At 33.8% G+C, this 122,914-nt stretch overlaps 3 protein-coding genes and 3 long non-coding RNA genes across 6 annotated transcripts; 2 read left to right on the top strand and 4 right to left on the bottom strand.

The window, feature by feature from the left end:
- Window positions 1–4,041: 4,041 nt before the first annotated feature.
- Window positions 4,042–122,552, top strand: LOC127702942 (CD209 antigen-like). Its single transcript, XM_052207264.1, has 6 exons — window positions 4,042–4,172; window positions 88,846–89,007; window positions 95,381–95,437; window positions 108,799–108,890; window positions 111,106–111,201; window positions 122,081–122,552. The coding sequence occupies exons 1-6, from the start codon at window positions 4,088–4,090 to the stop codon at window positions 122,309–122,311; spliced, it is 723 nt and encodes a 240-aa protein (XP_052063224.1). The 5' UTR covers window positions 4,042–4,087; the 3' UTR covers window positions 122,312–122,552.
- LOC127703718 (uncharacterized) lies at window positions 20,018–21,598 on the bottom strand. Its single transcript, XR_007983016.1, has 2 exons — window positions 20,854–21,598; window positions 20,018–20,080 (listed from the first exon to the last, which is right to left on the bottom strand). It is a non-coding gene; the product is annotated as an uncharacterized LOC127703718 (long non-coding RNA).
- On the top strand, window positions 70,857–73,661 carry LOC127702671 (piggyBac transposable element-derived protein 4-like). The gene is made up of 2 exons (XM_052206973.1): window positions 70,857–72,095; window positions 72,708–73,661. The coding sequence occupies exons 1-2, from the start codon at window positions 71,818–71,820 to the stop codon at window positions 73,375–73,377; spliced, it is 948 nt and encodes a 315-aa protein (XP_052062933.1). The 5' UTR covers window positions 70,857–71,817; the 3' UTR covers window positions 73,378–73,661.
- On the bottom strand, window positions 98,820–102,925 carry LOC127703781 (uncharacterized). Its single transcript, XR_007983041.1, has 2 exons — window positions 102,221–102,925; window positions 98,820–100,837 (listed from the first exon to the last, which is right to left on the bottom strand). It is a non-coding gene; the product is annotated as an uncharacterized LOC127703781 (long non-coding RNA).
- LOC127703038 (uncharacterized) lies at window positions 111,896–113,724 on the bottom strand. Its single transcript, XM_052207425.1, has 3 exons — window positions 113,380–113,724; window positions 112,887–113,067; window positions 111,896–112,154 (listed from the first exon to the last, which is right to left on the bottom strand). The coding sequence occupies exons 1-3, from the start codon at window positions 113,496–113,498 to the stop codon at window positions 111,912–111,914; spliced, it is 543 nt and encodes a 180-aa protein (XP_052063385.1). The 5' UTR covers window positions 113,499–113,724; the 3' UTR covers window positions 111,896–111,911.
- Window positions 113,760–118,699, bottom strand: LOC127703479 (uncharacterized). The gene is made up of 6 exons (XR_007982991.1): window positions 117,981–118,699; window positions 117,404–117,636; window positions 116,084–116,173; window positions 115,568–115,733; window positions 115,107–115,330; window positions 113,760–113,888 (listed from the first exon to the last, which is right to left on the bottom strand). It is a non-coding gene; the product is annotated as an uncharacterized LOC127703479 (long non-coding RNA).
- Window positions 122,553–122,914: the final 362 nt, after the last annotated feature.

The following is a 122,914-nucleotide window of genomic DNA, read 5'->3' as shown; positions in this document are numbered from 1 at the left end:
GGGGGGGGGGGGCTGACTGCCTAAGAGAGGTCTGCTCCAGTCATGCTTCAGTGATTCCCTATATAATCAATCAATGGGCCCTCCCCCTAAATCCGCCTCTGTTACAATCATCCCATCAACCAAATATTTTGAAGCATATATATAGTATGCCAGTAACAGACAAAACCATGAAAATGAGGTTAAGTTCAGATTAACCCTACAAGACAGGCATATTTGTTTTTCATTCATTATTTTGTACATAAATCATGCCGTTAGTTTTCTCATTTGAATTGTTTTAAATTGTACATTTGTCATTTGGAGGCCTTTCATATCCAACTATGCAGTATAGGTTTTACTCATTGTCGAAGGTCGTATGGTGACCTATAGTTGTTTATTTCTGTGTTATTTGGTTTCTTGTGGAGTGTCTCATTTACAATTATATCACATCTTTTTACTTAATATTTCAATATATACATTTAATAATCATACCATATACCAAATATAATGACCTACTGATTACACAATGTAGCATGTTAAAAGAGGACTTACCATTGACCAATAAACCATGCAAATGTGGTCAATGACAACTGCCAGACAGACATGTACTCCTTACATTTGTGAATCATTGCATACATATAGTTTATCTACTACATGTACTTTAAGTATTAGAAAAAACAGACATAAACACAAAAAACATGACATTGACAAATGACCTATTGCTAACAGTATCTGATAAACAACCCTAATCAGGTAACTCTAACCTTGATCACTGATCCATGAAATGAGGTTGAGATCTTTGTTGCAATCTGTATCAATTTGAGTGCATATTTAATTTTACAAAACAATATTAAGCTGGATCATTGTGATACTGTAAATTTAGAAATTATTGTGAGGTTTTCATTAATTCAAATAATGTGACAGGGTGAATATAGCAATAATAAGAACTTGCATTCTAATAACTGAATTATAGATCTTTATGCAGATTTTTTTGTAATCGCAATAATTTAACTTGTAATTTAGTCCATTTGTGAATAAAATGCTTCGCTTGGCGCAGCTTGATACGACCGCAGAGGTCGAACCCTGAACAGTTGGGGCAAGTATGGACACAACATTCAAGCTTGATACAGCTCTGAATTTGGATTGTGATTAAATATTTGACACAGCATAGGTTTCTGACACAGAAAGAATGTGGTCTAAGAACTTGAATTTTTTTAATTTACCTATTATGGTCCAATGTCCAAAATCAAAATACATGGTTAGATTCAGCATATCAAAGAACCCCATATATTAATTTTTTGTTGAAATCAAACAAAGTTTAATTTTGGACCCCAACTTGGACAAACTTGAAAACTGGGCCCATAATCAAAAATCTAAACACATGTTTAGATTCAGCATATCAAAGAACCCCAAGAATTCAATTTTTGTTAAAATCAAACTAAGTTTAATTTTGGACCCTTTGGACCTTAATGTAGACCAATTTAAAAAACGGGACCCAAAATTAAAAATATAAATACACGGTTAGATTTGGCATAACAAATAAATAAATGTGGTCAAAGATTTTACAAATCTAATGCGCCATACTGTGCAATTAAAGATTACTTCTTGAAATTTTTCAATATTTGAAATTTGAAAAAAAAAATAATATTTGAAGAATAATTCTTTTTAATTTCTGAAATCTGAAACCTCAAGATATGGTCATAATCTCAATTCAAATTTCCAATGGAGTTTGCAACCATAATTACCCATTTAAATTTACCATAGTGCTAACTTAATCTATTTTAAAATAGAATTTAAAATATAGTGTCAAATCTTTCATATGGATATTTTTGTAAAAAAAAAAGATGCAACATTTGCAGATATTTTTACTGGTCTTCCTTTATAAATATGCATTTCTTTAAACATAATTTAAAAGCAGTGTAAGGGAAGTAACCAAAACGTTGTATTTGGATTACCTCCCTTACACTGTTTTAAATTATCTTAATTGTTCGTTAACCATTACTTTATACATAATTTAAAAGCAGTGTAAGGGAGATAATTTCAATGATGTATTTGATTTATCTCCCTTACACTGCTTTAAATTATGTTTTGTACTAAAGTATTTGTCCATTAACCAGGACAACCTTGTTTTTCCCCCTTTTTTGCCCCTAATTCCTAAACGGTTTGAGCCATAACCCCCCAAAGCAAATCCTAACCATCCCTTTGTGGTATGGAAACTTGTAGTACAATTTCAGAGATCCATAACCTCCAAAATAAATCCCCACCTTCCTTTTGTGGTATTAAACCTTATGGTAAAATTTCAAAGCGATCCATTCACTTAAACTAAAGTTAGAGTGCGAAAACCAATGTGTCTTCGGACGACGACGACGACGACGACGCCAACGTCATACCAATATACGACTGCAAAAATTTTTTGCGGTCGTATAAAAATCGCAATAATAAATGCAAGCAATAATTTCTGAATTTACAGTAGGTAAAATGTCGTCAGTTAGTATACTTCTTCTTCTGTGTGTATAAAATCTTCCGTTTAGGAATACCAAGAAATTTCTTTATATCAATAAAACTAATCTAACACTTGGTACATATGGGGTGAATATCAACAATAAAACTATACAATTAGTGCTAGATAAAACTTCCTGTACAGGTGCAAGAACAGTTTATAAGGAGAAATGAAATAATTTTGATGTTCATAGTACGAAGAAGTGAAAATTTGTAGTAATTCCAAATAATCAAAGCTGGTATATAGACAAGATCCATGTTAACATTAAATAACAAAAAAGCATTACAAATAGTATCAACAGGTCAAATTAACAAGAAAGTACGATTTGAGAGTACTCGCAGTTACTGACAGCTAGTTAAAAGCCAAAACAATTAATAATAAAAAATCATGCATCAGAGACTAAAATCAACTAAAACACATCCCAGGGATTTAGTATTTTAACGTCATGAACAGTCAAAGAAGACATGACTTGTGCAATGCCAAAAATAAATGTATCGACAGGTAGTAGGATAGTTAGGAGTGACTTCTTTATAGATAAAAATGAACGTGTGTGTGTGTGTCTATACATCCCGTTTGAAAAGAAAATACAAATTTAGTTATGTTTTAATTTGCTAATGACAAAATCAATATTCGTGCCAATGTTAACTATATTCAGAGATCTAATTACAACATTGGTACGATAACCCTTACTAATAAGTTTGTTTAACGGTTTGATGAGTTTACACGGATCACATAGTGATTTCCGCGCTTTAAGTACAATATTACCGTAAAATTTAGGTTGTGAAATACCATTTCTAATGAGTTTTCTACAGGTACAGCCAAATTTACTAATCAAATCTTTGTATCTATGAAAGAATTTAGTAAAAGTTTTAAGTAATTTATGGTAACGAAACCCTGACTTAATAATTTACCAGTGATGCATTGATTACGTTCGTTAAAATCTATGACATCACTACACACACGGGCATACCGAACGAGTTGGGATATATAAACACCGTATGATGGAGCCAAAGGCACATGTTTTTTTTTATTTTCAGTTTTTGCTTTAAGCCAGAATAATTATTATCAAAAAACCTTTCCTCAACAATTTTAAATGCTCGACTTAGCATTCGTTATAACGAATTAACTAAGTAGCAGTCATTCCCAAAGTCGCTGGACATTGGGCAAGGTCCAGTAAAATTTGGTTTGGTCCAGTTAAGTGGTATGTTTTAGTGAACCAAATGTCTAGTCGATTTCTCAAAGCCTTTTGAACCACTGCAAGTAGTAAACTGTTATAATGAGTTAGCTAAGTTGGTAAAACGAGTAACTAAGTCGTTATATACCGAGTTACTTAGTCGTTATAGCAAGTTAGGCTAAGGCATTATAACTAGTTAGCTTAGTCTTTATATCGAGTAAGCTAAGTCGTTATAACGAGTTAATAAGTCGCGATAAGTTCATAACGACTTAAAACCCTGACACTAACAAGCTTCCGGAGAAAGATGATACCTCTTTTATAGATATTCTATTTTATAGTCATACAAAAATCAGAAAACTACTAGTATAATTTGAAATGTTTATCCTCTATTTTTCAGACAATATCACCACGACCGTACCTGGAGACAGTAAACCATCATGGCACGTGTTGCTATGATTACATTTTTAGTCGTGATTTGTACAATTATTGTGGAAGCCAAGTGGAAAAGAGAAACAACGGAAAGTAAGCATTATTTACACTCTGCGTTTAGCAAAATTTATTGTATATTATCATTCTAACATAACTTTCAGCAATACTCATGTTGAATAACACAAATAAACATCTATCAAATAAACACAAGTTCATACAGAATGTGAAACTTAAATCCATTCTGATTGCAAGAATAACGTAATTTTAAAAAATATAAATAATTGACAGTATCAAAGACAATAAAAATCAGTAATACTCAACTCCTGAAAAAGATTAAGACCAACAACGACGCAAAACACATGATCACTACAGACCGATTTGAAAAGACATGAAACACATAGTCCAAACATATATATGTGACTGTAATTATCAAAAACGTAATTGACAGTACCATAGACCATAACAATCGCTAATACTCAACTCTTGAAAAAGATTAAGACCAACAACGACGCAAAACACATGATCACGACAGACCGATTTGAAAAGACATGAAACACATAGTCCAAACATATATATGTGACTGTAATTATCAAAAACGTAATTGACAGTACCATAGACCATAACAATCGCTAATACTCAACTCTTGAAAAAGATTAAGACCAACAACGACGCAAAACACATGATCACTACAGACCGATTTGAAAAGACATGAAACACATAGTCCAAACATATATATGTGACTGTAATTATCAAAACGTAATTGACAGTACCATAGACCATAACAATCGCTAATACTCAACTCTTGAAAAAGATTAAGACCAACAACGACGCAAAACACATGATCACGACAGACCGATTTGAAAAGACATGAAACACATAGTCCAAACATATATATGTGACTGTAATTATCAAAAACGTAATTGACAGTACCATAGACCATAACAATCGCTAATACTCAACTCTTGAAAAAGATTAAGACCAACAACGACGCAAAACACATGATCACTACAGACCGATTTGAAAAGACATGAAACACATAGTCCAAACATATCTTATGTGACTGTAATTATCAAAACGTAATTGACAGTACCATAGACCATAACAATCGCTAATACTCAACTCCTGAAAAAGATTAAGACCAACAACGACGCAAAACACATGATCACTACAGACCGATTTGAAAAGACATGAAACACATAGTCCAAACATATCTTATGTGACTGTAATTATCAAAACGTAATTGACAGTACCATAGACCATAACAATCGCTAATACTCAACTCTTGAAAAAGATTAAGACCAACAACGACGCAAAACACATGATCACGACAGACCGATTTGAAAAGACATGAAACACATAGTCCAAACATATATATGTGACTGTAATTATCAAAAACGTAATTGACAGTACCATAGACCATAACAATCGCTAATACTCAACTCTTGAAAAAGATTAAGACCAACAACGACGCAAAACACATGATCACTACAGACCGATTTAAAAAGACATGACTCACATAGTCTAGACACACCTATGTGACTGTAATTATCATAAACGTAATTGACAGCACCATAGACCACCAGGCTGAAGCTAGCGAACAATAAGCCAGCGAACAATAAGGCGATATATCTAAAAACCGAAAAATTGAAAAAGAAAGTAACGGCCGCTAGAAAAAAATATTTGGTTATTGCAGAAATTCCGTCCACAAATTGCTATTTACAACTCTATCATGAAATGGGATTTACCATATCTATTTATAAAACAAGCCACACCCCTTTTCATGGAAACATTCAGTACCACAGTAAATCCGCATCTATTAACGGATTGGTTGTAGGTGTTGGACCACCAATGCATCCACTTCAATATAGAACGTATGTAAAAGTAGTCCTACCCTGAAAAAATAGCACCTTTGATGCCTATGTTTAATTGAACTAACAAACAAATTTGCAGAAATGAAACTTTCGGTGATAGAAAAAATAATGTATAGACCATTTTGAGTTAAAATTTGATTACCCTTGATTTCTTGGCTATATAGGTCTTGTAGAGGAGAAACAGGCGCATCGTTTGCGCAAGGTTTCGAGTGGCGCTATGTTAAAAAATCTGAAACTAGTGGTCGAAATTAGAAAAAGTTTGAAATAAAGTGAGGGTTGGCCTATTCCATAGCGTCTAGAGAAAAATAATGAGGGGTTTCACGGGGTATGGTTATATAGGTCTTGTAGAGGAGAAACAGGCGCATCGTTTGCGCAAGGTTTCGAGTGGCGCTATGTTCAAAAATCTGAAAGTTGGGGGCGAAATTTGAAATTTTTTGAAAAAAAACAGTGTGGGTTGGCTTATTCCATAACGTCTAGAGAAAAATAATGAGGGATGTCACGGGGTATGGCTACATAGGTCTTGTAGAGGAGAAACATGCGCATCATTTGCGCAAGGTTTCGAGTGGCGCTATGTTCAAAAATCTGAAACTAGGGGTCGAAATTTGAAAATTTTTGAAAAAAAAACAGTGGGGTTGCCTATTCCATAGCGTCTAGAGAAAAAAAATGAGGGGTGTCACGGGGTCTGGCTATTTAGGTCAGGTAGAGGAGAAACATGCACGTCGTTTGCGCAAGGTTTCGAGTGGCGCTATGTTCAAAAATCTGAAACTAGGGGTCGCAATTTGAAAATATTTGAAAAAAAGGGGGGGATTGGCCTATTCCATGGCATCTAGAGAAAAATAATGAAGGGTGTCACGGGATATGGCTATAACTAAATAAATGAATATAAATAAATAATCTTTAATTTAAGAGGATAATCCCATTAGTTAAAACTAATCTTCCTGAGACTCCTCAAAATGATAATAACATATTTATAAGTTCATACAATATGATAATGACATATTATACACATATACAATTGTATCTAGATAATAATGAAAAAGCATATTAATTTGCACATTTGATGAAAAATTTGTAACATTTTGTTTTAAAAGATACATTTCATTTGGTAAACTGTTCCATATTTGAGAACCAGAATATGTAAATTTTTTCTTCAAAAAGTTTGTTTTTGGCTTTTGAAGATTTAATAGTTTTACATCAGCTGAACGTAAATTATAATTTTGATTACCAGTAAAATGAAAATTTCTTGTAAATAGTTAGGAACCATATCATTTAATGATTTAAATACAAGTATTGCCTTTTGATATTGAATGAGTTTTTCAACATTTAACCAGTTTAAACTATTAAACAATAAACTGGAGGATGTCATTATGTCAGCTTCTACTATAACCCTAGCAGATTTCTTTAATAACTTATTAAGTTTATTTATTCCACTTTCATAACAACTTCCCCATATATGGCAACAATAATCAAACAATGGCAGAATATAAGCATTAAAATAAATAATATGTATATGCATTGGTAAATATTTTCTTATCTTTTGTAATAAGTTGATTCTATTTGATAGTGTACATGACATTTTATCTATTTGCTCATTCCAATTCAGGTTCTTGTCTATATATAAACCAAGAAGTTTTTCACAATCTACATTATATATTTGTTCATCTGAAATATTGATATCTAAACTGTTCCCAGTTGAATAAAGCATCTGTTTTGAACTAATAATCATTGATTTACATTGTTTTGCATTTAGTTTCATACAATTTTGCGAACACCAGTTTTCAATTACATAAATATCATTTTGAAGATTAGCAGTTAACTGAAGTATATCATTACCTTTACTATGTAATGTAGAATTATCTGCTTATAAATTCTATTAATGAATTTTCTATGTTCAGTGGCAAATCATTGATATATAAAATAAATAACAGGGGGCCAAGGATAGAGCCTTGTGGTACACCAGTTTTTATGCATTTAGTATTAGACATGATGTTATTGACCTTAACTTGTTGACTTCGTTCAAACAAGTATGACTGAAACCAGTCTAGTGTACAGTTGGAAACATTGTAATATTCAAGTTTTTTCAATTAAATTATATGATTAACCAGATCAAAAGCTTCTTTAAATCTAAAAATATAACTCCGTTTATTTCTCCATTGTCTATATTTGTTAACCATTCATCTACTAATTTAGTAAGCGCAGTAGTGCACGAATGTTTAGGTCTGAAACCTGACTGTGTAGTATTAAGAAGGTCAATACTATTTACATGTATATACAAACTATCAGCTATATGTCGTTCTATGATTTTGGAGAGACAAGACAAAACTGCTATTGGTCTATAATAATCAGGATTACAAGCATCGCCACTTTTAAAAATTGGGCAAACTCTTGCAGTTTTAAAAATACTTGGAAATTTACCACATTTGATGCTTAGATTAAATAAATATGTTAAAGCTGGTGCAATGACATCGCTGCACATACTCAAAATATTTGGTCCAACATCATCTAAACCAGTTGCTTTAGACTTGTCAAGTTTTTTTAAATACATTTTTACATCTAAAATACTCATTTCTGGTATAATGAATTTTTCACTACCCCTTTGTAACTTTGTGATTTCACAAATTTGTTGAGTACATCGAAACTTGGACCTTCATCATTATTACATGATTTGTTATCAACTATACCTTCAGCAATATTTGTAAAATGCACATTAAATGTATTTGCTATATCAACATCATTTTCAATTTCACTATTTTTATATTCTAAATGCGTGATATTTTTATGTAATTTTTTGGGATTTAAACTTTTGACATACTTCCAAATAGTTTTACAATAAATCACGTGACTTCCGGTCGGCATGGTCAGAATAAATCACGTGACTTCCGGTCGGCATGGTCAAGATTTTTCTGCTCCTGCAAAAAGTCAAAAAAAGATAAGTTTTCTGTGTGTTTTTGTGAGTCAGTTGTCAAATAAGTCAAATATTTTCAGTAAATGAGCCATAAATAACTGTATATAAATGTAAATATGGATTAATTAGTGACGAATAGTGAAAAATCCTCTTTGAAAATTGTGCATTGACACTAGGCCTGTTGCCGCCATATTGGATTTTTTTTTTTCATTTTGAAATTGAAATTTTGTATATCCGAATTTTGACATTGCATAAACAATAGAAATTCATGTCAGTGAACAAGATAATAAAAGAATACAAAAGGGTTTATAACCTATTTAAAAGGCAGGGCCTTTCAAGAGAAACCGTGCTTTACACGGACAGCAAGGGGTTTAGTGTAGATAAAGTGGTCCCAGACAGCGTCCGTGACAAGTTCCACATAATAGCCAAGAGCGGAACTACAGCCACCACTGATGAGCACTTAAAAAACCTCTTTGCAAAACTAGAAGAACTGAAACAAAAAGACCCAATTATTCTAATCTGGTTTGGAACTTGTGAGATTACCACAAAGGGAAAATACACATACCTAAGAAATTACCCCTATCAAAATATAGAGTCAATACTTACAGGCTATAGAGAACTAAGAGACAAAATACTTACAAGATTCAAATATGTCACTATAATCTTTCTTGAATGCCCATATTATTCAATCTCCACATTTAATAAAACAATCAGAGAAGGGAAGAAAAATAAAGACATATTAGAACAAAACAACAATCAGAAAAAACCATCAAACTACTCCTTAGTAGTGAAAAAGTATAGTGGTACCAGAATTGTAACAACAAAGGAAAGAAACAAGAGGCATTACCCGGCATTAGTAATTGATAAGTCAAAAGGGTTTAGATCAGTAACACAAGCGAGTAGCTTGGATAAAGAACTGTGCTACCAAGTAGACTACTATAATAGTCAATTAAAATTACTTAATAAGAAGTATAGAGCACCCAGATTTTCACAAGACCAAATAATATCGAACAAACCCAAAAACAAAACCAGGGTGAGGTACAGGAAAAACTATAAGTTATTGTCAGACGGCATCCACCCAAATAGAACGCTAGCTAAACTATGGGTTTACAAAATGGTGGAGCTATCCCTAGAAGTGTCTGAAACCTGTTAAGGAGGAGTCACTGAAATAGGGAAGCCCTGTTTCAGTTGCATAAAGTAAAAGGGAACTGTTATTATATATATATATATATAATAAACCCAGATAGGGAAGCCTTGTCTGGGCATAGTAAATTATTGGGGAGGCAAGACAGAATAGGGAAGCCCTGTTCTGTACATAACGAAGTGAAATATTGACTCTATAGATAGGTACTTCAGTTCCATAGACAAGGAAGCCTTGTCTTCAAATTCAAAGCAAAAAAGCATATTCTAACAGAGAAATAATAATTAAAATAAAAAAAAAAATTAAAAAAAAAATTTTTTTTTTAAAGTAATAGGGAAGCCCTATTACGTAGAGGTAAGCCTAGTTTTATTTAAAACGTGAACAGAAAACAAGGAAGCCTTGTCTTCTGAGTAAGGGAAAGGAATATATACAACAAGGAGAAATAAAAACAAAGGAAGCCTTGTTTTTATTAAAAAGGTCAGTGCTAAAAATTTTTTAGGAGGATAAGGAATCCTTGTCCTGAAAAATAAGTCAAGAGAGATAGTTATTGAGGAAACAGGGAAGCCCTATTTCTATCATTTGAGAGTGCAGTTTATGTCAAACGGATGGGGAAGCCTTGTCCCAAAATAAATTAAACACGTGATAGGGAAGCCCTGTCAAAATTAGGATAGTCTAGCTTCATTTGAAATCGAACTTTAGACAAGGATAGGGTAGCCTTGTTCTTTAAATATAAGTAGAATAAAATAAAGTACTACAAAATAAATTGGTGTAAGGAAGCCTTATACAATTCCTCAGTCAGGTAAAAAAAAAAAAAAAAAAAAAAAAAAAAAAAAATAGGGAAGCCCTATTTTTATTAAGTAAGAAGTATGGCGTCAACCAGAAAAAAACAGTACCACAGGCCCCAAACCGTCACAAAAAACAAGTCAAGATGAGGATGAAGCGTGGACATGCGCAAAATGTACCAAAATCTTCAGGGAGCCAGAGGCTCAACTTATGGAATGCCAAAGGTGTAAGGAACATTTCTGCATAACCTGTCTAAAGAAAACAAAAGCGGAATACAGCATGCTATGTAAAACAGATGCAATGTGGTTTTGTGGGAAATGCAGAATAGTCATGGAACAACATGCAGTCACCGATATTGAAATAGAAAGAAGGTGCAAACAGATAATGGAGAGTTATGAGGAAAGAATTACATTACTTGAAAAAACAGTTGAAAATAAATGTGACGAGGATAAAGTCAAGGAGATTGTTAGAGAGGAAATAAAAAACTGCAATGACGATATGGTAAAATTGATGGTACAAGAGGAAGTTGGCAAAATAGAGGCACCAATCATAGAAGAAAGTTGTAATGAGGAAAAAGTTAAATCCATAATAACAGAAGAAATAAGCAAGATACATAAGCCCGAGAATAAAGGAGATAGCGATTCCACAAACAATGAGAAAGATATAGCAGCCAATCCTATAACAAGAAAGGAGACTGTAACAAATGTTCTTGAAGAAATTAATGAGAGAAAGGCAAGAGAAAATAACCTGATCGTCTTTGGGATCCCTGAAATAGATGACGAGAGCAAAGAAGTAAGAGATAATACTGACAAAGAAAAACTAAACGAGCTCTTTACAGACTGCAAAATAAAACTGGATAAGGAAAATTTGAAAATGGTTAAAAGACTTGGGAAATTTAACAAAGAAAAGCTAAATAGACCAATCCTAGTAAAATTACCTAGTGCAGAACCTAAGATCACCCTATTTAGAAACATCCATTATATAAAAACAAACCCAAAATACGAAAAAGTGGGCGTCAGTAACGACCTAACCCAAGCAGAAAGAGAGCAAGAGAAAAGATTGTGGGATCAAGCGAGAAGACAAACCGAGGAAGAGATTTCGGGGGACTACCATTTCAAAGTAAGGGGCCCACCTTGGGCAAGGAAGGTTGTCAAATTAAGGAAGCTAGACTCCTAAAAGATAAAAGAGGAAAAGAGAATGTAAATAATTTTAATGGTAAAAAGGTTTTTAAAAATGTAAAAACAGATAATTTTACAGTTTTACCCAAATTAAGCTGTATATACACAAATGCAGATCAGTTATTCAACAAGCTGCCTGAATTAACAGTAAGAACAAGAGACGATAAACCAAAAATAATTGGTATTACAGAGGTTAAACCTAAAAATAATCGGTACAAACCAGGAATTTCAGAATATTCTTTAGCCGATGTATCCGATTACAACATGTTTGGTAAAAACCTAGACGTTGACACAGGCAGAGGTCTTTTATTGTACATAGATAAACAACTGGACGCATCACAGGTCCAAATGAATACAGAATTCCAAGAAAACTTATTTATTAAGATTAATTTAAACCAGTCAGACCAGCTATTATTAGGCCTAATATACAGAACACCATCAAACAGATCACAGGAATACACTAAACAATTAAATACGCTTACCACTGAAGCTTGTAGTAAAGGCTACTCACATATCCTATTAATGGGAGATTATAATTTTCCTGAAATAAACTGGGACAGTTGGAATTCACCAGGTGAAAGTACAGAAAGTAATGAATACAAATTTTTAGAGAATCTACAAGAAAACTTCTTATTTCAACATGTTACAAGACCAACACGATGGAGGGGTACAAATACACCCCATACCCTAGACCTGATTTTAACAAATGAGGAAAATATGATCTCAAATTTAGAATACCAAAGTCCACTGGGAAAAAGCGATCACTGCACTTTGAAATTTGACTTTAGTTGCTATACAAATATTAAAAGTAAACCAAAAATAATTAAATTATTTAATAGAGGAAACTACATAAAAATAAAAGAAGAACTAGATAACATTAATTGGTCAGAATTACTACAGAAAGAAAATGATATAATCGAAAATTGGAGATCAGTTTTAAGTATAATTCAAGATATGGACAAAAAATATATACCAACAAAAGAAAGGAAACAAATCGGTAGAGGGAAAAACAATTTTCCAATGGATAAAAACACCATAGATAAAATTAAAAGGAAAAACATCCTCTCAAAAAAGATAACGCATAATAACGACCCGGATGTGAGGAAAGAATACAATAAGATAAGGAATCAAGTAAAAAGTAGAGTAAATAAGTTGAAGAGGGAATATGAGAAAAATCTGTCTGAAAAAGCTAAAGAAAACCCAAAAGCTATCTGGAGTTATATCAAGTCAAAAACTAAAACCAAAGAAGGAATTGGGGATTTACACCTGGATCCAGAAGACACAAAATCAGATAAAACGGAGGATAATAGCAAGAAGGCCAAATTACTAGTAGAATACTTTTCCAGCGTATTCACCAAGGAACCTGACGGAGTAGTGCCATCACCAACGCCGGTATTAGTAACTAATGTAATGTCAAATCAGAAAATAAAGGAAGAAGTAGTGCTGAAACACTTAAATGCATTGAAAATAGATAAATCTCCAGGTATGGACAAACTACACCCTAGGCTGCTAAAAGAGATCGCTGAATCATTGGCAAATCCTTTATGTATAATATATAATCAATCACTTGAAAGTAAGACAGTACCTAACGATTGGAAAAATGCTATGATAAGTGCTATATTTAAAAAGGGTAATAAGTCACTAGCCAAAAATTATAGACCAGTCAGTTTGACATCTGTAGTATGCAAAATAATGGAGAAGATATTGCGTGAATTTATTATAGAGCATATGAAAAAGAACAACTTATTCTCTAAAAAGCAATACGGATTTATTGCAGGGAGGTCAACTGGTCTTCAATTATTAGAAGTGATTGATAAGTGGACAGAGGCATTAGATCAAGGTTTAGACATAGACTGCATATATACTGATTTTATGAAGGCCTTTGATAAGGTACCTCATAAAAGATTAATAGCCAAAATCAAAAATCTAGGTGTCAGTGAAGATATAGTAGGATGGATAACAAGCTTCTTAAAAGATAGGAAACAAAAGGTCATAGTGAATGGTGAAGAATCAGACTGGGCTAACGTTACATCTGGGATACCCCAAGGATCAGTACTAGGACCATTACTATTTGTTCTATATATAAATGATCTTCCAGACCAAGTGGATTCTGATGCATACCTATTTGCGGATGATACCAAGATCTTTAGAATAATAAAAACCCAGAAAGACAGACAAATTCTACAAGAAGACCTTAACAAGATGGAATCCTGGAGTGATAAATGGCTACTCAAATTTCACCCGGAAAAATGTAAATATATGAAAATATGTAAGAAATCTAATAGCACTGACCAACCATCAAACTATAGTCTTCTAAACCATCCAATAGCACAAGTTACAGAGGAAAAAGATATAGGAGTCCTTATTGACTCAGAACTCACCTTTGAAAATCACATAAGTGAAAAAGTGAACAAGGCCAACTCTATATTTGCAGTTCTTAGAAGAACATTTAAGTACTTGGGAATTGAGACATTCATGCCATTGTACAAAACCATGGTTAGAACCCACCTAGATTATGCCAGCTCAGTCTGGTCCCCATACAGGAAAAAAGATATCGACAAAATAGAAGGTGTCCAAAGAAGGATAACAAAACAATTACCAGGTCTCAAAGACATGAGCTACCCAGAGCGACTTAAAAAACTAGGCTTACCAACATTATCGTATAGGAGAATAAGAGGGGATATGATTGAAACTTTCAAAACAATGAATGGATACTATGACAAAGAAGTAAGCTCATTTTTAAGAACGGCAGATGATTCTCAACACAGATTCAGTAGCAGGACCAACAGTAATAAAGTCATTCATCAAAGATTCAAAACAAATATCCGTAAACACTCTTTCTCTGTTAGAATTGCTAAAACCTGGAACAAATTACCAGATAAAATAACAAAGTCACCATCAACAAATGCATTTAAAAACCGATTAGACAAATTTTGGTCAGACGAAGAGATATACTATAATGACTACAGAGCAGAAATATCCGGAAGTCACGGACAAAATACTAATAGAAAAACATTAAATTATGAGTCTGATGAAGAGGAACCTTGAGGGGTCCTGTACTGGAAATCAACTATAAGTAACTATAAGTATATTTACAATTTGAAATAGCATTTTGGAAATAATTTTTCTTTGCCTGTTCTACTAAAAATGTAACCTTATTACGCCAACTTTTATAATTATATATATCTCCAATTCTATGAAAATAATCTCTTTGGTGTCTAGCGCTATTTATATCAGAAGTCCACCACTCTGGTTGTTGAGTATTTTTCACCCTTTTAATTTTCTTAGGAGCATGCTTGTCTAGGGTGCTCAGAAATAGATTATACCAAAAATCAGCTGCATCATCAACATCTCCAATGGATTCAATGAGATGAAAAGGAGTATTTGTTAAATTTTGAATAAATTTATTATTATCAAATTGTTTGAATGATCTATATTCTATGGATAAATGCTCCATTTTTGATATTTTTGGGTTAAGTTTTCTTGTTACGCAAACAGGATAATGATGATCACTGACAGCATAACTAGGCACATTTACTTCTATAATATGGTCTACATCGGTAGTATAAATATGGTCTATGGTAGTTGCACATTTATCTGTTACTCTTGTTGGTTTATGTACAATTTGTTGTAAACCATACAAATTAATACAGTCCTTCCATTTTTGATTTCCGACAACTGTATGATCTATATGTGAATAGTTTATATTGAAATCTAAACGTATAATTTCTTTATTTTCTGCTGACGCTTATTTTTATTTTATATTTCTATTTCAACTGAATCAATCCAAGATTGCAATGAACTCGGTGGACAATAAAAAATGCCTATTATAATAGAGTTTGTGTTTGTAAATTTAATTTCAATCCATATAGATTCAATGCCACCTATTTCTAAATCGATTCTTCTCTGGTGACATACACTATTTCGCATGTACGCAATCACACCTCCGCCATCATTAATATCGTTTCTATCTTTTCTTTCTATTTTGTAACCTTCAATTTGTAATTTTTCGGCACCAATTTCATCATTTAAAAATGTTTCTACCATACCAAATATATCAAATAATTGTTCATATTTAAATAGGAATTTTATTTCCTCAATTTTTGGTTGTAAATGTTGAATATTTAAACAACCTAGTTTAAAACCTTTTTTAAATAACCAACTTGCTTCATTATTTCTACTTCTATTTACAGAACTATTTGTTTTATTTTAACTCTTTCTACTACTCTTGAAATTTTCCCCAATTATTATTATTAATGTATTTTATATTACATGTACATTGTATACTACTACATTGATCACATAACAGATTTAAAATATTATATCTGTTTGAAAAATCAGAACAAGCTAAATGCTACCTCTGAATATAATTTGACTTACGTACAGAATTTGGTAAATGGAAGCCAAAAAACGGTGCTCTATCTACATTTTGTCTATTTAGCTCATTCTTGTTTCCCCACAAGTCACGAGAGTTCATATCGAGATCATTCCTGTCCTTTGCGTTTTTGGGGTTGATTCCTGAATGGTTGAAATTTCTTCTGTTTGTTGTGTTCATGTTACTCCGTGATTGATATCTTTGTTTTATAGGGCTCCTTCTTAAGTTGTTTGTGTAATATTGAGAACCGGAACTTTGGAATCTATTTCTGTTTTGTTGGTTTGAATGATACTGTAGCGGTTTTCCCTTGAATACTTTAATTATTTTATTTACGTTTGTCAACAGCTTTATTGTTCCATATCTATTAAGATGAATGCCATCTATAGTGTAAAATGATTTAGCTAAATGATCATCCTTGTACACAAAAGATTCATAATTTGATATAAATTTGACATCATTATGATGACACATTTGTTTTAGGATTCTGTCAAATTCAGTGACATCACATTGTAACCTTGGCAATATTCCAGAAACAATTTCTCGGCAGTTTTGACTTCTTTCATTATTAATAATTTCTTGGTAAATGTCCACAAATTGTTGTACATTCATTTTGCTGCTGGCATCACTGCCCCCGACATGAATTATCATTGTATTGTATGAACTTAAATCCATACTTCTTATGTCATCGTACAAATCTAAAACATTTGCTCCTCTGTGAACATGAATATCTATATGTTCTTTTAATTTAGATGGGTTTATTCCTTTTAGAACAGAACTTCCTGCAATTAAAACACTACTTCCTGATAAGGGCAGTTTCAGTTGTGTGTCGTACATAGGATTTTGTGGCTCGTTAATCAAATCAGCATTAATTAGCTGTTCTGTTTCATAGATAAGCTGTTCTTGTTCATGTTCCGGTTCTTGTAATATATTTCCAAATGTTGTTTTTGGAATCGTTTGATCTTCATCTAACATTTGGGTACATTGGTTATTGAGATTTTCCGCCTGCGTAAAGCTTTTTTGCAATTTAACTGTTTCCATTTCGTACAGTTTTATTTTATCACTTATGCTCTGTGTTTTTCCTTGTAACATGTTAACTTTTTTTATCCAAATTTTTATTAACATTTTGAATTTCTACTTCAATGTCCTGCATTTTATCCACTGACTGTTGATCAAGTTGTTTGCGCACCTTTGCCAAAGCTGTCATGCGGTCATTTACAATTTGCATGCTACTCGCATTTGACAAATTGCTTGCTTGTATAGATATTTCTAATTCTTCAACTTTGTCTTTTAAATGTGTTACAACAGTAGTTAATTTGTTGTAATGAAGTCTTGAATATTTAAATGTGGTAATTTGTCACCAATTTCATCTGAACATGTGCTTCTATCATTTGAATTAGTCGGATGTATATCTTTAATTTTTGCTTGTATATCATCTGGAGTATCTATAGTTGTAGCTACTGACGAAGTTGACGGTTCCCGATCTTTTATTGATTTTATTGTGTTGTTATCGGAACTTGATATTTTAATGGTACATGTATCACCGGAATTTAATTGTTCCGTTTTAGTTAAATCTTTTACAGGATTGTTATTACAATCTTCTTTTCCTTGTTTTTCCATTAAAATCACCTCTTCGAAAATTTTGTTTAGCTCATTTAAATCTACATTTTTCCCGTTGATTTGACATTCTTTCATCTTTGAGAAAAACAGGGGGGTTGGCATATTCCATGGCGCCTAAAGAAAAATAATGAGGAGTGTCACGGAGTATGGCTATATAGGTCTATAGAGGTGAACAGGCTAATCGTTTGCGCTAGGTTTCGAGTGGCGCTATGTTCAAAAATCTGAAACTAGGGGTCGAAATTTGAAAAGTTTTGAAAAAAAACAGGGGGTTGGCCTATTCCATGGCATCTAGAGAAAAATAATGAGGGGTTTCACCGGGTATGGTTATATAGGTCTTGTAGAAAAAGAATCAGGCGCATCGTTTGCGCAAGGTTTCGAGTGGCGCTATGTTCAAAAAACTGAAACTAGGGGTCGAAATTTGAAAATTTTTGAAAAGAAACCAGGGGGGTTGGCCTATTCCATGGCGTCTAGAGAAAAATAATGAGGAGTGTCACGGGGTATGGCTATATAGGGCAGATTTTACAGTATTGTGTTCTGCCTCCTACTTCCATGATAAATAATTAAAGAAGGCATTACACGAAAAAAAATTATATTTTCTGAAAATTTATTATCAGTAGATCATAATTCTTCAAAAAAGGAGTAAATAATGTAAGAGATTATTGAATGGTTGCCAAGGAAACAGGATACCCACATTTTCTCATTTTGCACCCTGGTCCAAAATTTCATTAATTTTGGTTTAAAGCCTTTAACCAGCAATAAAACCAAAATAAATTCTGAAAGGTAAAGGGTTTAGGAAGATATTCAGCATCTTTCACATTACTATTTCTAATATATTAGTGGAAAAAAAATATGTTTAAGATGATGGACATGTGACATATGGAAAATGGGACAAAAGTTTATGTTTTTCAAAGTAAATGACATCTAATACACAGTAAAAAGAATTGAATAAGTATAAAGTTGCATGTGTTGCCAATATTTACTTTTTACTAGTTTAATTTGTGCCAGATTCTTAAAAGAAAACATGTTTTGAATTAAGGCTGTTGCTAATGTGACGGAGACAAAAATGAGTAACGTTAGCGACATTTGGACATGTCACATTAGCAACAGCATCTTTAAAAAATAAAATGTATGCACACAGTCGTGCTTTATAAATGCTTTGAGTAATTAAATTGTACAGTCTGGTTTAGAATATCTAAATATACAGAATGTCATTGGCAGGTGTACTTTGTATCAAATGAATACACAAGAAACCAATTTGTAATAGTAACATTAGCAACATCTTCTTCAGTAATACATTAAGAAAATTTGCTATCTAGATGGGTCGCACTAAATAGGGCCAAAATTGTTACAGGAGGTGAAAAATAAGATTCATGATATCTTTATCGAAAAAGTTTTCAGATGTAACTGAATGATTCTTCTAGATCTGTTCATATCTTTAGTCGTGAACTGAGATGTTGATATGATATGAGTACCAAATGCAATAAGAACTGTTCTTTGTACCAGACTGACACACCAGATTTTATGGATGGATGGATTAATTATTGTTTAACGTCCAGTGTCAACCTAGTATGTGCACATCAGGACGAGAACAAGTTGATGTAATATGATCTCTGCATTGTACTAGACCGACACGCTTAGATGGATTTTCCACAAAGACACATTATACAGACTATGTTGCCTCTGTAAGCTGACCTTTGCTTTTACTCCTAGATGCTTTTGGCTTGGATGAGAAGCAGCAAAGACCCAATTTTAATGTCTTATTTTATCTGGCTACGAATTTAACCTGCAACCTTTGGCACTCAAAACAGAAGGGGGATATGGATTATTTATGAAGCACAAGCCAAAATGCCCATGTAATGTCTACCAAGAAACATCAAACAACAGAAGAATGAACAATTTCAAATCAATTCGCATTGAAGATGGAAATACCATAGTGATCAATGCCTCAATGACTTTCACCATGGATTTTGGTAAAGAAAGTCTTTTGCAGTCTTCAGAACACCTTGCTTTGCCCATTTAATTCATGATGCATTTGCATTCAAAAGTCGAAAATACTGCCTAGACTAAGAAGCTTAAAAATATTTTAATGTTTGAAAAATTTATCGTCTCTGTTAGTTCTGGAGGACTGCATCTGAAAGAAAATAAATTGAAAATATTACTGGTATATGAATACAATTTAAAAAATGAACAACTATTAAAATTTTTAAAATGTATTGAAGTACTGCCTTCAAATTTACTTCAATCAAGACATAGTTTTTTGCCGAATGCTTTCAGTATATATGGTAATTAAAGATATGTTGTCATCATTAATTATAGCTAGAACAGTTCAAGTTACCATCTTCTTTTAATGATTACCCAAGATTATGCTAAGATACCCCTGAAAATCAAATGTATGTTTACCATTTGGTAAATTTGTCTGTGAGCAATGACTTTTATGCCAATTTTGACAATTTTAAGAACTGGACTAATTTTGGCAATTAATGAACTAAGTTGTTATTATAAAAATAGAAGATGTGGTATGAAGCTCTTCGAAAAGGAAAGACTATTACCTTCAAATATATATAGTAATGAGCGCCCCTTCATTACTATATTAGACTGTTTTAATTTTCTTATATAACATCACATCAACAATATACTGTCCCAAAGTAACGATCGCTACATAAAAATCTGTCCATGTTATACCGTTCGCATCAAATTATTAAAAGAAATGTATTTTGATGAACTAGAAGACTCAACTGTACGTAAAATATGGTCAAATCTCGTTGGGAGATGAAAAACCAAAACAAAAGTTTCTTAATGTGACATTTAAATGACATTACTTGATTCAACGTTTTGTTGCGAATGTCTTTTTGATGGACGGAATACAATAAAGGACCTCGTGTAACGATATAACAGACAACTTACCTTCTTTGCTTTCCCATTATGTGAGGGAACCGGCTCCGCATCCATTTCTGCAAAGGGCGATATCGTAACTCCTATACAGGAGAGTTACAGATCTAAATATATATTGCTCATGTGACATTGATTTGGACGGAAACGTAGAGCAGTAACGTTCGCAAAAACTAAAACAGCCAATGATATTGATTCCGAAAGTCCTTTGACCCCCTTTCGTCATCAAAATTTAATGTGATTGCTATTTATATCAATTATTTATAAAACCCGAGTTAAAAATAACAACGGGCCGTCTGAGAACCAACAAATAAATTGCGATCGTAACATACCACAATGGACGAAAAAGATGTGACGTTCGCAATAATATTTTTAAATTACCTTTTTTAGCCTTTACCAATAAAAATGTGCCTTAGAATTATAATTAAAACACAAAAGAATACTTTTTATTAAAATATAAGTCCATGTTATTAGGCTCCACTTAATAATAATACTTTAAAATTCCACTCCAAATAAGCTAGATGTCAGTCAAGTAGGTCACAATGTCTATTCAATGTCCAATATTTTGAAATTGAAAACCCACTAATTCTAACAAAAAACATAAACACAGGGTGATTTTTATTTTTATTTACTCAGAAAGACACCTTTTATTAAATAAAATAATGCATTACTTCATTTCACACTCTGTTTCAAAGTTTCAGCAATACCTTTTTTGATGGATACAAAAAAGCAATACTTCCTTTTTATTGTAAAATCTGCCATAGGTCTTGTAGAAGAGAAACAGGCGCATCGTTTGCGCAAGGTTTCGAGTGGCGCTATGTTAAAAAATCTGAAACAAGGGGTCGAAATTTGAAATGTTTTGAGAAAATACAGGCGGGTTGGCCTATTCCATGGCGTCTAGAGAAAAATAATGAAGGGTGTCACGGGGTATGGCTATATAGGTCTTGTTGAGGAGAAACAGACGCATCGTTTGCGCAAGGTTTTGAGTGGCGCTATGTTAAAAAATCTGAAATGAGGCCTCGAAAATTATAAAACTTTTTGTTTATTCAAAATAATTTTGATCTTTAAGCTTCTGGTGTCTTGACCCTATGGACCACTGGGTGGTCCGGAAATAAGGAGAAAACTGTGGCTGCCAATGGAAAAAGAGCATATTGGAATAAGACCGAAATATTTTCAGTTCCCAACACCAATCCCCCCAAAGGATTGATCTTCAAACCAAAGTAATCGTGTCATTTATATGCCTTACTATGTTGGATAAAAACTGGTTCTTGATCAAACAAAAATAACTGACAGAATCATAATCTACGCTCAAAACGCCACGTTTTATGGGACGGCCAAATGATTTTCAGGGGAGAGGGAGAGACAGAATTATTTTAAAAATTAATATCTGACCTTGGAAGAACCTGAAAATAAATACTTTTGCACCAGACAGGATGATAATGAATATTCTGCAATACAAAATTTTGAAAATAGTTTTGTTCAAATGTAAAAATAAATTATCGTACGGCAAAGCGAAAAAGATTAACGACGCGCAGCAACAATTGGAAATGACTATTTTCTATGCAGAAAACCCTCTCCCACTCCCCAAAACGAATATTGAATGGTCGTCCCCATATACAGATTCGGTGGTATTTTAGTTTAGGATCAGCTATATGTGTTATATTTTTATACGTCAGGGGTTTGCCAAAATGAGTAAAAGATGGGGCAAGTATACTTTGGGTGCTATAAACAGTTTCGTATAAAAAACTAGGGGTTATTCCCCGACTAAAAATAACCATGGAGGGAAATCCCTTTTTATTCATATAATTGGTGAAAAAGTATCATGTTTTTTGTATTTGATTGTATAAATTAGTTAATTAGCTTTCAATTTAAACAGGTTAAATGATTAAAATAATTTTAAAAATTAGATTAAATATACATGTTTTGAGGGGAGACAACACTGTAAACATCCTGTTGTTTTGGCAGTGAAAATTGAAAACTTATTTGCAGCCACTGTAGCTCTTTTCGAAGCAGGAAACCGTACCCTGAAACATGATTTTTATTAAAGGCCAGGTAAAAACCTATGAATTTCATACAGTTTTGATTATGGGAAATGTGCCTGTATCATGTTTACATGGGTATGCACATGAGCTGATTTCAGGTTTTTTATGTTCAGATTAGGCAACTTTTTCCCCATTTTCTCTGGATAGAACTTTTTTACTATACTAAAAGTACACTATATTTTTATTTCAATATAAACTAGAGACAATTCGGATTCCAGTGATATCTAGTTTTATACAAGTATCTTTATTAACCATTCCACCACTAAGGGTCACTTAGACATGGTCCCTTAAAATATGACGTCATAGAAAAAAACTGTTGATTGCACCCTTTGATTTTGGACAACGGAGGTGAGAAGATTATGTTTGCGCGTGCAGTCGGCTGATCAAAGAGATCGGGCGGTCGCGGAAATCAAACCTACATCGGCAGTATAAGGTTTTCCACTATAGCATGCAGTACTTGCAAAGGGGGTATGATTCTTACGACTTTGAATTGGTGTGAACCCTGAATTAGTAGGCAACGCGAAGCGTAGCGGAGTGGTAAATTGAGTGAGGGGACTATGGTGCATGCGCAGGAAGATCCTCGCTAAATGTAGTCAACAGTTGTCACAGCTTGTATTTTTATCAGAGTAAAAGTTCAAACCTTTAACACCGGCTGCTAATTCTGTTTCGCTGATGTCGTTATCATCCAAATCCTTGCTGACTGTATCTTAGATCTTGGATCTGTTTAGTACCTTTGTATTGACAAGGCAAACGGTATATTTATTTTCTTTTCTTGTCGATTCGTTTTTATAACACCGTTTACATAACCATTCCGATATAGTCCAGTCAATCTGCGCCAAAAATAGCCTGACCGAGAACTAATTGCAACAGAAAGTTTTTAGTGTTTATTCAATAGTTTAAGGTGTCCTTATTCACATATTAAAAATCGCCATAAATCCAGGAAGGCATTTAGTGATTATTTGGGGTAGAAAATGTGAAAAACTGGAAATAACCTCCATCCCACTCTTCTATCAAATACAAGCAGAATTGGTTACGTTCAATCGATATAAATGCTGTTGTCTTCGCTTCAAACAGGATTGCTTTCAATAGAATGCAGTATTATTGCAATTATGGGTGGAAATAAGCATTTTTGGCAAAAAATCATGAAAAAATGGGAAATTTCCTACAATACCATAAAGTAATTGATAGAAACCAAACTTGGTTAAATTGTCGATTAGAAAGTGGTGGGTTTATTGACTAGATGAAGGTGCAATTATTTTTGTATAAAAAATCGCCATAAATCCAGGAAGGCATTTAGTGATTTTTTGGGGTAGAAAATGTGGATTTTGAATAAAAATCGTGAAAAACTGGAAATAACCTCCATCCCACTCTTCTATCAAATACAAGCAAAATTGGTTAAGTTAATCAGAAATAAACGTTGCTGTCTTCGCTACCAATACGATTGTTTACAATCAAATGCAATATTATTGCAATTTTGGGTGAAAATAAGCATTTTTGGCAGAAAATCAATGAAAACTGGGATTTTCCCTATACTCTCTTAAATTTAAAAGTAGACAGCAAACGTGGTTAGAATATGCAATATCGATGTAGAAACTGTATTTCCAAACTATTTAGTGATGCAAATTGATATGAAAAGTCATTTGAAACACTTGTCTTATGTTAATATTGGCTAGAATAATAGGTAAAGTATATAAAAACATTTGTCAATACGCAAAATTCACCCCTGTCTCAAAATTAGTTCAGTTTACTAAATCTATTATATAAGTTGTTATTAATCTAAGAACTCTTTTTACAAACAAACTTATTTAATATTGTATTATATCAGAAGTAGTATTTCAATGCATGATAAGCTGATTAATCATCAGATTCTGAATCATAGTTCGGGGTACATCCATTACAACAAGTTGTGACCCGGCATTCTGTACAAGCAACAGAACATTCAAGACCATGCTTCCTACAGTTACATCGTTTCATATCACAGTTACATTTGCATCTACAATAAATTGTTTTCAAGAGATCTTCGGGAGCAGGAGGCAAGCTAGATCTAACAGGTAGGTACATGTTTCCATCGATTAACCAACCTCAGTCTTTTACATTCAAGTTAACGTCCTCGCCAATCCAGACTTTCATTTGATAGAATGCTCTTAGAATATGGAATTGTGCTGCATTCGATGTTGGGGGAAGTACCTCTACAAATTTTGAACTGGTCATTATTTTCGATGTAAATTTTCGAAAGCGTAGCAGATCTTAGCCTTCATGCTCAACTCCATTATATAGACACACTATTACTTCTTCGCCAATTCTTAGTACTTCCTCCTTAGACATGGTATCGGTAAATGTATTTGCACATTCCATGAAATATGCATCTGTTTGTGCCTTCTTCACGGCTTGTCCTTTTTTGATTCCAAAAAGTCCCAAGGTTGTATCGCATCCCGAAATTGCATGGACAAACGGCAGAACTTTGCAGAACTCCTCTCCAAGAACTTTCTTTGTTTTCTTAAGGTCCCATACCTTGAACTTTTTTTAGTTGACTGTTTCATTTCAGATTGAAAGAAAATGTTGTGATTGCGAGAGTTCATATGGTAACACAACAATACCAAAAGATCCGTATCTTCACCAATTAGGACAGTCGTTGTAGATTTTGCACTCTCAACTGCAGTTTGAACAATTAATACGTCGGCGTCGCTTTCTGCATGATGTGAGACAATATTTTGACTTTTGAAGCGTTCAGCAAGAGTGTTATAAAGTTTTGTTTGTTTTCTACATTTCCTAAGAACTGTTCTTTCTTTGATTTAAAGGGAGTGTCTTCTTTGAATAGCACTTTGGTTTCAACTATACCTTTTGTTCGTCTTTGATGAGTGTGGTCTTTTGTAGAGGGTCCATTTCCATAGCCATCGAAAACAACAATTGCTGTGTGATACTTTCTACAGACGTGATCAACATACAAGTCAGCAATTCTTCCGAACGTTACACCTATCGGCCATTGAATGCGATGCAACAAGGATCCACCATCAAGAACGTACTGAACATCAGTTGAAGAAGTCTCATATTCCGCTGAACAATCACCGATTGCCCACAAAGCTTCAGCAAGGTTTTATTTTTGAGGTTCTCGCATGGCACCTGATGTATCAAACAGGGTTCGACATTAACTTTTATACCAACTTGTCCAGTTGGGCAAGTGCCCTATTACTTTTACTTGTCCGAAAGTGAAATCTACATGCCCAAACTTTTACATGCTATTTTTGTGGTTGTAATGTAGTACATGCAGATAAAATATAGTTATCATGTATATGGGGTGTAAATTGATTATGGAGTATGAAAATATACTATTGGATCATTTACATAGAGATACTTATTTCATAATAATTTATCTAAGAAATGCCATTTCAAAAAACCCTTCTTGATAAACTGACAACAACTGACAAATTTGTTAAAGTTTAATTTCATTTTCTCTTTCAAGCTTTTACGTTTTTCCATCTTAGGGAAATACACATCCGATGTCAAATTATAAAGTTAGAACAACGAAAATAGACCTCCGCTTTCCATTGGTCGGTGGGAATAACACGTGCGTCGGAAACGCCCGAGTGGTGTCCCGATGGATAACGATAATGACGAAGCAACGCCGCGGCCGCCTGATTGGCCAATATTTTTAAACGTGATCTATTTTTGGTAAAATGGGGAATTCAGTGCGAACAATTGACGAAATATACGCATTGAAGGGGGGTTAAGACCACTTTACTCGACCGTGCGGTGTTATCACTGAGTAATCTATGGACAAAACAACAGACACTATTGATTTTGTGAAATTTTAATCATATAACACTTTTTTTTTCACTTGCCCGATCGGACAACCAAGATGATGTTTTTACTTGTCCGAATACGGCATTAGCTTGCCCCGGGCAATCGGACAACCGTAAGTGTCGGACCCTGTCAAACATCGCTGATGGAAAGTTACTCAGTTCGTATGAAAAGATTTTAGATACATCATCTGTGACATGTTTAGCGGCGGTAATCAATCTCTGAAAAAGTAGCTGAGAACTAACATTTAGGGTGTCACCTTGTGTTCTGATTTTTGTCTTTTCATTCAAAGTTTTCACTTGCATGCTTCTTTTAAATGATATCGAAAATGCATCCTGATCTTTCATCGATTCAATAATGTTTTTTTCCAACTAACTGAGTGTTGTGTACGTTAAATTCATCGGTAGCAGTAACCCCAGTTTCTATATTTCGAAAATCTAAACTCTCAGAAAAGAGATTTCTCTCACTTAGATACGAAAGAATAGTCAATACATCTTTGTTATCTCTCTCTTGTCTCGATTTTGTGCTTTCTTTGTGTTGTTCGCTAGTTGTATACTGTAAATTTTCCACTGTTTGCATAGCTGAATTGATACCTGAGCATGCTGGCATTGAAAGTAGCCATTGCGCCCTTTGCACTTCAGACATCCCTTTGCCTCTATTCATTCCTCCACTTGTTTTAACGCTCCTCATTAACGTCTGTTCAATGGCAAAATCCGTTGAAATTCCTGCCCAATATCTGTTGCTTCTCCTTACAACGTGATATCCTTCACAAAACTTCGAATACATATCGGGATATTCTGTTTCTAATGTTTGCATAGGCTGACTTCAAATATAAGTTGTGTCCGGTTGCAGCAAAAAGGGTAGCATTTCCTGTATAGTGTGCAAATGTAAAAACCAATCGCCGGTTCTCTCTGCTTTAATGAACAGTTTCATAATGTTAATCATGTCCATATATTGAATCCAGAGTTTTGCAGTAGGATACTTCGACAATCTATCAAACTCGTTCCTGATCGATTGATAAATGTGTTCTACATTTTCGTCGTTCTGGATGTTTTCAAATGATGTTTTGTTGTCTAGAATTTGCAAGAATATCTGCAGTGCAGATTCAAACTTTGCTTTCAGGGATGATTTATTTTGCTCTGTACTAATGCCTACAATGACTTCATTGTCCGCGGCATTGACTTCATCCACATTTTCATCTGTATTTCCTTCAATTTCAAGTAAGGAAACGTCAATCATTTTCGATAACAGCAGAATGTATAAAGCACAATCGATTATGTTATGCCCTCGAACGGCTCTCGATACAGACTTTCCTGGCATCATATGCTCTATTGTGTTTGATGCATAAATATTTTCTAATAACTCATAGAGCCCAGACGACTGCATGGTATGACCAATACACCCCAGAAAACTCATCTGCATGTGAAAACCACCAAGGCGCAGAACAATAGATTTTAGTGGACTGTCTCGTTGTGTAATATCATTAAGGCTTTCCAGTAGAGAGGTCGATCAAAAGTAATTGAAGGTGTAACTTGAAGGCGATTGGCTTCTTTGCAAATGAACGATAATGTGGAGAAAATGCATGAGAGGTCGCTAGGGTTCAAATCAATCATTGGTAAAAAGTGTATAGATGATTCTCCAGGATATGGTCCTTCTTAAACTGCCTGCATAAATCCCGACCAGCCTACACGTGGTGAATGAAGAGGCCATGATATCTTCAATAACGTCTCTAAGGTTTTCGTCCGGTCATTGTTATTCATGCGTCTTAGTTCCTTTAAATTAAAAGGGTGCATTTCAGCTGGTAATTTGTGGAATTTTATTTCAATTTTGCCGGATTTTATCATTTGTTCTGGTGTTGTATCTATTCTCTTGAAAGTAATACCTGGTGTAACAGTAGCAATGATTCCCATACCGTGAAATGTGTCATTACCGTCTAAAGTCTGTAAATTATGATCTACATTGTCGGCCGAAAATATGATCGTATGATCATCAACATCGTTTGGTAGATATGTTTCTTGGGAGACTGCCGCGCTGGATTCAAATTTCAAGATTTCGCCGTACGAAGAGCAGAAGCCAAGTGTATGAAGTACATCGATCAAGTATTTTGACGCAAAATGGTGGTGCAGTTGTATTCCTAAACCGACTTGTAGGGGTGTCAAAATTACTCTCGGTCTGGTGGCTTGTATAACAGCTTGTCCCACCGAACAAATTTTTATATCAGATGTCGTATTCTTCAACAACGTTGTCAAAAATTTTCTTAAAGATGCCGGTAGAAACTCTTGATTTGCAGTGATTGAAGACAATATGCTTGGATCTGGGTACACTTCTTTGTTTGTCGGAATGCTTTTTATGTCATTTATTGATTTAATATAAGTTTTGCTGCTGCTTTAATCAACCTATTCTGTTTCACTTGGATGTCTTCGTCTTTCGGTTGGTTATAAAATTCGTGAGGTATTTCTGATACTGTCAGTTTGAAAGTTACAACATCTGGTTTCCCGTTAATTTCTGCTATAACAATGGATGGCCCGAAATGATCAAGGAGTTTCCTTTTCATATACTTGGAGCTGTATGGGTCATCTTCATTTCTGCAGTATTCTTTCATTTTTGCACAAAGATCTGCGATTGATAACTGTTCATCGTCATTGATTTCCAGATATGTCACCGTTTTCAAAAATACTTCCGTTTGTGTCCAATTTGTTGGCCTTCCTTTGCCGACTTTCTGCACTTTTGGACTAGGTTCTTGCATATGTTTTGGTATCTGTCTCATTGTTCTGAAGTTTGTGCTACATACATGATGATAAACTGCATCAACCGCTGGTAAGTCTCTGCCAAATTCTATTCGTTCTAAAACCTGATGTCCCCATTTATCATTGCGATCTAAGCATGCGGCTCTAACAGCATTTTGAAAGTCAAACGTGCGCACAGAACAGACAATGGTCACGGAAGGAAAAATTATTTGCAGCTGATCGTAACTGACGAGTTTTCTCGCTTAACATGGAATTATTTTCCAATTGTCTTATTTCTCTGTGGCGACAGAAATCCCTACGACAATACTGATGTACTGTTTGACCAGGACGGGTTACAATACTAGTGTTCAGCACCTCATTGGCTCTGTTTATACCTTCACATCCTTTCTGACGAAGAGTTATCGTTTTTTCACCATTGTCAAGGGGCTGTTGGCAAAAAACGCATTTTGGTTCCATATCAATCTGTAATAGTTCTTCATCTGAAAAAAAAGATAAGGAATTATTAAATTACAAAATACAGAAAGAAGATAATTTATGAGCAATCTACATTCAAAATGTTCAAGTTACTTCTTTTTTTCATAAATTGGTCATGGTTTTATCTTATACAGAAAGATTGTTCTTTTAAACTACTAGGAGCGCTTATCCATTCATCTACAGTAATGAAGATTTATATACATATATCATAAATTTTCTATCCTAAGCCTAAAAAACAAATACGTTTTGTATTATTGTGTTAAAAAGCATCCAAGATGTATATTTGTTATTCCTCTGTTTGGTTTTTAAAAGTCGATGACTGATGGAATTGGTATCCTGTTATTTTTATTTGGTGCAGTTAGGTGTGTTAAAATCTATTTCATATATTTGTTTCTACTTTACCTGATAATTTTACAGAGGCAGGTTTACTCGAAATTTCAGATGATGCCATTGGAATATCAACATCAAGAAGTGTCTGTAAGAAATAAGTTTTTAAAATATTGTATGTTGTGTAACAATAATAACTACTAAGCAACATTTGTCCACTTAAAAAAATAGTATATAGGCAATTAAATGTTTGATTTGCCTTATTAAAAGCTCTTTGTTCTTGTAAAACTAGTAAATAAATTTTTTTTTTTATTAATATAGAAATAAGAGTATTAGATAAAAAAAATAGTTATGATAATAGTCGATTAATAAATAAAAATAAATTGATTTCTGTAAATTAAACTTACCCTTTATACGATTTATTACAGTAAACTCCTCATAGTTCTTAGTTTTGGTTGCTTATAATAATTATGCTTCATTTTCTTGCTGCAAAAAAAAAAGTGAAAAAGAACAAATAAGAACTTATCCGCTAATTAGTATTACACTAAACAAGCAGCAAAATAGAAAAAATCGCAACTATAAAATTTTTTACTTTTATAAATGTTAAACCGGCGTTCCATAGATTAATTTTTCGTCAGCAACCCCCCCTTTCACGATTTTAAAAAATTTCACATCATAAACAAGTTTCTTTTAACTAGATATGGTTATTTCATTAAATTACGGTTTGTAACTTATTAGAATCTCGAAAAGGTTTGGTATAAAACGAAATAAAAGTTAAATTGTTTGTTGAGTGTTGCATCTTGGGAAGATAGCTTCTGCTAATTATAGACGCGGATTAAAACCATCTCAATCAGGGTTTATTGACACTAAATTGGGTTTAATTGAATCATAATCATAAAGATTAAGTTCATTGTATTGTAATACTTACAAAATTTCGTCTTTGAAACAATTTCCTTTCGTTCTGTCGTCATGTTTAACGTCATGATAAAAAAAATTCTAAATACAGGATCGGCTATGGATCAGCGTTGGTGTCATAATTTTTTTAAAAATTTTTATGTATTATTTGTGAAAAACAGTGTATTTTGGTGGCGATTTTTTCTGTATTGCATGGCGATGGAAGGTGAATATTTTAACGTCTTTATTTTTTCTGTTGCAATTTGTTCTGGGTCAAACGGCAATCTCACTGGACTAATAGAGTTGAGGACAGTTAACGAACAAAGAAGGCATGCATGCGATGGCGTATATTCCTGTTGCAGTTGTGCTGAGTGTACTTGTTTTGCAATTGACGTTTAAAACAGAACAGGTTCCTAATGCAGTTGAAAACACCTTTTTCAGTCTGTTGTAGGTTTTTAATACCTTAGCGTATTTATGAATCTAGGGCCTAGCTTTTGCTTAACGGATTGAATCCGAGCCTTTCGGTACGTTTGCTATCCAGTGTCTACTTCATTAATTTATTTAACGTCTATAGGAGCATACCCGAGGGAGGAACTTTTTAACACTTTCACTACTGATTTAATATTTTCCGCGGGTTTCTGTGGCCGAGGAAAATTTGCACGCGCCGATTCCCCAGCCTGAATTAATTTCGTGACCGGTGCTCCGAGAAAAGTTGCAACTTGAAAAACATGTTGTAACTCGAGAACGCAGGCACAGATCGCCAAAACAACTGATATAGAAGTACAAACGATTGGTCTTTTCACAGATTTACCTATTTTTTAGAATAAGAAAGTAGAATAATGTCAAAACAATGCTTGAAAGTTCGATTTTGTTCCCTTGTTCGTTCAATGTTGACAAAATGTCGATATTCAGATGTACTTGAATACGTGAAAAATGTATTTAAAACGGATAATTTTCGGCAAATCGAAATGACCGAGTCTTCTTGTTTATCTTAACGATAGTTTTTTGTCAATTAACCATCGTTTATGGCAAGTCCGAAGCTTTTTTTCTCGCATAAATTGACCGTATGACTTTCCATTTCCGACCGCCATTTGTATTGATGAAAAGACAACTCTGTTAATCGACGAACGACTACTCTTTTTTAAAGTACCGAACCTCAGATACGTTGTTAATTCTAAACGCTAATAAGAGTGACTATTAAACAAATTAAATATGAATTTTATGTTTTATATTCGCAGGGATAGATCATTAGATGGCAATATTTAGCAAAAAAAAAAAAAATAAATAAATCTGCAAAAAAAAAAATTAAAACCCTAAGTTGTAAACTCAGTTTAACTTTTAGCAAAGCCTATATAAGACCTTGGTTCAATCAGTTCATGTTACCTATTCTAGAATAACAGAGCAGTATAGCTGGTCAGGATTATCATTTATAAATAGATTAATCACCAGGATCAACCATTATATAGATATAAGTACGGTACATTTGTAGTTAGTTTTTTTTTCAGTCAAAGGTTAGGTTGTTACTCAACTTTCTCTCTTACCAATATGTTACAGCTTTGTTCATGGATTTTCTATTTGTGTATTTTTGAAGTTTTATAATCACTGAGTATTTCGAATTTATGTCAATTACCATTTTCATTGGAGTTTTATGAAGAAACTTTAGTGATCAAAACTTATAGGCCTATGAAGAATCTTTCAATTACAAAATGAATTTCTACATTCATTTGTTGTGTAAACACATAACAGGTATTATCCTTTCTTGAAAATTCAGTGTCGTTCCATTTTCCTCATATTAATTAATAAAACTTTAGAAACTAGATAAATATTCAAGCAAATTCTTTCCATTAATCAGTATATCTTACAATTTATTTAGAGAATTTGATAACTAAAGTCTTTAAATAATTTTAACTTGCAACAATAAAATTTAAACAAACAACAAGAACAAAAAAAAACCAACACTCAGTGACTCACCTATAAATTGTGTGCCTTTTAGCCAAGAATCATTCCTTATTACATGTAATTCTGTTCCTTTTCCTCACATTTTCAACATCAATTATTCAGTTAAGTTCAATTTAAAAAAGTTTAAAAGTTATAACGCAAATCCATGAATAAAACTGGAACAATAAACCGTAACAAGAACGCAAAGTCAGTCTAACAATAATTCTTTTCTGTATGGTAAGTAGTGAAGCATTGTGGCATACAGAGATGCTTGCCAAATAATGAGCATCTATATTTGGTTTGTTTAATATTTTCTTGCTTGCCATTTTTTTGTCTCATATAGCAGACATGACACCTCCCTTTATTGTTCAAAGTTGTAGGCATATGCCTTTGAACTAATCTCTGCTCTGGGGCAAGTAATGGCCTTCCCCTGCGTACCCCAGCACAATATCCATTTATCAGCCCTTTTACTAGCAAACAAGAAAACTGAAGAAATGTTAAGTTGGATGAATGATTTGGACTTAATGTACATAATCTGTAGGCATTGAATTTAACCATCTCAAGTAAACTGAAAAATACTTTTTTTGGCCATTTCAAGGTTTTCTGATGATAGCAATAATACTGGATGTATTGGTCAGCTTTGTCGACACCACCCATATTTGAAGTCAACAATAGCAGAGGGGCAGTTAAACTCCTGTCTTGCGAACTGACCATCAACATTTACTGCACGTGTAACTTGACCAATACTTTCATTATGTATAGTTAACAAGACTGATACATTTTTTTTGTCCTTCCACGACACAGCTAATAAAGCACCTTTTTGTCTGAATTGTAAGTCTCCACGAACTGATATGTTTTTAGGCTTTTTGCACATTATATCTTTAAGCAGACCAGCCCTACTGGTACGAACTGTACCACATGCAGCTGTTTCATAATTTTTCCACAACTCTAAATAAAGGTTAGGGGACGTAAAAAAATTATCAGTATAAACATGATAACCCTGACCAGCAATATTCGCTCCTTCTATACAGTTCTTCACAACTGAAGAACCTAGGCTGCCCTCTGTACGAACGGTTCTGCCTGGATAAACATCTATATATTGTATATAGCTGTTGTCTGATTCAGCCAGCATCCAAACCTTGACGCCCCATTTATGGGGTTTACTTGGAATATATTGTTAAAGCAATGATCTCCCTTTAAAAGGTACCATACACTCGTCAATTGTGACATTTCTTTTTGGTACATATTCCAATCCAAATTTGTTATTTAAATGGTTAACAACAGGTTTAATCTTATACAAAGGATCGAAATTTTGTTTACCTTGTCTAGGTTCATTTACATGGTCGGAGAAATGAAGGTACCGTAAAATTTGGGTATACCTGTCTCTGGTCATTGTAGAAGAAAATATAGGAGTGACCATTATTGGATCTGTTGACCAATACAACTTTGTAGATGGTTTGCGACTTATTCCCATTTGGTATGTAAGTCCAAGAAATGCTTTGATTTCTGGTAATGTAGGTATGCTCCAAGGCATTTTGTTGTCATTTGGCCTTTGCTGAATATTGTAGTTAGCATATATAGTTATCAGTTTTATTGATTATGTATTCAAGAAAAGGATCGTCCATATAAAGTTGCCAGAAATCTAATACCTCCTTTTCAGCATCCATGACTCGACTTGGCCCAGTATTACCGCGAGGGGTAAATATATGTGGTAGGCCCCTTTCAAAAATATTAAACCCATTGTGCCATCCATCAGCACCATCTCCTCTCTCATCAACATTCACCTCCTGCTCCCCTTCATCCTCATTATCTGACTCATTATAGTCCCCCTCACTGTCGTCTCCTATCCCCTGCTCATTCAGAATAATCCTTAACCTTTCCTCAGCAGCTAAGACCTCTTGTTCAGCATTATTTACATCAGTTTCACTAAAACCTTCAAATTCTACATCAGATTAGTCTGACGACATTTTTACACTGCAATATTAGCAGACGAAATTTTACTTCCTAACGACTTTCAATTTCGTGCATTTTCCCGTACATTTCCAACCCAATTTCTGTTCCCTCGAAATCGGGGATTTTTTTTTTTAGCAAAGCGAAAAACGTACCTGTCTTGTGCCGATTTGTGGGGGGGAAGGCTTTAAAAAGATCGCTATCATAATTCTTTAAGATATAATGAACTATTTATTTTTATTTAATAGCTTAAACTACCTAAGAGTTATAAAGGGCTTCATCAAAACACAGAAAACAGCTGTACTTCCACTGTTTGTTATCGAGAGCAGCCATTTTGAAACACCACATGACCTTATAAATTGTTTCCGGTTCTAATTTTAGAAAATAAAATTTTCCGATTTGATTTATTTACCTTCACGATGTTATTAAAGCTGTTGAAAGAACTGAAATAATATCTTCAGATATAGTAGATTTTAATTGAAACGTTGAATTGAACTGTCAAGAACGGTAAATAGCGTAAACTCGCGGCTTTTATTGGGGTAATATTTTTGTATCCTGAAGGATACACCAGTGGCGGATCCAGAGGGGGGCGTAGAGGGCGTACGCCCCTCCTCCCCCCCCCCCCCCCCCCCCCTTTTGCTTGAACTTTTTTTTTTTTTTTTTGTAAAATGATGAATCAGACTAGACTTCGTGAACTTTGCCATTTCCCGGTCGTGTATTTAATTTTTATGCGACAATTCTTTACTTATAAAGATATTTTTCGCTCGTATTTACTGTAATATATTATTATGTCAGTCATGTGTTTCGCTACGGTGGAGTTGATCAGTACGTTTGAAACGTCACTCAGTCATTTTGAAATTCAAATTACAGTAACACATTGCTTAGGCGGAGGATGACAAGCATGACGCCTTCAAAGCGACATAGGATTGAGCAAGAACGTATTGACTTCTATTTCATATTTCCACTCAACAGAAATTAATACTCTATTACACTCTCATGAAAAAAAAAGTTCCACGGCAATAGTATTTACCTACGAAAATATGTTTAACCCCACACGCCCCAGCCAATTAATTACATTGCTGAATAATGACCCCCAGTCAGTAAGCTCTAGATATATTTAAAGTCTAAGGTACGGACCATTAGATTTGATAGGGCAGTCTGAGATATTTTAGAGAAAAAATACTGACCCTGATTTTTGCCTTAAACAAAAATTCTGGCCGTATCTGTAATGAAAACAATTATCGTGTCCCCTTTTTTGCTATAAGAAAAAAAAATCCAACAGAATTATTCAGCATTAAAGGAACAAGGTGAATAAATGACGGGCGTAATTTGGGGGGGGGGGTTTGCATGTAAATCCCATATCTGACCGGAATGTCTGTTTCGCCGAACTGATATACTGAATACTTTTTTCAAGGTCCAACTGCAACCTGCCTGCTGGGTGTGGCCTTTATGTCTCCATTTGTCGACCGTCATTCACAACTTCGTTGTCATTTGATTTTCAGACTCATTCGTAGCCGTTGGTTGATTTGGAACCCCTCACTTCCCTTGTTGTTCCCCACATTTCATCCAAAACTTTGGATAAAAATTGCTTGTTTGTCTTTGTTCGTGTCGGTCGTATTATAAACTTCATTGAATAGTCGTATATCATGTTTACAACAAGTAATCTGTGAGGTTATGCTAACTAACCATACAAAAAACGAGAATTTTCCATGTCCATTTTTTACGGACAAATCCCACATCAAATATATTAGTACATAGCTTTAGATCCATTCAATCATTTTATAATAGACAACTAATGGGGAGAATGCGGCATAAAAAATGTCCAACCCAAGCTTACACTTTAACTATAAAATACACATACCCCACGTTAGGAACCGTCACTAAAAATGTGCATTTTACACTTATTTTATGTTTTGTAGCCCAAAAAAGGTCCAAAACAATTTTCGCCTCGCTCCGCTCGGCGAATTTTACATACTACGCCCCCTCTTTCCAAAATCCTGGATCCGCCCCTGTACACTCGCCCTGCGCACCGTGTATCTTTCAGGATACATCCGCCCTGCGCATTGTGTATCCTCAAGGATACACTCGCCGCGAAAGGGTTAATTAAAAGGACTGTTATGATATAGCATCAACCCCACATCATCGTAGAATGAATTGTTTTCCTTGTTTTGAGTACAGACCATTTCCATAGGTAGACGGTTATTTACCTGAGATGAGGTACAGATCGTTACTGCGAACACACCACATCCACGTTTAATATAGAGATCATATCAAATAGCTCTGTTGATGGAAGTGCTTCCTTAACCACTCAGCGCAGCAACCCCCAAGACAGGTAGTACGGTTTTCGCTAACACGGAAAACGCTCTCATGGCTAAACCTAGGCAAGAATCCAGCTTTATTTTGCATGTTTTATTTTAGCTGTTTTACCAGGTATACTAAGCTCCAAAACTATATCACCTTTACCACTATCTGACAGCTTGTCGATTTTTTGTATGTGTTTGTCGGCGAGCAACATCTTTTGTCCTCTGATAGATTGGACTGCGAAAAAGGATGCTGACTGAACAACCATTCTTTGCTGCTTGTTGTAATCTATTGTCTTGAGTCTGTGTCAATTTTAAACTGTATTCGTGATAATTCATGATCATTTATTTTTACCTCGCGATGAACAAAGCGTATGGTCAAATGTTTGCCTCTGAGTTCGATGGGAATCTCGCCTTGTTTAGTACTCATACGATTGATTGTTTTCAACGTCACCTGTAAATGTACAAAGTGTTTAGGATTTTGAATGATTTTTATGCCGGGTAAGACTTTTGGGAAGAAACTGTAGATGGGTCAATATCCCTAATGCGCCTCGAAATGAGGAACTCAAAAGTTGTGTGTAAACAAAAAATCTCTGTGTACTGTAGTGATATTGGACATGTTTCTATTTTTTACAAATGACTGAGCTTAACCATTTGTGGTGATTAGGAAAGTAAAGGAACATAGAATAAATGTGTAAAAACTATGGAGCTATTAAATGTGTTCAAAGTATTAAATTTTCAAAGAACTTATTGTGTTAAAAAAGGGATTTTTTACCACGAGGGGCTGCATCACGAAAGGATGTTCGGGGTATGCTAATTTACGGAAAAAGTAATCCCACTTCGTACCCCGAAAATTTAACCACATATGTGAAAATGTCACAGCTTCGAAACGAGCTATCATACATACCCAAGTTTACGATATGGACTGAGCTACAGGAAAAAAACGTTACCATTACCGCCTATGGAAAAACAATTAAAGATATTGACCCAAATTACAAGAAGTTTTTCAGCAGTTTTCAGACTGATTTATGGATGATTGCACCTTGTACACCAGAGAAAATTGTGGAAATAACGGTTAGTAGTCTTTTAATTTATACCTAGTTATCCCAGCTGGTTTTAGATAAACATTATCGATAAAGATCAGCAAAAATTTTCGCTTTTGAAATGCATTACTGGCACGGGGCTGAACACTTCTTTTAGGCACAATCATAACTTTGTTTACCCCGAGAGATCGGAAAAGCACTTGTTATTTACTTGAAAAGGCATGAACTGCTTATGGAAACATTTAATATTATTAAATTGTAAGTAAACATAACACAATAAAGTCTTTGTTATGTAATTATCATTCCGGTCTACAGGAATAGCTGATAATCAAGGGAAATAACACACTTCATACGAGTAAAGTGAGATGGTTACAAGAGCGCAATTATTTGTTTACCTTTTACCGGCAAGTTCAAATTTTTGGGCCGATCGGCGGGCAAAAACTAATTCTCAAAATTCAGAGAGTGATCAGATAATGTTTTGAAGACGTGATTTTATCTAGATAGACGCTAGCGCTTCATTTAGCGCGGGCTCTTAATTTTCGGAATTTTTTTTCATTACCGTATAGGTTACAAGAGCGCAATTATTTGTTTACATTTTACCGGCAAGTTTTTTACCCCAAGATGGTACTCAGAAGATAATCCTATACGGCTTCTGATTGGATGATACAGGATTGGAATTACATTTAATCGAAAGCTTATCCAATTAGGTTTAAAAATTGCAGAAAATCATATTCACATTTTACGAAGTATAGAAAATATCCTCCATTACTGCACGTCGGAGCCATTAAAAATATGCATTTTTCATTAAGCGAAAAAAATAGACGATCTTTTTCAACTGCATTTTAAGTCAATTTCTGCCGCATGACCCTATATATTTTTTTAGCTGTATTGCAACACTGGCATTTCTAGTAACAGGAACTGCAATCCGTTTTTCCCTAGTTTGTGTAGTCTTCGAGAAAAAAAATACGGAACACAAGTGGTACCCTATGGAAAATGCATTACGAATAATTGCGCTCTTGTAACCTATAGAAAAAAGACATTTTTTTTAAATAAGGCTTTGAAAAATGTTGAAAATAGTCATTTTGCTCGGAAAAAAATGTAAAACAGCGAGAAATGGGGTCAAATGGACTTTTCATCGACGTGAATTCAAGCTATAGTCTGTTTCCTATTTGTGTTGATTTCCATATCTAAATCTAGGGTTGGCTCGAATGTCGACAAAGTATGAAGAGAATAGAACGGTTTTGTGATATCTACTGTTTTTATGGGGAAAAGCATGAGTATATCTTGAATTTGAAGATTCATTTTGGTTTTTAACCATAATGATCGTGACTCAGTTGCTATTCTAGCAAAAAGCTAATTTGGTGAAAATTGACCAAAAGGGTCCCTAAGCAAACACCAACGATTTAGTTAAATTGAAAAGTAGAAAAATTAATCTTGGCATTGTATATTGTAGTCCAAGAATAGTTTCTCTTGCTTAAGTAGTAATATTGTCATATTTTCAAAATTTGGAAAAACTATAGTCTGTTTCAAAAACGTGTTTTTTCAAGAAATGGTTTCATTTAAAGCCATTCTTCAAAATTCGATGTAGCTTTTCCATATCAGAACGGTTTTGTCGACAATATGATCAGTGCTGGATGACCTTTGAAAAATAAGGCCAGTAAATAAACTTTATCTTCATGTCTTTTTGAACAGTACCGTATTTGGTGAAAAAATCAGTTCAAATTTTTGGGCCGATCGGCGGGCAAAAACTAATTCTCAAAATTCAGAGAGTGATCAGATAATGTTTTGAAGACGTGATTTTATCTAGATAGACGCTAGCGCTTCATTTAGCGCGGGCGCTTAATTTTCGGAATTTTTTTTCATTACCGTATAGAAAAAAGACATTTTTTTTAAATAAGGCTTTGAAAAATGTTGAAAATAGTCATTTTGCTCGGAAAAAATGTAAAACAGCGAGAAATGGGGTCAAATGGACTTTTCATCGACGTGAATTCAAGCTATAGTCTGTTTCCTATTTGTGTTGATTTCCATATCTAAATCTAGGGTTGGCTCGAATGTCGACAAAGTATGAAGAGAATAGAACGGTTTTGTGATATCTACTGTTTTTATGGGGAAAAGCATGAGTATATCTTGAATTTGAAGATTCATTTTGGTTTTTAACCATAATGATCGTGACTCAGTTGCTATTCTAGCAAAAAGCTAATTTGGTGAAAATTGACCAAAAGGGTCCCTAAGCAAACACCAACGATTTAGTTAAATTGCAAAGTAGAAAAATTAATCTTGGCATTGTATATTGTAGTCCAAGAATAGTTTCTCTTGCTTAAGTAGTAATATTGTCATATTTTCAAAATTTGGAAAAACTATAGTCTGTTTCAAAAACGTGTTTTTTCAAGAAATGGTTTCATTTAAAGCCATTATTCAAAATTCGATGTAGCTTTTCCATATCAGAACGGTTTTGTCGACAATATGATCAGTGCTGGATGACCTTTGAAAAATAAGGCCAGTAAATAAACTTTATCTTCATGTCTTTTTGAACAGTACCGTATTTGGTGAAAAAATCAGTTCAAATTTTTGGGCCGATCGGCGGGCAAAAACTAATTCTCAAAATTCAGAGAGTGATCAGATAATGTTTTGAAGACGTGATTTTATCTAGATAGACGCTAGCGCTTCATTTAGCGCGGGCGCTTAATTTTCGGAATTTTTTTTCATTACCGTATAGAAAAAAGACATTTTTTTTAAATAAGGCTTTGAAAAATGTTGAAAATAGTCATTTTGCTCGGAAAAAATGTAAAACAGCGAGAAATGGGGTCAAATGGACTTTTCATCGACGTGAATTCAAGCTATAGTCTGTTTCCTATTTGTGTTGATTTCCATATCTAAATCTAGGGTTGGCTCGAATGTCGACAAAGTATGAAGAGAATAGAACGGTTTTGTGATATCTACTGTTTTTATGGGGAAAAGCATGAGTATATCTTGAATTTGAAGATTCATTTTGGTTTTTAACCATAATGATCGTGACTCAGTTGCTATTCTAGCAAAAAGCTAATTTGGTGAAAATTGACCAAAAGGGTCCCTAAGCAAACACCAACGATTTAGTTAAATTGCAAAGTAGAAAAATTAATCTTGGCATTGTATATTGTAGTCCAAGAATAGTTTCTCTTGCTTAAGTAGTAATATTGTCATATTTTCAAAATTTGGAAAAACTATAGTCTGTTTCAAAAACGTGTTTTTTCAAGAAATGGTTTCATTTAAAGCCATTCTTCAAAATTCGATGTAGCTTTTCCATATCAGAACGGTTTTGTCGACAATATGATCAGTGCTGGATGACCTTTGAAAAATAAGGCCAGTAAATAAACTTTATCTTCATGTCTTTTTGAACAGTACCATATTTGGTGAAAAAATCAGTTCAAATTTTTGGGCCGATCGGCGGGCAAAAACTAATTCTCAAAATTCAGAGAGTGATCAGATAATGTTTTGAAGACGTGATTTTATCTAGATAGACGCTAGCGCTTCATTTAGCGCGGGCGCTTAATTTTCGGAATTTTTTTTCATTACCGTATAGAAAAAAGACATTTTTTTTAAATAAGGCTTTGAAAAATGTTGAAAATAGTCATTTTGCTCGGAAAAAATGTAAAACAGCGAGAAATGGGGTCAAATGGACTTTTCATCGACGTGAATTCAAGCTATAGTCTGTTTCCTATTTGTGTTGATTTCCATATCTAAATCTAGGGTTGGCTCGAATGTCGACAAAGTATGAAGAGAATAGAACGGTTTTGTGATATCTACTGTTTTTATGGGGAAAAGCATGAGTATATCTTGAATTTGAAGATTCATTTTGGTTTTTAACCATAATGATCGTGACTCAGTTGCTATTCTAGCAAAAAGCTAATTTGGTGAAAATTGACCAAAAGGGTCCCTAAGCAAACACCAACGATTTAGTTAAATTGCAAAGTAGAAAAATTAATCTTGGCATTGTATATTGTAGTCCAAGAATAGTTTCTCTTGCTTAAGTAGTAATATTGTCATATTTTCAAAATTTGGAAAAACTATAGTCTGTTTCAAAAACGTGTTTTTTCAAGAAATGGTTTCATTTAAAGCCATTCTTCAAAATTCGATGTAGCTTTTCCATATCAGAACGGTTTTGTCGACAATATGATCAGTGCTGGATGACCTTTGAAAAATAAGGCCAGTAAATAAACTTTATCTTCATGTCTTTTTGACCAGTACCGTATTTGGTGAAAAAATCAGTTCAAATTTTTGGGCCGATCGGCGGGCAAAAACTAATTCTCAAAATTCAGAGAGTGATCAGATAATGTTTTGAAGACGTGATTTTATCTAGATAGACGCTAGCGCTTCATTTAGCGCGGGCGCTTAATTTTCGGAATTTTTTTTCATTACCGTATAGAAAAAAGACATTTTTTTTAAATAAGGCTTTGAAAAATGTTGAAAATAGTCATTTTGCTCGGAAAAAATGTAAAACAGCGAGAAATGGGGTCAAATGGACTTTTCATCGACGTGAATTCAAGCTATAGTCTGTTTCCTATTTGTGTTGATTTCCATATCTAAATCTAGGGTTGGCTCGAATGTCGACAAAGTATGAAGAGAATAGAACGGTTTTGTGATATCTACTGTTTTTATGGGGAAAAGCATGAGTATATCTTGAATTTGAAGATTCATTTTGGTTTTTAACCATAATGATCGTGACTCAGTTGCTATTCTAGCAAAAAGCTAATTTGGTGAAAATTGAGCTAATTTGGTGAAAATTGACCAAAAGGGTCCCTAAGCAAACACCAACGATTTAGTTAAATTGCAAAGTAGAAAAATTAATCTTGGCATTGTATATTGTAGTCCAAGAATAGTTTCTCTTGCTTAAGTAGTAATATTGTCATATTTTCAAAATTTGGAAAAACTATAGTCTGTTTCAAAAACGTGTTTTTTCAAGAAATGGTTTCATTTAAAGCCATTCTTTAAAATTCGATGTAGCTTTTCCATATCAGAACGGTTTTGTCGACAATATGATCAGTGCTGGATGACCTTTGAAAAATAAGGCCAGTAAATAAACTTTATCTTCATGTCTTTTTGAACAGTACCGTATTTGGTGAAAAAATCAGTTCAAATTTTTGGGCCGATCGGCGGGCAAAAACTAATTCTCAAAATTCAGAGAGTGATCAGATAATGTTTTGAAGACGTGATTTTATCTAGATAGACGCTAGCGCTTCATTTAGCGCGGGCGCTTAATTTTCGGATTTTTTTTTCATTACCGTATAGAAAAAAGACATTTTTTTTAAATAAGGCTTTGAAAAATGTTGAAAATAGTCATTTTGCTCGGAAAAAATGTAAAACAGCGAGAAATGGGGTCAAATGGACTTTTCATCGACGTGAATTCGAGCTATAGTCTGTTTCCTATTTGTGTTGATTTCCATATCTAAATCTAGGGTTGGCTCGAATGTCGACAAAGTATGAAGAGAATAGAACGGTTTTGTGATATCTACTGTTTTTATGGGGAAAAGCATGAGTATATCTTGAATTTGAAGATTCATTTTGGTTTTTAACCATAATGATCGTGACTCAGTTGCTATTCTAGCAAAAAGCTAATTTGGTGAAAATTGACCAAAAGGGTCCCTAAGCAAACACCAACGATTTAGTTAAATTGCAAAGTAGAAAAATTAATCTTGGCATTGTATATTGTAGTCCAAGAATAGTTTCTCTTGCTTAAGTAGTAATATTGTCATATTTTCAAAATTTGGAAAAACTATAGTCTGTTTCAAAAACGTGTTTTTTCAAGAAATGGTTTCATTTAAAGCCATTCTTCAAAATTCGATGTAGCTTTTCCATATCAGAACGGTTTTGTCGACAATATGATCAGTGCTGGATGACCTTTGAAAAATAAGGCCAGTAAATAAACTTTATCTTCATGTCTTTTTGAACAGTACCGTATTTGGTGAAAAAATCAGTTCAAATTTTTGGGCCGATCGGCGGGCAAAAACTAATTCTCAAAATTCAGAGAGTGATCAGATAATGTTTTGAAGACGTGATTTTATCTAGATAGACGCTAGCGCTTCATTTAGCGCGGGCGCTTAATTTTCGGAATTTTTTTTCATTACCGTATAGAAAAAAGACATTTTTTTTAAATAAGGCTTTGAAAAATGTTGAAAATAGTCATTTTGCTCGGAAAAATGTAAAACAGCGAGAAATGGGGTCAAATGGACTTTTCATCGACGTGAATTCGAGCTATAGTCTGTTTCCTATTTGTGTTGATTTCCATATCTAAATCTAGGGTTGGCTCGAATGTCGACAAAGTATGAAGAGAATAGAACGGTTTTGTGATATCTACTGTTTTTATGGGGAAAAGCATGAGTATATCTTGAATTTGAAGATTCATTTTGGTTTTTAACCATAATGATCGTGACTCAGTTGCTATTCTAGCAAAAAGCTAATTTGGTGAAAATTGACCAAAAGGGTCCCTAAGCAAACACCAACGATTTAGTTAAATTGCAAAGTAGAAAAATTAATCTTGGCATTGTATATTGTAGTCCAAGAATAGTTTCTCTTGCTTAAGTAGTAATATTGTCATATTTTCAAAATTTGGAAAAACTATAGTCTGTTTCAAAAACGTGTTTTTTCAAGAAATGGTTTCATTTAAAGCCATTCTTCAAAATTCGATGTAGCTTTTCCATATCAGAACGGTTTTGTCGACAATATGATCAGTGCTGGATGACCTTTGAAAAATAAGGCCAGTAAATAAACTTTATCTTCATGTCTTTTTGAACAGTACCGTATTTGGTGAAAAAATCAGTTCAAATTTTTGGGCCGATCGGCGGGCAAAAACTAATTCTCAAAATTCAGAGAGTGATCAGATAATGTTTTGAAGACGTGATTTTATCTAGATAGACGCTAGCGCTTCATTTAGCGCGGGCGCTTAATTTTCGGAATTTTTTTTCATTACCGTATAGAAAAAAGACATTTTTTTTAAATAAGGCTTTGAAAAATGTTGAAAATAGTCATTTTGCTCGGAAAAAATGTAAAACAGCGAGAAATGGGGTCAAATGGACTTTTCATCGACGTGAATTCAAGCTATAGTCTGTTTCCTATTTGTGTTGATTTCCATATCTAAATCTAGGGTTGGCTCGAATGTCGACAAAGTATGAAGAGAATAGAACGGTTTTGTGATATCTACTGTTTTTATGGGGAAAAGCATGAGTATATCTTGAATTTGAAGATTCATTTTGGTTTTTAACCATAATGATCGTGACTCAGTTGCTATTCTAGCAAAAAGCTAATTTGGTGAAAATTGACCAAAAGGGTCCCTAAGCAAACACCAACGATTTAGTTAAATTGCAAAGTAGAAAAATTAATCTTGGCATTGTATATTGTAGTCCAAGAATAGTTTCTCTTGCTTAAGTAGTAATATTGTCATATTTTCAAAATTTGGAAAAACTATAGTCTGTTTCAAAAACGTGTTTTTTCAAGAAATGGTTTCATTTAAAGCCATTCTTCAAAATTCGATGTAGCTTTTCCATATCAGAACGGTTTTGTCGACAATATGATCAGTGCTGGATGACCTTTGAAAAATAAGGCCAGTAAATAAACTTTATCTTCATGTCTTTTTGAACAGTACCGTATTTGGTGAAAAAATCGGTTCAAATTTTTGGGCCGATCGGCGGGCAAAAACTAATTCTCAAAATTCAGAGAGTGATCAGATAATGTTTTGAAGACGTGATTTTATCTAGATAGACGCTAGCGCTTCATTTAGCGCGGGCGCTTAATTTTCGGAATTTTTTTTCATTACCGTATAGAAAAAAGACATTTTTTTTAAATAAGGCTTTGAAAAATGTTGAAAATAGTCATTTTGCTCGGAAAAATGTAAAACAGCGAGAAATGGGGTCAAATGGACTTTTCATCAACGTGAATTCAAGCTATAGTCTGTTTCCTATTTGTGTTGATTTCCATATCTAAATCTAGGGTTGGCTCGAATGTCGACAAAGTATGAAGAGAATAGAACGGTTTTGTGATATCTACTGTTTTTATGGGGAAAAGCATGAGTATATCTTGAATTTGAAGATTCATTTTGGTTTTTAACCATAATGATCGTGACTCAGTTGCTATTCTAGCAAAAAGCTAATTTGGTGAAAATTGACCAAAAGGGTCCCTAAGCAAACACCAACGATTTAGTTAAATTGCAAAGTAGAAAAATTAATCTTGGCATTGTATATTGTAGTCCAAGAATAGTTTCTCTTGCTTAAGTAGTAATATTGTCATATTTTCAAAATTTGGAAAAACTATAGTCTGTTTCAAAAACGTGTTTTTTCAAGAAATGGTTTCATTTAAAGCCATTCTTCAAAATTCGATGTAGCTTTTCCATATCAGAACGGTTTTGTCGACAATATGATCAGTGCTGGATGACCTTTGAAAAATAAGGCCAGTAAATAAACTTTATCTTCATGTCTTTTTGAACAGTACCGTATTTGGTGAAAAAATCAGTTCAAATTTTTGGGCCGATCGGCGGGCAAAAACTAATTCTCAAAATTCAGAGAGTGATCAGATAATGTTTTGAAGACGTGATTTTATCTAGATAGACGCTAGCGCTTCATTTAGCGCGGGCGCTTAATTTTCGGAATTTTTTTTCATTACCGTATAGAAAAAAGACATTTTTTTTAAATAAGGCTTTGAAAAATGTTGAAAATAGTCATTTTGCTCGGAAAAAATGTAAAACAGCGAGAAATGGGGTCAAATGGACTTTTCATCGACGTGAATTCAAGCTATAGTCTGTTTCCTATTTGTGTTGATTTCCATATCTAAATCTAGGGTTGGCTCGAATGTCGACAAAGTATGAAGAGAATAGAACGGTTTTGTGATATCTACTGTTTTTATGGGGAAAAGCATGAGTATATCTTGAATTTGAAGATTCATTTTGGTTTTTAACCATAATGATCGTGACTCAGTTGCTATTCTAGCAAAAAGCTAATTTGGTGAAAATTGACCAAAAGGGTCCCTAAGCAAACACCAACGATTTAGTTAAATTGCAAAGTAGACAAATTAATCTTGGCATTGTATATTGTAGTCCAAGAATAGTTTCTCTTGCTTAAGTAGTAATATTGTCATATTTTCAAAATTTGGAAAAACTAGTCTGTTTCAAAAACGTGTTTTTTCAAGAAATGGTTTCATTTAAAGCCATTCTTCAAAATTCGATGTAGCTTTTCCATATCAGAACGGTTTTGTCGACAATATGATCAGTGCTGGATGACCTTTAAAAAATAAGGCCAGTAAATAAACTTTATCTTCATGTCTTTTTGAACAGTACCGTATTTGGTGAAAAAATCAGTTCAAATTTTTGGGCCGATCGGCGGGCAAAAACTAATTCTCAAAATTCAGAGAGTGATCAGATAATGTTTTGAAGACGTGATTTTATCTAGATAGACGCTAGCGCTTCATTTAGCGCGGGCGCTTAATTTTCGGAATTTTTTTTCATTACCGTATAGAAAAAAGACATTTTTTTTAAATAAGGCTTTGAAAAATGTTGAAAATAGTCATTTTGCTCGGAAAAAATGTAAAACAGCGAGAAATGGGGTCAAATGGACTTTTCATCGACGTGAATTCAAGCTATAGTCTGTTTCCTATTTGTGTTGATTGCCATATCTAAATCTAGGGTTGGCTCGAATGTCGACAAAGTATGAAGAGAATAGAACGGTTTTGTGATATCTACTGTTTTTATGGGGAAAAGCATGAGTATATCTTGAATTTGAAGATTCATTTTGGTTTTTAACCATAATGATCGTGACTCAGTTGCTATTCTAGCAAAAAGCTAATTTGGTGAAAATTGACCAAAAGGGTCCCTAAGCAAACACCAACGATTTAGTTAAATTGCAAAGTAGAAAAATTAATCTTGGCATTGTATATTGTAGTCCAAGAATAGTTTCTCTTGCTTAAGTAGTAATATTGTCATATTTTCAAAATTTGGAAAAACTATAGTCTGTTTCAAAAACGTGTTTTTTCAAGAAATGGTTTCATTTAAAGCCATTCTTCAAAATTCGATGTAGCTTTTCCATATCAGAACGGTTTTGTCGACAATATGATCAGTGCTGGATGACCTTTGAAAAATAAGGCCAGTAAATAAACTTTATCTTCATGTCTTTTTGAACAGTACCGTATTTGGTGAAAAAATCAGTTCAAATTTTTGGGCCGATCGGCGGGCAAAAACTAATTCTCAAAATTCAGAGAGTGATCAGATAATGTTTTGAAGACGTGATTTTATCTAGATAGACGCTAGCGCTTCATTTAGCGCGGGCGCTTAATTTTCGGAATTTTTTTTCATTACCGTATAGAAAAAAGACATTTTTTTTAAATAAGGCTTTGAAAAATGTTGAAAATAGTCATTTTGCTCGGAAAAAATGTAAAACAGCGAGAAATGGGGTCAAATGGACTTTTCATCGACGTGAATTCAAGCTATAGTCTGTTTCCTATTTGTGTTGATTTCCATATCTAAATCTAGGGTTGGCTCGAATGTCGACAAAGTATGAAGAGAATAGAACGGTTTTGTGATATCTACTGTTTTTATGGGGAAAAGCATGAGTATATCTTGAATTTGAAGATTCATTTTGGTTTTTAACCATAATGATCGTGACTCAGTTGCTATTCTAGCAAAAAGCTAATTTGGTGAAAATTGACCAAAAGGGTCCCTAAGCAAACACCAACGATTTAGTTAAATTGCAAAGTAGACAAATTAATCTTGGCATTGTATATTGTAGTCCAAGAATAGTTTCTCTTGCTTAAGTAGTAATATTGTCATATTTTCAAAATTTGGAAAAACTATAGTCTGTTTCAAAAACGTGTTTTTTCAAGAAATGGTTTCATTTAAAGCCATTCTTCAAAATTCGATGTAGCTTTTCCATATCAGAACGGTTTTGTCGACAATATGATCAGTGCTGGATGACCTTTGAAAAATAAGGCCAGTAAATAAACTTTATCTTCATGTCTTTTTGAACAGTACCGTATTTGGTGAAAAAATCAGTTCAAATTTTTGGGCCGATCGGCGGGCAAAAACTAATTCTCAAAATTCAGAGAGTGATCAGATAATGTTTTGAAGACGTGATTTTATCTAGATAGACGCTAGCGCTTCATTTAGCGCGGGCGCTTAATTTTCGGAATTTTTTTTCATTACCGTATAGAAAAAAGACATTTTTTTTAAATAAGGCTTTGAAAAATGTTGAAAATAGTCATTTTGCTCGGAAAAAATGTAAAACAGCGAGAAATGGGGTCAAATGGACTTTTCATCGACGTGAATTCAAGCTATAGTCTGTTTCCTATTTGTGTTGATTTCCATATCTAAATCTAGGGTTGGCTCGAATGTCGACAAAGTATGAAGAGAATAGAACGGTTTTGTGATATCTACTGTTTTTATGGGGAAAAGCATGAGTATATCTTGAATTTGAAGATTCATTTTGGTTTTTAACCATAATGATCGTGACTCAGTTGCTATTCTAGCAAAAAGCTAATTTGGTGAAAATTGACCAAAAGGGTCCCTAAGCAAACACCAACGATTTAGTTAAATTGCAAAGTAGAAAAATTAATCTTGGCATTGTATATTGTAGTCCAAGAATAGTTTCTCTTGCTTAAGTAGTAATATTGTCATATTTTCAAAATTTGGAAAAACTATAGTCTGTTTCAAAAACGTGTTTTTTCAAGAAATGGTTTCATTTAAAGCCATTCTTCAAAATTCGATGTAGCTTTTCCATATCAGAACGGTTTTGTCGACAATATGATCAGTGCTGGATGACCTTTGAAAAATAAGGCCAGTAAATAAACTTTATCTTCATGTCTTTTTGAACAGTACCGTATTTGGTGAAAAAATCAGTTCAAATTTTTGGGCCGATCGGCGGGCAAAAACTAATTCTCAAAATTCAGAGAGTGATCAGATAATGTTTTGAAGACGTGATTTTATCTAGATAGACGCTAGCGCTTCATTTAGCGCGGGCGCTTAATTTTCGGAATTTTTTTTCATTACCGTATAGAAAAAAGACATTTTTTTTAAATAAGGCTTTGAAAAATGTTGAAAATAGTCATTTTGCTCGGAAAAAATGTAAAACAGCGAGAAATGGGGTCAAATGGACTTTTCATCGACGTGAATTCAAGCTATAGTCTGTTTCCTATTTGTGTTGATTTCCATATCTAAATCTAGGGTTGGCTCGAATGTCGACAAAGTATGAAGAGAATAGAACGGTTTTGTGATATCTACTGTTTTTATGGGGAAAAGCATGAGTATATCTTGAATTTGAAGATTCATTTTGGTTTTTAACCATAATGATCGTGACTCAGTTGCTATTCTAGCAAAAAGCTAATTTGGTGAAAATTGACCAAAAGGGTCCCTAAGCAAACACCAACGATTTAGTTAAATTGCAAAGTAGAAAAATTAATCTTGGCATTGTATATTGTAGTCCAAGAATAGTTTCTCTTGCTTAAGTAGTAATATTGTCATATTTTCAAAATTTGGAAAAACTATAGTCTGTTTCAAAAACGTGTTTTTTCAAGAAATGGTTTCATTTAAAGCCATTCTTCAAAATTCGATGTAGCTTTTCCATATCAGAACGGTTTTGTCGACAATATGATCAGTGCTGGATGACCTTTGAAAAATAAGGCCAGTAAATAAACTTTATCTTCATGTCTTTTTGAACAGTACCATATTTGGTGAAAAAATCAGTTCAAATTTTTGGGCCGATCGGCGGGCAAAAACTAATTCTCAAAATTCAGAGAGTGATCAGATAATGTTTTGAAGACGTGATTTTATCTAGATAGACGCTAGCGCTTCATTTAGCGCGGGCGCTTAATTTTCGGAATTTTTTTTCATTACCGTATAGAAAAAAGACATTTTTTTTAAATAAGGCTTTGAAAAATGTTGAAAATAGTCATTTTGCTCGGAAAAAATGTAAAACAGCGAGAAATGGGGTCAAATGGACTTTTCATCGACGTGAATTCAAGCTATAGTCTGTTTCCTATTTGTGTTGATTTCCATATCTAAATCTAGGGTTGGCTCGAATGTCGACAAAGTATGAAGAGAATAGAACGGTTTTGTGATATCTACTGTTTTTATGGGGAAAAGCATGAGTATATCTTGAATTTGAAGATTCATTTTGGTTTTTAACCATAATGATCGTGACTCAGTTGCTATTCTAGCAAAAAGCTAATTTGGTGAAAATTGACCAAAAGGGTCCCTAAGCAAACACCAACGATTTAGTTAAATTGCAAAGTAGAAAAATTAATCTTGGCATTGTATATTGTAGTCCAAGAATAGTTTCTCTTGCTTAAGTAGTAATATTGTCATATTTTCAAAATTTGGAAAAACTATAGTCTGTTTCAAAAACGTGTTTTTTCAAGAAATGGTTTCATTTAAAGCCATTCTTCAAAATTCGATGTAGCTTTTCCATATCAGAACGGTTTTGTCGACAATATGATCAGTGCTGGATGACCTTTGAAAAATAAGGCCAGTAAATAAACTTTATCTTCATGTCTTTTTGACCAGTACCGTATTTGGTGAAAAAATCAGTTCAAATTTTTGGGCCGATCGGCGGGCAAAAACTAATTCTCAAAATTCAGAGAGTGATCAGATAATGTTTTGAAGACGTGATTTTATCTAGATAGACGCTAGCGCTTCATTTAGCGCGGGCGCTTAATTTTCGGAATTTTTTTTCATTACCGTATAGAAAAAAGACATTTTTTTTAAATAAGGCTTTGAAAAATGTTGAAAATAGTCATTTTGCTCGGAAAAAATGTAAAACAGCGAGAAATGGGGTCAAATGGACTTTTCATCGACGTGAATTCAAGCTATAGTCTGTTTCCTATTTGTGTTGATTTCCATATCTAAATCTAGGGTTGGCTCGAATGTCGACAAAGTATGAAGAGAATAGAACGGTTTTGTGATATCTACTGTTTTTATGGGGAAAAGCATGAGTATATCTTGAATTTGAAGATTCATTTTGGTTTTTAACCATAATGATCGTGACTCAGTTGCTATTCTAGCAAAAAGCTAATTTGGTGAAAATTGAGCTAATTTGGTGAAAATTGACCAAAAGGGTCCCTAAGCAAACACCAACGATTTAGTTAAATTGCAAAGTAGAAAAATTAATCTTGGCATTGTATATTGTAGTCCAAGAATAGTTTCTCTTGCTTAAGTAGTAATATTGTCATATTTTCAAAATTTGGAAAAACTATAGTCTGTTTCAAAAACGTGTTTTTTCAAGAAATGGTTTCATTTAAAGCCATTCTTCAAAATTCGATGTAGCTTTTCCATATCAGAACGGTTTTGTCGACAATATGATCAGTGCTGGATGACCTTTGAAAAATAAGGCCAGTAAATAAACTTTATCTTCATGTCTTTTTGAACAGTACCGTATTTGGTGAAAAAATCAGTTCAAATTTTTGGGCCGATCGGCGGGCAAAAACTAATTCTCAAAATTCAGAGAGTGATCAGATAATGTTTTGAAGACGTGATTTTATCTAGATAGACGCTAGCGCTTCATTTAGCGCGGGCGCTTAATTTTCGGATTTTTTTTTCATTACCGTATAGAAAAAAGACATTTTTTTTAAATAAGGCTTTGAAAAATGTTGAAAATAGTCATTTTGCTCGGAAAAAATGTAAAACAGCGAGAAATGGGGTCAAATGGACTTTTCATCGACGTGAATTCGAGCTATAGTCTGTTTCCTATTTGTGTTGATTTCCATATCTAAATCTAGGGTTGGCTCGAATGTCGACAAAGTATGAAGAGAATAGAACGGTTTTGTGATATCTACTGTTTTTATGGGGAAAAGCATGAGTATATCTTGAATTTGAAGATTCATTTTGGTTTTTAACCATAATGATCGTGACTCAGTTGCTATTCTAGCAAAAAGCTAATTTGGTGAAAATTGACCAAAAGGGTCCCTAAGCAAACACCAACGATTTAGTTAAATTGCAAAGTAGAAAAATTAATCTTGGCATTGTATATTGTAGTCCAAGAATAGTTTCTCTTGCTTAAGTAGTAATATTGTCATATTTTCAAAATTTGGAAAAACTATAGTCTGTTTCAAAAACGTGTTTTTTCAAGAAATGGTTTCATTTAAAGCCATTCTTCAAAATTCGATGTAGCTTTTCCATATCAGAACGGTTTTGTCGACAATATGATCAGTGCTGGATGACCTTTGAAAAATAAGGCCAGTAAATAAACTTTATCTTCATGTCTTTTTGAACAGTACCGTATTTGGTGAAAAAATCAGTTCAAATTTTTGGGCCGATCGGCGGGCAAAAACTAATTCTCAAAATTCAGAGAGTGATCAGATAATGTTTTGAAGACGTGATTTTATCTAGATAGACGCTAGCGCTTCATTTAGCGCGGGCGCTTAATTTTCGGAATTTTTTTTCATTACCGTATAGAAAAAAGACATTTTTTTTAAATAAGGCTTTGAAAAATGTTGAAAATAGTCATTTTGCTCGGAAAAAATGTAAAACAGCGAGAAATGGGGTCAAATGGACTTTTCATCGACGTGAATTCAAGCTATAGTCTGTTTCCTATTTGTGTTGATTTCCATATCTAAATCTAGGGTTGGCTCGAATGTCGACAAAGTATGAAGAGAATAGAACGGTTTTGTGATATCTACTGTTTTTATGGGGAAAAGCATGAGTATATCTTGAATTTGAAGATTCATTTTGGTTTTTAACCATAATGATCGTGACTCAGTTGCTATTCTAGCAAAAAGCTAATTTGGTGAAAATTGACCAAAAGGGTCCCTAAGCAAACACCAACGATTTAGTTAAATTGCAAAGTAGAAAAATTAATCTTGGCATTGTATATTGTAGTCCAAGAATAGTTTCTCTTGCTTAAGTAGTAATATTGTCATATTTTCAAAATTTGGAAAAACTATAGTCTGTTTCAAAAACGTGTTTTTTCAAGAAATGGTTTCATTTAAAGCCATTCTTCAAAATTCGATGTAGCTTTTCCATATCAGAACGGTTTTGTCGACAATATGATCAGTGCTGGATGACCTTTGAAAAATAAGGCCAGTAAATAAACTTTATCTTCATGTCTTTTTGAACAGTACCGTATTTGGTGAAAAAATCAGTTCAAATTTTTGGGCCGATCGGCGGGCAAAAACTAATTCTCAAAATTCAGAGAGTGATCAGATAATGTTTTGAAGACGTGATTTTATCTAGATAGACGCTAGCGCTTCATTTAGCGCGGGCGCTTAATTTTCGGAATTTTTTTTCATTACCGTATAGAAAAAAGACATTTTTTTTAAATAAGGCTTTGAAAAATGTTGAAAATAGTCATTTTGCTCGGAAAAAATGTAAAACAGCGAGAAATGGGGTCAAATGGACTTTTCATCGACGTGAATTCAAGCTATAGTCTGTTTCCTATTTGTGTTGATTTCCATATCTAAATCTAGGGTTGGCTCGAATGTCGACAAAGTATGAAGAGAATAGAACGGTTTTGTGATATCTACTGTTTTTATGGGGAAAAGCATGAGTATATCTTGAATTTGAAGATTCATTTTGGTTTTTAACCATAATGATCGTGACTCAGTTGCTATTCTAGCAAAAAGCTAATTTGGTGAAAATTGACCAAAAGGGTCCCTAAGCAAACACCAACGATTTAGTTAAATTGCAAAGTAGACAAATTAATCTTGGCATTGTATATTGTAGTCCAAGAATAGTTTCTCTTGCTTAAGTAGTAATATTGTCATATTTTCAAAATTTGGAAAAACTATAGTCTGTTTCAAAAACGTGTTTTTTCAAGAAATGGTTTCATTTAAAGCCATTCTTCAAAATTCGATGTAGCTTTTCCATATCAGAACGGTTTTGTCGACAATATGATCAGTGCTGGATGACCTTTGAAAAATAAGGCCAGTAAATAAACTTTATCTTCATGTCTTTTTGAACAGTACCGTATTTGGTGAAAAAATCAGTTCAAATTTTTGGGCCGATCGGCGGGCAAAAACTAATTCTCAAAATTCAGAGAGTGATCAGATAATGTTTTGAAGACGTGATTTTATCTAGATAGACGCTAGCGCTTCATTTAGCGCGGGCGCTTAATTTTCGGAATTTTTTTTCATTACCGTATAGAAAAAAGACATTTTTTTTAAATAAGGCTTTGAAAAATGTTGAAAATAGTCATTTTGCTCGGAAAAATGTAAAACAGCGAGAAATGGGGTCAAATGGACTTTTCATCGACGTGAATTCAAGCTATAGTCTGTTTCCTATTTGTGTTGATTTCCATATCTAAATCTAGGGTTGGCTCGAATGTCGACAAAGTATGAAGAGAATAGAACGGTTTTGTGATATCTACTGTTTTTATGGGGAAAAGCATGAGTATATCTTGAATTTGAAGATTCATTTTGGTTTTTAACCATAATGATCGTGACTCAGTTGCTATTCTAGCAAAAAGCTAATTTGGTGAAAATTGACCAAAAGGGTCCCTAAGCAAACACCAACGATTTAGTTAAATTGCAAAGTAGAAAAATTAATCTTGGCATTGTATATTGTAGTCCAAGAATAGTTTCTCTTGCTTAAGTAGTAATATTGTCATATTTTCAAAATTTGGAAAAACTATAGTCTGTTTCAAAAACGTGTTTTTTCAAGAAATGGTTTCATTTAAAGCCATTCTTCAAAATTCGATGTAGCTTTTCCATATCAGAACGGTTTTGTCGACAATATGATCAGTGCTGGATGACCTTTGAAAAATAAGGCCAGTAAATAAACTTTATCTTCATGTCTTTTTGAACAGTACCGTATTTGGTGAAAAAATCAGTTCAAATTTTTGGGCCGATCGGCGGGCAAAAACTAATTCTCAAAATTCAGAGAGTGATCAGATAATGTTTTGAAGACGTGATTTTATCTAGATAGACGCTAGCGCTTCATTTAGCGCGGGCGCTTAATTTTCGGAATTTTTTTTCATTACCGTATAGAAAAAAGACATTTTTTTTAAATAAGGCTTTGAAAAATGTTGAAAATAGTCATTTTGCTCGGAAAAAATGTAAAACAGCGAGAAATGGGGTCAAATGGACTTTTCATCGACGTGAATTCAAGCTATAGTCTGTTTCCTATTTGTGTTGATTTCCATATCTAAATCTAGGGTTGGCTCGAATGTCGACAAAGTATGAAGAGAATAGAACGGTTTTGTGATATCTACTGTTTTTATGGGGAAAAGCATGAGTATATCTTGAATTTGAAGATTCATTTTGGTTTTTAACCATAATGATCGTGACTCAGTTGCTATTCTAGCAAAAAGCTAATTTGGTGAAAATTGACCAAAAGGGTCCCTAAGCAAACACCAACGATTTAGTTAAATTGCAAAGTAGAAAAATTAATCTTGGCATTGTATATTGTAGTCCAAGAATAGTTTCTCTTGCTTAAGTAGTAATATTGTCATATTTTCAAAATTTGGAAAAACTATAGTCTGTTTCAAAAACGTGTTTTTTCAAGAAATGGTTTCATTTAAAGCCATTCTTCAAAATTCGATGTAGCTTTTCCATATCAGAACGGTTTTGTCGACAATATGATCAGTGCTGGATGACCTTTGAAAAATAAGGCCAGTAAATAAACTTTATCTTCATGTCTTTTTGAACAGTACCGTATTTGGTGAAAAAATCAGTTCAAATTTTTGGGCCGATCGGCGGGCAAAAACTAATTCTCAAAATTCAGAGAGTGATCAGATAATGTTTTGAAGACGTGATTTTATCTAGATAGACGCTAGCGCTTCATTTAGCGCGGGCGCTTAATTTTCGGAATTTTTTTTCATTACCGTATAGAAAAAAGACATTTTTTTTAAATAAGGCTTTGAAAAATGTTGAAAATAGTCATTTTGCTCGGAAAAAATGTAAAACAGCGAGAAATGGGGTCAAATGGACTTTTCATCGACGTGAATTCAAGCTATAGTCTGTTTCCTATTTGTGTTGATTTCCATATCTAAATCTAGGGTTGGCTCGAATGTCGACAAAGTATGAAGAGAATAGAACGGTTTTGTGATATCTACTGTTTTTATGGGGAAAAGCATGAGTATATCTTGAATTTGAAGATTCATTTTGGTTTTTAACCATAATGATCGTGACTCAGTTGCTATTCTAGCAAAAAGCTAATTTGGTGAAAATTGACCAAAAGGGTCCCTAAGCAAACACCAACGATTTAGTTAAATTGCAAAGTAGAAAAATTAATCTTGGCATTGTATAGTGTAGTCCAAGAATAGTTTCTCTTGCTTAAGTAGTAATATTATCATATTTTCAAAATTTGGAAAAACTATAGTCTGTTTCAAAAACGTGTTTTTTCAAGAAATGGTTTCATTTAAAGCCATTCTTCAAAATTCGATGTAGCTTTTCCATATCAGAACGGTTTTGTCGACAATATGATCAGTGCTGGATGACCTTTGAAAAATAAGGCCAGTAAATAAACTTTATCTTCATGTCTTTTTGAACAGTACCGTATTTGGTGAAAAAATCAGTTCAAATTTTTGGGCCGATCGGCGGGCAAAAACTAATTCTCAAAATTCAGAGAGTGATCAGATAATGTTTTGAAGACGTGATTTTATCTAGATAGACGCTAGCGCTTCATTTAGCGCGGGCGCTTAATTTTCGGAATTTTTTTTCATTACCGTATAGAAAAAAGACATTTTTTTTAAATAAGGCTTTGAAAAATGTTGAAAATAGTCATTTTGCTCGGAAAAAATGTAAAACAGCGAGAAATGGGGTCAAATGGACTTTTCATCGACGTGAATTCAAGCTATAGTCTGTTTCCTATTTGTGTTGATTTCCATATCTAAATCTAGGGTTGGCTCGAATGTCGACAAAGTATGAAGAGAATAGAACGGTTTTGTGATATCTACTGTTTTTATGGGGAAAAGCATGAGTATATCTTGAATTTGAAGATTCATTTTGGTTTTTAACCATAATGATCGTGACTCAGTTGCTATTCTAGCAAAAAGCTAATTTGGTGAAAATTGACCAAAAGGGTCCCTAAGCAAACACCAACGATTTAGTTAAATTGCAAAGTAGAAAAATTAATCTTGGCATTGTATATTGTAGTCCAAGAATAGTTTCTCTTGCTTAAGTAGTAATATTGTCATATTTTCAAAATTTGGAAAAACTATAGTCTGTTTCAAAAACGTGTTTTTTCAAGAAATGGTTTCATTTAAAGCCATTCTTCAAAATTCGATGTAGCTTTTCCATATCAGAACGGTTTTGTCGACAATATGATCAGTGCTGGATGACCTTTGAAAAATAAGGCCAGTAAATAAACTTTATCTTCATGTCTTTTTGAACAGTACCGTATTTGGTGAAAAAATCAGTTCAAATTTTTGGGCCGATCGGCGGGCAAAAACTAATTCTCAAAATTCAGAGAGTGATCAGATAATGTTTTGAAGACGTGATTTTATCTAGATAGACGCTAGCGCTTCATTTAGCGCGGGCGCTTAATTTTCGGAATTTTTTTTCATTACCGTATAGAAAAAAGACATTTTTTTTAAATAAGGCTTTGAAAAATGTTGAAAATAGTCATTTTGCTCGGAAAAAATGTAAAACAGCGAGAAATGGGGTCAAATGGACTTTTCATCGACGTGAATTCAAGCTATAGTCTGTTTCCTATTTGTGTTGATTTCCATATCTAAATCTAGGGTTGGCTCGAATGTCGACAAAGTATGAAGAGAATAGAACGGTTTTGTGATATCTACTGTTTTTATGGGGAAAAGCATGAGTATATCTTGAATTTGAAGATTCATTTTGGTTTTTAACCATAATGATCGTGACTCAGTTGCTATTCTAGCAAAAAGCTAATTTGGTGAAAATTGACCAAAAGGGTCCCTAAGCAAACACCAACGATTTAGTTAAATTGCAAAGTAGAAAAATTAATCTTGGCATTGTATATTGTAGTCCAAGAATAGTTTCTCTTGCTTAAGTAGTAATATTGTCATATTTTCAAAATTTGGAAAAACTATAGTCTGTTTCAAAAACGTGTTTTTTCAAGAAATGGTTTCATTTAAAGCCATTCTTCAAAATTCGATGTAGCTTTTCCATATCAGAACGGTTTTGTCGACAATATGATCAGTGCTGGATGACCTTTGAAAAATAAGGCCAGTAAATAAACTTTATCTTCATGTCTTTTTGAACAGTACCGTATTTGGTGAAAAAATCAGTTCAAATTTTTGGGCCGATCGGCGGGCAAAAACTAATTCTCAAAATTCAGAGAGTGATCAGATAATGTTTTGAAGACGTGATTTTATCTAGATAGACGCTAGCGCTTCATTTAGCGCGGGCGCTTAATTTTCGGAATTTTTTTTCATTACCGTATAGAAAAAAGACATTTTTTTTAAATAAGGCTTTGAAAAATGTTGAAAATAGTCATTTTGCTCGGAAAAAATGTAAAACAGCGAGAAATGGGGTCAAATGGACTTTTCATCGACGTGAATTCAAGCTATAGTCTGTTTCCTATTTGTGTTGATTGCCATATCTAAATCTAGGGTTGGCTCGAATGTCGACAAAGTATGAAGAGAATAGAACGGTTTTGTGATATCTACTGTTTTTATGGGGAAAAGCATGAGTATATCTTGAATTTGAAGATTCATTTTGGTTTTTAACCATAATGATCGTGACTCAGTTGCTATTCTAGCAAAAAGCTAATTTGGTGAAAATTGACCAAAAGGGTCCCTAAGCAAACACCAACGATTTAGTTAAATTGCAAAGTAGAAAAATTAATCTTGGCATTGTATATTGTAGTCCAAGAATAGTTTCTCTTGCTTAAGTAGTAATATTGTCATATTTTCAAAATTTGGAAAAACTATAGTCTGTTTCAAAAACGTGTTTTTTCAAGAAATGGTTTCATTTAAAGCCATTCTTCAAAATTCGATGTAGCTTTTCCATATCAGAACGGTTTTGTCGACAATATGATCAGTGCTGGATGACCTTTGAAAAATAAGGCCAGTAAATAAACTTTATCTTCATGTCTTTTTGAACAGTACCGTATTTGGTGAAAAAATCAGTTCAAATTTTTGGGCCGATCGGCGGGCAAAAACTAATTCTCAAAATTCAGAGAGTGATCAGATAATGTTTTGAAGACGTGATTTTATCTAGATAGACGCTAGCGCTTCATTTAGCGCGGGCGCTTAATTTTCGGAATTTTTTTTCATTACCGTATAGAAAAAAGACATTTTTTTTAAATAAGGCTTTGAAAAATGTTGAAAATAGTCATTTTGCTCGGAAAAAATGTAAAACAGCGAGAAATGGGGTCAAATGGACTTTTCATCGACGTGAATTCAAGCTATAGTCTGTTTCCTATTTGTGTTGATTTCCATATCTAAATCTAGGGTTGGCTCGAATGTCGACAAAGTATGAAGAGAATAGAACGGTTTTGTGATATCTACTGTTTTTATGGGGAAAAGCATGAGTATATCTTGAATTTGAAGATTCATTTTGGTTTTTAACCATAATGATCGTGACTCAGTTGCTATTCTAGCAAAAAGCTAATTTGGTGAAAATTGACCAAAAGGGTCCCTAAGCAAACACCAACGATTTAGTTAAATTGCAAAGTAGAAAAATTAATCTTGGCATTGTATAGTGTAGTCCAAGAATAGTTTCTCTTGCTTAAGTAGTAATATTATCATATTTTCAAAATTTGGAAAAACTATAGTCTGTTTCAAAAACGTGTTTTTTCAAGAAATGGTTTCATTTAAAGCCATTCTTCAAAATTCGATGTAGCTTTTCCATATCAGAACGGTTTTGTCGACAATATGATCAGTGCTGGATGACCTTTGAAAAATAAGGCCAGTAAATAAACTTTATCTTCATGTCTTTTTGAACAGTACCGTATTTGGTGAAAAAATCAGTTCAAATTTTTGGGCCGATCGGCGGGCAAAAACTAATTCTCAAAATTCAGAGAGTGATCAGATAATGTTTTGAAGACGTGATTTTATCTAGATAGACGCTAGCGCTTCATTTAGCGCGGGCGCTTAATTTTCGGAGTTTTTTTTCATTACCGTATAGAAAAAAGACATTTTTTTTAAATAAGGCTTTGAAAAATGTTGAAAATAGTCATTTTGCTCGGAAAAAATGTAAAACAGCGAGAAATGGGGTCAAATGGACTTTTCATCGACGTGAATTCAAGCTATAGTCTGTTTCCTATTTGTGTTGATTTCCATATCTAAATCTAGGGTTGGCTCGAATGTCGACAAAGTATGAAGAGAATAGAACGGTTTTGTGATATCTACTGTTTTTATGGGGAAAAGCATGAGTATATCTTGAATTTGAAGATTCATTTTGGTTTTTAACCATAATGATCGTGACTCAGTTGCTATTCTAGCAAAAAGCTAATTTGGTGAAAATTGACCAAAAGGGTCCCTAAGCAAACACCAACGATTTAGTTAAATTGCAAAGTAGAAAAATTAATCTTGGCATTGTATATTGTAGTCCAAGAATAGTTTCTCTTGCTTAAGTAGTAATATTATCATATTTTCAAAATTTGGAAAAACTATAGTCTGTTTCAAAAACGTGTTTTTTCAAGAAATGGTTTCATTTAAAGCCATTCTTCAAAATTCGATGTAGCTTTTCCATATCAGAACGGTTTTGTCGACAATATGATCAGTGCTGGATGACCTTTGAAAAATAAGGCCAGTAAATAAACTTTATCTTCATGTCTTTTTGAACAGTACCGTATTTGGTGAAAAAATCAGTTCAAATTTTTGGGCCGATCGGCGGGCAAAAACTAATTCTCAAAATTCAGAGAGTGATCAGATAATGTTTTGAAGACGTGATTTTATCTAGATAGACGCTAGCGCTTCATTTAGCGCGGGCGCTTAATTTTCGGAATTTTTTTTCATTACCGTATAGGTTACAAGAGCGCAATTATTTGTTTACATTTTACCGGCAAGTTTTTTACCCCAAGATGGTACTCAGAAGATAATCCTATACGGCTTCTGATTGGATGATACAGGATTGGAATTACATTTAATGGAAAGCTTATCCAATTAGGTTTAAAAATTGCAGAAAATCATATTCACATTTTACGAAGTATAGAACATATCCTCCATTTCTGCACGTCGGAGCCATTAAAAATATGCATTTTCGCATTAACCCTTTCCTCCATGGAATTTTTTTTTTTACATACTTGATTTGCATAGCATTTTTCATTAAAATGCTGAAAATATGCTTACTTTAATGAAATATTAACTGTACCTCTAATAGACCAGTTAGACATTTGAAATTTTTTGTCAGTTATACATTTAAGTCAGATCTTCAAAATTTACTAAAAAAAAAATTTTTTAATATTGTTGCCATGGTAACAGATAATGAGATTTATCCAAATATAAAATTAAAATGGTTAAATTTTGGGTTAAATCTTGTAATGTCAATTTGTTTCTAAGAAAACAATGAGAGAATTGAATGTACATAAATAATCTGAATGGAAACTTTATTTTCTTTAAAAATTGTCTATTTTTTTCCTCATAGCAACAGAAGTATTTCCGTAGCAACCAAAGAAAATTGTGATTAAATTTTGAATTTAAAAAAAAAAATGGTGAAAATATTTAAAAATAAGGTTTTTACAGGTTAATCAAGATGACTCATATATTGGAATATATTATGGAAAATAATATTGCACATTATTTTTCCCTAGCAACAGTTTCTGTTCATAGCAACCAACTGAAATCCTGTATAATAAGTAAAAAATGAACAGTTGACAGTTAGATATTTTGGATGATAACAAATGGAAACTTTTTATCACAACATTGCTCTTGAAAAAGATTTATCATATGTGTGCTCCTAGCATCCAAATAAGGCCCAAGAATCAGACTAAAAAGTAGGTGCTTAGGCCAACAAATTAGAAAATGCATTATTAGTTATCAGATATCTTGTTTCTAAAAGAAAATCTATGATGTTTGTGAAGTTGTTTAACAAAGACCTTTTTGTATACTAGTAGTGATAAATATCACAGTTTGAAAAGGCAATATGAAAATAATAGCATGTGGTATAGTTTCTTTTTATTACATGTTTGTACACCATTTTGCATCTGGTTTTAGTTGTGTTCAATGGAACACTGACACTGTTATTGTTAATGGTGTTACATGCTGATTATGCATATGCCTGTTTCTCTTTGTAAAGTCCTCTCGAAAATGTAACATCAATCCTGAAATATATAGAAGGGTATTAAACTTTTTCCTATGTTGATATCCTGCTGTGCGTTTCATCACAATTTGAATTTATAAAAAAAAAAACATTATTTCAATTTAGGTTTTTTCCTATAAAGGCAAACCCCTTCCCCTCCAGAAATAACAATACATTAACTTGAAAGAATTCAGCTAACCCCTTCCTTGTTTCACGTCCAGTGGCAAATATTTCATGCATATTCAGAAGGAGGTCCTTATAAATCCTTATTTGTTTACCTCTTCTCAATGCTAGTCTTCTAAAGACCTTTCTGTAGACTGTTTTGCATACAATAATGAAATAAGGAAATGTGGTAAGATTGCCAATGTGACAACTTTTCAACAGTCCAAATGATGTGGATGTAAGACAATGACCATTCATAGTTTATGTGTTATGCATATTATGACAAAATGTGAAGCAATCCACACTAGAAAACCAACAGCCTGATTTATGCTAAAAGGGTAAACAAAAAGATGATAGACAGCAACCAACAACAACCACGGAATAATAGGCTTCTGACTTTGGACAGAAACATACATAATGTGGTTGTGTTAATTATGATTATGAGCGCACATTACTCCCCAAAGAGAGGCAAAAGGGACTTTCAAACGCATAAGTCGAAATAAACTGACAACACAATGGTAAACATCGAAAAAGAAAAAAGACAAACAACAGTATACAAAACACAATATAGAAAACTTAAGACTGAGCAACACAAACTTGGGCAGTAATTCAAATAGACAATAAATGTGGATAGTAAATTTAAGAATGGAAATGGGGAATGTGTCAAAGAGACAACAACCCGACCATAGAACAGACAACAGCAGAAGGTCACCAACAGGTCTTCAATGCAGCGAGAAATTCCCGCATGTGGACACAGATGATGCCCCCGCTTGCATATCATATAGTTATAAAGAGACATAACTGAAGAACGGTAAAAGTGACGCTACCCAAACTTGAACTTGATCTGAGTTTTGTGGTAATAAGCATTGTGTGTAAGTCTCATAAAATTTGGTTGAGGCTAACTTAAGTGGAGAACAGAAACTAAAATTCAGCAATTTTTCTATTTGTAAACACGCATAACTCTAGAACGGTTGTGTATAAGTTTTATAACATTTGGTTGAGACAAACTAAAAAATTCAGCAATTTTTATGATAATAAAGGGACATAACACTAGAATGGTAAAAGTGTCGCCACCAAATTTCGTACTTAATCTGTATCATGTAGTAATAAGCATTGTGTATAAGTTTCATAACATTTGGTTGAGGCAACATAAAGTTAGAAAACGGAAACAAAAAATTTGTACTTGATCTTAGTTTTGTGGTAATGAATATTGTGTATAGCATAACTCAATAATGGTTAAAGTGACACTACCCAAATTCAAATTTGATCTGTGTTTTGTGGTAATAAGCATTGTGTATAAGTTTCATAACATTTGGTTGAGGCAAACTCAAGTTAGAGAACGGAAATTAATTTTGGGATGTAAGTACGTACGTACGTACATATAGACGGACAAGGGTAAAACTTAATGCTCCCACCGCTATGGCAGGGGCATAAAAAAAGGAATAAAATGTAAAAGTCTGCTTTGAATGGCAAAGCTAAGCATCCATCCAAACTCCTGCTCTTTAATGGCTGACTTGACTCATTAGATTGGCAAGAAGTACATATAAAAAAAATAAAAAAAACAAAACATGTGAGTGAGTGAGTATTGATCTAAGAGTACACAGTTACTGAAAGCTAGTTTAAAGCCAATTAATTATAACTATCAATAGGTATTTTGTTTTCTCCCAGACTAACAAAATATTAGTCAGTAACAGCCAGTGGAAGTAGAAAACAAGTTCCTCAAAAATCAACTTGAAAAAAATTTGCAACATACAATGTATGAACATGACATTTTCTTTCATCAAAGTTTAGGATACTAATATTATTTAATATCCCTCTTGTTCCTCTACTAAACATTAATAATAAGATGTGCTGATCAGTTGGTTGCTTAAATTTAAGGTAGCTTTTAATCAAATGAGTAACTACATTTTTACTTCTATCTCGCATTTTGATTCTCTGAAACCCGAAATACGGCGAAAATCGTGAAGAGAAAAATGCACGTATGTCTGTTCTTTTAGTCTGACATATTTTATAAATGGGAAGTGAACCGCAAAGTTAAGGCTGTAATTTGTTAGTCAAATTGTTACTACTAAAACAAAGTGGTTCACGGAACCATATGCCTTCATGATTGTTGAAATAAACATCGCGGAAAAAATATTCATCATCTTTTGTTTGTGTAAACATCACTGTAAAAACGGTAAATTCTATTGGTGGGAGGGGCTTAGAATCACAACTTACGGATGCTGAATATTGTTGCATAATTCGCTATTCTCGTTAATTTAATTGAAGAACTTAAAATAATTATGATTGAAACTTAAATGTCACTTTCTATAAGCAAAAACATTGAAAGATTGTACGTTGAATGATTTTTCTGTGGTCATTATAATTTGTATGTTCCCGCCCACTTAATGACTCGCCGGAAGTCGTATAATGGGATTCCCCAAACACATGTTTATATTTTACAAGTTGCTATATTTGTTCACTCAATGGGTCAGAAAAGAATTGTATGGACTCGACTGCATATCTCCGCGTTGATCAATAAATTTCTGATATTTCAACGTAAGTTTAAAAATAAAATGCTTTTGTTGCAATAATGTACGAATCCAAAGCGAGAAAAGCGGCAGTGAACACTCGGAGTTTCAAAATAAAGTTTTTCTTACGGAAAATAATTTTTTACGCAAACTGTATCATAAACATTGATTATTAGGTATTTTATAACCAGTTGGTATTAATAACCAACAATAAATGTAGTTAACGTGACAATGTCAGTGTTCTGAAACTTGGTTGTCAACAAGAACCTCGAAAAAATGGCGACGGCTATTTATAAAAAAATCGGCACGTTTAAAGTATTAATGCATTGCGAAAACAAATATTTCATCAATGCAATTCAAGTCAGATATTCTTATGAATATCCGTTTTATATTGGATACAAATTTTATTAAGTCTGATACAGACATTTCGTAGTCAAAGTGTTTCAACTGAGGTACTATACAGAGGCGTCAAAAGGCGTCATTATGGAGTAAAGGGGGTGGCGTCAAAAGGCGTCATTATGGAGGAAAGGGTTAAGCGAAAAAAAATAGACGATCTTTTTCAACTGCATTTTAAGTCAATTTCTGCCGCATGACCCTATATATTTTTTTAGCTGTAATGCAACACTGGCATTTCTAGTAACAGGAACTGCAATCCGTTTTTCCCTAGTTTGTGTAGTCTTCGAGAAAAAAAATACGGAACACCAGTGGTACCCTATGGAAAATGCATTACGAATAATTGCGCTCTTGTAACCAGATACATCATCAGGAAGCAAGTTAACTCGTACCATTGTAAACCCGTACCACGTAAACTCGTACCAAAAAAGTTAACTCGTACCAACGTAAACTCGTACCACTGGGAAGTCGTACCAATCAGAACTCGTACCACTGCAAACACGTACCATTAAAAATATATTCAAAAATACGAATGTTTTATGATTTTTTTTTTGGTAAACTAAATAAAAAGAGTTGAATTACTTGAATTTTATACTAGATTTTAATGAAAACTTAGACAAAAATACGAATGTTTTATGATTGTTTTTTCTTTTAAGCTTTATACAAAAAATTAAAATATCTTTGAATTTTTACCAGATTTTAATGAAAACTTAGACAAAAATACAATTACCATGCTAATAAATATATTAAAAATTCCTTTGATTGTGTGATTATTGGTTGATTAACTTGTTAAATCATATTAGCATGGTCATATTCTGCTTGAAGGTGCTGAATATTGTATAAAAATAAATTTCATACTTTCTAACTGTTGGTCATAAACAATTTTAAACCTTTAAAAACACAATAAATAAATTCTTTCATTAAATAAAATTCCTTTTAGAAACAATAGAAAAATACCCAAATCTATTCAATGTTACTGATTTGGAATGATTAATAATTAAATCAAATAGTTGTCAGTAAAAGTTTAAAAAAGAGTCTATTCAAGGGAGACAACAAAGCCAATCTGCCACGGTTTTCTCTATCCAATTAGACAAGGAAAATTAGCTACAAATTGGTCATTGTAATTTCAAATTATATACATTTTACAGACTTAAGAGGTATTGAGTGAAATTAAAGTATATACTCATCATTAAACACCATTTGAATGCATTTAAATAAGTTGGTACGAGTTTACAATGGTATGAATTTACCTTGGTAAGAGTTAGCAGTGGTACGAGTTTGCATTGGTACGAGTTTTTTTTTTAGTGGTACGAGTTGACATGGGTACGAGTTCACAATGGTACGAGATAACTATAATTCCATCATCACATGTGCTTTTAACCAATAATTTGACCCCTGGTCATTAGAAATTATGTGCAAATAAACAGACAAACATGTATTAAGAAAATCATGAACTATTATATTTTAATGCACACTAGCAAATCACAAGATATTATCTTTTCTCAGTGAAAAAGGGGGAGGGTCAAACCTTTTGAAAACAATAGTGCTGCACCTATTCAACTATTAAGCTACTACTCATTGCTCCTAATATAAAAGGTTTAAATGAAGGTTGATAAGCCACAAGGGAGAAGCCTTTCTCTTTCTTTGTGATAAAACTTTCAAAAATTTGATTTTTTTCTCTCTCAATAATACTTGTGTATTTAAATCAAATGACAACACAGCCCCAGAGTAAATTTTTTGTCTTATTTCAGTTCCAGACATATCATTACTATTTAACCTGAGACGGCAAACTAGAGGTTTTAAAAAATTCTGAATAACTGGTAAGCATTTTGTTTTATTAGGCATTAGCTCTAAATTGTTTATTTATGGTATTTATGCAATTGAAATTATAGTCGGTATGTTAAAAATATGCTGATATGAAAACTGTTGCTATGGTCTTGATATTATATAAAAATGCTTAGTTACTGATCTTTTCGACTCCATTTTTCGAGTTAAACCTTGCGGCAACTGTTCCTCATGTAACACTGCAAACTATAGTTAGCATTATTTTGATCTGTCGTTATTTAATGACGCCATAATACCTGTGATGTCACAATGTTTCCTTTAAAACCTCATGTGCATTTCTCACTGACAAAGGGTTTTCACTGAAATACAAAAATGTACATGTAAGACTTTTTTTTCAAATAGAATTATGTGAAAAGGCAAGTTTTGAAAATTTTTCTAATTATATGATAAAAATGACATTCACAGAAGTTTAGAGTGGTTTCTACAGTATAAGTACCAGATTTCCACTGGTAAAAATAATTACAAATGTAAGTATTTTGGTGTTTTTTTTATGAGATCTACATTTTTGCATAATTTCTCAGTCAAAATGCACTTTTAGGCACCAGAAAATTTTATTGAATGCTTTAACAGGGTCTGTGTATTGTAATTTAAGGTTATCATCAGATGTTTTGTCCATGTTTTGACTAGTGAAGGTATACTGGAAGAAATTAATTATACATACACATTGTATTCAAAATAAATAAATATAGCGATAAAAGTGTCATTGCCTTATAGTGCTGAAAAAACTTTATTTTTTTTTTCAGAAATTGACAAAAATACACAGATTTATTCAGAAAGTCATACCGATGAAGATCCCACAAAAATATTTGGAAAAATCAGAACTATGGATTTCAATATGGGTCAATATCCCTAATGCGCCTCGAAATGAGGAACTCAAAAGTTGTGTGTAAACAAAAAATCTCTGTGTAGTGATATTGGACATGTTTCTGTTTTTTACAAATGACTGAGCTTAACCATTTGTGGTGATTAGGAAAGTAGAGGAACATAGAATAAATGTGTAAAAACTATGGAGCTATTAACCCTTTCAGTGCCATGGCGAAATCGTAGAAATATACGTTCAGTGCCAAGGCTTGTTTTTTCATCCAGACTGGCTGTGCATTATGACGCTAAGGGGACGACCATTAGATATTCTGGGGGGGGGGGGGGGGGGGGGGGGCAGGAGGATTTTGAAAATAAATAACTCAGCCTTGATAATCACAAAGATAAATGGTTTGTTCTGTGGTAGTTTGAAAATAAATTACCTGACTTGCAATGTATTGAAAATAAATAACTCAGCAGGTCTAATCGAAAGTATGAGATGGCACCAGATTCTTCATAAATTCATCTTTTTTCCAAAAAAAAAAATCGGGAAACACTTCCCATATCTTTTATATTAATAATAAAAGTATAAATATTATTTAAATATACTTGCTGTGACCTATAATGGTTTACTTTTATAAATTTTGACTTGGATGGAGAGTTGTCTCATTGGCATTCATACCACAATCTTCTTATATCTATTGAAATGTCAGAAAATTGGTTTCATTTAACCTGAGGTTAATTGTCTCAGGAACACTTACCTGACTTTTATTAAATCAGGGCCGTAACTACATTGAGACAAATGCCTCATGTAGGAAATTTCAAAACCAAAACGCTTGTCTCCATATCAAATTGTGTTCACCGTGAGTGCCTTGCAAGAAGCAAGTTCTGTTTCTCCCTCAGACGTAGCCCCTGACTTTTTGGGATCAATGTTTCTTATTTATTTGTCTTTTGTTCATTGATTGCCCTTCTGTATTCTGTTAGTGTTGCATTCTTTGTAATTTAGTAATTTTATTATTAACTTGATCATGAGTTTAAAAAAACACAACTATGTGAATTACATTTTTGCTTTATCATGCATATTTGTCTTTTGATGTTGTTCCTAGAAACTTAAGTCTTACACTGAATCTATAACGTGATTTTGCTTTGAGACCAAAATATTGTCATAAAATTATTAAAACAGAACTTGCATTTTCAGTTTAAGAAAGGGTCTGGGGAACACCCAGAAGGCATGATTTTGCATCATTTGTTCTACAGCTTCTTGGGCCTTCAGCGGTTCAAAAACCCTTCAAAAAAAATTTTGCCTCGCTCCGCTCGGCAAAACATGTTTGCCAATACTTTTAAAAGAGCCTCAGTTACAAACAAACTTTAATACTGTGTATGTATGCAATACATGTATATGCATTGGGGAATATAGGAGATTCATTTCTGCAGAGGATAATAATTAATTCTGATTAAATGGTACATAATGACTTGACTATACATGAATTATTTATAATAAACAAATAATTTAAAAATTGTATGTTTTCGAATATATAAATATAGTTGTGAAAATAAATAATCAGTCCCTTGCTTTAATGAAAATGAAAAATCTTGCTTCAATAGTGCAGAAAATAGATAATCTGTCCTCTTAGTTTACAAAAATAAATAACCGATCCAAAACAAATCCTCCTGCCCTCCCCCCCCCCCCCCCCAGAATATCAAATGGTCGTCCCCTAAAGTACCCAAAGGTCATAATGCAGGCATACTGCAAGAAAGTGTTAGCTAAAAAACGCGGGTAAAATGAAAATTAACGGGAACATTGAAATCTTTTTTTTTTTTTTTTTTTTATAAATAAGCATAATTTTTATTGTATATGCATAAATAAATTATTTCTTCTTAAAAAAAAATTTTAAAAGTCGTATGAAACTCCAAATTGAATAAAATTTATGAACATGTTTTTTTTAACTAAAATAGCTCATTTTTCTAATAAAAGACGCATACCTGATCATACATAGACTTCTTTTTTAAAGATACTCTTTTATTTTGTCCATATTCCTAAGATATATATATAAACATTTACACAATAATTATACTGTCTTCCCGTATAAAACATATGAATTAACCGACAGCTTTTCCGTACATTGCCGAAGTGCTATTAGTGATTTTTCTAATCACAATTGAAAAGGCGTTATAAACAACTGATAGAGCATGTAAGAATAAATTATTATAATCCGATGATATACACCTAAATGATAGTTGATATAGAAATTGGATGAATAATTAACAGCAAGTTATAGTATATATATTTATCTACTTTGAAATTGGCATCTTCAACGTGATATTTTCAGCTGAAGGATGTCTTTTTGACTGCACGTTGATTCCAAAAACTGACCATTTCTAACGCGAAAATTTAGGATTCCGTTATTTTACGATAACTTTTTAATGGTAAATTATAGCGCTTCTGCGTGATCGTCAGTAAATCTTGTAATAAAAGAAAATTGCTACTCCTTTACTTGTACGATACATACTAATAGCACTAACTGTAAGTGCAATATTGTTTTTTAATCAAAACTAACCAATTTAGTCTAAATTTTGGGGGAATTTTGGTGTTGGAACGTCAACGTCATTAAAATCAATGACTTCATCATAAAAAAAAATCTTAAGATCAAAGCGAAAACATGGACGATTCAGATGAATCTTTTACCGAATCTGATCAAAGTGACCTAGAAACTGAATTTGATAGTGACGAAGGAGAAGAAGAAAATGATAGAAATGATGAGCAGGTGCTTCAACCCTGGTTTCGCATATTTCCACCCGAAGAAGAGCGTCGCCAGCCAGACTTTCAGGAAACTGTTGGACCACAGAATATGCCAAACCGAAATTCGAAACCTATAGCCTATTTCTACCTACTGATGACATTTAACTTTTTACAGCAGATTGTTCAGGAAACAAATAGGTACTTTGAATATTTCAAAAGCTAGTCGTAACGATAGTTATAAATATATTAAATAAGTTTTAAAAAAGTTTTAAACAAATTTTACAAATGGAGTAAACAAATGACAATACCAATTTACGGTATCTCTATTCTTGTTAGGGAGCACATTATAAATCTCTTCCAAATAGGACTATAATTGAGAATGGGAATGGGGAATATGTCAAAGAGACAGCAACCCGACCAAAGAGCAGAAAACAGCTTGAAAGTGTTGATTTATGCATTAATTATAACAATGTATCAATCTTATACACGAATGTCAAAAATTGAAACTTGATACAACTCTTGTACAACGATATCAAATTGTAACTCTACATAAAAGAAAATATCTTATTTAAAAATTAGAAGATGTGGTATAATTGCCATAGAACTTTTTACTAGAGAACAAATGGCGTTGATGTAAGGAACTATATTTATAATCGTAAGGTTTTCAATGCGGAGCAAGAGCTCTTAACGCAAAGCAAGATATATCAAAAGCCCCAAAAAATTACAAGTATTAAAGCTCAGACTTAAATTCTTTTCTATACCTTTGAAAAGCGTTTTTTAAAGGGAATGACATATTCGATATTCTTGTAGGTATGCTAGAGATTTCATAGCCAGTCGGGAAAGGATAAGACGATTCTCAAGACTACACGCTTGGCCTAAAGTTGGAGAAACAACACTGACTGAAATAAAAGGATTCTTTGCCGTCATTCTTAACATGGGTTTGATTAGAAAAGCGACCATAGCAGAATATTGGAACAGTAAATTGCCAAGCCAAGAGACAAAATGGTTTAAGAACATGTTTAGTCGTAACCGATTTCAACTCCTTTTTAAATTTTTTCATCTAACTAACAACAATAACATACACGGCAGAAACTATCCAAACTACAGTCCAACAGCAAAATTTCAGTGCCTTATTGATTTATTCAATCGTCAGTCGAAACTTCATTATAAACCGGAACAAAATTTAAGTATAGATGAAAGTTTAATAGCGACGCGTGGTCGAACATGCATGATTCAATACATTCCGTCAAAAAGCTCAAAGTTCGGGGTAAAAGTTTGGATGCTGGTTGAAGCAGTATCAGGATATATCATCCACGCCATAATATATAGAGGAAAGACATATGATCCAACACCACCAGGTCTAACCCAGGGTTCCTACGTTGTAAATACCTTGTTAGAAAGAGCTGGGTTACTTCGTAAAATGTATCATGTCGTGTGCGACAGCTTCTTTACTTCTATCGCGCTTGCTAAACAGCTTTGACAACTCGATACTTATTTTACCGGAACTATTCGCCAAAACAGGTACATGCCAAACATGATCAAACATGCCATTCTAGGAGAACGCGAATTCAAATATGCTCGCCAGGGACCTATTCTAATATGTGTATATCGCGAAAGGGCTCGAAGGAAATCCGTCCGTATCTTATCATCGCACGAAAAGGCCACCCAAAATAATGACAATAAACCACAAGTACTTGAATTTTATAATAAAAACATGGGCCGGGTCGATCTGGCAGACATGATGGTAACGCATTATAATGACAATAGGAAAACATTTAAGGTATGGAAGAAAGTTGCATTTAACTTCTTGCAGCGAATTGTAATAAATGCATATATATATTGTATTGTAAAAACACTTCCGATATACCAGTCAAAAGTAGACTACAGTTTGTACAATCAATTATAGAAGATCTTTCATGCGATTATCTGCTATCTCGTGAAATGAATGCACAAGTTAATCCTGGCAGACCAAAGAGAACGCGCTTGCGGAAAATTGCCAAGTTTAAGGATTGCTGCGTGTGTTCTGATAGAGAAGGATTTGGCGGTCGTCATCGAACAAAAACGGTGTGCAGAAACTGTAACAAAGGCTTACACAAAGATTGTATGAATAATCATGAGTGTATTGAAGGATAGATTTATCATGTCATATTTTCTCTTAAATATTATCATATTGTCAACGCTTTTGTTTTGTCTTGTCTTTCCAATTTCAATAACTAAATAAAAAATTTACAGGGTGGCAGAAAATACCAAAGTTAAACTGGTAACGTCATGACAAAAAAAATTAAAAGAAGGCTATAAAAAGTCAAACTATGAGTCTACAAAAAGTAAATAAAAACTGAAGATTGAGTAACAAAAGCTCTACCAAAAAAAAACAAACAGAAAGGAAAGCAGATACTGCTCTACATGTTCCCGCCGTTGCATGTATTTCTGATATAAGATCAGTTTTTAAGTTTTAAAAAGATATGTTTAAAGGCACAGATTAAAAAAAAAGCGTGTTCTGGCCTGGTCAAATCAGAACTTGAAAATTGGTATTTGCTTTTCCGCTAAACACGTGACATTTACGAGTGAACGAATAGACTGATCGGTCAAGAGCCAGAATAATGACTTCGTATGGAACGCCACAGCTGTCTTATGTGGTACTCTGATATTACTTTATGTTGTTTTATTATTACTTGATGATATTTTGTCTTTACTTAATATGGTTTTGACATTACGTAACGATGTTTTGATATAACTCAATATGGAATAGTCATTACTTAATGATATTTCAATATTACACGATATGGTTTCGTATTGACTTGATATAGTTTTGTCATTACTCAATATGGTTTTGTCATTACTCGATGTGGTTTCACCATTATTTAATGTGGTTGTGTCATTAGTCAATGTTGTTTTAACATTACTTGATGTGAATGTGACTTAACGTTATGTAGTTGTTTCATTACGTGATGTGGTTTTGATATTTTGTAATGATGATTTGCCTATTCTTTATATGGTTTTAACATTACGTAATGATGTTTCAAAATTTGACGATTTTACACTACATGATGTGTTTGTTTCATTATTTGATGTGGTCCTGTCATTCTTTGATGTGGTTATCCCATTACTTGATGAGGTAAAATCACGTGACCAATTCGGAAAAACCTGATCTATTTTTAGATAGATTTCCATGTTGTATGTGCCTTGGATGAGTGTGGCCATCCATCGAACTAGAGTTCAAATTAAAGTTCGGGTTACTGTTTGAGTTAAACTTTGAGTTAATCTTCGATTTCGAATTCAAGTCATTATTAGAATTAAAGTTTAAATTAGCGTTGAGTTTCGAGTTGGACTTCGAGTATGAGTCACATTTAAAGGTAGAGTTCTAGTTACAACATTAAATTTGAGTCACTTAATTTTTGGGTAGAGTTTGAGTAAGATTCGAATTTAAGTCTCATTTAGATTAATTAAGATTCTGAGTTGAAATTCGAGCTATCTTATATGAGTTCGTAATTAAATTTTCTATCGCGGAACAAGGACTTTTGCTCGGGCTTCCAAAAAGAGGGCTCCGGGGCATGCGTACAAAAGATAAACAATGTTACAGTATACAAAACGCAACATAGAAGTTGAAATAAAGTTAGATGTGGTGTGATTGACAATGAGACAACTATCCACCAGAGTTTATATGCAGTGGATGTAAGAAATCATATATAGGCAACCGTACAGCCTTCAACAAACCGTATAGTCAGCTACAAAAGGCCACCATGCACCATGTGAAAAAATTCAAGCGAAAAAACAAACGGTCTTATTTATAAATAAACAATCTACAAAAAAAAAATGACACACATTTAAACAACGACAACAATTGAACTTCATGCTCCTGACATGGGGCAGGTACATAAAGAAAGTGCACGTGGCGGAGTTTAACATGTATGTGAGCGCTAAATCCTAACCTTACATCGGACTGTTACAGTTGTGTAACAGCACAACACGAGAAAAAAATGTCAACCAGATAAAGTGATGCCCCCGCACTCAACTCATTTAACCGCCTATACCCCCAAAATGACAAAAAAAAAGTTCAATTATCTCCCAAAAGAGCAAAAGATAATAAAAATAAAAACCCTGACCACATGCACACCTTCAATATATGTACAAACAGACAGTAAAGAGAAAACTTCCTAGGATTCAAACTGTAGGAGGAGTTATGCGGAATAACTATATACCCATAATGGGACGGACAGACGGACGGACGGGCAGACGGACGGACGGACTGACAGGGGTAAAACAATATGCCCCCCAACTTTTAGTTGCGGTGGCATACAAAACAGTTTCATTTGGCTGATTAAATAGATCGGTATGACTGGATAATATAAATTCATTGGAGTGATCTCGGATGCTCCAAAAAGGCACCCGTCGTGTTATTCGAGAAAGCATAAACCCAGTGATTTGGTTTTATTTGGTAGTTTACATTCAAGGAAAAGATGACGGTATTATGGTTACGACCACTGGAACTTGTCCGTCGTCACATGTGAAACAGATATTCCAAAAAGTTTATTTTTCAATTAGTGCGAGGTAGATCAGGGATTTCAATTGATTACAAATAAAAGATTGATATTCGTATAAGTTCAAATGATCATTTACGCTAAAAATAAAATCGGAGAATTCTTATTTTATAGTATTGATGCTTTGTCGCTTAGTCCGAGCCCCCCTCCCCCCGTTTCCCTGTAACTTTAGTGTGAGTTGATTTGAAGTGTTTCATTTGTTAACAATAAAGTTCAAGTCTTTTGATTTGTGTCGAGCCTGCGACATCAATGTAGCGGCAGTGAGAAACAACAAACCTATATTTCGTCGTCGATAGTGGCGTCGACGTCTCCATCTCCATTTTTTTTTTTATTTCTATTGAGTTTAACCTTTCATTATACATGTTACTAAACATGTATGCCATCATAATTTTGTACTTTTAGAATATCATACTGTATTTGTTTACCTCAACTATTGTATCTGTATTTATATTGTATGTTTCTCTGTAAACTTGAATTTAGTTTTTAGAGAATAAAGTATCTATCTATCTATCTATAGATCGTTAGGTTTCAAGTTTTTGACTTTTTTCATTTCGGGACCTTTTATAGCTTACTATAGGGTATGGGTTTTGCTCATTGTTGAAAACCATACAGTTTTGTTTTAGTTAAATAAAACCGAATTAAACTGTTTTGACATGATACATTTGTAAACCTCCATGAAGTGTTTTAAAACTTGTATAGGAGTTATTCCTCAATTTCAAGAAAAAGCATCTACAGAAAAACATTTAAAAAATTTTTTTTTTTTACCGATTAATGTATTATAGATAAATGTACAGCCGATCAACATGACGCTTTTACACTTACAGCAGCAATATCAGGCGAGTCACAGGGTTTCGTGGAATATTTTACAAATTTATTACAAAAATACTGCTTCCGTTTGAGAACTTAGGATAAAAACAACAGGACCAAGTGGTTTGGGGATATCCCAATTATGTCCAAAATACTGTAAACTTTTTAATACTTTTTTTCTTATTATTGTCTGCCGTTCCCCTTTTTCATACCAAATAACTCTGAACAACCACTCGAACTTTAATTTGAACTTTAACTCAATGGATAGCGATACCCATCCAAAGCACATTAAACAAACGATATATTGAAATCTGTTTAAAAATAGAACATATTTTTTCCGAATTGGCCACGTGATTTTACCTCATCAAGTAATGGGATAACCACATCAAAGAATGACAGGACCACATCAAATAATGAAACAAACACATCATGTAGTGTAAAATCGTCAAATTCTGAAACATCATTACGTAATGTTAAAATCATATAAAGAATAGGCAAATCATCATTACAAAATAACAAAACCACATCATGTAATGAAACAACTACATAACGTTAAGTCACATTCACATCAAGTCATGTTAAAACCACATTGACTAATGACACAACCACATTAAATAATGGTGAAACCACATCGAGTAATGACAAAACCATATTGAGTAATGACAAAACTATATCAAGTCAATACGAAACCATATCGTGTAATATCGAAATATCATTAAGTAATGACTATTCCATATTGAGTTATATCAAAACATCATTACGTAATGTCAAAACCATATTAAGTAAAGACAAAATATCATCAAGTAATAATAAAACAACATAAAGTAATATCAGAGTACCACATAAGACAGCTGTGGCGTTCCATAACTTCGGGTAGATTAACTGGTCTTCCTATTAGGCTTACCTTGTGCGAAAAATGAAACTAGTCAGCATGTCTGTCTAGTAAAAAACCTGGTATAAAACACTGTCAAACATCCAATCATACTATCCACACTGATCTGTGTCCACACTTGTACAAATGAAATAAATTTTAAGGATTCAGAAACAAGCAAATTTGCTTTGACAAATCTGTCTCCTTTTACACAAATAATACACTTATTGAACAATACATAAATATAGATACTGGCATGCTCTGTAATATATATATGAATATGAAAAAGGTGGAAAATACATTAGAGAAGAAGGGGAAAAAATACAAAAAATAAACATAAATTTTTGTAATGTGTACAGTGTGAAATGCTTCACGGTGACATTTCACCGGTAATAACGTACAGTATTTTGGTATTTATACAATTCATCTCCATTCCCAAACACTTGACTTCCATCCACAAGTTAAATACTTTTTCATACATGATGGGATAATTGTCCCTCCCGAAATTTAATCTCCCCAGGCACAGACCCCGGCCGTTACAGTATGTTATCATGTGACCATCGTTTGTTATAAAAAGATCTAACAATGATGACGACGATACAGTAAAATGAGTAGGTTCATCTATCATTTGAGTAAGACTAAATTGGCTTAACAAAGATGTAATTTTTGAATTGACAGGGGCTAGTTGGTTTTCGTTAAAATCGCCTGTGGCCATTATGTTATTAATAGTATTATACTTGGACGCCATATCACGAGAATATTCAATTTTTCCCAGATATCCGATCCACTATTAGGAGGTATATAAAAGGTTCCGAGTTAAGCCTTTTTATCTTTAAATTTTAGTTCTAACCATATTGCTTCCAAATTTGCGCTTTCTAGGTCAGTTCGACGTTGAACATGGAAATCATTTATTACATAAACAATTATCCCCCCTCCAGCCTTGTGTGGACCTCTGTCACGACGGAAGGGGTTCTGGTAATTTAAGATTTTAATTGATTCGTCTGTATGATTATTGTTTAATCAGGTTTCACTAAACGCTAAAATGTCGATGTCAGAGTATTCAGCTTGTACCAGATCTATTTTAGGGGCTAGGCTTTGTACATTTAAATGAAAAATTGAGACTGATTGTGAAAAAAGTTCACCGAAATCCGACATGTCAGTTGAGTTAATTGAACTTTGAGAAGAATCGATATCGTCACTTGGTCCTGGATTTACCTCTATTCCTGCTAGAATTAGCAAAATTTGTATAACAAATAGTAAAAAAGAAATAATAGATAGTCGAAGATTCACATTTACACTGGGTGTTTTTTGTACATTTGAGGCTACATGTTTCATCTCTGAAGGTTTAAGACACACGCCTAGTTGATGCGACAACGTGAAGATTAATATTGATAACACCAATGACTACGAAACACTTTTACAAACGAGAAATAAGTTGATACAGATAAAATCAATATAAGTTAGTCTTTTTTTGATGTTTTTGTCTGGTGAGTATTTGCCAACTCTCATACGAAATAATTCGATTCCTACCCCCATGAGTTATGTTACATCTGGTTGAAATTGTTCAAACTGAGAGCAGCCGTAAATAAAGTTGAATAAACCATAGCATTTCATCTGTTTTGTGAAAAAAGTGTAAGTAAACAATATAAAAAACTTGTGAGAACAAAAATTGAATAACAATATGTAATATGCATGAAACAAAAGAAAAAGGATGCACGTGTACATGGATTGAACAAATAGTTTGGAGGAATGAGTATACACTTGAATTGATGAATGATAAAACTTTCATCTACAAATTAATTCAAAACAATAGTTAATACCAAAAGTATTGATGTTAATGTTGCTGATGAGATGATCCATATTGAAGAACTTCTTGCGAATGTTAGTTGCATCATTGTATACGTACAACCTTAATATTTTGCACTGGGTAAAATCAGCATTGAAGTACATGACTGGGTAGCGTTGTTCGTTGAGGGTGACATGGATGTTTCGCAAACGCCAATGCTGCGTTATGAGTCTAGTCGTTACACTTGTCGGTTTGGAAGGCTATAATGATCAATATAGGTTTTTCTCAATCGATTTTGGCTAAAAATTGTCAACTGAATTGTGTACTCTTGGGAACGGCTATGGAATTAGACTATTTCATGCGAACTCCCACAGTTGAGTTCAGTCTTGCTCTTGATTGTTTTGTACTGTTTCAATTTGATTTTATCGAAGAGAACAACGTAACGCACCAGGATAATTTACTCAAGACGATCTTTGCCATATTGCTGACTGCCGCTGTTCTTTATACTGCGTTAGTGTCGAGTTGCGCACAAGTTTTAGTTTGAGTTTGAATCCGTACACGATTTTTTCATAGTCCTCTGCGAACCGAAGATGTGCTTTAATGGTTTAGTGAATGAGAACGTTCCTTTGCCTGCAGGCTTCATAACGATGCATCCAAGTGGTTGAGACCTTGCGATTTGCGTAAGTCGAATTCGTGAAGATAGGTCAACAACCTGAACATGGTAGTATCTTTACCTCGATCATTCATGTGTTCGTTCGGCTGTCCTGACAGTCTGTAACCCAGGTTTTTGGATAGGTAAATGAAACCATTGTTTACAAGTGTCACCAGATCTGCATCTGCGTAAACCGTGCCGTCGTTCTTAAAAATTTGATAACTCTTATCTAGATGGACAAACAGATCCTGGGTCTCAATGTTAATTCGTATCTCTGCGCCAGAACTGTTCAAGCGAGCCACGGAATGAGGCTCGTATTCATGTACTGTGAAAGTTCTTTTATTCGTGAGTATCAATTGTCGTGGTTTAGTCAAAATTAAGTTATATGTTCGTGGGTTCTTAAATTTACCGATTTTACTTTTCTGAGAAAAAACCGAGTGAAAATTTTGAACCTATCAGAAACGAAGAGTCTAGAAAATAATCATACATGTATGTTGTTTTATAATGATTTGTGGGACATTTTAAAATAAGGTGTTCATTTTCACTTACTTGTCCGATTTTCATTACTGACAACATTCATCAAATTTTTAATGCAATGATTGTATTCGAAAATAAGCTGATTCATCTATGCGTACAGATTGTCTAGATTGAAAGAAATTGCTAAGTAAACATTTTAAATGTTGCACACATGTAATCAGTAGTGACAACACTAATTAACCAGAGATCAAACGATCATCATATTATTGAGCATCAAAGGTGTTAATTAAGCAATAAACTTGTAAATTAAAGAAAATGGTAACATAAAAAGTGCTACATATGTACTTTTTAATCGTAGAATTAATTCTTATGAAATAAAAAAGCAAACCTAATATGAAAAAAATATATATTTCTTTCGTATGAGAATTGTGCAGAGAGAAATATTAACACCTCATCATCACATATCATCACCGGAAGTCTGACTTGCATCGAACAAAACTATTATTTCATGAGAAGTAAAAGGTTAAAAATCGTACAGTTTGGGTTTTTTTTTAAAGATAAAATATTATGGGAAGTTGTATATATAGCTCATAATGCGTTTGCTGATATTTGATGTAGCCTCTAGATTATGTGGCCAAATTTATGGCCATGTAGTCAAACATACATTGGCATCTTTCCATGTCTTGATTTGGACAACACTTTATAGTTTGTTGAACACTGTAATACGTTGATAAAGTCAACCACGAAAATCACGAAAACTGGTATCCAACAAATAGAAGTACTTTTAAAGAGTTTCGTAATCCTGAAGGTTTTCAATCGAAAGACAAACGAATAGTTTCAATACCGCCACCTGAGATAATGTATTTTTAAAGGGGCTTGCTGCGGAGAAGTCTTTGTTTTTCGGGGTTTTGCTGGGTACGGCTTTCATCTTTCAGCTGGTCACTTTGTCAACGACATGGTTATCAGTTTTGGTGGCTCCCTTTTCAACGCCTTTAAGGGTTGCATTGGTGGCAGCAACCATGACCTTACTACCCAATGCCTTCGCGACAGAGGAGATGAACATGCGTCCGGCTAAATTGGTCAAATAATAGAAAGACCCCGCCCGCCTAACACGTTTATATGTTTATGTATAAGATGTTACGATGTGCCAGCTTGTACTCCCCGCTGTCGATTATAACAAGTTTCTTTATTGCGTTGAGGAAGGATACGATCTCGTTGCGTACACCATTGTTTCCTGCTCGAAAGGAGACAGCGCACAGCTCCAGTTGACCAAGAAGCTGACCAAAGTCTGATAGTATAAACACGGTTTGTAGTCCACAGTGACTACCAAACTTATCTTTCTTGTACATGTGCGACAGGATGCCCTTCTATCCGTAGCTCCTGTTGATTTAGGTCCGGACTCTGGACCGTAATATTTATTCATTGTATTTTTAGTTTTCAAAATATCTACATAGGCATTTAAGTCTTCTTGTTCGATCACGGCTCAACCTTGTTTGTCAAGTCGTTATTGTAAGTTAGTAGATTTGATGATGTGCTTTTCATCCTGGAACTTCCTGTGAAAAGCTTAATAATGCTTGGGATCGGTAATTACTAGTATTACAGAAGTCATTTTATGTAAAGCGTTTGTAAAAACTCCCTTTAGCGTTAGAAAGCGTTTTAGAAAACATCCTCTAGTGTTTGATAGCATTGAACGCATACCCAGCATATTCAGTGTTCATTTTTTTTTTAAAGTTGAATAAATGATGGTAACTTGAATTCCCGATTTTCTCTCTTTCGGTTGCTGTGGCAGTTGCGGAATACCAACTCCAATTTCCTGTACTCTCCAGATCGGTCTACATGATGATATTCACACCAATGTTTATATGATTTATCGAAGCTATTTGCAGGTTTCAGGTGTCTGGGGCATTTGCCTTTACCCGGTTGACACGTATGAGTGCATTGATGTCCTCATACCTTTTTGTCGCTACAGTATGGTTGTTGAGCTTTCGATTTATTTTTTTTTCGAATTACTAAGGATTTTACCCTACCTGTATTTGGCAAAACCTTTCTGAATTTTGGGTCATCAATGCTCTTCAACTTTGTATTTGATTTGGCCTTTTTGATTTTTTGATGTGAGCGTCACAGATGAGTCTTTTGTAGACGAAACGCGCGTCTGGCGTACAAAAATTTGATCATGGTATATATATAAAGAGTCTATTTTCGACTACCCTTGTGTTCATTCCTGCGTACCATGTATCATAATCACCATTGTAGTCCATTCATCACATTTGAAACCTATGACAAACCCATGAAGTGATCCCACTTATGCTTGAACTTACGTTTGTAGGACCACCTTTGGTTCAACTATCGCTGGTTTTTGTATTTGTATTGAGACATGATTCTTTATAAAAGATTACACCAAGCTCTCTCTTTTTTGTTTCTGTATATACAAATTCTCTTGGTGCTTATAAAATTGGTGGTGAAAAACCCGTATGTCTCAGACCAGCAGATGTTGCATAAGGTTTTGAACTCCTTGAAGGCAAGGGCCGAACATTGGTCACTGTGAATGTGTTGGATATTCTTTTTGTCTTGTTAAAAGAGATCTTGACACACAAAGTTGGTTCGACTTGTGCGAGAGTTTGAAGTACTTTTGACAGAGATAAAATCAGTCGGCGTTGTTGAGTCCAACTCAGACGTAGAAGTCTTCGCACTGATTCTGCTTGCTCAGCACCAAGTCATCAACAACCACCAAGATCTTACGGTGGATGTCAATCCCCGAGGGTCTGGCATATAACCCTCTACTCGCATTGTTCGAAGACGAACGCGTCGACGCTGCCACGTTGCCTTGGTGGGGAAAATACGTCAATGACATCGATCAGTGATGTGGGACACTTACTTTTAACGGACAGGAGGTCACGTATGTCGTCTTTTTAGAACCTCTTACCCAGTGCTTTTTGCAGGAGTTGATAGATAGGTTCATGAAGAGATTTTCAAAAGACGTAAATACTATCGAAACATAAACACCCCGACCGAAGGAGAAGGCTGTTTATCAGCGTCGTCTAACGGCAATCTGAAGTGAAAGAGGAATACAGAGACAAACAAACAGTCGCTTCGAAGTTACGACTAACAACGAGCGACGACCGGGGGGGGGGGGGGGGGGGGGGGGGGGGGTGGATCGAAAACATTCTACTTTATGAGTACTATCAGTGGATGTTTCATGATCAAACTGAATCACAACTCCCCGTTGGCGATGCATCGTTTGGGGCACAACTTCACGGTACCTGGTATTAAGCTGAACAAACGATTACATACAGTTAAAACCCAAAACCATTGGTCCATACCTATCAGTAGAAGCACCCAAGCTGGGTATCGTCATGATCTCTCTGTTTAAACACTTTTTTGGTCCACCGAAAGGTGTGTAATCCTTCTCACTTGTACCTCTCTTTTTTGGGATTCGAACCTTGTCACCCACGTGGAACCGAGCCGTGTAAATTAGTTGTCGATGCTCAACATAAGGATACAACAACTCACAATGTGAGTGACAAGAACATGCATAGTTAACTGGACACTATCAATAATCCAACAATGAGAAAGAGGATGGAACGCGGAATCGTTTGACCCCTCATCTTCACAAACTGGGCGTTCCAATAGAAAAGTTCGTTGGACGGATGAATAGCTTAAGATTTACACAAAACAGTTCGACGAAAATTCGAGAAACGATGCGTGATCGTTGTGGGTGTAGGTGAAACTTGGACTACTGATCTCTCTCAAAAGAACAAAGAATTCACGTTAATTCTTAGCATCATCAATGTTTTCTCCAAATACGGCTGCTTATTTCCGTCCAAGACCAAGAAAGGTGAACCGACCAAGGTTGCTTTTTAAACGGGTTTTTAGACACGCATTCCCATGAAACTATGGACGGCCAATATTACCGAATTCTACAAAGAGGTCAAGGTAACTCCACCAAACAGAGACCAATCTCCTGTGGCCGGAATATGAAAATAAGGTGTACTGGAACTTGTATGCCGACATGCCTCCCATACAGCAGGGTCGGTTCCGCTTGTTTACCAATTCCCAAGATTTCAACGATGATGAGATACAAGGTTCTCGAACTTCAGAAGACCTCGTACCGCATCGATAAGGTATTGCGAAGGCGAAACCGGAGTGTTGTAAATGATCTCTTTGTGAAATAGAGAGGTAATCTGAGTCATTTAATTCTTGGATCAAATAATTAGACATTGAGTCACAACCTCTCTGGAACCTCTACATTCTTGACGATTCGCAAAGACTGTAAAAGTTATGAGAATATGAAGGTTACTGTTTACCAATGGGCGTAATGGTCTGATCATGATGCAACGCATTTACCTTACTTTTCGGGCTTTGATATCTACTCAAGTTAATTTTAACACATCTTTGGTTGAGATTGCTCGCATTAGTATGTTTTGATTGAACAAAGACACTTAGAATGTCCATGTTTTTCTCGATGGCCTACTATTTCTCATGCACGTTCTCCGTCAATCTATCGAATTTGTCTTTCTTGTTCTTCCGATTTCTTTGCATACCAATCATTCGTCACCAGGTCCTCTGCCATCTAATTTTCGGTAAATTCACGAATCAAATGGTTCTGCATATTTAAGTTTGTGTTAGTGTTCCTCCGTTGGTAGAAACGCATTTACACTTGCCCACTTTGTCCATTATTTTTTTCTCATGTGATTTCTGCATCATATTCTATCTTCATCCGTTCTATATCCGTTTAAATCTGGTTGCACTAGGTTTCATACGTGCTGTATTCTTCTTTTTGAATGACCAACCGTTTCATTACAGCATCCGAATTAGCCCTTGGAGCTTTCAGAATGATGATACGGTTGTCGTTTTTGTTCAAGTCTTCGAAGAAACTACCAAAGATCATCCCTCCCTATCGGATATCCCTAGAATCCAAATTAGTTTACCATGTTTTATCTATTTATAGCAGCAACGAGAACACCACTTCATCAAACAATTGACCTTCCGACTAATTTCAGCAAAGGTGTCAACTGACCACCATTCCTCTTATCTGTATTTTATCTGTGTTGTATTGTATCGAGCGTCGTAGATACTCAATCATCTCCCTTAAGAAGGTTTAAATATAAAGATAAGCAGATGTGGTATGAATGCCAATGAGAAAACTCTCCACAATAGACCAAATGACACAGACATTAACAACTATAGGCCACCGTACGGTCTCACGTCCATAAGAATAAAGTAGATCTTTGTCGGGTTGTCCTTAAACCAACACGTCCAATATGTCTCCAGATCCGTTCGTGGTTCGTTGGGTAAGTCGAATACTTCAAATCGGTCACTCGTCGAGCGAGTTCCAATGTTGACGAGGGTGTGTCAGGGGGGGGGGGGATATTATGCACCTGTATATAATTATCTATTTATTTAAATTTGACAATGCCCGTGGACGAGTGTACTTGTACCGTCTTTAAGGATGTGGCCCTTGGATTGTCATCATCGGCTTACATGGCTTTCTTGCGACATTCGAATGGATAATCACTTAATAGGCCGTGTCTTGTCATGGTCTACAAATGTCTTTCTTACAAAACTTTCCATGATCTATCATATGATGCTGGTAAAGTTAACTGGTCTGTACGTAGTTTTACGATAGCTTTTTATCTCCCTTTTTCAACAACGCATTAATCTTGACCAATTTTCTAACCTTCTGGTACAAAACCTGATGAAAATAAACTGTTGAAAGTTACAAAGTAGAATGTCAATTAAGTCTGTAAGTGTATATAGCACTTAAGGGTGTACCTGGTCAGCACCTGGTGAGTTTTCTTAACGTATTCAAGTTTTTCAATAATTTGTCATTTCTTCTTGTTTAAAAATTTCGTTGCTAGAAGGTTCTTCGCACTAAAGTTCTTTCATAATTTTCTTTTCGAAATACCCTTGAAAAAAATCAGCCAGTATTCAGCCTTCTCTGAATCAGTACTTACACGTTTTACGATGCACCTGTTTCTCTACAAGACCTATATAGCCATACCCCGTGACACCCCTCAATATTTTTCTCTAGACGACATGGAATGGGCCAACCCCCACTTTATTTTAAAAATTTTCTAATTTCGACCACTAGTTTCAGATTTTTTAACATAGCGCCACTCGAAACCTTGCGCAAACGATGCGCCTGTTTCTCCTCCTCTACAGGACCTATATAGCCAAGAAATCAAGGGTAAGCAAATTTTAACTCAAAATGGTCTATAAATTATTTTTTCTATCACCAAAAGTTTCATTTCTGCAAATTTGTTTGTTCAATTAAACAAAGGTATCAAAGGTGCTATTTTTTCAGGGTAGGACTACTAATAGATGCGGATTTACTGTGGTACTGAATATTACCATGAAAAGGGGTGTGGCTTGTTTTATAAATAGATATGGTAAATCCCATTTCATGAGAATTGTAAATAGTAATTTGTGGACGGAATTTCTGCCTTTTTAAATATTTTTTTCAAACGGCCGTTGCTTTCTTTTTCAATTTTTCGGTTTTTAGATATATCGCCTTATTGTTCGCTAGTTATTGTTCGCTCGCTTCAGCCTGGTCCATAAACCATAACAATCGCAAATTCTTAACTCCTGAAAAAGACTGAGAAAACTAAATTAACGACAAACAATGACGCCAAACACATGGTTCAGACAAGAAAACACATCGTTCAGACAGCTAAACATATGGTCATACAAAAACACATGGTCCAGACATTAAAACACATGGTTCAGACAAGAAAACCCATGGTCCAGACAGACCGATTAGAACAAGCATAAAACACATGGTCCAGACAACAAACACATGGTTTAGACAACGAAACACATGGTTCAGACAGCAAAATACATGGTAAAAAAAAAAAAAAACCCATAGCCCGCACAGATCGATTCGTCGAACAGGAACAAAACACATGGTCTAAACAGACTGATTTAAATTGTCAAAAGACACATGGTCCAGACAGACTGATTTGAACAGGCACAACATACATGGTCCAGACGGACCGATTTTTACAGGCACAACACAAATAGTCCAGACAGACCGAATCGAACAGCCACAAAAAGCATGAAACATGAAAACCACCTCCGGGTGCGAGATTTTCTCGCTGTGTTGAAGACAAATTGATGGCCTTCGGCTGCTTTCTGCTCTTAGGTCGGGTTGTTGTCTCTTTGACAATTTTTACAGGCACAAAACAAATAGTCCAGGTAGACAGACAGACTAGAACAGACACAACAAATATGATCCAGACAGACCGATTCAAACTGCTAAAAATCATATGGTTTAGACAGGCTGATTCGAACAGGCACATAACATATGGTCCAGAAAGACATAATCGAAGAGGCACAAAAACACAAGGTCCAGACAGACTAATTGAAACAGACACAAATCAACATGGCCCAGACAGACTGATTTGAAAAGGAACAAAATAAATGATCCAGAAGAAAGACCGAATCAAAGAGGCAAAAAACACATGGTCCAGACGGACCGATTTGAACAGGCACAAAACACATGGTCCAGACAGACCGATTCGAACTGTCGTTAAACACGTGGTCAAGACAGACCGCTTCGAATAGGCACACACAACAACCGGTCACACAACATGGTCTAGACAGACTGATTCGAGCAGCCACAAAACACATGGGCCAGACAGACCGATTCGAACAGGCCCAAATCTATATTCTTTTATCAAAAGAACACCATATCATCGTGCAAAAAAAACCCAAAAAACGTTAAAATCACGAATAATTAATATTGATCTTTGGAGCCTACTCAAATTAATCAGAAAAATAGATTATGTTTTTATTCAATACTAGTTTCGTTGTTGTAGGTGAATATGCAAGAATACAAAATTCAGTGCCATATTACTGGGAGGTAATATGTGATTATCAACCTACTGGAGTATGCCATTATGGTTATATAGACCGTAGTACCCAAATCGGCCGTTGGAAGTTCCGGGAGGACGCCCAAAAGACACAGCCACCACCGCCTGGTATGTTTCTGTATTTTTGTTTAATTTGTTTTCATGATATCAAGTAAGGTGATTTTAAGACCTTCAGTAGTAGTTTCCCTGATGTCAAACAAGGTCTTTGCTGATTTTAATGAATGAGTCAGAAATATGGCAGTTGTTATCAAATAGTCCGTATCTATGTATGTTGGCATTTGTTTTGGTAGCAATTCAGTGTTTCTGTTGTTCCGTTGTTTTCCTCTTATAGTTGATGTGTTTCCCTCGGTTTTAGTTTGTAACCACGATTTGTTTTCTCTCTATCTATTTACTACCATTGAATAGCGGTATACGTCTGCTACGGTTGCCTTTGATATTTCATTAATAGTTTCCATGATGTCAACTAAGGTCAATGCTTACTGAAGGATGAGTGAAATGGTTCAGTTTAGTTTACGTGAAGTCAACCAAGGTAAATGCTGACTGACGGATGAGTGAAAAGGTTCAGTTATAGTTTCCATGATGTCAACCAAGGTCAATGCTGACTGACGGATGAGTGTAATATTTCAGTAATAGTTTCCGTGTTATCAACCAAGGTCAATGCTGACTGACGGATGAGTATAATGGTACAGTTACAGTTTCCGTGATAAAAAAAATGGTAAAAGATGGCTGACGGATGAGTGTAATGATTCAGTTATAGTTTCCGTGATTTCAACCAAGGTCAATGCTGACTGACGGATGAGTGTAATGTTTCAGTTATAGTTTCCGTGATTTTAACCAAGGTCAATGCTGACTGACGGATGAGTGTAATGTTTCAGTTATAGTTTCCGTGAAGTCAACCAAGGTCAATGCTGACTGACGGATGAGTGTAATGTTTCAGTTATAGTTTCCGTGAAGTCAACCAAGGTCAATGCTGACTGCCGGATGAGTGTAATGTTTCAGTTATAGTTTCCGTGATTTTAACCAAGGTCAATGCTGACTGACGGATGAGTGTAATGTTTCAGTTATAGTTTCCGTGATTTCAACCAAGGTCAATGCTGACTGACGGATGAGTGTAATGTTTCAGTTATAGTTTCCGTGAAGTCAACCAAGGTAAATGCTGACTGACGGATGAGTGTATTGTTTCAGTTATAGTTTCCGTGATTTCAACCAAGGTAAATGCTGACTGACGGATGAGTGTAATGTTTCAGTTATAGTTTCCGTGATTTCAACCAAGGTCAATGCTGACTGACGGATGAGTGTAATGTTTCAGTTATAGTTTCCGTGATTTCAACCAAGGTCAATGCTGACTGACGGATGAGTGTAATGTTTCAGTTATAGTTTCCGTGATTTCAACCAAGGTCAATTCTGACTGACGGATGAGTGTAATGTTTCAGTTATAGTTTCCGTGATGTCAATCCAGGTCAATTCTAACTGATGGATAATTGTAATGTTTCAGTTATAGTTTCCGTGAAGTCAACCAAGGTCAATGCTGACTGGCGGATGAATGAAATGGTTCAGTTAGAGTTTCCGTGATTTAAAACAAGATATGTGCCGACTGACGGATGAGTGTAATGTTTTTACAGTATCCGTGATTTCAAACAAGTTCAATTCTGACTGATGGATAAGTGTAATGTTTCAGTTATAGTTTTGCGTGAAGTCAACCAAGGTCAAGGCTGACTGATAAATTGGTGAAATGGTTAAGTTATAGTTTCCATGATGTTAAACAAGGCCAATGCTGACTGACGGATGAGTGTAATGTTTCAGTCAGTAAAAGTTTACATGGTGTCAACCAAGGTCTTTGCCGTCTTTGACTCAGAAGTGTAATGTTTCAGTGATAGTGTCCATGCTGTGTTCCAACCAAGGTCTTTGCCGACTTTGACACATAAGTGTAATGTTTCAGTTATAGTTTCCGTGATTTCAACCAAGGTCAATGCTGACTGACGGATGAGTGTAATGTTTCAGTTATAGTTTCCGTGATTTTAACCAAGGTCAATGCTGACTGACGGATGAGTGTAATGTTTCAGTTATAGTTTCCGTGAAGTCAACCAAGGTCAATGCTGACTGACGGATGAGTGTAATGTTTCAGTTATAGTTTCCGTGAAGTCAACCAAGGTCAATGCTGACTGCCGGATGAGTGTAATGTTTCAGTTATAGTTTCCGTGATTTTAACCAAGGTCAATGCTGACTGACGGATGAGTGTAATGTTTCAGTTATAGTTTCCATGATTTCAACCAAGGTCAATGCTGACTGACGGATGAGTGTAATGTTTCAGTTATAGTTTCCGTGAAGTCAACCAAGGTAAATGCTGACTGACGGATGAGTGTATTGTTTCAGTTATAGTTTCCGTGATTTCAACCAAGGTAAATGCTGACTGACGGATGAGTGTAATGTTTCAGTTATAGTTTCCGTGATTTCAACCAAGGTCAATGCTGACTGACGGATGAGTGTAATGTTTCAGTTATAGTTTCCGTGATTTCAACCAAGGTCAATGCTGACTGACGGATGAGTGTAATGTTTCAGTTATAGTTTCCGTGATGTCAACCAAGGTCAATTCTAACTGATGGATAATTGTAATGTTTCAGTTATAGTTTCCGTGAAGTCAACCAAGGTCAATGCTGACTGGCGGATGAATGAAATGGTTCAGTTAGAGTTTCCGTGATTTAAAACAAGATATGTGCCGACTGACGGATGAGTGTAATGTTTTTACAGTATCCGTGATTTCAAACAAGTTCAATTCTGACTGATGGATAAGTGTAATGTTTCAGTTATAGTTTCCGTGATTTTAACCAAGGTCAATGCTGACTGACGGATGAGTGTAATGTTTCAGTTATAGTTTCCGTGATTTCAACCAAGGTCAATGCTGACTGACGGATGAGTGTAATGTTTCAGTTATAGTTTCCGTGATTTTAACCAAGGTCAATGCTGACTGACGGATGAGTGTAATGTTTCAGTTATAGTTTCCGTGATTTCAACCAAGGTCAATGCTGACTGACGGATGAGTGTAATGTTTCAGTTATAGTTTCCGTGAAGTCAACCAAGGTCAATGCTGACTGCCGGATGAGTGTAATGTTTCAGTTATAGTTTCCGTGATTTTAACCAAGGTCAATGCTGACTGACGGATGAGTGTAATGTTTCAGTTATAGTTTCCGTGATTTCAACCAAGGTCAATGCTGACTGACGGATGAGTGTAATGTTTCAGTTATAGTTTCCGTGAAGTCAACCAAGGTAAATGCTGACTGACGGATGAGTGTATTGTTTCAGTTATAGTTTCCGTGATTTCAACCAAGGTAAATGCTGACTGACGGATGAGTGTAATGTTTCAGTTATAGTTTCCGTGATTTCAACCAAGGTCAATGCTGACTGACGGATGAGTGTAATGTTTCAGTTATAGTTTCCGTGATTTCAACCAAGGTCAATGCTGACTGACGGATGAGTGTAATGTTTCAGTTATAGTTTCCGTGATTTCAACCAAGGTCAATTCTGACTGACGGATGAGTGTAATGTTTCAGTTATAGTTTCCGTGATGTCAATCCAGGTCAATTCTAACTGATGGATAATTGTAATGTTTCAGTTATAGTTTCCGTGAAGTCAACCAAGGTCAATGCTGACTGGCGGATGAATGAAATGGTTCAGTTAGAGTTTCCGTGATTTAAAACAAGATATGTGCCGACTGACGGATGAGTGTAATGTTTTTACAGTATCCGTGATTTCAAACAAGTTCAATTCTGACTGATGGATAAGTGTAATGTTTCAGTTATAGTTTTGCGTGAAGTCAACCAAGGTCAAGGCTGACTGATAAATTGGTGAAATGGTTAAGTTATAGTTTCCATGATGTTAAACAAGGTCAATGCTGACTGACGGATGAGTGTAATGTTTCAGTCAGTAAAAGTTTACATGGTGTCAACCAAGGTCTTTGCCGTCTTTGACTCAGAAGTGTAATGTTTCAGTGATAGTGTCCATGCTGTGTTCCAACCAAGGTCTTTGCCGACTTTGACACATAAGTGTAATGTTTCAGTTATAGTTTCCGTGATTTCAACCAAGGTCAATGCTGACTGACGGATGAGTGTAATGTTTCAGTTATAGTTTCCGTGATTTTAACCAAGGTCAATGCTGACTGACGGATGAGTGTAATGTTTCAGTTATAGTTTCCGTGAAGTCAACCAAGGTCAATGCTGACTGACGGATGAGTGTAATGTTTCAGTTATAGTTTCCGTGAAGTCAACCAAGGTCAATGCTGACTGCCGGATGAGTGTAATGTTTCAGTTATAGTTTCCGTGATTTTAACCAAGGTCAATGCTGACTGACGGATGAGTGTAATGTTTCAGTTATAGTTTCCATGATTCTAACCAAGGTCAATGCTGACTGACGGATGAGTGTAATGTTTCAGTTATAGTTTCCGTGAAGTCAACCAAGGTAAATGCTGACTGACGGATGAGTGTATTGTTTCAGTTATAGTTTCCGTGATTTCAACCAAGGTAAATGCTGACTGACGGATGAGTGTAATGTTTCAGTTATAGTTTCCGTGATTTCAACCAAGGTCAATGCTGACTGACGGATGAGTGTAATGTTTCAGTTATAGTTTCCGTGATTTCAACCAAGGTCAATTCTGACTGACGGATGAGTGTAATGTTTCAGTTATAGTTTCCGTGATGTCAACCAAGGTCAATTCTAACTGATGGATAATTGTAATGTTTCAGTTATAGTTTCCGTGAAGTCAACCAAGGTCAATGCTGACTGGCGGATGAATGAAATGGTTCAGTTAGAGTTTCCGTGATTTAAAACAAGATATGTGCCGACTGACGGATGAGTGTAATGTTTTTACAGTATCCGTGATTTCAAACAAGTTCAATTCTGACTGATGGATAAGTGTAATGTTTCAGTTATAATTTTGCGTGAAGTCAACCAAGGTCAAGGCTGACTGATAAATTGGTGAAATGGTTAAGTTATAGTTTCCATGATGTTAAACAAGGTCAATGCTGACTGACGGATGAGTGTAATGTTTCAGTCAGTAAAAGTTTACATGGTGTCAACCAAGGTCTTTGCCGTCTTTGACTCATAAGTGTAATGTTTCAGTGATAGTGTCCATGCTGTGTTCCAACCAAGGTCTTTGCCGACTTTGACACATAAGTGTAATGTTTCAGTTATAGTTTCCATGCTGTGTTCCAACCTAGGTCTTTGCCGACTTTGACACATAAGTGTAATGTTTCAGTGATAGTTTCCATGCTGTGTTCCAACCAAGGTCTTTGCCGTCTTTGACTCATAAGTGTAATGTTTCAGTGATAGTTTCCATGCTGTGTTCCAACCAAGGTCTTTGCCGACTTTGACTCATAAGTGTAATGTTTCAGTGATAGTTTCCATGCTGTGTTCCAACCAAGGTCTTTGCCGTCTTTGACTCATAAGTGTAATGTTTCAGTGATAGTTTCCATGCTGTGTTCCAACCAAGGTCTTTGCCGTCTTTGACTCATAAGTGTAATGTTTCAGTGATAGTTTCCATGCTGTGTTCCAACCAAGGTCTTTGCCGACTTTGACTCATAAGTGTAATGTTTCAGTGATAGTTTCCATGCTGTGTTCCAACCAAGGTCTTTGCCGACTTTGACACATAAGTGTAATGTTTCAGTTATAGTTTCCTTGATTTAACACAAGTTCTTTACTTTTCGCTGGATTTAGCTTTTAATGGGGGAAAGGACGTCACAATAAGGTTTTTTTGGTGGATGTATCTTCGAGGGGAGAAAGGGTACCGGGATTATAAGTATTGTTTTTTTTTTCATTTTAAAGCTTGATTGAAAAGATAGGTAAGATGGTTTACTTTTGCAAATTGTGACTTGGATGGAGGGTTGTCTCATTGGCACTCATACCACATCTTCTTATATCTACGTACGTGTCAATTGATTTTTACGTCGTTGTAGTGCTGCCTCATTGGCATATACACAAAAAAAAACACATCTCATTTCATTGATAAATATCCAAAAATATTTGCACAAAAAACAAATCTGGTGTCATTTATAAATCATAAAAAAAAACACACAAAGAGAATCAGTTATGATAGTCTAGATACCCCATAGCTCATATGACATCTAACTAAATAGCTTATGATCCAGCATATACAAAAAAAAAACTGTCTTCCTATCTAGTATACTACCTGGTTTGATTTAAGCAGTTAACGTAATGCCAAACAACTAATTAAAACAATACAAATTACATATCTTTGAAAAGATTCTCAGCATGAAATTTTAGAAAATTATAGTTAAAATGCTGACTTTGCGGGTATCGCTTTGCTCATTTTGAAGGCCGTGCGGTGACATATATATATATGTTGTTAATTTCTGTGTCAAATTGGTCTCTTGTGGAGAGTTGTCTCATTGGCAATCATATCACATCATTTTTTTTTACATAGCTATTGAGAAAGCAATTTAAGATATAATGTATAACATATAATTGATAGGGCCAGAGGATCTAAAAATACCAGCACCAGTACCAGTATCAAAATTTGACAGAAATCGTGAGTATATTAGCGTTATTGCATACTTCATTTCAAACAAACAAAAATCCAAAAAAAATTTAGAAAAAAATTTGCCAGTTGAATTAAAATTTCTTTAGCAAACACTAGATTAAAATACTAAGGACGATGTTGCAGTACGGAGGTCGCGTCCTGCATCGATTTTGACTACTCATTTCTAACGGATAAAGCTTCACAATTGAACGGTTGGTAATTCCTGTTTTAGTCCTGATAATAGCGCTTCGAATCAGTTTATATTTCCCGCGAACTAAATCTTTTACAATTGCTAGTTTCCACATTGTACGATTTAAATCAGTGTGTACTTGTACGATATGTTTCCTATTTGTATTGTTTGTTTTTTTTCTTTCGGATGCATGGTAGAATTCACTGAGTGACGTCTGATAACTTGCAAATCTTCAGATGTAACACTGTCAATGTTTTGTTCCAATTTTGATCGGTGTCAAGTCGACGGCCATATAACAGGTGCGCTGGAGTTAGCGACACATGATCTTTAATGTCAGTAGAAATGTATGGAGTTGGACAATTTTTTGGAGTTTCTTCAATATCAATGAAATTATATTTAACATTTCCTTAGAAACACACGATTTTCCTAGTGTAGCTTTTTAAGACACAGAACCACTAATTCGGGCCCGGTCAGAAAGTAGTACATATTTATACAGTGTTAAAACAAAATAGTTCCTACGCATAGCTCTAACTTTGTCAACATGTACAATATTTGGGTAATTTTGGTATCAAATGAAAGCTTAGGTACTTAGGATTACTGTAGAACCCGTGTTGAAAGTTTTTTTGGATAATAAAAAAAACATATTCAGCACAAGTCAGGATAATATATAGTTTTGACATAGTTTAGATCGTTGTTTTCCTTTTTCCTGGGAAATCAAGACCGGTTACCGAATTAGGATATCTGTTAACTCAGTCTTAAGGCAGCGGTTGCGGTTTAGGTGCTCTGTAAGGCTTTCCTGATATCTTAATACATTGAATACATTTACGAAGTTGTGATTTTACGCACTGGGGTATCGAATATTTCTGTTGAATGTAAGCAATTGTACTTGTTTTGTCTTAATGTGCGCATCATTTACGACTAACGACGTAACCAAGACTTTCAAGTGGTGAAGTTGAAATCGTTCCTTCGTTAATTTTACGGACGCTATTATTGGTTGACGTTATGGAACATTCGTTTCACAAATGACAACGGACGATTCAATTGTCGTAACCACAATCCCGTCCCCTTTTCCTCGAATGTGACCTACATGCACCGAATTATGCTTTTCGCCGTGTTTGTACATGTAATGAGCAGCACAACGGGTGCCACATGTGATGCAGGATCTGCTAACCCCTCCAATGCACCTGAGATCATCCCAAGTTTTTGGTAGGGATTGTGTTGCTCAGTTTTTTGTTTTTGATGTTGTGTTTTGTGTTTTATTGTTTGTTTGTCTTTTTCTTTTTTAGCCATGGTATTGTCCGTTAATTTTCTATTTATGAGTTTGATTGTTCGTTTGGTATCGGTCGGCTCTCTTTATAACGACGTTAAACTATGATGTCATAACAACGGGTATTTTGTTTCCTCCTCTGTAGGTGCGTTACGTATTCTCCCGATACATCGTAGTAATCCAGTATTATCTAAACACAATTTCAGTTGTCAGACAAAACTAAGTGGCACTTATTCTGGGAAGACAAAGTCAAGCCACCAATGTCATCCTAAACTGTTTCCTGTTGTACGGCTCCTATAAGATACGGATAAAACACAATAAAGGGAACAGTAAGGTTGCACTTGAGGTCAAAAATAGAAGTCAACAACAATATAAAAAAAATTATGATCTTGAATAAGTAATGCTTGAAATTTGTAAAACTCATTTGGTTAGTGGAAAAAACAATGAGAAGTGTTTTATTTTTAACTTTGTATGGAGTAAGGTAAGTGCTGGTTACGGACACTATTTGTAAAATTAACCTATAGAAATTTATGTCTTTAATGAACTATCCCAAGTCGTTTTGCATAATTTTAATTCCAATACAATTTATTAACAAAATACCTAAAAAAAAAATCACAGGAATAAAGTTTAACTTTCGCATTCTGCAAAATTATACCCCCTTTCTTAATAAGTAAAACAAGGATTATTGTAAGAACAGCAGTCGGACCTCTCTTAAAATGAAAGACTCAATATACATGTATCCCATCAAAATCATTGAGATTTGACCTTCTATTGATGGGAATATAAATCACAGCGGGAAATGTATTCCTTGCATAAAGGGTATCTAAAATAATCACAATAAGCTAGTTGAGTTACGGACACTACTGTACATTAATCTTATGTTTATAATTTACTCAATATGAATAACTTTTCATGGGTAACATATTAAGTTTGTGTATTTTCTTTTTATTATCTATATTTTTTAACAACAGAATGACCCATAATTGTAAATAAATATATGTAATCAAAGTTATTTACATGTAAACATACATGACATGTTGACATGGATAGGACCAAGTTTATCATTTCAAATCTGAAGTAAAACCTTAGACATATCTAAACAAAGTAGGTGCTATGCACTTAAAGGAATGATAAAAAAAAACATATTTCTGAAAAGAAAATCCTTAGAAGTTAGAATTACATTTGTTAATCAGAAGAAGAGAAATGTTGATGGTTACGGAGACCAGTGTACTACACACTGACTTAGTTACTTTTTCCAACAATTTTCTAAAAGTGACATACTTTTTGTGGATTAAAGAGTAGTAATTTCTACAGAACTTCATGAAATAAATGTTTTTGTATCATAAGACACTACCAGAATTGTAGATAAATCAAAAATAAAACATACTGTACCTTCAAATATATACTTTAGTTCATTAAACATGTTAAATTAACTTTTTGGTGTATTTTACAAAATGTCATATACTAATGTCAAGTACAGATCTTTAACAAATCTACATGCTAGTCTACATGGTATAAATCAATTGGAGGAAGAAAAACAAGAGATTTTGAAAAATGAAAAAGGTATTTAATATTTTTGACTCAGAAATAAAAATCCCTGGGTTACGGACACTACAAAAATAATCTGAAGATATAAAAACCATAAAAATAATTATGAATTTTCTTAACATATCATTACAAATGAACTCATCTTGTGAGTTTATGACAAACTGATACCAAAATGGGGGTTTTACAATAAGATGTTCTGGTTTCAAATTAGTATTAGTACGTTAAGGATTACTATCAGCTCAAATATTTAGGTCTTTCCACTTTTCTGTGGAAAGACCTATTGGTTTTCTTCTGATTATTAGGTCTTTCCACTTTTCTGTGGAAAGACCTATTGGTTTTCTTCTGATTATTAGGTCTTTCCACTTTTCTGTGGAAAGACCTATTGGTTTTCTTCTGATTATTTAGGTCTTTCCACTTTTCAGTGGAAAGACCTATTGTATTTGTTCTGATTATTATTATTATTATTATTATTATTATTAGGTATTTCCACTTTTCTGTGGAAAGACTTATTGTATTTGTTCTGATTATTATTATTATTTTTTTTTTTTTTCTTCGGCCTAATTTTGTTCTTGCGATAAATATTTGTTTCGCAATATGTCGCTTAGATATTTGGTATATGATATCGAACAGTTTATGCGCCTTTGAAATTTACCCTGCGTAACCAAATAATTTTCTTTGTAGGAGTTATCTCCCCGAACACTGTTTTCCTTGTGCAAGCATCTCCTCCGTAACCGTAAAAGAAAGCGACAAATTTATTTTACCAAATTGCTCGTTATATCCTCAGGATGTTTTGTCCAATTTTGACCGAAGCGATACGTAAACTCCATATGAGAGTTATTTCCCCTTCTGTATTTGACATAAGGGATATATAAATGTATAGCATGAATGGTAAGTGATAGAGACCTAAGGTATATTGATTTGAGTTCCTTGGTTCATTTAAATGAAATTGAGGCCAAGGTCAAAGGTCAAGGTCATATTCTAAATTTTGACTTTTCCTTGTTATTTCATCTCCTCTGTCACTTTTAAAATTAAAAATTAAAGAACTAGTGCAAAATGTTTGCTTAATTGTGATTAAGATATGATACATTTGGTCTGAAACAATCCAATGATATCTTATAGGAGTTATTGTCCCTGAAATGATTAAATTTAAGGTTAATTGATTATTACTCCAACTTGGTACATGATAAAGCCGTAGGGTCTTTTACAAACTGTTGGTTGACATATGACCTTGAAAAAATAAAACCGGAAGTGACCTTGAGTGAACCGGAAGTAGTATTTTTTGCACTTATTTCTCGGAAAAGTACCTAGAAACCATATATTTTTTGAATGATCATAGGTTAACCTATCATTTGAGACCGGAAATGAAATTTTATAAACCGGAAGTAGCATAATATCTCTCTTATTACAGGCATAAGTATATACAAACTATATATTTTTGGAATCAGTGTAAATAAAGCTTTCATATGAGACCGAAAGTGACATTTTCTAAACCGGAAGTAGTGAATTATCTCCCTTTTTACAGGCAAAAGTATATATCAACCATATATTTTTGAAATCAGTGTAAATAAATCTATCATATGAGACCGGAAGTGACATTTTCTAAACCGGAAGTAGCCAATTATCTCCCTTTTTACAGGCAAAAGTATATATAAACCATATATTTTTGGAATCAGTGTAAATAAAGCTATCATATGAGACCGGAAGTGACATTTTCTTAACAGGAAGTTGACAATTATCTCCCTTATTTCAGGCAAAAGTCTATAGAAACCATATGTTTATTGAATCAGTATGAAGAAACCTATAATTGGACGCCAATAGTAGCTTTGAGTAAACCAGAATTAGCTTTTCATCAATTATTTAGAAAATTGATGTGGAAAGACCTTCAATTGTTCTTTGAACAATTGGTTTTTAATTAGGTCTTTCCACTTTTCTGTGGAAAGACCTATTGTATTTGTTCTGATTATTATTATTATTATTAGGTCTTTCCACTTTTCGGTGGAAAGACCTATTGTATTTGTTCTGATTATTATTATTATTATTATTTTTTTTTTTCTTCCGCCAAATTTTGTTCTTGCGATAAATATTTGTTTCACAATATGTCGCTTAGATATTTCTCATATTGTATCGTATAGTTTATGCGCTTTTAAATTTTACCCTGCTAAGCCGAACAATTATCTTTGTAAGAGTTATCTCCCTATTCACTGTTTATCAAGTGTGTGCATCTCCTTCGTAACAAAAAAAGATATCGACAAAATTCTTTTTCTAAATTGTTCGTTACATCCTCAGGAATTTTTGGCTAATTTGGATTGAAGCAATTCGATGAAATTTTATAGGAGTTATCTACCTTTATCAAATAAATTTGTCGTTATGTTTTTGTTACTCGTAAACTGTAAGCCGTATAAACCTATAGTCTTTTTATTTGCGGTCCTTGGTTCCTAACTTCGAAAATGAGGTCAAGGTCAAAGGTCAAGGTCATGTTCTGAATTTTGTCTTTTGCTTGTTTTTGCATTTTCTCCGATATTTTTAATGTTATATATTAAAGAACAAGTGCAAAATGTTTGTTATATTGTGATGAAGATGTGATACATTGGTCTGAGACAATCCAGCGACATCTTATTGGAGTTATTGCCCCTGAAATGTTTTATTTTAAGGTAAATTGATTATTACTTCATATTGGTACATGATAAAGCCATAAGATCTTTTGCAAAATGTTGGGTGACATATGACCTTGAAAAATGTCAACCGGAAGTGACCTTGAGTGAACCGGAAGTAGTCATTTTTGCACTTATTTCATGTAGAAGTACATAGAAACCATATATTTTTTGAATGGTCATACATTAATCTACCATTTGAGACCGGAAGTGATATTTTATAAACCGGAAATAGCATATTATCTCCCTTATTACAGGCATAAGTATATATCAACCATATATTTTTGGAATCAGTGTAAATAAAGCTATCATATGAGACCAAAAGTGACATTTTCTAAACCGGAAGAAGCCAATTATCTCCCTTTTTACAGGCAAAAGTATATATAAACCATAAATTTTTGGATCAGAGTAAATATATCTATCATTTGAGACCGGAAGTGACATTTTTTAAACCGGAAGTAGCCAATTATCTCCCTTTTTACAGGCAAAAGTATATATAAACTATATATTTTTGGAATCAGTGTAAATAAAGCTATCATATGAGACCAGAAGTGACATTTTCTAAACCGGAAGTTGGCATTTATCTCCCTTATTTCAGGCAAAAGTATATAGAAACCATTTATTTATTGAATCAGTATGAAGAAATCTATACTTTGACGCTATTTATAACTTTGAGTAAACCAGAAGTAGCTTCCTATCAATTATTAGAAAATTGATGTGGAAAGACCTTCAATTGTTCTTTGAACAATTGGTTTTTAATTATTATTATTATTATTTTTTTTTTCTTCTGCCAAATTCTGTTCTTGCGATAAATATTTGTTTCGCAATATGTCGCTTAGATATTTCTCATATTGTATCGTATAGTTTATGCGCTTTTAAATTTCACCCTGCTAAGCCGGACAATTATCTTTGTAAGAGTTATCTCCCTATTCACTGTTTATCAAGTGTGTGCATCTCCTTCGTAATAAAAAAAGATATAGACAAAATTCTTTTTCTAAATTGTTCGTTACATCCTCAAGAATTTTTGGCTAATTTGGATCGAAGCGATTCGATGAAATTTTATAGGAGTTATCTACCTTTATGAAATAAATTTGTCGTTATGTTTTTGTTACTCATAAACTGTAAGCCGTATCAACCTATAGTCTTTTTATTTGAGGTCCTTGGATCCTTACTTCGAAAATGAGGTCAAGGTCAAAGGTCAAGGTCATGTTCTGAATTTTGTCTTTTGCTTGTTTTTGCATTTTCTCCGATATTTTTAATGTTATATATTAAAGAACAAGTGCAAAATGTTTGTTATATTGTGATGAAGATATGATACATTTGGTCTGAGACAATCCAGCGACATCTTATTGCAGTTACTGCCCCTGAAATGTTTTATTTTAAGGTAAATTGACTATTACTTCATATTGGTACATGATAAAGCCATAAGATCTTTTGCAAAATGTTGGGTGACATATGACCTTGAAAAATGTCAACCGGAAGTGACCTTGAGTAAACCAGAAGTAGTCATTTTTGCACTTATTTCATGTAGAAGTACATAGAAACCATATATTTTTTGAATGGTCATACATTAATCTATCATTTGAGACCGGAAGTGATATTTTATAAACCGGAAATAGCATATTATCTCCCTTATTACAGGCAAAAGTATAAATAAACCATATATTTTTGGAATCAGTGTAAATAAAGCTATCATATGAGACCGAAAGTGACATTTTCTAAACCGGAAGTAGCCAATTATCTCCCTTTTTACAGGCAAAAGTATATATAAACCATATATTTTTGGAATCAGTGTAAATAAATCTATCATATGAGACCGAAAGTGATATTTTCTAAACCGGAAGTAGCCAATTATTATTTCCCTTTTTACAGGCAAAAGTATATATAAACCATATATTTTTGGAATCAGTGTAAATAAAGCTATCATATGAGACCGGAAGTGACATTTTCTAAAGCGGATGTTGACAATTATTTCCCTTATTTCAGGCAAAAGTCTATAGAAACCATATGTTTATTGAATCAGTATGAAGAAATCTATGATTGGACGCCAATAGTAGCTTTGAGTAAACCAGAATTAGCTCCTCATCAATCATTTAGAAAATTGATGTGGAAAGACCTTCAATTTTTTTTTTTCTTCCGCCTAATTTTGTTCTTGCGATAAATATTTGTTTCGCAATATGTCGCTTAGATATTTGGTATATGATATCGAACAGTTTATGCGCCTTTGAAATTTACCCTGCGAAACCAAATTATTTTCTTTGTAGGAGTTATCTCCCCGAACACTGTTTTCCTTGTGCACGCATCTCCTCCGTAACCGTAAAAGAAAGCGACAAATTTATTTTACCAAATTGCTCGTTATATCCTCAGGATGTTTTGTCCAATTTTGACCGAAGCGATACGTAAACTCCATATGAGAGTTATTTCCCCTTCTGTATTTGACATAAGGGATATATAAATGTATAGCATGAATGGTAAGTGATAGAGACCTAAGGTATATTGATTTGAGTTCCTTGGTTCATTTAAATGAAATTGAGGCCAAGGTCAAAGGTCAAGGTCATATTTTAAAGGAGTAGGTTCAGTAAGACCCCTTTTTGGCCCCAAAATATAGCAGTTTTACAAAATTGTGAAAATGTAATCTTTAAGCTATTTATTGTAAAGAAGAATGCTTCTGCTACATATATATGGGCTGTTTTTTACAATACAATGCTCATATATCGGGTACTAACATCATTAAGTCATGCTAAATTACTGAAATCTTAAAAATTTTAGCATTTTAGTTAAATTTTAGCCGGTTTTCGTCTTAAATGAAAGTGGCCGCATTCGTGTTCATTCATAATATTGAAATGTAAGTTGCATTTGATGATAATACATAATATATATAAAGGTTGAGGATGAACACGGATGCGGCCACTTTCATTTTTGACAAAAACCATCTGAAAAGTGACGTTTTTTGGCATATTTGATAGATTTTTCATATTTAAGCTTGAATCGGCGCGTTTTTTAATGACTAAATCAGTTAAAATCTTTCACATAAACTAATCGAATCAATTGAAATAGACACTTAAGTGTTTAAAAAGTGTCTAAAATCTTTCGTAAGATGAACTTGAAATTTGAGGCCAAAATCGGCCCTTACCGGACCTACTCCTTTTGACTTTTCCTTGTTATTTGATCTCCTCTGTCACTTTTAAAATTACAAATTAAAGAACTAGTGCAAAATGTTTGCTTAATTATGATTAAGATATGATACATTTGGTCTGAAATAATCCAATGATATCTTATATGAGTTATTGTCCCTGAAATGATTCAATTTAAGGTAAATTGATTATTACTCCAACTTGGTACATGATAAAGCCATAAGATCTTTTGCAAAATGTTTGGTGACATATGACTTTAAAAAAATGTCAACCGGAAGTGACCTTGAGTGAACCGGAAGTAGTCATTTTTGCACTTATTTCATGTAGAAGTACATAGAAACCATATATTTTTTGAATGGTCATACATTAATCTATCATTTGAGACTGGAAGTGATATTTTATAAACCGGAAGTAGCATATTATCTCCCTTATTACAGGCATAAGTATATATAAACCATTTATTTTTGGAATCAGTGTAAATAAAGCTATCATATGAGACCGAAAGTGACATTTTCTAAACCGGAAGTAGCCAATTATCTCCCTTTTTACAGGCAAAAGTATATATAAACCATATATTTTTGGAATCAGTGTAAATAAATCTATCATATGAGACCGGAAGTGACATTTCCTTAACCGGAAGTAGCCAATTATCTCCCTTTTTACAGGCAAAAGTATATATAAACCATATATTTTTGGAATCAGTGTAAATAAAGCTATCATATGAGACCGGAAGTGACATTGTCTAAACCGGAAGTTGACAATCATCTCCCTTATTTCAGGCAAAAGTCTATAGAAACCATATGTTTATTGAATCAGTATGAAGAAACCTATGATTGGACGCAAATAGTAGCTTTGAGTAAACCAGAATTAGCTTCTCATCAATTATTTTTTTTTCTTCCGCCAAATTTTGTTATTGCGATAAATTTTTGTTTGGCAAGATGTCACTTAGATGTTTCGTATATGATATCCAACAGTTTATGCGCCTTTGATATTGACCCTGCTTAACCGAATACTTTTCTTTGTAGGAGTTATCTCCCCGAACACTGTTTTCCTTTGTGTGTGCATCTCCTCCGTAACCGTAAAAGAAAGCGACAAATTTATTTTACCAAATTGCTCGTTATATCCTCAGGATGTTTTGTCCAATTTTGACCGAAGCAATACGTAAACTCCATATGAGAGTTATTTCCCCTTCTGTATTTGACATAAGGAATATATAAATGTATAGCATGAATGGTAAGTGATAGAGACCTAAGGTATATTGATTTGAGTTCCTTGGTTCATTTAAATGAAATTGAGGCCAAGGTCATATTCTAAATTTTGACTTTTCCTTGTTATTTAATCTCCTCTGTCACTTTTAAAATTACAAATTAAAGAACTAGTGCAAAATGTTTGCTTAATTGTGATTAAGATATGATACATTTGGTCTGAAACAATCCAATGATATCTTATAGGAGTTATTGTCCCTGAAATGATTCAATTTAAGGTTAATTGATTATTACTCCAACTTGGTACATGATAAAGCCATAGGATCTTTTGCAAACTGTTGGTTGACATATGACCTTGAAAAAAATAAACCGGAAGTGACCTTGAGTGAACCGGAAGTAGTATTTTGCACTTATTTCATTGAAAAGTACCTAGAAACCATATATTTTTTGAATGATCATAGGTTAACCTATCATTTGAGACCGGAAGTGACATTTTATAAACCGGAAGTAGCATATTATCTTCCTTATTACAGGCATAAGTATATACAAACTATATATTTTTGGAATCTATATACAAACTATATATTTTTGGAATCAGTGTGAAAGCTATCATATTAGACCGGAAGTGACATTTTCTAAACCGGAAGTTGGAAATTATCTCCCTTATTTCAGGCAAAAGTATATAGAAACCATTTATTTATTGAATCAGTATGAAGAAATCTATACTTTGACGCTATTAATAACTTTGAGTAAACCAGAAGTAGCTTCCTATCAATTATTTAGGAAATTGATGTGGAAAGACCTTCAATTGTTCTTTGAACAATTGGTTTTTAATTTTTTTTTTTTTTTTTCTTCCGCCTAATTTTGTTCTTGCGATAAATTTTTGTTTTGCAAGATGTCGCTTAGATGTTTCGTATATGATATCTAACAGTTTATGCGCCTTTGAAATTGACCCTGCTTAACCGAATACTTTTCTTTGTAGGAGTTATCTCCCCGAACACTGTTTTCCTTGTGCACGCATCTCCTCCGTAACCGTAAAAGAAAGCGACAAATTTATTTTACCAAATTGCTCGTTATATCCTCAGGATGTTTTGTCCAATTTTGACCGAAGCGATACGTAAACTCCATATGAGAGTTATTTCCCCTTCTGTATTTGACATAAGGGATATATAAATGTATAGCATGAATGGTAAGTGATAGAGACCTAAGGTATATTGATTTGAGTTCCTTGGTTCATTTAAATGAAATTGAGGCCAAGGTCAAAGGTCAAGGTCATATTCTAAATTTTGACTTTTCCTTGTTATTTGATCTCCTCTGTCACTTTTAAAATTACAAATTAAAGAACTAGTGCAAAATGTTTGCTTAATTGTGATTAAGATATGATATATTTGGTCTGAAATAATCCAATGATATCTTATATGAGTTATTGTCCCTGAAATGATTCAATTTAAGGTTAATTGATTATTACTCCAACTTGGTACATGATAAAGCCATAGGGTCTTTTGCAAACTGTTGGTTGACATATGACCTTGAAAAAAGTAAACCGGAAGTGACCTTGAGAGAACCGGAAGTAGTATTATTTGCACTTATTTCATTGAAAAGTACCTAGAAACCATATATTTTTTGAATGATCATAGGTTAACCTATCATTTGAGTCCGGAAGTGACATTTTATAAACCGGAAGAAGCATATTATCTTCCTTATTACAGGCATAAGTATATACAAACTATATATTTTTGGAATCAGTGTGAATAAAGCTATCATATGAGACCGTAAGTGACATTTTCTAAACCGGAAGTTGGCAATCATCTCCCTTATTTCAGGCAAAAGTATATAGAAACCATTTATTTATTGAATCAGTATGAAGAAATCTATACTTTGACGCTATTAATAACTTTGAGTAAACCAGAAGTAGCTTCCTATCAATTATAATTAGAAAATTGATGTGGAAAGACCTTCAATTGTTCTTTGAACAATTGGTTTTTAATTTTAATAGTTATCTTTTTTTGCATATTTTTTTAGTCTTTAATCAAAAGACAATGATGATGCAGCAAAGTAGACATCATAGAACCTAGAAATTAAGCCTATTTCGATGAAATAAAAATATTCATAATATGATGGTTTAAGGTTACGGACACGACATCATTTTTTGTAGTGTCCGTAACCATGTTTTCATTTATTCTGACTAAATTCTAATAAGAAGGTGTTTTTTTTTATGTTAGTGTTGAGTGTCAAATATATAAAGAAAAGTTGTTTATTGTTTACTGTAGCTATTCTTTCTAGGAGAATAATAAACTGGTTAGGGACACTACACTTTTTTGAAAAATATTTTTTGGACTTAAAATATTCTGCATGAATCATATCATTTATATGACTGTTTTTTATTTTAGTGTTATTATATGCGAGTATGTTGACATACATATTTTATGGCATAAAATATGTATGTCAACATACTCGCATATAATAAAATATGGATTATCTTGCAATTAGTTTTATTTTCAGGGCCATAAATGATCAACACTTAATAAATTGAAAAATGTATAACGATGATTCGAAACACCACTTTTAAAATTCTGCATGTTAAATTTTTAAACTAGCACAGATTTTTGTAATGTTGGAATCATTTTAATCGATTTTTGATATTCTGTAAAGAAAAACATGAGAAATGATCATTATACTTACTGTTAAAAAGATTTTAAAGATAGAAATAATGTAAAATTTGAAGCGCAACCGCATAACGTCTGAAAATGACCAATTTTGGACCACTAATCTCACTGGTGTTCAAAAACTATACAAGATAGATGATATTTAAAATTTGAATGAGGTTAAAACATTCAACGTCAAATATTAAATACTGAAAACTGGCATCCAAATGTATTTAAGTTAGCTGTAGAGCTAACATAACAAAGACCAATTGTAAATGTCCCCGTTATTGTGTTTCACCGGATAGTGTAATGCTTTATATCGTTCTTTTAAACTGATAATTCTGATTTGTCGTTTTTCTTTAGGATCGCGTAAGTTTCAGATAAAACATAAGACGGAATAACTATGCTGTATCTCTTATTGCTATTTCTAACGAATTGTAGCGTTGCATGTCTATAAATGTAATCGTCAAACTATATGTTCAACCTTAAATGTTTCCTGTTGTACAGCTCCTATAAGAAAGTGTAATGCTTTATATCGTTTCTAAAGTTACACAGTCACTGGTAAATCCGATTTGTCTATTTTCTTTCGGGTCGCGTAAGTTTCGGATAAAACGTGACGTCATGCACTTGAACCCCATGTTTTATTTGGATAAGAACATGTCTTGTTTACAAAGCAAAGAAGGGTATAATTTTAGAATGAACGACTCAGCCGTATGAAACTTTTTTTCAGGTTGCAAAGAAGGCTGGTATGATTGGTTTGGGGGAAACGAATGTTACTACATTTCTGCCTTTAATGATACGAAAAGCTGGAGGGAGGCTTATGTAAGTAGGTTTGTGAAAACCCAGATTGAGGCTACTGTAAGTAGGTTTGTGCATTATTTAACGAAAACCCAGAGTGAGGCTACTGTAAGTAGGTTTGTGCATTATATGAATGCAAATAAAATGATGAAAGGGATCGTTACAATCTAAAAATAAGAAGATGTGGTATGATTGACAATGAGACAAGAGACAAAATGACGTAAAAGTTAGCACTGAGACTACTATAACACATAGTCTCAGGTTAGCATTACTAGGTGACCGTACGGACAAATCTAATTTCAACACAATGCCTTCAACGGCATTTGTTGTTTTTACCAATTTATACTATCAACATCCATGTAAAACATTCATTAATACATAAGACGTTTGTGCTAAAAGTAGCAATGTACTATTAGATTCCATCCGAAATAGCAAACAGAACATTGCCACGAAGAAAGGAATAAATTACAATAGAAAGAGATAAATTATAATCCCTTTTGTTTTAAAACAAGTTCTATCTATAAGCAGGTTCTGTTATTTAACGGATACTTTTTAATGTTGTATTCGAAAGGATATTTATAAATTCAGATGGGTAGTTTGTATAATTATTTGAAAAGATCTAGATAATGTATAAAATTTTTGAATTAAAAATATATGTGTATTCTCTGTACAGAAAATACATTACTAAGAAGCGACATTATTTTGCATCCAAATCAATGATATCAAACGGCCTTATTTTTGCCGCAGATACATGTATCATTTAAAAATCAGTCTTAATGACATGAATTTAAGCATCTATTGTTTACCATAAGCTTTAACAATTAGCAAAACCCATACAGTATAGTCAGCGATAAAACGTCCTAACATGACAACACGTAAACCAATTCAAACGAAAAAAAAACGAATGAAAACAAACCAATTAATTAAAGAGATATAAGAAAGTAAAATATAGCAATTTTTGTCAAAATTTTTCTAATGACAATGAATGAAACGTTGAAATTTACAGCCCAAAGAGGCCAACAAAACAAATGTGTGCGAAACTTGTCAAAAGCTTCTTACGGTAGCTAGGGGGGGTCTAAATTAAAATCCATAGTTTTTTTAATAACTTGTCGAAATGTAGTTTATATCATGCTTTTTTCAAAAATATAGTAAAAAGTATGGGTCACCGTATTTATTTGCACGCTACAGGTTGTGCAGAATTGTTAGATTTTGTATAGATAATGCATGGAAAACCCAATTTTGTGTCATAAAACGAAAACTGCACCAATGAATTTTGAGATGAAATATGAGAAGATAGCTCTGTTAAATAATATGCTTTCAGATAAGAAAAAAAAAATGGGGTCACCAGACTCATTTTCTTGCTACATTATAAAATAGGTTAATTCCCAACACATTCTATTAATTGTAAAAGTTACTTTAACTGAATTATCTCCCCTTACATTTGAGTTGTCTCCCCTTATGTGGCAAAGTTGGAAAAATTTGAATCAAAACAAAAATATTCTGTTTTTTTGTCAAATACATTCCATTAAAGGTCTAGACCGATTGTTATCTAGTATTTCAAATTCCAAGATGGAGGAAGACACCCGTGCCACCTTAATACTAAACATATTTAGCCCTAGGAATCATACACCACAGCATGGTTCAACATCCTAAATATTCAGGTCGGATATGTTATTTGTTATGAAAAAACAAAAAGATACGATATATTTTTGCTGATGCAAGCGCGGTATGTTTCCAGTATTGACAACAATTAGAAATTCGTTCATTTCATTGAATAGGTGAACAATTGATACCGGTAATATTTTACATGTATATTGTATTTTGACATTTTTTTTCTATCTTGTCGTTGTTTTAATTTAGTACTTTTAAATGTGAAAATAAATCTAAATATAAATACTAATTGAAATGTTAACTAAAAATGAAACCATTTAGGTACTTATCGAAACATTTTAGTCTACATATTTCTTGTTTATGTATGATTTTGATGTACATTATAAATGTGATAAATTAGACTAAGTATGATTTTTCCATTTTACACTCACTGTACCATTGATGTCATTTTATAAATTCATTTATACTAGCTACTTTACAGAAATAAAAAAAAAAATAACAAAATGTGCCCGATTGATAATTTCACACAAAGTCACTATTATTTTAGTTGACATTTTTCAGAATAATATCTCGAGTCAAAATCGTTTGAGGCATATCATCGTATTTACGTTGTATTTTTCCCTTACAGGAAGCATGCAAAAACTTAGGAGCAGACTTGGCATATGCTAAATTCAATATGAAGTGGAATTTTAATGCTGCGGGATCATTTGCAATAAAAAGCAAGGTACGTATAACAAGACACACCATTATTGTAAATTAAGATTATAACATTGTATATCATATATGTATATCAGACAGTTTAAAAAGGTTGCAAGAAATATGTAATCTTTGTTTTAACAGGACACAGAGGAACAACAATCTCGGAAAGGGGGGGGGGGGGGGGGAGGGGGGCACTTCATATTTACAAGGTGATAGGACGTGACGCTGGAATAGGTCACATTTTGTGAATAGGTGGGGAAAACTATCAGAAATATATAATAAGGTAAATAAAGTTCTAATTATTTGTAAATGAAAAGCCCTGTCATTTTTTCACAGCCGAAAGTCTCGCCTTAAGTAAACATTAGATACAGAATCTTAGCATAAAATATACCACTTTTCGAACACACCACACGAAACCAAACCAAAAAGGTTACATTTTTACCTACGCAATCAGGGTTTGACACTAATTTTTTTACCTTAGTAGTCCACAGGACTAGTTAGTTTTAAATGTTATAGTCCTGTTTGCTGCGTGGTAGTCCTGAGGGTAGCGAAGATGCCCTTACCAACTAGGGGGGTTTGGGGGCATGCCCCCTTGATTTTAAAAAAAAATTAGATGCAAAATCCTGCCATTTGAGCACTTTGGGAGGCTATACAATGAGCTTTTTGGAATGGATATTTTCCCCAGGATAATAAAAAAAATAGGAAAGAGTTTAATGAATCTCAATTTATTTTTCATTATTGCATAAGGTCAAGAAAAAGTCTGTACGACTTCATCTGAAGAGAAGTTATATCTCTGTTGCTGTAATACAGCTCATCATCCTCATCCTGTTCCTCGTCCTCATTTTCTAATTTCTCCGCACACATATACACATCTGCATGATCTGGTTCAATTAAGATATCATTTTGATCCTCATCAGCCATCTCAAATTCTGGGATTTCAGCTCCTTCAATCAATACAATGTTATCAACTCTTGTGTTCTGAAAATTGAGAATAGAAAGCTTTAACTTATCATGTCTTTTAATTTAAAAGAGCCAGGAATTCTTTCAAATAAAACCCTAATTATCATATATTATTGGTAAAGAATTTGTAAAAGTCAAATAAGTATTCAAGTAACAATATATAATATGTTGTATCCAGCATCAGGGTTTCAAGCTAATTTGACACACATACAAGACAAAGTGCATTAAAATAAAACCATAACAACACCCCAACTTCCTTAAAAACCATGGAGTAACATTACCTGCTTTGAATGGGGGTAAGCATGTCTTGTCATTCAACATAAAAACAAAACATTGAGTAAAATTGAGAATGGAAATGGGGGAATGTGTCAAAGAGACAACAACCCGACCATAGAGCAGACAACAGCCGAAGGCCACCAATGGGTCTTCAATGCAGCGAGAAACTTCCGCACCTGGAGGGGTCCTTCAGCTGGCCCCTAAACAAATATGTATACTAGTTCAGTGATAATGGACGTCATACTAAACTCCAAATTATACACAGGAAACTAAAATTAAAAATGATACAAGACTAACAAAGGCCAGAGGCTCCTGACTTTGGACAGGCGCAAAAATGCGGCTGGGTTAAACATGTTTTTTGAAGTAAATGTTTTGTTTACAATGTTATGTTGATATTTTTAATATATCTGTAAATAGTTAATATTTAATATGATTAATTTTGGTGTTTTTATGTCCTGTATATACAAAGTGTACCTTTTTAAGATCATCTTTGTAAAAGGGTCTTCTGGTTCTAACCCCTCCAGTGTTGCAGGCATTAATGGCAGATGTTGGATCATATTTGTCCACAGATAGTGTTTCCAGAGAAACTAAAATGAAATCCGATAAATTCTGGCACCCGAGACGTGATCTCCAATCATTTTTTATGACTTTCATGCTGAAAATATATAATGTTATCCATGTACTTTATTAGATTTATTTCTGTTAAATGACAAAGACGGTGAATCTGGAAAAGTCTTAACTCACAAGTAATATATCTATAAAAAATTAGCTGTTTGTTTTGTAAGTTTTTAATTCAATATTATAAAGAAAGAATGGAGCAAAAATGTACTGGTACAGGGGACAAAATCCCTTCAACTAGCTTTTGTCTTCTTGTTCTTTCTCTTACAGTCAGGGACCACCAACCTCTAGAAATTTTCCAAGTACACAGCATATATTTTAACAGTTTTATGTGTGTTTTTTTAATTACCTTGAAAATCCTCGTTCCGCATCTACTGACGATAATGGCAGTGTCAGTAAATAATCAATTAACATAAACAGATTTGGATATGTTGACATATAGGCATCTGCTGCTGCACTCCATGTCATTGTCTGGATTGACTTACTGCTGAAATGAATATTAATATATTTAATTATCTATTTCTATCACTTTAATGTTAAAAACAAATTCTGTTACAAAAAAAATCAAGACTGGAAACATAGGGTTTCCTTTTTAAAGTCAATCAATAATATGGATTTTTTTCATTTTGGTAAATAATCTCACCAAATTATTCTTTGGTATCTTAAAATTACCAGCATCAATCAAACGGTGAAGCTTAATTTGTCAAATATACAGTACAAATACCTTGTATTCATGGTATTATACAATTCGGTTTTAAATCGGGTCCATTCAGACTCAATTGCATCAGGGTCTACTGTGACTGAACAAAGCTCCAAAGCAAGGCCTGCTAACTTCCACTATATGTGAGTCACCAAACTCTGTAGAAATAAATTCAATATGTCATAATGATATAAAAATGAAAAACACTGACAGGTGACGTCTTTATGTCTAGTATCCCTTCTTTTAATATATAAAAAAGATAAAACTATGAATAATGCCAGAATATAAGAACTTAATTGTATTGGAATCTGAAAGTTCACTTTATATACTTCGATCCTTTAAATTTGTTTATTGTATAAATAAAAAATGACACTTACCTGTGTACCAAATCAATTTAAAACTTATGGAATATTGATCGATACCAAAATGAAATACAAACTCATCAATCTAAAGCAAACTGACAATGCCATGCCAAAAAACAAAACAAAAAGATAAAAAAAACGAACAACTGCACACAAAACACAAAATAGAAACTAAAGATTAAATCAATTACTATCATTGATACCTATATCCTGTTCAAGACTGCGTGGCCATTTAGGAAAAGAGAGAACTGTACAGCCCTTGAACAAATGTAAATCGCCTTCAAAGCGTGTTGAAATAGCTTGAATAAGACTATTTAAGAATGTGTTTCTTGTACTTTGCATTATTTTTTCCCCATCACAATCTGATGCATTCATGTACTTTCGTACATTTGGTCCATCACTAAACAGAAAGAAACACCTACTCAAGCATTTTTATAATGGTAACATACATGCAAAAAATGAAGATGCATCACTGGAGATATTAAGGAACAGATAAAAAAAACATACAATCAATCAAATAAACTCTGTTATCACTCATGAAATAATATCAAGATACAACATGTAGGCATTTTTATTAAACAGACTATTTTCATATTACCGACTTTTGACTCCGGATTATATAATTTTTCGCCTGGTTACCTTGGACATCATAGTACCAAGTCAGGTAAGAGCTAAAGAAGTAATAAAAACCAAGCTTTCAATCGCTACAAAATCATCGGAAAACAGTAAACTTTCCCCTCAAATTACACCGATTATAAGTTTGATTTTACTTATTTTGGTTGCTCTTACTTGACCGAGTACCATGATGTCCAAGGTAACCAGTCGACAAATTATATAATCCGGAGTCAAAAGTCAGTAAAATGAAAATAGTCTATTGAATTCATTCATTTAAATTTCTCATTTTATTTTCATCTCTTAAAGCACAAACGAAAGAAAGTGAAAATATTAATAATGCATTGATATATTTGCTTTTCATTGAATAATAATAATAAGCAGATATGTAAACTAATATACCTGTTTATGTACTTTCCCATAATGGATTTGCATGCTTCTAACTCATTATAAACATCCCCAAGATTGCTGTCTTTACTTTGTACTGTCCTTGACACAGTGCTCAAGCTTTGAACAACATCAAACATAAAATGAAGCCAAAAAAGAGTATGTTTATCTTTTAAGGCTTAATGAAAATTTCTTGCTTTGGCGCTAGAATCCTTGCGTGCCTCTCCAGGTGCTTGCATCTGAAAAGAAGAAAGTATTATTTTTGATAACACAAAAACTAATTGACACAATCCATATGAGGTAGAGCTTAAAAATAAATGTACAGTATACAGCAAAGTGATATCTCATTCTGTAATGTTGGAATGTCTGATTAGACAATAACTTTCATAATTGAATCTCATGTCTTTTAAATGTTTAACAACTCACAAGTACATGTAGATAGAAGAATTTGATGCTCTCATATTCATATAACAAACCTGTTCAAGATGACGAACAATTGCAGCATGGCCATGCAATACATTCTTCAAAGCTCGTTCATGATAGGGAACCCAGCGTGTTCCTCCCACCCTTGTCGGTAACAACATCTTCATATTAAGACTTTCAAAGCTAGCCTTCAAATTAGCCCTATTCAGTGGACTATACCTAAAATGAAACAATACCAGATATTTGTTTGGCATTTAAGTTTGAACTTGATAATATAAGATATGGTAAATAGCAAATAATAATGTTTTCATAATATATTAATTGCATTGACTGTTTATTGTATGGGGTTAATTGCATATATATAATTTAACAAGAATTGAAGGAATTTTAACAACAAATATACATGTATTTTTACATGTATTTCATGAATATTCAGTAAAAAATTTAAAAATCTGTGTAAGAGCTCCCAGGATGTACCAAAGCTCTATATTTGAGTTAAAGTACTCGATGAAGTAGTAGATCCCAAAAGATATAAAAACATTTAAGATAGTTTAGTAAAAAATACTTACTTGTAAAACAAGAAGATGTTAAGCATCAGGGCATCACATCTCTGCCAGATCTTTGTTCCCTTTATGGCATCTTTATATGCGAGTTCAATACTACAATGAAAATTGATAATTTTTAGCTTTTATATCTTATATACATGTACAAATGTATAGATATTTGCATGTGCCAAATTCATGCATTGAAAAGTGTTCATAAGTTTGAACATTTATAGTACTTACTTGCTATCCTAAACAAGGCATTAGCATAATTACTTATGTAAATTGTAACTAGAGGCTCTCAAGAGCCTGTGTCGCTCACCTGTATTTACTGATGCTTTGGAAATCATGTAAAATACGGTTAAAATCATAATTAATAGTATTAGATATTATATATTATAATGATATCTAAGATAATAACAAGAAACTGCAAAATGTTTATAAAATCACTAACTCAGGGGCAGCAACCCAACAAATGGTTGTCGGATTCGTCTGAAAATTTCAGGGCAGATAAATCTAAATCTGATGAACATTTTTGCTACCTGTCAGATTTGCTCTAAATGCTTTAGTTTCAGAGATAAACCAAAAACTGCATTTTACCCCTATGTTCTATTTTTAACAAAGTCGGCAATGATGGTTGGAAGGCAGGGTCATCGGACAAATTTTTTAAACTAGATACCCTAATAATGATTATGGCAAAGAATGGTTAAATTTGTCTCAGTAGTTTCAGAGAAGAAGATTTTTGTAAAAGATTACAAAAATTTACAAAAATTGTTAAAAATTGACTATTAAGGGCAATAACTCCTAAAGGGGTCGACTGACAATTTTGGTCATGACAACTTATTTGTAGATCTTACTTTGCTGAACATTATTGCTGTTTACAGTTTACATGTATCTCTATCTATAATGATATTCAAGATAATAACCAAAAACTGCAAAATTTCCTTAAAATTACCAATTCAGGGGCAGCAACCCAACAACAGGTTGTCAGATTTGTCTGAAAATTTCAGGGCAGATAAATCTTGACCTGATAATTAGTTTTACCCTGTCAAATTTACTCTAAATGCTTTGGTTTCAGAGATATAAGCCAAAATCTACATTTTACCCCGTATGCTCTATTTTTAGCCATGGCGGCCATCTTGGTTGGTTGGTGGGTCATCGGACACATTTTTTAAACTAGATACCCTAATGATGATTGTGGCCAAGTTTGGTTAATTTTGGCCCAGTGGTTTCAGAGGAGAAGATTTTTGTAAAAAACTACCGACAACGGACGACGAACGACGGACCAGGTGAGCTAAAAATGCATGCACATATTATCATTATTATGTACAAAAAATGTATGTATACCTGTGTGCAGAGCAGTGAATGGCATAAACTGGTCTACTAGTCATATCTTTTATTCTTTTCACAACTCCACTTGTTTTCCCTAACATGACAGATGCCCCGTCTGTACCCATGGCTACAAGTTTTTCCTTCCAAGTCTCTTGAAACCTCTCTGTCATTAGGTTACTTATTGCTGTACTTATATGTTCACCGTCAGCTTTAGGAACATTCTTAACACCAATAAATAGTGTTGACACCTGTCAGATAAAATTAAATATTCAGAGCTACACATATATCATGTGCAATATAGCAGGATTTCCACATGAACCCCTCCCCTTTTTCCCAAAAAATAATAAAAAAAATTGCTTTGGCTTTACCCTAATTTATTTCCCCTTTCATGTCTATAGACCAGCATGTAACCAAAAAAATCCAACAGTGTCAGATAAAAGCTTTTTTTCTGGGTCATAACTCTAATTATCTGATAATAAGTTTTGCAATATATGTCCTTGATTTAAAATTATGTTACTTAGTAAATTTGATCAACAAAAATGTGAGACATTTAATTTTTTGATTATATAAATATTCTATATATTGTATTCACCTGACACCTTACAGAGGTTCTAACATATAAAATTTCCGCTTCCTTTGACGAAACATCAGTGGATCCATCAGATATGATGGATAAAAAACTGCCTTCTTTCACAATATCATTCCTGCTCTTGTTGTCTAGCCATGGCAACACTACTAACAAATTGTTGACATGATTTGTCAGTAATATAGGTATCACCTATATCTATGCTTTTTGCTTTGTCCAGCAAACATAATTGAACAAAGTCACTGTAAGGACGATTATTTCTTGCAATGTAATGTGCATTCCGAAATAAGAATGTCATTTTGGTGAACGCTGCCCTGTTCATCATGAGCACTGCTCTCTTTGCTTCTGATTGTGTTTGTGTGTTGTTGTCTAATTTTTCCATAGATTTCGCCTTACACTTCTTTGTGTTCATGATATGGCCCTCTGAATTTTGATGAATTCTAATTGTTTCCAATCTAAAGTTGGTACAACCTGTCACAAAGGTGCCAGTTTTCTCATATGCAATACAAATATTGCAAGTCATGCAACCGTTACCCGTCTCATTGTCAACATTGTAGATAAGCCAAGGATACTGCGACTTCCAAGAAGATTGAAAAGTACGCTTCCTTTTTTCCGCGTCGTATGCTTTTTGCACATCTCGCCGTCCCTCTAAGGTTTTAGTTTTTTTAGCTGGTGGGGGGTTTAACCCCAAAAATTTGTACATCTTTGTTTACAATCGGTGTTGATAAAAGGTCGTAATTTCATATCATTATTTTCATTGAAAAAAGCGTTTGAATGATGCAGTTAAGAAACAAGAGGCGTTTAGTCGCCACAAGCACGTGTCGACCTTAAAAGTACGATAAATGGAAGTAAAAAACCCGAGGATGATCGAAAAAAAAGTGGCCGGAATGTAACTCAATTAGGGACGAGTTCAGAGTGGCGAAAAGTGCATAGAACTGCCAGAATAAAGTACGAAACTAATCATTTGCCGGTGTTTTCAAAGAGACATATTTTTTTCGCTGAAATTAAAACTTTTCCCCCAACTTATTCAGTAACTACTAACACAATTTCAGGTAGTCCAAAAGACTATTTATTACGGATTCTCGGGTGGTCCTCCTTAAAATCAAGTGGGCACCGGACTATCGGACTACCGTTAGTGTCGAACCCTGATTGCCGCAATATATGAAAAGGTTTACATTTTTAAGATCTAAATTATATAAAATAGGTGAGGTAACAGAACCCCAGCGACACCCCCTATCAATTAAGTATTGAAATACCCTCCGTCCCCCACCACCTTCCCCAAAGACAACAATATGATCAAAGATACTTGTTTATTCTGATTTCATGTTATTTCTAATAGTATTCATGACAACATTCAATGGCAATCTATACCAATATCTAAAAAACAATAATTAACATTCATGGCAAACAGAAAATGACGAAAGAACAATCAACGGTCCTCAATCCATATCACAAATTATTAAGCAACACGAACCCCACCTAAGTGATAGCCTAAATGCATATGCTTCCGAAGGATAGTTACACTCATCGTGTACACAATGTGTTGCTCATAAAAATAAAATTCAGTAGTCGGTATCACAAAGAAGACTTACGACTAAGATTGATTCGACGTATACTGAATTGTTCATGACTTACGATCAATCTTAGTCGTAAGATTTTTTTGTGAAACCGACTCCTGGTAAAAAGCTGCAGTAATTCGGTGATGTTACAATCGAAAAATGGAGGACGGGAATTGGAAGTTATCCGTGGTGCCGAAAAATTTCGTAGGAATAAATTTAACTTTACCATTATGAGAACCGTTTTGTTAATTTTTTCCATAGACTGCAGCAATCATACATCAAGGAAATTAATTATTTTTGAATGATATGAAATGCATGGGCTGGAATATCATATTTAATACCTAGAAAATATAAAACTCCATTTACAGATCCTGCTGAAATTGTTTTTTTTTTACTTTCTAACCAGATCAAACTTCACTTACTACTTAGTATTGGATCTCTTTTCAGGAATATTTTACTGGCCAGGGCGATATGGCTTGTGGTTAATCGTAAAAAAATGTTGTGGAAAATTGAAATTATTTTACAGGGATAATTCATTACAAAATAAAAAAATAAATAGTTAGGCATTGTTGTTGCACTAGTCAAATGATGTTCCTTTTGGTGGCGATATCATATTCTTGAACTGTACCAAAAACGTATGGACTATCGGGTTTTCTGCATATTGATATCATAAAACAAATACATGTATACTCTTACAAAATTTCAAACACTTCACTTGTATTACAAGATTTTAGAAAAGCTAAATTTTGTTACATTTTGGTGTAATGAAATTTATATTTGTTAAAAATATCTAGTAGTTTCAGACAAAAAGTGTCCGATTCTATATTCTTATATTGAGAAGCAAGAGTTATACAAACCACAAGTAGCGTTGAATTTGTTTCTATTTAATCAAAATTATCTTAATAGTGTATTGCTTCACAGAAAAATAATTTCCTAATATATACCTTAATATAACACGTGTTATATTAAGGTATAATAGGATTTTTTTTCTTAGACAAGTGCTTGTGAACAGTTGAAATAATGGTAGGTGCAAATTCATTTCGTCAATGTTTCTGTAACTATATTTTTTTACAAGGCGATCGAGATAGTTGGTCTTACGTTCAACCACAAAACTGGAGGGCCAATTTGTTTTCTGTTTTCTTAGAAAGATCTTTCTGGTAGAAATACTTATCAAATTATGTAAATATGAATACTAATGCTCATTTGGTTTTTATTCATCGCTTTGCGTCCATCAGTTAACGTTTTAATCTTCTCTGAAAACACAAAACCATATGGAACCAGCAATTCTGGTGAATAGTTCAACTTGTCTCGTTGGCAATCATATCATTTTCTTATTTTCATATATTGACAAAAATGTTTTTGAGGGTTCTTTGCAGAATTTAGAATTTTTGTTCTAATCGAATATTCAAAATGGCTGCCATGCCAAATAAGTTATGAATGGCTGTAATTACAAAAATATTCTTGTCAGATACCACAAGACTAAATGTACTTTTACTTTGCAGGTTTAATTTTGTAATTGAGATTCGATTAAAATTGCTGACTATTGCATAGTGTTGTCAACGGTTAATTGGTTAACGCGTTAACCGTCGGAAGGACCGAATATCGAATACCAATAACGCTAACCGGTTAACCGGACCTTTTTTCCACTCTAATAGATTTAACACGTAAATGTGTATTGAAATAATAAATAAATGTTTAAAATGTCATAATAGTCGTGTTAATTAACTTGACATATCAATTGTCCAGTATATTTATTACTATTGTTAATCGTGAAAACATTCCAATTTTACAAAATTAATTAACACAAAGACAACTTGTCTATCAGCTCGGAGCAAGATCTAAAGTAAACATAATTAGCGTACATGTATTTCAAACTGCTGTAAGCTAAGGTTACTTCATTATTTCACTTCGATATAGTATTGCGTAGACCAACATGTAACAATGCCACTTCCATTGTCTAAGGCTTTGTCAAACTTTAAACGAAATGCCGACTCAAAAATGGTCAAACGAAAATTATGTGAATGGAATTAATGTACCATATTGTTTGGTACGAGTAACACGCGTAATCATCTCAAATTGAAACACTCCACAGAATTTTCTGAGACACCAGAGAAAATGAAACGATCACCGGTTTCAAACTTTGTCAAATCGCCGAGATCGAGAAGATTTTCATCTTCTGAATCTGAAGTTATTACAAACGCCATAGTGGATCTGGTAGTATTGGATAATATTAGAAATGAAATTTCACTAGGGCTGCTCAAAGCAAAGCCTTATAATGCACAAGCATATATTTCAATTACTTTTATCATAAAACCTTGCATTTGCAGTGAGTACTGAAGACCTTTAAACATTAATTCAACTACCGGTTAACCGGTTAATCGGTCAAAAGATTGTTCGAGTAACCGGGTAGGCAAAACTGTTCAAAATTGACTAAATTAAAATTTACACTACTATTTAATGTATAATATTATGAGCTTCACAATGTTTTATTCCAGTTTCCCTAAATGATACATTTCCTTTTTACATTCAATTTTTTATCAATTACAGATAAGAACTCATTATTACTGGACAAGTGGACACAAAGTCAATGGCAAATGGTATTGGGGAAATAACCATGGACCAGTTCCAAAAAGCATACTGAAAATGAATGAAGAACTACCAGGCAGTCCTGAGTACGGGGATTGTTTTGCAAAATATCTCTATAGATCGGTTGTTTATAATAAAAAAAAATGTAATCTTAAATTCAACTATGTCTGCCAGAGAAATGTGCCAAAATAAATATGGGTAACTCTATAATATAGGAATACGCATTGGGTGTAAACTTATGCTATTAAAATATGCCTAGGTTGTCATTGTATGCTATTAGAATAGAATATACTTTTAAATGGAAGCAATAGATATTGTGTTGTTTCTTCATATTCCTAAAACAGATACAAATATTCAGAAAATAGTGTTAGATTGAACTTAAATGATTTATAAGTTATGAAAACCTTGTATTAAAAAACTATTGACACATAAATATGTCTCTTTTTAAATTTTGATAGATATATGCAAATGTTGAAATTAAAATAGCATATATAACTGATATTATAACAAACTTTAACATGTAAACTATGTAAAACATTTTAAATGGTTCTGAGAAGACGGTTAGGGCACCATTGGCAAAAAAAAATAAAATTATACGTCATTCTACGTCGGTATAAATGCATAGTTATACTGAAATAAAGTCATCAATTTGTCTTAATAGCGACATCCTGTGTTGTTATAACGATATCATTTATCATAATAAGGACATAACTATGTCGTATAAGGACACGTTGATAGCCTTTGGCTGTTTTCTGCTCTTAGTTCGGTGTTTTTCTCTTTGACACGATCCCCGTT

Source organism: Mytilus californianus, unplaced genomic scaffold (genome assembly GCF_021869535.1).
Source record: "Mytilus californianus isolate M0D057914Y unplaced genomic scaffold, xbMytCali1.0.p SCAF_1, whole genome shotgun sequence".
NCBI lineage: Eukaryota > Metazoa > Mollusca > Bivalvia > Mytilida > Mytilidae > Mytilus > Mytilus californianus.
Note: the sequence above shows the minus strand (reverse complement) of the source record. Positions and strands in the feature narration are given on the sequence as shown.

Bases quoted from the DNA above. Each gene is read 5' to 3' on its own strand.
- LOC127702671 (XM_052206973.1), top strand. From the start codon at position 71,818: ATGGACGATTCAGATGAATCTTTTACCGAATCTGATCAAAGTGACCTA. The intron at 72,096-72,707 runs GTACTTTGAATA...ATATTCTTGTAG, and splicing joins ATTGTTCAGGAAACAAATAG to GTATGCTAGAGATTTCATAG.
- LOC127702942 (XM_052207264.1), top strand. From the start codon at position 4,088: ATGGCACGTGTTGCTATGATTACATTTTTAGTCGTGATTTGTACAATT. The intron at 4,173-88,845 runs GTAAGCATTATT...TCGTTGTTGTAG, and splicing joins GAAAAGAGAAACAACGGAAA to GTGAATATGCAAGAATACAA. The intron at 108,891-111,105 runs GTAAGTAGGTTT...TTTCCCTTACAG, and splicing joins AAAGCTGGAGGGAGGCTTAT to GAAGCATGCAAAAACTTAGG.
- LOC127703038 (XM_052207425.1), bottom strand. From the start codon at position 113,498: ATGACATGGAGTGCAGCAGCAGATGCCTATATGTCAACATATCCAAAT. The intron at 113,068-113,379 runs GTAATTAAAAAA...ATATATTTTCAG, and splicing joins GCGGAACGAGGATTTTCAAG to CATGAAAGTCATAAAAAATG. The intron at 112,155-112,886 runs GTACACTTTGTA...CTCAATTTTCAG, and splicing joins ACAAAGATGATCTTAAAAAG to AACACAAGAGTTGATAACAT.